The following is a 130,709-nucleotide window of genomic DNA, read 5'->3' as shown; positions in this document are numbered from 1 at the left end:
CAACAACTAAATGAGAATATGATTTCACTGACCCTCTGGACTTCTTGAAGCGATAATGCTTTCTGTTGCCATCTACAGCAATAGCCAGCATGCCAGGTGTGCATGCTGGGCATTTAAAGGGCTCCACCAGGCACAGGTCTCCTTGTCTGTAATTACAGAAGGCAAACTCCCGAAAGACTCTGTGGAAGGCATCGCTACAGATTCTGCCTGTCTGGAAACAAGAATGGTATTCATTTGGTTCATTAAAAGTTTGGAAGTTTGGTATTCAAACATCTTGAAAACCACATTTTATTCTTACCCTTCCCGTGGAAAGCGATCGATGTTCAAGCATTTTTATAAATACTTGCTGGGATAATGCTGGGCTGGCCAATTTCATTTGCTCGAATGAGGTGAACACATCAAACTTTCATTTTGCAGCTGCAGGTTGCTGGTCAGTATTTGGATCCAAGCAAGTCACCTATGCTCGGGGACCATTTGGTGGAACAAGTTGGACAGCACACAGAAGAAAGGCAAACGTTGTATGGACCTGAGAACAAATATAAATGTGCAATTTGACAGGTATCTATGCAACGCAGGACAAAAGTATAATAGTAATCCTGTATTTTTGCTTGACCACATCGTCTTCTGGTGGCAACAAACCACTGATAGTCACCAACACGGTCTGCTTTCCTGGGATGATGGTGAAACCTGGGCTTGGACCACAGAAGCAGATTTGGGATGGTGGAGGAATCGGAGGCAGACACACACATTTCAGAGATTCATATGCATGTTAGGACATTGTCAATTAAAAAGAGACACTTTAACAGTTAAAGCAAACTTCCGACATGGTGAACATGATGCCGCTGTATATGTAGTGCACATTAGGAAACCATGGTAAGGGAATATGTAATAAACTATTTGAAGCCACCTTGTTCACAGAGTCCATATTTGCCACTTTCATCCACAACCACTAAGGATGCGGGAGGAATAGGTCTGTAAAACCCATCAATCATGGCTTCCCTGTCATGGAAGACATTTTTGCCATTTATAATTGGGTCACATGCCGGACAAAGAAAGGGAGTTGCTGGTGGAACACAGTCCAAGCACCGGACCACAGCATCAGCAGTTTTGCATTGGAGACAGGAACGATTCATTCAAATGAAGGAGCTCTGGCATTGCAGCTCTGAATTTGTGTTCACGTTTCAACTGTCTTTGGGTCCATGTTGATACAGTGGGTGTTTCTTCTGATGATGCAGGGACAGTGAGAGAACCCAACAGGTTTCTTAGTGTCTGAAGATGTTGATCTAAAATAACAAAATATAAAACAAATCATGGAACTTAGTTTCTCAAAGTGGGGGGCGCGAGAGACCAGGAGGAAAAATGGTTAAAAAAAAAATCATAATAAAAAGAAAATCATAATTTGAAAAATTATTGATTCGAAAATACAATGCAGTACTATTACGTCTGGGACTCTGTGTTTCATTAAAGCTCGACTGTGTGTGTGTCGGGTGTCATGGTGTGTGTGTGTGTGTGTGTGTGTGTGGGTGTGTGTGTGTGTGGTTGTGTGTGTGTGTGTGTGTGTGGGTGTGTTTGTGTGTGTGTGTGTGTGTGTGTGTGTGTGTGTGTGTGTGTGTGTGTGTGTGTGTGTGTGTGTGTGTGTGTGTGTGTGTGTGTGTGTGTGTGTGTGTGTGAAACGAGCCATTTTGTGTGCACGAGCGAGAGAGAGCGCACCGGTACTGGAGATCGTTGTTGTTAGTTTCTGGTGCTAGCGAGCTACGCTGACAGATATAAGGCAAGGCAAGGCAAGTTTATTTATATAGCACTTTTCAACACAAGGCAATTCAAAGTGCTTTACAAAAAATGAAAGACATTAAGCATTAAAAAAAGAAAAGCTAATAAACAAACATTAAAAGAAAAAATACATGGATAAAAAGTTACAGTGCAGTCTAAGATGTGAATAGTTCAATTAAAAGCAGCGACAAAAAGAAAAGTCTTCAGCCTGGATTTAAAAGTAGTCAGAGTTGCAGCGGACCTGCAGGTTTCTGGGAGCTTGTTCCAGATGTTTGGAGCATAATAACTGAAACCTGCTTGCTCCAGGTTTAGTTCTGACTCTGGGGACAGAAAGCTGACCAGTCCCTGAAGACCTGAGAGATCTGGATGCTTCATAATTTAAGCAGGAGGTCAGACATGTATTTGGGCCTAACCATTCAGTGCTTTATAAACCAGCAGCAGTAATTTAGAAATCTATTCTTGACAACACAGGAAGCCAGTGTAAAGACTTCAGAACAGGAGTGATGTGATCCAACTTTCTTAGTGTCAGTGAGGACTCGAGCAGCGGCGTTCTGAATCAGCTGCAGCTTCCTAATAGATGTTTTAGTGAGACCTGTGAAGTACACCATTGCAGTAGTCCAGTCTACTGAAGATAAAAACATGGACAAGTTCTTCCAGATCCTGCTGTGACATTAGTCTTTTAATCCTAGATATGTTCTTTAGGTGATAGTAGGCTGATTTAGTAACTGTTTTAATGTGACTGTTGAAACTCAGGTCAGAGGCCATGACTACACTATATAAGGAGTTTTTTCAACAACAAAGTGGAGGAGAGTCCTCTCCTGTCAGGCTGAGAGGCTCAGTGAGCTAAAGGACTCTCAGTGTAATCTCAGTGGGTCTCAAACGTTTTGGTCACCATTAATGTAAACAATTATTTCTGAGGCACACGTTTATATGATCATTATAGTTATACAAAAATAAGAGAATAAATGAAAAGCAGGTATGAAATACTATATGACAGTAAAAAGAGAATAAAGTTTATAGGGGTGATTTGTAAAATATCCATAAAGAAAAAGTAATCTGTTTACAGTTTCTGTTTCATATGGGTGTTGAGAGAGGTATCCATAGATCTCTTCATGTTGCTCTCAAAGTGCACCAGATTGATGCATTTAACTTCAATATGTAAAATAAATCTTCCCGGGGGAGCATGCCCCCGGACCCCCCTATGTGAGGTCCACACACCACCTATAAAATAGCACTTTACCCCTGCTTACACCTATATGCCGTGAGCTGATTATCGAGCCTTCATTGTAGCAGTTGCGGGTACACTGTGTATATGCGTGGGGATTGTTGCAGTAGAACGTTCCTCTGTAGCGCCCGGTACATTAATGGGAAACCCTAAATGTCTGAGCACCCTCTTTGAAACGTCAAGCTTCCCCACAGCACCCACTGAGCCTGACTATTTGTGTTGGGGGGGCCCGACTTTTTTTTTCCTCCAAAGGGGGGGCCTGACAGAAAAAGTTTGAGAACCACTGGTTTAAGGTCAACCTGGTCTGGTAGCTGAATATGGCGCTGGCTGAATAGAGAGGCGAAGTCCCTCCCTTTCCGGTTGAGCTCCATGGGACCTTATTTCGGAAAATTATGTATTGAAGTCAATGGAGAGAGAAAGATTATCTTTCCATCCCGTTTGAATTGTGCCACGAATTACACTATGATGTTTGTCAATTTAAAAGATAATTTTGCAAGTCAAAAAAATGAAAATGTGTCGTAAAACTGTGAAGTAACACTTTGTGTTAATCGCTCAATGACCTACATCTCCCGTCTCGCACCTACACACACGCTGCGGATAGAGACCAATTGTAATGTGTCCAGCTTAGAGCACATATTGGCTTTTAAAAAAAATCAAAATGTGATTGATATTGATATTATTATTTTTGATATTTATATACTTTATTAATCCCCGTGGGGAAATTGTTTCTCTGCATTTGACCCATCCTAGTCTTAGGAGCAGTGTGCTGCCATTTTGAACGGCAGTTCAATAGAAGCAGTGTGGGGAACGGTGCCTTGCTCAGGGACACCTCGGTAGTACTTGGTCTTGCCGGGACTTGAACTGGTGACCTTCAAGTTGCCAAGTCCCTATCGACTTCGCCACCACCGCCCCAAGTAGTTCGTTGTCAACCTTACCACGGTACTTAGGAGACGTACTTTGTGTCTGAACAACGTTTTGTTCATGAGTTATTGATCCGTGAAATCTGAATCTGCCATATCGTTCCAACGTTACTCAAGTGCTATTGAGCATCGTAGTTGGCAACAATAAAGGTATAAGAGCAATAAACTGTGCTAGAATGTGAAATTACGTATCCGCAACGAGCCAGCAGGTTGTTCTGGTGGACCTGACGCACATCCCCCGCTGTCTCACGGAGAGATACCGCAGAATAGATCATGGATGATTTTTTTATTTATTTTCGTTATTTAGTTTTATTAGAGATGGAATGACATGATAATACACACCATAGCGGCGATCGCTCATCAAAACAAAGCCACTCATGGAGGTTAGCAGCGCAGAGTTCCCAACGCGTGTTGTGGTGAAGGATGAGGTCCACCATGACGTAATTTGTAATGCTTTATTTCTTTATAAATGTTAAAAGGTTCTTTTAGGCCTATCTAAAATCTTGGTTAACATATCACAATCACGCCACACTGTCAACACGGTTGAAAAACGTGTGGCTTCCTCTCTCTAACCTCTCATCCCCACTGATCACCTGTGCCCACATATATCTTGGATTACCTCCCGTGCTCCCAGGTGCGCAGATTAGATGACGCGTTCACACACACAAATTGGCTCTAACACACCGGCCCCTAATTGGACTGTATAATAAAGTGACAATTACACCAAAACACTAGTGGAGTCAATTATTAATAAAGAGCACGAGTGTCTCAGTCCATACTGTCAGTCAAAAGGGTCCCGGAAAAAGTAATCCGAACATATGGATCTATGTCAGCTATTCATTCAGCTTCCTGGAGAAGACAGATCTTGGTGACTGGTCGTTCCAGTATACTGCATTTTGTCTGGATTTTAACAGACCGCACCAGTCCATGTGCGTCAGGAAAAGTCTGCAGTATTTTTCCCTAGCAACCAAGATCCACGGGAGCAGTAGAGTCTGCAATGATGACGATGTCTCCTGTGACGAAACTCTTCTTCTCCTTTGTCCACCGTTGACGTTCCTGTAACAGTGGCAAGTACTCCCAGATCCATCTGCGCCAAAGAGATCTGCCAGGAACTGAGCTTGCTTCCAACGTTGTTTGGTGTACAGGTCGCCTCTCTCAAACAGTCCAGGAGGTATCAGGTTTTCCTTTCTGACCATACGAATGATCCTCTCCCATACTCCTTATCATGTGGTTTGTTGTAGTCTGTCCATCCTTGACAATGATGGCGTTCACCGTCGCCTCACCTTTGACCTCTGTGTCTTCCAGTTGCTGTTTCAGGCACTCTTTCTGCATAGCCCTTTTGTATGACAGCGCCCAGAAAGTTGACATACTCCTCGTTAAATGTTGCATTTTTCTTGACTTTCCTTTTAAGACACAGAGCCCTTTGCTCAGCAACATTGCGATGTTTGGCATTGAAACTTTCTCTTCTCTGAAAGGTAGTTTCAGACTGTAATGTCCATCAGTGAGGTTGGCGGAATTTTTCATGATTTCCAAAATCTTAACATCTTCTCTGGACATTTCTGGCTGTTCGTCAACTGATCTCTCATTGAAGTCGTGGTTGTATTGCTTTACCAGCAGTTCCTCCAAGCTGGTCAATGATATGTGATTGACTGCAATGGTGGGACAGCTGTTTACAATTTGGCGGTCTCCTCTCAGCAGTCCATTGACAACCCACCCTAGCAGGGTTCTGACAGCATAAGGTCCATCATCATTGCTGTTCACCACCTCCCATGGTTCCATGAGTTTTGAGACATTAGCTCCAATTAGCAGCTCCAACGTCAGCGTTAATGACAGGAAGTTTCACAGAGTTTAAGTGGGCCATGCACTTAACTCTTCCTGTTTTGGAATGTTGTCACGAGTCACAGGCATTACAGTTTTGTGTGAACACATCAGGTAGCTCATAGTAATTGTTACTGTTGAGTGCAGCCACCTCCACCCAGAAATGATTGTGACTACCCACAAGCTTTTCCTGATTCATTGTTCTCAACAGGAATTTGGATTTTTCTTCCTGTCATCTTAAGCTCCCTCATCAGTCGCTCTGAGCAAAAGGTGGCCGTGCTACCAGGATCTAGGAAGGCATAAGTGTGTATCACTGTGCTGCCGTTTGTAGCCTTGATCTGAATGGGCACAATGGGCAAAGGCACACTCCTGTCCTCCAGCCCCAATATGGCCAAATGTTTTGGTAGAAACTTGTGATCCTCTGTTGATGTTTCGTGCTGTATGTCCTCTGATGAGACTTCCTTTCTCTGTGAATGGATGTGGAGGATAGTGGGATGTTTTAAATCACACACTTGGCAGTACAGGCGGCTGCGGCAGTCCTTACTCATGTGTCCAACAGCTAAACAACCAAAACAAGCACCCTTTTCTTTCAGAAAACTAATTTTCTCTGTGTGCATCATCCTCTCCATTTTGTAGCACATCTCCAACTTGTGATCCTCTTCACACAGCAGACAAGATATCCTTCTTGGCCTATACGGTAGGCTATTCTCCTTTTGCCTTTTCAGGTGCAGTTCCACGATGACAGCTTCAACAGAAGTAGCAAAACTGCTTCCTTTCTGGCGGCTGCGAGGCTGGGATATGTTGTTTCCACTTATGTATTTTGGTGAAGAGATGGACGTGTCTTGAATGTTTCCAAACAGTGGATCAGAGGCAATACATACTTGTCGCTCAACAAACTTGACAATATCGCTGAAACTTGCTTGACGATGTTGCCTCTCCTGTAGCTCGTAAGCAAGGTTTCTCCATCTTTCCCTCATTTTATAGGGCAACTTTAAGATCATCGCCCGCATGTTAGTTGGCATATTCATCTCTGACATGTAGCTTATGTCCTCCATGGCATTGCAGCAAACACGGAGAAACAAAAAAAAGAGCTTGCAAAGCTTTAGCATCCTCTGCTTTCACTGGTGTCCATCCAAGCGCTTGCTCCATGTATGCAGTGGCTATTATTTGTTGATTTCCAAAGCGTTCTCTCAAAAGTGTCTTTGCTCTTTGGTATCCCCTGTGGGTGGCATGTGTTGACAGCTTTTAACCAGTTCTTTGGGTTGTCCCTTGGTGTATTGTTCCAAAAAGTATAGGCAATCAACATTGGTAGCAGTCTTTGCTTCCACTCCATGTTCAAATGCTCGTATGAATGCACTATACTCCAAAGGATCTCCATCAAAGGTTGGTATTTCTCTTGGTGGCAGTGACAATGTTAACTGTTGCTGCACCAACAGAGCTGTGATATCATTTTGCCTTTGCATGATGTTGATAATGTTGCCTTGATTCACGTTACTTTGCACTGAACCCGTATGTTGGTTGGTTTCCTGCACCAAATGTGTGTCAAGATCATGAGTGACTTGTGTGGCAGAGAATGTCTGCTGACATACTTGAGATGACTGGGATTGAGTTCATCGGCTTTAGATCCATTTCCTTCTGGATTGTGTTGCTGTGAATGCCTCCATTGGCAATAGAGTGTTACTGCCACCTACTGGTGGATGATGCAACTGCTGGTTTGAATCTTTGGGGCGCGCACCCATTGACAGAGCAAAGTTCTTATCCTCTTCTGTAGGATTATGGTACTGCAAGTTTGCATCGTTGTGCAGAGTCTCCACTGACACTACCGCTCTGTTGCCCCCTTTTGGTGAGGGGTTGAACTGACCTTCTGAACCTTGTGGGATGAATTCTGTAGCAGAGGGTCTAAGAGAGATTTTCCTTTTGGCTCTGTCTAGATATGAATTCATTCCATTTGAATCAGCCCTTGAGCTTTGAACCTCAGATCCTCTGTACCTGAGCACATTGGCCTTTGCTGTATAGGCAGCAATTCCACTTTGCAATTCAAGCCACTCCTTGCGTTGTCTGATCTGCTCCTCTTCACACTTTCTGGCTGCTGCGAGGCTGTCCTCTTCACACTTTCTGGCTGCTGCGAGGCTGTCCTCTTCACACTTTCTGGCTGCTGCGAGGCTGTCCTCTTCACACTTTCTGGCTGCTGCGAGGCTGTCCTCTTCACACTTTCTGGCTGCTGCGAGGCTGTCCTCTTCACACTTTCTGGCTGCTGCGAGGCTGTCCTCTTCACACTTTCTGGCTGCTGCGAGGCTGTCCTCTTCACACTTTCTGGCTGCTGCGAGGCTAAGCTCTTCACACTCCAGTGCATGTTTTTCTTTGAGGATAGCCGCCATAGCACTGAGAGCAGCCGCTTCAGCCTCCGCCTTGATACATGCAGACGAGATGGATGACATGTTGGACCTGTGGCTGGAGCGGCCAGCTGATGTGCACGTTCTTCCGGTTACATTAGAAATGCTGTCATTTGGACAGATATCATCAATTACCACAGTTTTGGTTGCAGCATTGACATTTACCACATTATCATCATTTGCATGTGTAAATTGCTCCTTTGTAGTTTGCAACCACCTTTTCATTGTATTCATCATTTCTCGATTGCCGTGCATTCGTGTTTCAAACGATTCATTTTGTTTTATAACTTCATCCTCTGGTATTAATGGTTTCAGGGACTCATGCAACTCATTTAATTCGATAATTGTTTTCACAAAAATGTCACACATGGATTCCACCTCAGACACATTTTGGCTTGAAAGTATCAATTGTTCAACATCCTTTGTTAATTTATGCAGTTTCTTTATCCTTGAATTCCTTTCATGTTGAATTGAAGCTATTTTTAATTCCAATGCTTTAACAGTGAGTTGAGGCTGTCTTTTACCGAGCCCACTCCCTGTATCACTTTGAGTGGCAGGCGCTTTAGGCCGACTCCCCTCTTGGCTCATTTTGACAGTAACGCAGCAGCTGCGTGAGGTTTTATTTTAGAATTGTCGCAGGATTTACCTTTACCCTGATATGAGAAGGTCTTTCACAGCTTGCAACAATTCTTAACGATCCTACCGTGGTTCCTCGTGGCTTTCACAGCGTTCACATGTCAGCAATCATCTGGAGCTGTGTGGGAACGCAACAGCTCCTTCTTCCGTCCAAGATCCTCCGATTCATTCATTGGAGCCTGTTTTTCAACAAGTATAGCGGCGATCGCTCATCAAAACAAAGCCACTCATGGAGGTTAGCAGCCAGAGTTCCCAACGCGTGTTGTGGTGAAGGATGAGGTCCACCATGACGTAATTTGTAATGCTTTATAAAATGTTAAAAGGTTCTTTTAGGCCTATCTAAAATCTTGGTTAACATATCACAATCACGCACACTGTCAACACGGTTGAAAAACGAGTGGCTTCCTCTCTAACCTCTCATCCCCACTGATCACCTGTGCCCACATATATCTTGATTACCTCCCGTGCTCCCAGGTGCGCAGATTAGATGACGCGTTCACACACACACACAAATTGGCTCCAACACACACTCTTGTACAGTAGGTGGCAGTATGCAACTAAAAGCTGTTTGAGATCCGCCATTAAAAAAGAGAAGAAGAAGAAGTTAAATTCCCAGCTCTTTCTAACCCGGGTCCACGTGGCGTCTCGTCGCTACGGTTCTCTCTCTGTGTTCCCGATAAAGTGTGTGTGAGCTCCAGCACTACTCATCCATCATCTGTGTGTCTGGATAAACCTCCGAATGGACGCTGTGCTCTTTTTTCTGGAGCGTTTACCTCGGACTATAGGAGCTAGCTTAGCATGCTAGCTGGAAACACGTTAGCAACACTAGTCAGATTGAGAGTTTGATGGAGAGAGAAACGGTGTGTTTAACGGAGTCTGCAGGAAAAGGTGATCTAGTAAACATGAGTAAAGTCCAAATGCTGCTGTCGTTGAAGAAGCAGCGACTCACTGCTGCTGCTGAAGAAGAGATATTTGCTCTGTTTGAAAAAACGATAGCAGAGCTCGAGGAGGAGCTGTCTCTTTCCAAAGAGGAGAACAAGAGACTCCAGAAGCTACTGGACGCTGTTTTACAGCCTCAGCTTCGGATACACAGAGCAGGTATGTTCCCTTTACTCTTCATTAACACTTTAAACTATTCAGTAACATTTTATTATCACATTAATAACAGTTTAGACCCTTTATCAGCACTTGCTGCAGGTCGTAGATCCTGAAGTAAAAGTACAGACACCACACTGTGAAAATACTCCATTGCAAGTTAAAGTACTGCATTCATATCTTATTTAAGTACAAGTATGTAAGTATTATTAGATAAATGTACTTTATTATAATAATTATAATATCCTCCTGGGACCCAGCCCATTGAAAATGTCCACTGTAGTCTGTTAATGTAGTCAGGGAAAATGGTTTGTATCGTCAGTTAGCTGAGATTATTCCCGTTAATCTGGTATAACACATTAATAGGTTCTTAATATTAAAATGCCCTGAGACAACAGTGTCGTGAAAAAAAAAGCCCTCGCTTTGGGGCTTAACAGGTCAGGAACAGAGTTGAGAGGAGCATTTCAGCTGAAGGGCACATATTCAATAGAAGCAAAGTTCCCATAAGATTAGGGCTGAACGATTAATCGATTTTAAATCGCGATTCGAGATGATGCGATTATTAAATCGCAAAGCCTGCGATTTTTTTTAACTTATTTCTTTTTATTACAATTTTTTTTTTTCTTCTTCTTGTGTATCAGTCATCCACACCAATAAGAAGTGCTGTGCTCCACATGTACCAGCCATTGTTAATCAATCAGAAGTAGCCCATGATAGAAGGTGATAGACAGATTGATTAAATCACCTGCCAAGTGCTTTTGAAAGTGCCTGCCCTTTTCCAAATGGCTTCCAATGGAGCTTTCCTAGATAGTTTGGGTGAAACAAAACCATCTGAGTCAGGTTAGTAATGCTCCATCACATGTTCTACATCTAAAAGGGTGAATCTTTAACTGAAGCTTGACTTTAAAGCAACCCAACGGAAGTTTCATGTAAGTTTAGTTCTTTCACTCGTAGCTCGGGCTGCGGGTGTGCAAGAGACGGGAGTATGTTGATACGACCTTCCTAGCCGGAGTTATGGCCGCATGTTTACAATAAACTTCCGTTGGGTCGCTTAAAAATAAATATTGCAAATCGCAATCGCAATATTTGTCAGAAAAATCGCAATTAGATTTTTTCCCAAAATCGTGCAGCCCTACATAAGATGTCTTCCTGCATTGAATGGAATCATTGAACAAAATGGCAACTCCACCCCCTTTCTTATGCATTCCTTCCTGACCCATAAAACTAAAGTTGGGAGGGGTTGATTCGATAAGAACAGCTGCACTGTTATTTTGTTCAATCCAAGTTTCTGTTAAAAACATAAAATCGAGATTGTGCTCAGTGATAAAATCATTGATTAAAAATGTTTTTCCTGCCAAAGACCTGCCATTTAATAAAGCTAGTTTAAGTTTGTTAAACACACTATCAGTCAGGTTTTTTGTAACAAGCTGTGGCTGACATGGAATCACTTGCTAAATTTGAACACACATCCTTATCAGGCTTCGGAGACTGCTAGGGGTGTAACGGTTCACAAAACATTTCGGTTCGGTACGTACCTCGGTTTTTAGGTCACGGTTCGGTTCGGTACGTTTTCGGTACAGCAGAAAAAATCATCACAAAACATAACATATTTTTTTTAAATTATTATTAAACTATGAATAATGTATTCACTCAAATAAATACAAAATATAATAAAATAAACATTAAGGTGCAGCATTTCGATGAACTGAAATAATCTGTATTTTTACTGTACTAGTACTCACAAAACATAAACTATTAGTTTTGGGTTTTTAATTATTATTAAACTATGAATATTCACTCAAATAAATGTAAAATAAAATAAACATTAAGGTGCAGCTTTTCGATTGAAACTGAAATAATCTGTATTTGAAATGTACTGTACTAGTACCTAAGCAGCCAGTTAGACATAATGACTTGCTTGTCATTGTATTTTCAACTTTTGACTGGTACGGTATATAAAAAACACACATTTTAATATTTAGCGGGTTCCCTCATCTATAATCATTTATACAAGCGCAACTTTGAATGTACAGCAGTAAAATGCAACATACAAAATAATCAAGAAACATCATAAATTAAACACTGACAGGGAACATTTTACTGCACCATCATTACTATGACATAAGAAGGTGCTGCAAAATATTCTGATGATACTTGCATACTTTACTTAAATAAGGTTTGAATGCAGGATTTTAATTTGTAACAGAGTATTACCATTCTATAGGCGTAGTCTATCTGTGAACGATCCCAAATACAATGTATTGTTTACATTGCAGCGAGTGCTACGCCAGAAGAAAAAAAAACGTTTTCATTTCTAACTGGAAGTGGAAAGGGGCTGGGCTACATAAGGTGAAATGAGACAACACAAATACACAATAGGTGGGACTAAGAAAGATAATATGAAAGTATAAAAACAAAGGCATTAATTAGGGCTGCAAAATGTCTCCTATTTTAATGGTGATTTGATTTTTAAATGCTAACACTTAACAGTTTTTTCTGACTGTGCGTTTCCTGTTTCCTGCAGACGTCCCGCTGCTGGTGGTGGTTAAAGAAGAGCTTCTCCCTGACCAGCAGGAGTGGAGCACCAGTCTGGACCAGGAGGACCCAGAGCCCCCCCCATACATTAAGCAGGAACAGGAGGAACTCAGGATCAGTCAGGAGAGAGAGCAGCTTCAGAAGCTGGAGGAGGCTGATATCACCAAGTCCACTTTCACTCCTGACCCTGTGAAGAGTGAAGATGATAAAGAGAAACCTCAGTCCTCACAGCCTCATCAAAGAAAAACTGAACACATGGAAACAGAAGCTGATGGAGATGACTGTCGAGGACCAGAACCAGCCAGGAACTTAGATCCAGAGAGCAGTTTACAACCAAAGACTGAGGACGACACTGGAGACTGTTCTGAACCTGACATTGGAGACTCTTCTGAACCTGACACTGACGATAGTGCTGATTGGAAGGAGACCAGAGAACCTACGTCAGGCTCAAACTCACTGAAAAATAGACAAGAATCTGTCAGTGATTCACAATGTAGTGCTGTAAAGAAACCATTTGGCTGCTCTGTGTGTAAGGAAATGTTTAAATATAGAAGCAATTTTCATCAACACATGACAGTCCACACAGGAAAGAAACCAACAGCTGCTCAGTCTGTAAGAAAGCTTTTTCACGGAATATACATTTAAAGGTACACATGAGAATCCACACAGGAGAGAAACCACACAAAACTGCTCAGTTTGTCAGATAGCTTTTTCACGGAGTGGAAGTTTAAAGGTACACATGAGAATCCACACAGGAGAGAAACCACACAGCTGCTCCGTCTGTAAGAAAGCTTTTTTCAAATAATAGAAATTTAAAGGAACACATGAGAATCCAACACTGGTGAGAAACCATTCAGCTGCTCAGTCTGTGAGATAGCTTTTTCAAGGAGTGGAAGTTTTAAAGGCACACATGAGAATCCACACAGTAGAGAAAACAATTCAGCTGCTCAGTCTGTAAGAAAGCTTTTCTAATGATAGAAATGTAAAGGAACACATGAGAATCCACACAGGTGAGAAACCATTCAGCTGCTCAGTCTGTGAGATAGCTTTTTCAAGGAGTGGAAGTTTAAAGGCACACATGAGAATCCACACAGTTGAGAAACAATTCAGCTGCTCAGTCTGTAAGAAAGCTTTTTCTAATGATAGAAATGTAAAGGCACACATGAAAAATCCACACAGGTGAGAAACCATTCAACTGCTCAGTCTGTGAGATAGCTTTTTCACGGAGTGGAAGTTTAAAGGCACACATGAGAATCCACACAGGAGAGAAACCACACAGATTGCTCAGTCTGTAAGAAAGCTTTTTCAAATAATAGAAATGTAAAGGAACACATGAGAGTCCACACAGGAGAGGAAATATACAGCTGCAATGTTTGTGACAAAGATTTAAATGGCATAGTTATTTAAAAAGACACAAGTGTGTTGGTCGTCAGTCCTCACAACCAAATGCTTCTAAAAGCATTGTCTAACACGACTGTACCATTTTCCTGATATGTGCTGTTTTCTCTGCATACTCTAATGAGGGTTATATCCCAAGCGCTTCAAGGCCACAGAGCTGATTTGGCCAGACTATGTTGAAACTACTCCTTTTCACACAAAGTTTGCTACGGTCTCAAGGACACCAGGTGTCTACACAAAGTTTGAACTCTCATCACAATATGAGACATCCGTGTGAAAGCAGATTCCTGGCGTTCAACCTAGCCACACAAAACTCTGTCTGCCCGCCCTATCTTGTATATAGCTTTGCTATTTTGTGACTATTGCGCCACACTCCTGCAGACTATCCTATACTCTGTGAGACCTGTGCCTTTGAATATTCAAATAAATAACCAGAAAGACAACTCTGTTTGTTTCACCATTTATTGTTTGATCATTCTGACTCGTGTGTCTCCACAGTATTGACTAGGTCTAAGATTTCCGTAACAACTTGGCGTTGTCGGCAGGATCTCTGCAAGTTCGATTGGGGACACCTATGGACGCTGGTGGTCGCTCCAGGATCCTCGGATTATTCTCTACCTCGACAGAAACCGTACGGGACGAGAGGACCATGCACGGACCACTATACTATAAGCATGTTGTAACTTCCGGTTGTTGTTGTCATCTCCGGGTATCCGTGTGCCTGTTCTGTTGCTGATAGCTTATTAACTTAACTTAATCGATCGTTTTAAAACTCTTGATCACGGCAACTGCCTGACGTTGTAATCACACGTTACTACAGCTTAAGCACTCACAACTCTCCTTCTCTTAGCGACTGTAACTCCACAGTGGCCGACACTCTTTTCGGGTTTGCTAACGGTAGCTACTTTAGCTTGATAGCTAGCCATGGCTCTTTCCCCACCCTCGGGTGTTATTTCCTGCTCTTCCTGTCTCATGTTTGGTTACTTCCCGGCCTCCTTTACTGGTAAGGATACATGTGTTAAATGTAGTATAGTTGTTAGGTTGGAGGCGGGAATCATAGCCATAGAAGCCCGGCTCTGCATCTTAGAAAGTAACTCAGCTACAGTAAAGCCCATGTTAGCCAGTGCGGACCGGCCAAAGGTAGCTCCTCTTAGCCGTCCCCCGGCAACTCCCGAGCAGCAGGGGAGACTGGGTGACTGTTCAGAAGGGGCATAACGTGAAACCCGCAGGTCCCCACCAACCCGTTCACGTATCTAACAGATATTCCCCACTCAGCGAGACACCCGCTGAGAAGCCAAGTCTGGTTATTGGTAGCTCTATTATGAGACACATGAATTTAGAGACCGAAGCCTCCACAGTCACATGCATTCCGGGGGCCAGAGCGGGCGACGTTGAGGCGCATCTTAAACTGCTGGCTACAAATAAACGTAAATACAATAGGATTGTTATTCACGTCGGTGGTAATGATGTTCGTTTACGCCAATCAGAATGCACCAAACTTAATGTGGAGTCGGTGTGTAGTTATACTAAAACAATGTCGGATACCGTAATCTTCTCTGGTCCCCTCCCCAATCTGATCAATGATGACATGTATAGCCGCATGTCATCATTTCAGCGCTGGTTGTCTTGGTGGTGCCCAGCAAACAATGTGGGCTTCGTAAATAATTGGACAGCCTTCTGGGGAAAACCTGGTCTGATTAAGAGAGACGGCATTCATCCTACTTTGGAAGGTGCAGATCTCATTTCGGCAAACATTTCAGGGCTTTGTGGACTTAATCCATGACAAACTGGAGTTGAGACCAGGAGGCGGAGTTGCAGTCTTACACGCTTCTCTGCGCTCTCTCCTAGGCAGTCATCCATAGGAATCCCGAACCCAATAAAATACCCAATATTAGCGGTGTGTGTCTGCCCAAGGACAATTTAAGGTAAAACCTAATCGAGGTGTCATACATAGTAACCTAATAAAAGTAAATGTAACAAACTACTACAGTGCAACAAAACGGGAAGATTAAATGTGGTCTCTTAACATAAGATCTCTAAGCATCTAAAGCAATATTGGTAAATGATTTAATATCAGATTATAATATTGATATATGCTGTCTCACTGAAACTTGCTTGAGACATGAAGAATATGTCAGCATAAATGAGGCCACTCACCCAGCCATATCAACACTCATATTGAATGAATGAATGAAAACGTTATTACAGACTCAGGGTCCAGATAAAAGACAAGACATTACATATAATATATATTGCTTGAGGCACGGGCCGAGGAGGTGGAGTTGCAGCAAGCTTGTTATGTGTGGGGTGCTATGGTGGGGGTCCCATGTACTTGTGCACATACATAATGTTTCTAATTATTTACAATTAAAAAATATATATATTCTGCGTTACTTTAGCCAACACTTTTATAAGGCCACTAGATTAGATAATTACGAAATGTGTAGATAGAATACATATCTTTCAGGTTGTTATTTTTTGTCATTATGTTTCATGTTTTATTTACCTTCTAGTATTTTTATATAGTATCTGAACTTTGGAGAGGAGTTGGGAGACACACACATCAAATCACATCTACAGATCAAGACAAAGCGAATGGAAGTACTCCCATACTCCTAGTGTGAAAATGTTTGTGAAAACGTGTGCAAAGTCTCAGAAAATCCTAAAAATAAGCTCATATTTGAATTCCCCATAAAAAAACAAATCATTCAGTAAAAACAAGGCCCCACTGATCATCTACTCCCTGAGACGATTCCAGGGATGTCTGGCTTGAGTTTCTACCACCAGGGAAAGTGGACACAAGTGCCCGAGATCAGCCTCTTAATTTACCCAGGGCCTAGTGCTTGGCTTTGGGCATGAAAATTCAGGAAACTCCCCTGAGTATTTTATTAAATATCTGAACTTTGGAGAGGAGTTGGGGGACACACGACACATCAAATCACATCTACAGATCAAGACGAAGCGAATGGAAGTACTCCTAGCGTGTGAATGTTTGTGAAAAACGTGTGCAAAGTCTCTGAAAACGGAGCAGTGGCTGTGATGCTAGCTTTGCGGCTAGCGGTTAGTTGTTGTTGTTTGAAGTTGTTGCCTATGGAAACAACATGACGGAGAAAAAATTATATCTTCTACATATAATAACGAACAAAGTAAAGAATGAAGTGTAGGCTATGCCTGTTTGAAGTTGTTGCTATGGAAACAACATGACCGGAGAAAAAGTGTAATCTTCTACATATAATAACGGACAAAGTAAAGAATGAAGTGTCGGCTATGTTTAAATGTTCGGAATTTGACCATCATGGCCCTCTTGAGTTGCCGTAAAATATGACGGATATGACGGATGACGGGTGCGACGGAAATACACCGAACACATCTGGTACCTACACCGGCACTTGCAGAGAGTGAAAGCATGTGAGGAAGGATGCTAGTACTTAGCCTACATACGTGTGTTGTACCATGTTTCACCGACCAACAAAGTCAGGCTCTAAGAAAAGAAGAGAAAAGAGAGAAAGACAAGAGAGAGGGACTAAAGGGCGACAATATGTCACCCAGTTTTTCACAAGAAAAGGTGGGTGTGGTCCATGAGTGGTGCAAATTAGTCTGCTAGCTAATGTTTTTTTGTTTACTAAGCTGACATTAAGTACTGTTAATATCTTTACAGAAAATGCAGAGGTCTTTCATTTCACTGCTCTTTTAGCTGACATTTAAAGGTATGGTAGGTAATTCACTTCAGAAACACTTGTTATATTCCATGGAATGCTCTTAACATCCCGATAGCAATGAATATATTAAATGATTTGACAACAAATACATACAAAAATGTCATCTGTAGAAGCCGTGGCGCTGTAAAAAGCACGACCAATCATCTGAGCCGGCCCGGCTAAAATAACTGGATGGCCTACCTGCCTGTCAGCCTTCCAACTGTGCACAAACTTATCTCGTGCACTCATTGGTCATGTGCGCGTTCGTGTGTGTTGGAGGAGGGGCTCTGTAAGGAACTCTGAAGGAAGGGGCAGATTTTTTTCGGTTGTGTATTTTCAAATTCTAGCGCACTCGAGCTGTTTTCTCCATTCTTACCTACCTACCTTTAATAAATGCAGGCACATTTTTAGCGCCTATTCATACTAAATCAGTTGTTCCTCCCCCTGGTGCCAGGACCAACAGATCCATCTCTAGGCTCAGCAGCCCTGTCCCCCCATAAGGCTGAACCTGAACCAGCTTATCTCCCAACTGAAGGAGGTGAGCAGCATTGTGTTGAATGACATGCCACTTAACATATCTGAAGGGAGACTGGAATACAAAATATATATATATATATAACAAAAAGCTAACATCTAATTTAAATTATACATTTCAAACACAGTATTTACCCACACAGCCAATGATCTATATAAAACAAAAAACTGCTTTTAGTCTATTTAGGATGATGGACAGTTTGAAGCATTGAGTGATCAGTCTGTATTAGGTAAACAAAATGTTAATCACCAACATTTTGGTTATGATATTAATACTAATGTTATTATATTAAAGCAGGGGTGGGGAACCTCCGGCCCCCGGGCCGTATACGGACCGCTAGACCATTTGGTACGGCCCTCGAGGCCAAAGTGGCCTGTGCCTGGTGGTGGGGCCCAATGTGATATATTTTCATGGGGCCCAAAATCCCTGGCGGCGCCCCTGGTCATATGTGAACTATTACTACATTTAAAGGATAAGTTGTTTGTTACACATGACACATATTGTGTGCAGTAGACAGTTGTATTCGTGCTTACAAGATCAGGATTCAGGTTTGGTAACAACAAGCTGTTAACAGTTAAAGATGAAATGCAAAGGTTTTTTTTATAATTTCCAGTAAATCGAATCATATAGCTACAACACTATCTAAGATATTGCAGTATTAAAATCGGAGATAATATGCGTTTGGCAATGCGCAATATTTATTTTGTTCAACCCCCAACACCAAGTCCGACGATTTATTTTCTCAGCCGCTCCTCCGCAAGATGGCGTCGCGTGACGTCAGAGTTGCCAAACAAACAAAACCCTGGCTTATCGCTCACAGCGGCTCCCGCAGATAGTACAACTTAGTTTCGTCTATCATGTCTGATTCTGAGTCGGAGGCCACCCAATATCTGGAGTATGTTGTCGACATCCAACCATATTTATACGAGCCTCTGATGTCGAAGAGGAAATACAAGGAAACGTCACCTGATATCACCGATGAAAGTGCTGATGGCGATTATCTATATGTGAATAATAATAAGTGAATGTGTAACACAAAATTCAGTAAAAATAAATTACATGAATTACTTTAAGGTACTTGTGTATGGTTGTCTTATTGTATAATAGTTGTGCATAAAATGAAGAGAAACATTATGTGCAGTATGGTCAAAAGTATAAAAACAAACAAAATAATGTACATAGTGTTTAATTTATTATTATTATAAGAACAAAATAGTGCCAAGGGCTCTGTAGCTTACCACCATATGAACTCTGAAAGAAACACAGCAGAAATTCTTAACACACCCCAGAGTTATTGTCCAGTGACCAGCTGCTCAACGGAAGAGTGTTTTTGAATCATCTGGATTTAAATGCATAACTCATATCAGACCTCAAACCTAACATGACCACAGCAGTCTTCTCAAAATAAACTAGATATGCACAATTGTATCCCCCTGGTAACCCTCATAAGTATAACCAAGATCAACATGAAATGAATTGATGTTGAGCACCAGTACAAAAAAGAAAGATGTGTAGTGCCGAGAGATAGGGAGTCGCAGGCGGTGCAATGGAGGTACAAAAGTAGACTTTATTTGTTACATGTTGTCCGGTTGCAGTCCGGGAAGAAAGAGAGAGAAGACAGGAGGGCACACAATATATATAGAGATCCACATACATGTCCATGTGGAAACAAACCCCCCCACTGTAGTTCCATGTGTGGATTATGTAACCCAGTGTGTGTGTGTGTGTGTGTGTGTGTGTGTGTGTGTGTGTGTGTGTGGTCACCACAGATGTCACCATTTATTTATTAAAGCGACTCCTGCTCCTCTGTACTCCAACAAGCACAAGCTTGTTAGGTTTTACAAATGCTGACGCAACTGGGGGTGGGACTTGTCTGTTTGACCTCAGAGCTTCGGCCTTCTTGTAGGTAGGGTAAGTATTCCGCAGCTCAACAACCTCTCCCATCAGTTCTTGCACATAAACTGAAAAGACAAACAAGGGGGAAAATATTATTCCAAAACAACACATTCGGGCCCTGTTGAAAAGAGAAAAACTGCTTTGATGACTGGCTCTCCCCTCCTGGCCTTCGGAAACGACACGCCCCACATGTGTTTCCCGGTCTGCGTCGTGGTGGTAGCGGTAGTGGTAGCGGTAGCGGTAGCGGTAGCGGTAGCAGTAGTAGTAGTGGTAGCGGTAGCGGTAGCGGTAGCAGTAGTAGTAGTAGTAGTAGTGGTAGCGGTAGTAATAGTAGTAGTAGTGGTAGCGGTAGTAATGTAGTAGTAGTGGTAGCGGTAGTAGTAGTAGTAGTAGTAGTGGTAGTAGTAGTAGTAGTAGTGGTAGTGGTAGTGGTAGTGGTAGTGGTAGCGGTAGCGGTAGTGGTAGTAGTAGTAGTGGTAGCGGTAGTAATAGTAGTAGTAGTGGTAGTGGCAGTAGTAGTAGTAGTAGTAGCAGTAGTAGTAGTAGTAGTAGTAGTGGTAGTAGTAGTAGTAGTAGTGGTAGTAGTGGTAGTGGTAGTGGTAGCGGTAGCGGTAGCGGTAGCAGTAGTAGTAGTGTGGTAGCGGTAGTGGTAGCGGTAGCGGTAGCGGTAGTAAGTAGTAGTAGTATAACCTTTATTTATCCAGGAAATCAATTAAGAACAAATTGTTTTTACAATGATGACCTGACAGGAGGCACAGGCTTCCTGAGGGGATGGGGTTTGGGAGGGAAAAGACAGACTCCGGGCACTACAGAACCCAGCGAGACACCACAACACAGAGCAAAGATGACAGGCATAGCAGTTAAACATATAAAAACTCTAAAACAATATTGCTGTGGTTCAATCAGTCATTAAAATCAGCATCAGGCAAAGCAGCTACATGTGTGTACCAGGGTGTCAATAATAGTGACATTGAAGGTGCGGGGGGAGACAAAGGTTTTCATTTAACGTTTTTTTGAAAGACATTCCAGCTATCTGCTGCCGCACACTGAAAGGCGGAGCGGCCAAAGGATGCATGGGCTTTGGGGATCTTTAGCAGGATGCTTGTAGCTGACCGGGTGTTGTGCTTCGGGGGTGTGCGGAGTTGCAGTAATTGTGTGAGGTAGAAGGGGGTGAAAACCACCCTTGAATTATGGGATTGGAGACAAAAAGCTTTAGGAATCCAGACTATAACATATAATAAGTACCCTGTATCAAGATTGAAGCAAAACAAGTGAAATTTGACCTTTTTAGAGAGATTTAGAAAAAGAAAACCCACCTATGGGGTCATTTGGGTGTATTTGCCATATGGAACCCATTGGTCGATGTTGGTGATTGACAACTCTTTTGAACTGTTAGAGCCAATAGAATCGAGAGGAAGTTCCTAAATCCATCTAAACATTACCATTGGTGAATGAGAGTGATGCGCAGCCAGCATGTCCAAAACCGGAAGGTCTCATACAGTGATGATACTTATACCATTGGAATCTGTGGAATCTCAGTTTATGATATGTTTGTGCAGATTCGATGAAGTATAACATATTTCTACCGTGAGTTCAGTGCGTTAGCACTCTTTTGCTTAGTGCTAATTCATACGCTTGGTGTTAGAGTTGTGTTTTGTTTCGGTAGAAATGGTTCATATCGTCAGTTAGCTGAGTTTCTTCCCGTTAAGTGGGTATGACACATTAATAGGTTGTCAAATGTTAAGAAGCCCTGAGACACAGTTTTGTGAAAATGTTGCTGAACAGGTTAATGTTTAAACAGATCTAATAAATGTTAACTGTTTAAATATATATCCTGAAATGTTCCTGTTATTTTGGGGTGATAGAAGCGAAGGAATTGTTTTAGTTTTTTTTAATTAAGGTTATTTTGTTGCCCCTAGTGGCTAAAACTGCACATCACACTGAGACTCTTCTGGAAACTATTTCTATATTTAACGAATCTTTTTTTTTTTTAACCAGATCTAATAGCTGTTAAAGGTGGGGCAGGTCATTTTGGAGAAACCAGCTCGAGTGCGCTAGAATTTGAAAATACACAGCCGGAAAAAATCTGCCACTTCCTCACAGAGCCCCTCCTCCAACACACACGAACGCGCACATGACCAATGAGGGCACGAGATCAGTGTGTGCCCCGATGGAAGGCTGACAGGCAGGTAGGCCATCCAGTTATTTTAGCCGGCTCAGATGATTGGTCGTGCTTTTTACAGCGCCACGGCTTCCACAGATGACATTTCTTATGGATATTTTGTCAAAGCACTTCAGATATTCATTGCTATCGGGATGTTAAGAGCACTCCATGGAATATAACAACAAGTGTATCTCGAGCCGGTTTCTCAAACTGACCTACCCCACCTTTAAGTGTTCATATATATATCAAGACTGAATCTAACTAGATGTTGTTCTTCTCTAGAGGGCAATACTGCACAATCACTGTGAGTTTAAGTCTCTACTGGATTTATTTGTATGCGTAATGGATCGGGTTTTTTTTTTAACTGTAATGGCTTGAAATCGCCTACAGTATGTTCTGGGTGACCTTTTACATTTAACCAGATCTTTATTTTGCTACCCTTTTCCTGTTTTTTAGGAGTGCTAGAAGCGAAGGAATTTTAAAATGAAGGTAATTGTTTTGCCCCTAGAGGCTAGACTCTAGCCTAAAAAAAACTATACTACTACTACTACTACTACTACTACTACTACTACTATTACTACTACTACTACTACTACTACTACTACAATTACTATTACTACTACTACTACTACTACTACAATTATTACTACTACTACTACTACTATTACTATTACTACTACTACTACTACAATTACTACTACTACTACTACTACTACAATTACTACTACTACTACTACTACTACTACTACTACTACTACTACTACTACTACTATACTATACTAACGATACTCTAGCCGCTTAAGGAATTTTAAAATGAAGGTAATTGGCCTAAAAAAATGTCAAGGCTGCCTTCTCTGTAGTCGTCGGGGACATCTGGGACGATACGAGAAAGGAAATTCATGAACTTTCTCCACCGTGGTGTTTTCAAGGCGGCTATCTCCTGAACACAACGTTCTTTCAGTTGTTGGAGTTCACGGATTCTCTCAAGCAAAGTGACTATCTCTGCATCCTTCTCCTCAACACAACGTTCCTTCTCTTGTTCCAGTTCGTGGTTTCTCTCATGCAAAACTACTATCTCTGCATTTTTCACCTCAACACAACGCAACTTCTCTTGTTTGAGTTCATGGTTTGTCTTTTGCAAGGCAGCCATCTCTGCATCCTTCTGCTCAACACAGGGTTCTTCCAGTTGTTTGTTTGTTCTTGTCCACCTTCTCCTCGACAGAACGTTCCTTCTCTTGTTTCAGTGTTTGGTTTTCCTTCAGCAAGGTGGCCACCTCCTCAACACAATGCTCCTTCAGTTGTTGGAGTTCCTGGTTTCTCTCACGCAAAGCAGCTATCTCTACAGCGCTCTCCTCAACACAGGGTTCTTTCAGTTGTTTGAGTTCCTGGTTTGCCTTTCTCAACCGGCTCGAGATACACTTTTTGTTATATTCCATGGAATGCTCTTAACATCCCGATAGCAATGAATATCTGAAGTGCTTTGACAAAATATCCATTACAAAAAGTCATCTGTAGAAGCCGTAATACTGTAAAAAGTACAACCAATCCGTTTAACCGGGCGCCTACCTGCTTGTCAGCCTTCCATCGGGGCACAAACTTATCTCGTGCCCTCATTGGTCGTGTGCGCGTTCATGTGTGTTGGGGGAGGGGCTCTGTGAGGAAGTGGCAGATTTTCTCCGGTTGTGTATTTTCAAATTCTAGCGATCTCGAGCCGGTTTCTCAAATGTACCTACCCCACCTTTAAGGACAAAATTCTACCAAACGGAAGGAAAAAAAATCCACCTCTTTTCAATATCTTTTCCCCGACAACTAAGTAGCTACATATTTTTCATTGCCCATAAATAACCTTATGATCACTAAACTGATCTGCAATCAGAGAAACCTTCACACACATGCACACATAAATACACTGCATGGCCCTTCTCGTGCAAGCCTAATATTGAAAGTCCTGTCATCAGCTCTCACATGTGAACAGCTGGTGGTTTTATCAGGAGAGAAAATCACTTTGAAACAACTCTGTTTTGGGGAATTCTCCAAACCATAAAGGACTCATTTATCATGTAGAAAGTGAGATTATTTGAACGTTGATATGGCAATAAGTTAGCGTTGCAGTGCGTTAAGACTGGCCATTGTTGAGCATCCATGATGTCAGGCAGCAGAGGTGGCACCATCCGGATCTTATCCAGAAGACCCCTTCGGATCTTCTGGGTTGAGAAAGTCTCATTTGGGGGACCGGAGCCTGTCATCCAATCAGATCAGAGCCCCTTAGATCTATTCAAGCCAGTGAACCAACCACCCAGATCCCCCCACCCCAAATACTCTGTGACTCCCCCTGCTGGCTGCATGCTTGATATGAAGGTACAGAGATGATATGAACTTGTCAAAAGCAAGGAATAAGCAGTCAGAAATATTCAAGTTTCAAAATACCTTTTTATTTATTTTTATTTTATTTGCAAGTTTTACAAATTACAATTAGGACATCTCACTCATTGCGCACCTCTCCCTCCAAGGACATTAGGACTAATTACTCATGTATGTGACGAAGGTAACTTCACTGTTGACTGACTACTTCGAGCCTTGTATATTGCACATGTCTTTTATTTTGAAAAGTGTTCCCCCTCCCGTTCTTTCTGTTACTCCTGATTATGTTCACCTGGTGCCCTGTGTTGTCTCCCCCCCCCCCCCCCCCCCCTCACCTGTGTCTAATTGCTGATTAGTGGGCGTGTCTTTAGGCTCTGTGCTTCCTGTTTGGTGGAGGCTGGTAGTGTGGGTGAGATCCTTGTGGCTGGTGACTGTGTTCACCTGGGCAGCAATATTGAGGCTGTGTCTCCTGAACCACAGCGATGAATACATGCCCACACCGGGTTATATTGGAGTTCTCTGCCTCCTTGCTTGGTCGGGCCGCTCAACGGTCAGCAGCACAATGTACTATGTGTCTTTTCAATGCAGTGTTTTATATGAATTCTTCAAACTATTTAAAATAAAGTTTTCTAAAAAGGCAAAAGGACGTTCCTGTTTGAAACCTGCTGAACTGCAATTGAAGCGCAACGACAGCAGAGGACGAGAGCTGGAAACTACAGGAAGTCAGTCCACACAGATATTTAAGTTTGAACTCTTTATTTCAAAAAGATATTTACATGTTTACAGCATCTTATTGTGTCCAGTGTTATTGGAGGGAGTCCAGCCACTCCTCGGGCTGCTCTCCTTGGGGCTCCTCCTCCTGCCCTCGCTGGAAGAAGGGCCTCCTCTTCCGTCCGGGGGCCCTGCAGCGCTTGGATCCCAGAGGTGAGGAGGATCTTCTCCTGGGCCGCTGTCCACCTCTTGTGCCTGCAGAGTGAACAGAGGATTAGTAAGAGATGTTGTCGGGGCCTCAGGAGATTGTCCTGTGTGAATGAACAGACTCACCACTGAGAGAGGTCTGCTGGTTGACCGCAAACAGCTGGAGGGTCGTCCTGGCTACGAGCGCTGGACTCCTGGACACGGTGGCTCGGACCTGGTCGTACGCCATGAGCACCAGAGTCCAGCGGCTCCGGATCAGCATCACGGCGTCGAAGAGCCCGGCGTACTCCAGTAGAGCATCCTTGTTCCACATGAGGGGGGTGCAGCTGACATCCCCCCCCTCACGCTCTCCCTGATGCCCTGCCAGAATGGTTGCTGTGTAGCCCAGGTCCTGTGACAGCAGCCACTGGAGGGTCTGACCCCGGTACTGACCGAACTGGAGCTCTGTCTGGCTGAGGAGCTGCCAGCGGTCCGCCGGGTTCCCCCCAGCAGCGAGACCCTCGACGCGGCTTGTGCCTCAGCCAGCTCCCTGGTGTTGGAGGTGAGGCGCGGGGCTGCCCTCTTCAGGTTGTCTTTGGAGACTCTGACTGCTTCTTTGCTGGCCTTCAGCTGCAGGTCTGAAGTACCAGCCTGGAAGGTGAAGGACGGTTTGTGATCCATTGTTCTGAAATACATCAAAAACAGTTCAATCAAATCAAGTTTTATTTATATAGCACATAAAACACGAAAAATAGCCTGTTGGCTAACGCTGGCGCATTCACAGAAATGTCAATTAATGTGCACTGTCCCTGTCAAATAAATATATATAAAAAAAGAAATATTTAAAAAACGATTTTGGTCGAGCCATATAATAAAAACACATTATTACAAAAGTAAACAGAAGACAATAACTTACAACAGCAAAAAATTAAAATCACACGCTCAGCTCTGACTCAGTTAGAAGCTAGCAGTCAAGTACTTCAAGTGCATGTGAAGTTCAGCAGTTAGTCAGCAAAGCCTCTCTTTGGAGAAGACGGACCTTTGAATTCAGGTGTTGAAGCAGCAAGAGAGAAACACAGATAGGACACAGGATGAAATAAACAGGATGATAAGAATAGCAAGTAAATAACAGAATATGAAATGAGAATAAACATGTAGTAACAGCCTGATTAGAAATAAGAAAAATAACACGAGTAAAAGCTGGTTCTGATTTGAAAGATAATGCCAACACTTTTCCATCAGCTCAACATTAACCTCAGAGTCTGACTTTACATGAATGATACTTATTGCAGAACCATGTTAGCCTTCATGTACATGTTGACTTTAGTAGGCTACCACATAGTAAATACGAATTACATATAAAGTTATTACAGTACTTCATTAAATAGCCAAGTTTAACTTCGTAAACATTAGCGCATAGTAATAAGCATTAAATGACAAGTATTTACGGATTTAAACGGCCGGAAAGCTCCGGTGTGCTTCTGGCTTAGCGGCAACTTGTTAGCAATGCTAATATGCGCGAACGTTACAAGACAACACATTGGCATCTGTATTACATTATAACGGACTGTCTTGATAAGAGGGGTTTCTTTTCAGCACTACGTCGTGGATCACTGACAGATTCTTGTCTATTTGAGTTTGAGCCTGAGGTTCTCTGGTCTCCTTCCAGTCAGCACTGGGTTCAGCGTCGCCAGGTTCAGAAGAGTCTCCAGTGTCCTCCTCAGTCTTTGGTTGTAAACTGCTCTCTGGATCTGAGTTCGAGGAGGAGGGGCCGCCATGAGAGCCAGCACTGACTGACACTAAGTGACTCTGAAACAGGGGTTAGGGTAAATGATGATGATTGTAATAAACATGCAGTTTGACAGAGGATTAAAACTATAATCAGAGCCCTCTCATCTGAGCTCCGTTACACACACACAGGAGCGGGACATCCTCCTCAACCTGGCCGCCATAAATGCCTCAGAGCACGGATACCTGAACCGTAGCGTCCAGCTAGCTTAGCCGCTAGCTTAGCGATAAATACACACAGCGTTGTATTCTCCTCCCCCTGTCGGCTCTAAAAGCCTCAGAGGGCGGATAGCTGGGCTCCGTAGCGTCCCGCTAGCCAATAGCTAAAGGTGAACACACACAGCAGTTCATCAGCGGTACCGTACAAACACCACGGCTAACTCAGTATGACTAATGTCGGACATAGAAGTGTCTTCGTAACAGTGTTTACACGCGTATTTGCTAATAATTAATGCACATTTTACTCACAGTGTCGCTTGCTTGAAGTCACTCAGTAGAATGCCCGGTCGAAACAATGGCGGACGGAGGAGAGACTTTGGAAAGAAATCCGCCTCACTGATTGGACGCCAAAAGTTTGATTCTCTTGTGGAACATTATCCGGCCTCCCATTGGCGAACGATGGAACCAACCCTGGACAGCCATTGGTCAGAATTGTGGAACATGAAGGGAGAACAACGTCTCTGCGCTGCCCATTCTTCTCTGTGAAAGGAGGGGGGTAAGGAGAGGAACGTGGCCGCGGTTCGATCCCTAGCTGTGGCAGAGATGAGGAAGAGCTCCCCTGTCAGCCATGAGCAATAGTATGAAGCTGCGGCGTCGCAGACTGCAGTTTCTGGACCGCAGTTCATGGACCCTTCTTCTCTTTTTTAATGGCGGATCGCAAACAGCTTTTAATTGCATACCGCCACCTATACTGTCCATGAGTGTGTATCACCATGTCATTCCAGCTCTAATAAACAAAATAACGAAAACTAAAATAAGAAACCATAAAATAAATAAAACAAAATAATCATCCATCATTTATTCTCACCTACTTTTAGATTATTTCACCTATCCCAGTTTCTCTCAGAAAGGTAAACAGTGGCTTTCTGTAGCTCTCACTCCTTCTCCTTCTGTTCCCAGAACACACTCCCTCTCTGCCTCTATCACTTCTTCCTTTAGTTTTTCTCTTTCAGCTTTATAGGTGACGCCATTTAATAAAACATGTTCCACATTTCCCTTACCTCCACAGTTCCCACACTTGTCACTGTTACTTTCCCCCATGACGTACAGCGTACCATTCAATGCTGTGTGATTTAGTCTGAGTCCAGCTCTCATGATTTCCTCCCTTCTGTCTCTTTCTTTATAAATATTGATTGTGATTGTCTTTTGAACTTTATGATACTCTTTGCCTTTCTGGTCTTCCTCCCACCTTTTCTGCCAGATCTCCATCCCTTTCTTCTAATGACTGCTGGACAGAAGACCCCTTCGGGTCCTTCGGGTCTTCTGGGTTGAGAAAGCCTCATTTGGGGGACCGGAGCCTGTCATCCAATCAGATCAGAGCACCTTAGATCAATTCAAGCCAGTGAACCAACCACCCAGATCCCCCCACCCCAAATACTCTGCCTCCCCCTGCTGGCTGCATGCTTGATCTGAAGGTACAGAGATCTTATGAACTTGTCAAAAGCAAGGAATAAGCAGGACATCTCAGTCACTGAGCACCTCTCCTCTCCTCCAAGGAAAGTAGGACTAATTACTCCTGCAGCATTTGCTTTTGATCTGTATTTTTGAAAATTATGTAACTTTTTTTAGCATATTGTTTATTATATTATAACTTAGTACTTTTTAAGCATATTGTTGTGTTGTTTGTTTATTATATTATAACTTAGTACTTTTTAAGCATATTGTTGTGTTGTTTGTTTATTATATTATACCTTAGTACTTTTTTAACGCATGTAAGATATGCAACTCTAAGCTGTCTGTGGCTCTTTCCCCCTCTGTGGGACTAAAGGGATTCTGATTCATTCATGTACTATGTGTCTTTCCAATGCAGTGTTTTTATATGTATTGTTCAAACTATTTAAAATAAAGTTTTCTAAAAGGCAAAAGGACATCTCCTTCATTGTCAAAAGCAAGGAATAAGCAGTGAGAGATATTCAAGTTTAAAATACCTTTATATTTATTTATTTACAAGTTTTACAAATAAAAATTAGGAAGACTTTTGTTCAGGATTGCGGCCTTCTTCTTCTTCCTGTCGACCCTCTGTCGGTCCCTCAGCATTTCCTTCTCCGTTCTCCCTCAGCTCAGTGAGCCACTGCTCCACTGCGCGGTTCTGGGGGTCAGAAACCTGGCAGAAGCTCTGCCCCGTGGCCCGGGTCGTTCTCTGGCTGCATAGCGTGCAGGTGCGGTCACGCCTGGTAGGGAACACACCGGCTGCAGCAGAGGCCATCTTTATCTGCAGCCTCCACCCTGTGGTCTTCGCGACGTTGACCTTCAGCCACTGATCCAGGGTCATTCCTGAAGTGGCTCGACAGAAGGTCAAGCCTTGGAGGGAGAGGTGCTCAACCACTGAGATGTCCTTTGAGCAGCCAGGACACACGCGTGGGGGATCTACAAGGCAAGGCAAGGCAAGTTTTTTTATATAGCACTTTTCAACGCAAGGCAATTCAAAGTGCTTTACAAAAGAAAATGAAAGACATTAAGCATTAAAAAAGAAAAGCCAATAAAATAAACATTAAAGAGCTTACGAAATGCTTTTAGCACCTGTTAGTGGGCTTAGTATATGATAGAGGTTGCATTTGTATTGTGGAATGTGCCATATGATTTTTTTATTATTGATCTATTTTTAATAAATCACGATTATAACAGCATACAAAAGTTGTCAGTTAGTAACAATCGTTCGTTGCGCCGGAAACATCAACTTCGGCCATTTCCGGCGGTGACGTCATGAGTGGAACACAGCTGAGCTCAGTCCCGTTTGAATGCATTGAAGGGCCAAATATTACGACAAAGGATGCACAGCAATAAGACGCCAAGAATAATTGGCAAGCGATATGTTGTATGGGGATGTAGGGCCATCTCAACATCTGGTTATGGGATGGTTTTGTGGCCAAAAAATGATCAAATGTTGCGTATATGGACAAAACAAGTGCGTCGTACGAGGCGGACGTTTGCTAGACCAGGTAACCCGGGGTCGATGAAACCGACGATGTGTGGGCAGCACATCGAGAGATCGTGTTTCGAACAATCAACAATGCCCGCTAAGGAGAGAGAGTAAACGCGTTCTCGAAGGTTCGTTTTGCTTTCTTACAACGTTACGTTAACTCAACCTTACGTTTGCCATGAGGCTATGTTACTTCCCTTAAGAGCTAGCTGTCTTAGCTAACAACAGTTAGCAGCTAACGTTTTCTGCAGTTTGTGTTTCCACTGAAAAACGTGATGTAGTTATTTAAGGGTAAGTTAACTAAACGTTATCTTACAAGTAGAGAAAGTTAAGTTGTGTTTAAAATCGTCAATGTAATGCAAGTTAAAGGTTTTGTGTTGAGCATGAAGTTAGCTTTACTGTAGCTCACCAAAGGTTAGCATGTTAAGCTGCACTTTCTGTGGCAGCTCGCTTAATACAAAGAGGGATTTTGTGCTTCATTGTAAACTTTTCTTACAAATGTGTGTTAATCTACCTGAAATTGTAGGGACAGTTTTTTTCTACTCAACTATACAGACCATTGTTGAGGAGATGCAAAACATACTGTAAATGAGTTGGGTCTGACATATACTTTGAGTAATGTTACTATGCTGCTAAAAAATGAAACATTATCAGATGAGGACATCACCAAAGTGTGTGAGTCTGTCAGGGGATTTGATCTGTTCTTTGCATGTCGTACAGGGCCTGTACACACTGCTCTGGTATGAATTAAAAATATAATTATAAAATGTATGTCTCTCGCTCTTGTCATCATTCAGGCTTTGCATTTGAACTCCTATGACTGGTTGCGGACTTGAAGGGAACGACTCCCTGGCCTTCCTGACATCCAGGAAAAAGGTGAGATTCTAATCCATTTCAATGCCAACAGCCAGTCATTGTTTTTAACTTTTTTAATATGATTTTTTTGGGGAATTTCTGTTTTATTGGATAGTAGAGATCTACTGGAACCTAACACCAGAGAGAGAGAGAGATAGAGGGAGGAGATGATGGCAGCAAGAGGCCGAGCCGGATGGTTGCTGCTCCGTGTGGAGCGTGTTCTATCAGGTAAAGCACTTTGGTACCCAGTTATTTATGGTATTGAGTTTGAATTTAGCCTTTGGAAGGTCATTTCCGACAGTGCATTGTAAAGACTGAAAAAACATTTATTTGTCTCAACATTCCTGTAATAATTTGTTTTTTTATTGTTGATATTGTTTTGTTCTTTATTTTTGTTGTGAGAATCACTTTGCAATTGTGTAAGTGCTATATACATAATTATACTAATATTATTGTTGTTACCATTATTAAAAAAAAAATCTTTGTTTTCTTTATTTATCGCTGCAGAAAGGATCATGCCAGCCCACATCAAACACCTGATCAAGAACTTGTGAATCTTCAGGCAGAAAAGATGAAAACACCTGTTCAAAGTTCCAGTTTCCTGTACATGGAACCATGCCTGTCCTCTGTTCCACATGTCTTCAGTCAGTCCTGAGGCCTGTACTACGAAGCAGGATGTTCTCTTCGCGGCTAACTTCAGGGAAAACTCCGGCTTTCCGGTCCTACGAAGCTGGTTCTCTTTTTAGCGGGCTAGATCTCCATGGTAACTGATGCTGAACGGCTAACCTGCCCCGGAGCAGGTTAGGTTGCAGGCTAAGAGCTCAACTCAGTGAAAGCACCGCCTGCTGACCAATCAGAGCTCAGTGTGCGGAGTTTAAAGCGATCAAGTCATATTACAGGAGAAAGGAAATACAGAAAAGCTGCCGTTGCAGGAAAGACGGCCGGCAAAAATCACCGACTGTGTGAACGTGAACATGAATAGAATATCACCTCCATCTTCAGAGCAATCTGACTATTATAACATTAGCGTTAAGAAAGCTTACTTAAATATCTGCCACGACATAAGTAACCGGATCAGAGTACATTAAGTACAGTCCGCGGCATATCACTTCATAATGTATCATATATCTCCTTATCTGAGTCAGCTGAGCCGTATCTGGCCGTGCAACACTCACAGTGTCACAGACTGGATGCAGAAGTATTATTTTAAGCAACACATAAGTTGACGAAACACTCGAGACAAATGTAATTGAAGTCAGATCGTGTTTTAGAGACGGGGCAGTGATATCATAAACCTGTTAATGTACGCATTCAAACACGTGTTCTGTTCCAGCTGTATTCACCTTGCAGGTGCAGCTCTGTGGCTTTGATCCTGGATAAAGTGTTTAAGTCATGGATGTTTAAAGTTTAACTTCTTCATTTTTGACTAGTATTAAAGTTCACTTTTCATTCAGGAAGTATGACGCTGCGCTGTCAGTGCGCTTCTACATGTTTGTGATTGGTCGAATGCTCCAGATACCACCCCTTTCATGTGAACACGCTCCTAACTAGATAGGACACGGCTGGCCTGAGCGATCCACTTGATAACCCGTGTTGTAGTACAGTTTAGCGAGAGCGCGTATGTTTTGGATTAGGCCAACCGGCTAACTCAAACATATCCAGGTTAGGTTGAACCGGCTTCGTAGTACAGGCCTCTGGACCCTATGACTCGGACACTAGTTCTACCAAGGCTTATTAGAGGTAAGAGTGGTAGGAGAGGAGTGGAGTTATCTTTGTATTTAGGCTGCAAGTCGACCAAGGTGATCAGATGCTAATAATGATCCGATTCATTTGATATTGATTGTCTGCCAATACCGAATCCTGATCCGATTCTTCTATTTCCCAGATAACACAGCTGCACCGTGTACACTAGCTCTATTTGTTTTTGCCATTGTAATTCACCATAAGCAATTGTTGACTGTAACGTCTAGACTCTATGCCAACCAACTGTACTTTGTAATGTATTATACTTTAACGGTTCTGGCAACCACAGCAGCCCAAATGTTAACGTAAATATTAAGTTTTCTTTTTACAGTGTACTTATATCTGTACATTTCTTTTCAGTTTGCTTCAAGAAGTGGCTTCAACAGACAGAAGTGCAGGCCAGATTGGGAAAGGCTGGACGCTACACAACGGGAAACATTATAGACATGAACAAGGAAAAACAACAAACACTTTCTTTGTTGCCTTGTTCTTATCATACATAGTGTTACGGTTTTTGTTACCATTTAAATATTGAATTCTATGTATTACTTTTATTTTAAATCAAATGCACCGGTTTTAGATAATATTTATTTTGATGTGTAGGTTGATTTGCAGGTTGGTTGTTATTTGTATAATTATTGTATTGTTACTGTGTATTTTATTATATTAACTAGCTCTTTATTGCTATTTATTAAATTAAAATACTATTGTGAACACTATACAATGTCTTTATTTTGTAGATACCAGAATACATGACACAGTGAATCTTTGTAATATATTTATGTTCTCTTGTTTAAATAATCATACCAGTATTTAATGTATGCTGGTCACCTGGAATCCTGGTAAGCTCCCAGCAGGGTATATTTAATACTATTATTAAACATAAGCTGGTGATAGATGGATGTTTAACCAGCCCTCCTGGCCAGCTGAAGTGTCCAAAACCCCTCTCCAGCCAACCATTCCAGCCTAATATATACTGGCTGGTCAATTTACAACAGCCTGACCAGCTACATGTATCTAAACTGGTTATTTCAGCAGAGTCATTATTATTTATTTACTATTTTTTGAGAATCTCTGAATTTTAGTCAAATGTATATACCAGTCTCTGTTCTGTTGCCTGAGCCAAGTTTGCCTGCTACATTACGATGTATTATTATTGATTTACTATTTATTGAGAATCTCTATGAATTAAAGTCAAATGTATACCAGTCTGTGTTCTGTTGCCGCATCGGATCTCCGCCAAATGAGTCTTGTCTGTCACTCGATTCTGTCTCCAGAGTCCGACATCAGCCACAGAGGTAGTGTATTATTCGTGACGTGCGTGACGTCACTAACCGGCGAAAGCTGTTTTGTTCGGAGCGGTCGTGTAACATCGGAAGTGAGCATGGAAAGTTGTAATAAACCACGATTTATAAATACTGCGGGCATATTGTCATGAATGACATGATTTCCCATTAATAATAGTATATATATTATCGTAATAAGAACAGTATTGTCCTTCATTTCGTAAGCTCTTTAAGGAAAAATACATGGATAAAAGTTACAGTGCAGTCTAAAATATGAATAGTTCAATTAAAAGCAGCGACAAAAAGAAAAGTCTTCTTGCTGGATTTGAAAGTAGTCAGAGTTGCAGCGGACCTGCAGGTTTCTGGGAGTTTGTTCCAGATACTTGGAGCATAATAACTGAACGCTGCTTCTCCATGTTCAGTTCTGACTCTGGGGACAGAAAGCTGACCAGTCCCTGAGACCTGTGAAGACACCATTGCAGTAGTCCAGTCTACTGAAGATAAAAGCATGGACAAGTGTTTCCAAATCCTGCTGTGACATTAGTCTTTTAATCCTAGATATGTTCTTTAGGTGATAGTAGGCTGATTTAGTAACTGTTTTAATGTGACTGTTGAAACTCAGGTCAGAGTCCATGACTACACCTAGATTTCTGGCTCTGTCTGTTGTTTTGAACATTGCAGACTGAAGCTCAGCGCTAACTTTTAAACGTTCTGCCTTGGCTCCAAAAACCATTACCTCAGTTTTATCTTTGTTTAATTGGAGAAAGTTCTGACACATCCAGTCATTGATTTGTTCAATGCACTTACTCAGTGTTTGAACTGGAGCATAGTCTCCTGGTGAAATTGTTACGTAAATGTGTGTGTCATCTGCATAGCTATGGTAACTTATTTTGTTGTTCTTCATTATCTGAGCCAGTGGTAGCATGTAGATGTTAAAGAGAAGAGGCCCCAAGATGGAGCCTTGAGGAACCCCACATGTCATATTTGTCAACTCAGATGTGTATTTACCGATAGAAACAAAGTTGTTTCTGTCCTTTAAGTAGGATTTAAACCAATTTAGAACTGTTTCCGAAAGTCTCACCCAGTTTTCCAGTCGGTCGAGTAATATGCTGTGGTCAACAGTGTCAAACGCAGCACTGAGATCTAATAATACTAACTCGGAAGTTCTGCCACTGTCTGTGTTTAAGTGGATGTCATTGAAGACCTTTACAAGAGCAGTCTGAGTGCTGTGGTTTGGACGAAAGCCTGACTGGAACACATCGAAACAGTTGTTTAAATACAAGAAATTACTCAACTGTTAAAAAACAACTTTTTCAATGATCTTACCTAGAAATGGCAGGTTTAATATGGGCCTGTAATTGTTCATTACTGAAGCATCTAGATTATTCTTTTTTAAGAGCGGTTTAATGACTGCAGATTTCAGGACCTATACAACACACACACACACACACACACACACACACACACACACACACACACACACACACACACACACACACACACACACACACACACACAGGTTTAATGAAAGTTCAGTCAACATCAAACAATATAAAAATATATAAAATAATGTAATCAGCACCTTCATGCTCTGATTTTGAGATAGTTGTGTTAACTGAGTGTGTCTACATGTGTTGTGCTGATTTCCTAACCTTCTCTCTTCGTCTTCGTCTGCAGAAGAGTTTTCTGAGCAGCCCGTTCTGCATGAGGAGCAAAAGGAAGACATGGTTGTAAGTTAACAGTACATTATCACACCTTCATGCTCTGAAAGTGAGATGTTTTTCTCAGGGAAATTTCTTTTTTTATCATAAACAAATAAATAAAAGAAACATAATAACCGTGTTTACTTTTTGAAAGCACTTTATTTGAAATAAAGTTTTCTAAAAAGGCAAAAGGACATCTCCCTCATTGTCAAAAGCAAGGAATAAGCAGTCAGAGATATTGAAGTTTAAACATACCTTTTTAATTATTTACAAGTTTTACAAATTAAAATTCTGAATTCAGGGTTGCGGCCTTCTTCTTCTTCCTGTATATATGTCTATGTCTGTCTATATCATAAACAAATAAATAAAAGAAACATAATAACCGTGTTTACTTTCTGAAAGCACTGGGGGCCAGAACGGTTTTGAGAACTTGAACCGCTTGGGAGTCCTGTAGGAGGCAGGGAGGCCTTCCATTTAGCGATGGCCCTCTCCAAGTCCGTCTGGTCCATTGTTGTTGTCATATCTGCAAGAGGACAGCAGTGAAGTTATTGGAGCTGCACATATCAACACCACGGAGACACAGGAGAGGACAAGAGGAGGACAGATGGACTCACCCACAGCTGTAGCCAGACTGTGAGAAAATAAGTTTCTCTACCTCCTGCTCAGAGGTGTAAAAGCTTGCATCCAATCAGATCAAAGGCCTGTGGATCAACCTGCCCTCCTGCCCCGAGATGAGCCATCAGACTCTGGCACCTGCTCTGAGGACGTCTGCAGGACATCTCCTCCTGCAGGACGCCCTGACGACTCTCTAACGACTCTGTAACGACTCTCTCAGCCACTGTGGGAAAGCTTCAGGCTCTGGACTCTCACATACTGGCTTCTTCTGTACTCACGTTACTAATCACTCATGTATGTACTATGTGTCTTTTCAATGCAGTGTTTTTATATGAATTGTTCAAACTATTTAAAATAGAGTTTTCTAAAAAGGCAAAAGGACGTTCCTGTTTGAAACCTGCTGAACTTCAATTGAAGCGCAACAACAGCAGAGGAAGAGAGCTGGAAACCACAGGAAGTCAGTCAACACAGATATTTAAGTTTGAACTCTTTATTTCAAAACGATATTTACATATTTACATATTATTGTGTCCAGGGTTTCTCATTGGAGGGAGTCCAGCCACTCCTCGGGGCTCCTCCCTCCAGCAGGAGCAGGGCAGTAGCTCACTCTCTCCCCGCTGGCCTTCACCAGCAGTCTGTGCCCCGTCTCCTTGATCTTCCTCAGACCACAGGAAGAACACTTGTTCTGAGACGGGGCTCTGAGTCTCCGACCCTCCCCCCTCCGAGCTGCCTCCGCCTGCTCCTTCTGTAGTCTGAGACGGTTGTACGTCGTGGACTTGGGAGTGTATGAGGAGGAGGAGGAGGAGGAGGAGGAGGAGGAGGAGGAGGAGGAGGGGGCGGAGGAGGAAGAGGGAGAGGGGGTGGCAGGAAAGGGCTCTTGGTCTTCTTCCAAGGGCACCAGCTCCAGGAAGACGGTGGCAGGGCCAGGCAGGGGCTCCTCTGCTCGGGGCTCCTCCTCCTCAAGCAGGGCCTCCTCTTCCGTCCGGGGGCCCTGCAGCGCTTGGGTCCCAGAGGTGAGGAGGATCTTCTCCTGGGCCTCTGTCCTCCTCTTGTGCCTGCAGAGTGAACAGAGGATTAGTAAGAGATGTTGTCGGGGCCTCAGGAGATTGTCCTGTGTGAATGAACAGACTCACCACTGAGAGAGGGTCTGCTGGTTCACCGCAAACAGCTGGAGGGTCGTCCTGGCTACGAGCGCTGGACTCCTGGACACGGTGGCTCGGACCTGGTCGTATGCCATGAGCACCAGAGTCCAGCAGCTCCGGAGGAACCCCCACTGTGTTCGGCTGCTGGGGTTCAGCTGGCAGAGGAAGATGAAGATGTCCTCCACCAACCGGCTGGTGTCGGGCCACGTGCAGGGGCCGCTGCCTGCTCCCACCGTGCCCAGCCCGGGGACATCCTCTGAGTCGGCTGTGGAGGTCTTTGCCTTCTTGGACCTCCCGTGTGTCAGCTGGGCCCTGTAGCGTGACGGATACACTACAAGGCCCTTATCCACATCCAGGAGGTTCTCCCACAGACCCACGAGCACCTCCACCTCCTCCTGCGTGATGTCTCCCTTCTCACAGATCTCCACCAGACTGTGGGCCAGCCGACGCACCTGCTGGTAGCCGGGGGCTCCAACATTGACGGCAGTCTGATGCGTAGGCCCAGGAAGAGGTGGAGGATGCTGCTGAGGAGGAGACCGTGGAGCAGGAGGAGGAGGAGCAGCAGGAGGAGGAGGAGGAGGAGGAGCAGGAGGAGGAGGAGGAGGAGGAGGATGAGCAGGGCGCCGTGGAGCAGGACGTCGTGGAGCAGGAGGAGTAGGAAGATCGAAGAAATACTCTCCGTCGTGGTCATATCCCTCGTCCTCCTCCTCGTCCTCCTCCTCCTCCTCAACAGTCATCTCCTCGCTGTCACCGAGCTCATCAGGGTCCTCAGGGAGGGGCTGCAGAACCTTTCCCGTCTGGTTGTACAGGTAGCTGATCCCGATGAGCTCACCTGAGGAAGAGAAGAGTAGATACATTGTTAATATCCCAGCTGCTCTTCAGCTGGTGATGGTGTTCTCTGCAGAGGAGAAGCCCCACACAGAAACCTTCCGGAAGCATCTGAGTCTGAAGCATCACCTGTGTACTGCAGCGGCTTCACGTAGCTCTCCACCAGCGTGCTCTGGAAGAAGTGCTGCGTGAGCTGCTGGAGAGCGTGCTGCTCCTGGCCGCTGTAGCAGCTGGTGCCGTCCCCCTCGGCCCCCGCTGCCGCCTTTGCCCGGTCCTCGTTCCACCTCGTGAGCCCCTCCAACAGGAACATCTGGAAGAAGGTCCCCCTCGCAGAGGAGCCTGCAACACGACACACAACCGTCAGGGTTTTACACCCAGGGAGAGAAAGTGTAGAACTCTTGGAGCACGGTGCCTCACCCGGGATGAACCCGTGGACGTGCAGGTGGAAGGAGTGCAGGGACGTGGAGCCGCGGGCACAGCGGTACACGGGCAGAGACACCCCCCCCCCGGGTCAGCTGTCCCGTCCTGGTGTACAGGCGGACACCAGCAGGATCCTGAAGGGCAGAGGCTCTGATTATTCACTGTCTGGACATAAAACATGTTGAACGGTTTCATGTGAGAGCTGTACCTGGATGCAGGGGATGTGCTGCCTCTGGGTCTCCAGGATCTGCTCCATGCGGCGCTGCTCCAGCAGGGGGACGTTCCTGGTGTCTGTGGCCCCCTTGAACGCCTCCACCGCCTCTGTGAGGAGACGCTCGGTCTCCTGCGCCCCACGCGTGCGGCGGCGGCAGTGCCGACCCATCTCCTTGCTGGACGGCGTCCTTATTGACCCGTCCGCCTGCAGGGCCGTCTCCAGGAGGGACAGGTCCTCCGCGTCCCACTCAAAGATGCAGCTGGAGAGACGCCGCATGAACACGGGGTAGAGGGGGTGGCTCACCGAGGTCACACCTGCTGCCAGTCGGCGCATAAAACGCCAGGTGTCCAGCCTGACAGCCAGGTGTGGCCAGGCGGGGAAGAGAGCGGCTGCAGCGCAGGTGCCTCCGTCCCTCCGGCAGCAGTCCCTGTCCACATACAGGACCTGTGGAGGCTCCTTCCCTGCCAGCTGGTACCGCTCCTGCAGGCCCCGCGCCATGTCTCTCAGGCCGTAGCCCTCAGCGGCCGTCAGCACGGACATCAGGACCTGCCCCAGCTCGTTCCCCACGCTGCTCATACACAGGGCGGTACCAGCGTCGGCTCCCGCCAGCTTCTTGGTCACCTGTGTCAAAGGATCATATAATCATTTAAAAACATACAGTCTTGTACTCCGAGTGCCTTACACACCGTTTCATTGTATTGTTAGTCTTGTATGTGTTCAACAGAGACAGATGTTAAGGTGATTACATTTCATGTCTCACCTTCTTGGTGGAGTCCATTTTGAGGATGGAGCCAAAGGTTGAGGTCACCTTCGCCTTCAGCTCCTCTATCCTCGTGAAGGACTCCAGGACGAAGGTGGACAGAAGCCAGCCGCTGCTGGGGACAGGCACCATCTGTGGTGGAGGCTGAGGAGGAGGCATCTGCACACCTGCAACCAGCAACCTCCTGCAGGTGCTTAGGTAGTGGATGCTCCTCCTCATCCACTCTGCCGTGTGCTGCTCCACCAGGAAGGAGCGCAGCCGGCTGGCGCTGTTGCCGAGCGTGCGCCCCTTCATCTGGGCCAGAACCTTCCGGTCACACGAGAGCCTGCAGCACCAACACAGACCATGCAGAGGTGAACACCAAACCATCTCAACGCCCTTCAAAGCCCACTGTGTGCTGCAGCGTGATGCTTACCTGTAGGTCAGCACAGCAGGGAAGAGCAGCTGGTGGTCCAGGTCCAGCTGCTTCCTGATGCTCGCAGACCAGCTGGCACACTTCTTGGAGCAGGAGCTGGGACACAAAGGGTTGTTGGAGCATCTGCTCCTGATAGCTATCATCATAAATAATGTCTATGTAACAAAGCATCAAGCACACAGAGTGTTCTTGTAAATGTATCAGTACCTGCACTCCAGGTACTCCGTCCCCATGTAGTACCACCCGTCCAGGTCCAGAACTCTGCGCACGGTCTTGTACAGACCGCCACCTGTCAGCTTGTGTGCGCAGCTTGGACACTTCAGGTGGTACTTCCACCTCTTGTAAGGAGCCCAGAGGAAGAAGGGCCGCTGGAAGAAAGCATCCGGGTAGGGCCGCTGGGAGTACTTGGGCCAGGGGCCGGGGGGGTGGTGCCACAGCTGGAGCTGCGGGGACAGGACGGGCCTCCCTGCCCTGTCAGCCACAAACAGAGCCCTGCTGACCCACTCGTGCTGCTCTGCAGGGAGGCTGCTCCTCCAGGCTGCCGGCAGGAGCAGCTGCAACACACACAGGTCACTGACTGCAGCTTCACACTACACACTGGGACTAGATGTTTACAGCATTGTTACAGACCTGAGGGGGAGGAGCGACTAGTCGCAGAGGAGGAGGAGGAGGAGGAGGAGGAGGAGGAGGAGGAGGAGGAGGAGGAGGAGGAGGAGGAGGAGGAGGAGGAGGAGGAGGAGGAGCTCTCTGCTGCTGGGCAGGAGGAGCTCTCTGCTGCTGGGCAGGAGGAGCAGGAGCAGGAGGAGCAGATGCAGGCTCCCCCATCAGGTGGCCGTCCTCGTCCTCTGAGGAAGCTGCAGACACAATGAGAACATGTTCACTCATCACACATCACCTGACTGACAGGAACACTCCACTGACATGATACATACACAGGACCACAGGCTTCCTCTTCCTCCGCTGTGTGGGGGGAGAGGTGGTGGAGGGGGGGGTGGTGGCTGGTGATGATGAGGAGGGGGAGGTGAGCTCTGACGAACCAGCCTGAAAACGGAAGGCCGGTCTGTAATCCATCTTCCTGAGATCACTTCACAAACAGTCAGAAGCTAGCAGTCAAGTGCTTCACAAGTGCTTCACAAGTGCTTCACAAGTGCTCCACAAGTGCTTCACAGTGCATGTGAAGTACAGCAGTTAGTCAGCAAAGCCTCTCTTTGGAGAAGAAGGACCTTTGAATTCAGGTGTTGAAGCAGCAAGAGAGAAACACAGATAGGACACAGGATGAAATTAACAGGATGATAAGAATAGCAAGTAAATAACAGAATATGAAATGAGAATAAACATGTAGTAACAGCCTGAATAGAAATAAGGAAAATAACACGAGTAAAAGCTGGTTCTGATTGAAAGATAATGCCAACACTTTTCCATCAGCTCAACATTAACCTCAGAGTCTGACTTTAAATGAATGATACTTATTGCATTATAATATAATAATCAGGCATGAAAACGGGTCAGGGGTGAAAAAGGTGAGAAGGATATTATCCCTCTAGGGGGGTCCGGGGGCATGCTCCCCCGGAAGAACATTTTGAATATTCCATATTTCAAAGCATCAATCTGATGCATTTTGAGATGCATCTTGTTGCCAACCTGGGGAGAGCTGGAGAAACTTAACTTCAGCCATGAGTCAACAATATTATGACCTCCTTACTAAGTATTATCAGGGATGCAAACTCATCAGGTATGGAAAAGGTGACAAGGACCCGAGCCCCCGACCCCACGGGATATCGGCTTTAAAATGAGGAATAACAGGATTTTAGCAGTCAGAACAACTAAAGCAGCAGTTAGTAATAACAGAAACGCCAAAGAGTCACATCTAATAGAAATATATAAAAGCATTTTTTTTAATTGTGTAGCAGTCAGTTTATAATTTTGGCTGTTGAGCATTTTGAAAATCTATTGTCATGCCTCTGTGCAAGGCTGAGTCTTTCTATCTTTATGGCATCTGGTGTAAAGTAACTAAATTCATAAACTCAAGTACTATACTTGGGTACAATTTTGAGATACTTGTACTTTATTTAAGTATTTCAATGTTTTGCTACTTTGTTCTTCTTCTCCTCTACAGTTCAGAGGTACATGGTGTACTTTTCCTCCACTACATGTATTTAATACCTTTAGTTACTTCACAGATCTGGATGAATGATGTGAAATATAACCAAGTGTTGAATCAGAGTTTAGTTCCACCTGGAGTAAATCCACCAGCTACCCTGCAGTCTACAAAGTACTTCAGACTAGCTGCACCTTCACCAGCTACCCTGCAGTCTACAAAGTACTTCAGACTAGCTGCACCTCCACCAGCTACCCTGCAGTCTACAAAGTACTTCAGACTAGCTGCACCTTCACCAGCTCTGAGAACACTTTCATGATCAATCATTATAAAACATATCATATATATTATTCTGAAATGCACCAATCTGCACAACGACTACTTTCACTGTCTTTCACTATATTTTGATGAGAATACTTTCTACTTTCACTTGAGGAACATTTTGAATGCAGTACTTTTACTAACAGAGTATTCCTATTCCTACACTCTGGTACTTCTACTTTTACTCAAGTACAATACCTGAGTACTTCTACTTTTACTCAAGTACAAGATCTGAGTATTTCTGCTTTTAATCAAGTACAAGATCTGAGTACTTCTACTTTTACTCAAGTACAATATCTATACTTATACCACCTCCGTTTATCGCCTATGAAAAAAAAACTATTAGAAAACGAAGGCTAAAGCTAACGTTAGCAGATAGTGACAATGTATGCTAGCTAGCTAGCTCAACGATAATATTGCGACAGAAAAACTTTTCAGTGCACATCACGCTCTGCGCTCCGACAGGGAGCTCTGCTCTGAACACCTGGACGGCCCGTTCTAACAGCTGTTCACCAGCGGTCCAGTCTGTACCAGTGACTCCGGACCGCACCGTCAATATTAACGAACGCACCCGTAGCTAATGTGGCTGCTGAAGCCTCATCGCGGAGCAGCAGAGCCGACAGGCAGGAAGACTCGAGCACACAGCTCGCGCTGCATTATAATATATAAAAAAAGAACACCATGCGTGTCATGATGGCACATAACAGCTCGCGGCCGCAGATTACTCCGGGTCCCAGACCCCCCCCATACTCCAAAAATATTTTTATTGCAGATCTACATGAATCACACAAACGACCTATTTTGGATTCAAAACGGCGAATTTCACCGTTTCACAGTGATTCTCATGCCTGAATAATACGTATTGAACTGGTTTCATTCATTAGTGAGTTTATTGAAGGTAAGTAGTTAAAGCCCTATGGTGTCAGTATGCCTGCACAGCAGGTGCAATGGGCAAACTACATTCAAACACAAGTGTCCCCATGTTTTCTTTAATAGTTATTAACATTAGAAATGTTAATGAGATATGGACCGCTAAACTAAAAGTCACCTGAGTGTCTCTTGCAATGACGTGTTGTGTTTTTATTTCATGAACCTTTTACATTAAAAACAAGTTTCTAAAGGACTTTTTCCAGTTCAGAGCAATAGCCTCCAGATGTCTGCGCACGTGCCTGACTGCAAGACTGTAAATGGCGGAGCGGCAGCTTTTAATCACGAATGGTGCATATACATGTTAACTTCGTAAACGTTAGCGCATAGTAATAAGCATCACATGAAGTATTTACGGATTTAAACGGCCGGAAAACTCCGGTGTGCTTCTGGCTTAGCGGCAACTTGTTACCAATAGGCGCATTCACACTGCGGTACTTTTCCCACAAAGGTTCATGCGAACTTAGTTCATGAGAACTAAAGAGTTCGCATGAACTAAGTTCGCATGAACCTTTGTGGGGAAAGTACCGCAGTGTGAAAGCGCCTATTGCTAATATGCGCGAACGTTACAAGAAAACACATTGGCATGCATCTGTTATATTACCTTATAACGGACTGTCTTGATAAGAGTGATAGCAGAGGGTATCTTACCTTTTCAAAAGCCGGTCAGTTGTGATGCCTGTGATGAGTTTACAGTGAAGACACTCCCCGCTGAATGAGACGTCATCCAATCAGAGGAGACACAATCTCACTGAGACAACCAATGGGTCAGAGTTAAACGAGGGGGCGGGATTTATAAACGAGACTCAGTGAGAAGCAGAATCCCTGGGGATTAAATCAATGTATTGAACATGTCAGACACAAAACAAACAATAATAATTATTATAACAAAGAGAAAGAGAAAAAAACGTTCAAGGTACAAAGAAACAAAACAAATTCTCAAGCAGCATTTATGCATAATAATAATAATAGATTAATTTTGTTAGCGCTTTTAGGTGCTCAAAGTCGCTTTACAGAGAGAGTGAAAAGAAAAGAACAACAAATAAATATAGTTAAAGTCAAATTCAAATCAAGCAATACAAAAACAATCACATTAAAAGCCAGATGGCACACAACAACGCTTCTAAAGACGCGGAGGCAATCTTCATGAATGATAACTTCATAAACGTTATATATTATATATATATTATATTATAACGGACTGTCTTGTGAAGAGTAATAGCAGAGTTTATTTGACCTTTTCAAAAGCCGGTCAGTTATGATGCCTGTTCATTTACAGTTAACACGCTCCCCGCTGAATAAGACGTCATCCAATCAGAGTACTAGCACTAAATCGGACAACCAATGGGTGGACCACAAGATGAAAACCAGAATGCCATAGAAAATAACGGGAGGGGATCTTCTGGGTCGAGAAGGTCTCAGCTGGGGAGCCGAGCCTGTCAATCAGATCAGAGCCCCTTCGATCAATTAAAGCCAGTGTACCAGCGTAAAATTGAGCAGGCCCGACTATCCTCGCCCCCATAGGCGCAAATATATTCCCAGCAATCCTGTATTCTGTTTGTGATATTTTCCTCAACCTGACCCAGTATGACAGAGCAAGTTTCTCTCTTCTAAAGAATGCACAAATGTGTTTAATCGCTAATGTCAGACATGTAGCCTACTAATTAAATACATTTGATCCTGCTCAGATTCAACTTTATTGTTATTGCATATATTACAGGTACTGAGACAACGAAATGCAGTTTAGGTTCTAACCAGGAGTGCAAAAAGCAGTAAAGTGAAAAGTAATGTACACAATCTACAGAAAAAATATAGATTGAATTGAAAGATGAATAAACAGTGAGGGGTCATTTTACTTGCAAAGTTATCTTTTAAATTGACAAACATATCGTGGCACAATTCAAACGGGATCGAAAGATAACGTTTGGGGGGTCCTCACCTCCTCTAGGGGGGTCCGGGGGCATGCTAAATATTGAAGTTAAAAGCATCAACCTGGTGCACTTTGAGAGCAAAATGAAGAGATCTATGGATACATCTCAACACCCATATGAAACAGAACTGTAAGCAGATTTACTATTTCTTTATGGATATTTTACAAATCACTCCCCTTTCAAGACCGAAATGTCTGCATGCATAGCAGAAGATGTCATATTTTTTTGAGGAATATTCCAGCCCATCTCTGTTGTGAAACCATGAGCTGCAAAATGAGCGCCTCGCCCCACTGTACTGGCGAGTTGGGTACTTATTTTAATATACCTGGGCAGGCTCTGTTTTGCCGAGGTCCTCTGGCACTTGCGGGCCGCCGAGGGGTGGCGGTGTTTGGGGCAACGAAGAGGACGAGGTGGGCAAAGCCGGCGAGTCGGGCGGGAGGACGGTAGTGTCCACGACAGTGGCCGCGGGTAACGTAATGTCCCCATGATCTGAACTGTTATTACCTGCAGTAGATGCAGTGTTACTGCTGGTGATAAGGGCTGGTTGTTTTAACCATTTTCTGATGTCCATCACTGACTGCTGTGTAAGCACTTTGCAAATGACGAACGCGCAGGGGCACAGGTCACGCGCACCTGACATAATAACGTTACTTACCGTTTAAATTGACCAAATAAATGCAGCAGACAATGTTATTTAACCACAATTAAAATTTATTTTATTTCAACTATCTTCTTCTTCTTATTATTACTACTATTGTTATTGTTTTTATTATATATATGTAATATTTTTCACTTTTAATACAAAAAATAATAATTCACTTTTATTTATTTTTTCACTTTTAATTTTTCAAATGAGGGTGCATAACAACTCAACTGAGGGTGCAATGCACCCTTATGCACCCCCGTAGAACCGGGCCTGGTAGCCTACTCAGATCTTGTTCTTGAGTAAAAGTAGAAGTACTCAGATCTTGTTCTTGAGTAAAAGTAGAAGTACTCAGATCTTGTACTTGTGTACAAGTAGAAGTACTCAGGTCTTGTACTCGAGTTCGATAAAGTCATGTCTAAACAGCGACATTTTACACGATAAATACGGGTTTAAATAGCAGCATTTGCCGCGGAAGGCGAGTGGCAGCAGTGGGCGTGGTATGACGTCATGACGCAAAGTGGTATTACGTAAACCGTTCGGCGCAAAAATTCAAACGCTGAACAGGAAGAAGAAGCTCTGTTCTCTGAATGCGGGATTAAGAATTAAAACAAGAAGCGAACACCAACATCGGATTTACACACTTAGAGGTACATTGAGTTGAATTATTAGGTAGAGATGTTGTGCGTCAGCAGGCTAGATTGCTAACAATAATAGGGAGAACCCGTTAGTATGAGCTAATGCTAACCGAAGCTAATGTTGTTATGCTAAGCGGCATGTTACGTTTTATTTGGGCTTTGTTTTGCTACGTTAGCAAAGGTAGCTTAGCAAATATGTCGTGTTATAAGAGTTCAGGCTATTTTAAATCACTTTAGCTTACTACAGTTCACTTTCACAAGCTGCTGCTGTCCCTTTTGTTGATGTGTAGCTAATCTAAAAAAAACAGAACATGTAATATGGCAACATGTCCACACATCACCAGGTACAGTTTACCTACCGAGGCTTCACAGTTATACTGCCCCGAAATGATTATCTCACACTATGTCACCAGCTGGAGACAGAAAAGCAGGACCACATTAACATCTGTGGGATCACGAGGCTCTGAAAACACTGGATAAAAACTACCTACTACCAGGAGGGATAAATAATCCACAAAGAGTGCCTTTGGGCAGCAGATTCCTGGAACAATACATCTTTCAACTATTTGACTACATCTGAAAAACAGTGGTTACTGGACAGTCAAACACTATGTCAGAAACTGGAGTAAGGGTCTTAGACAGTTAGATAGATTATTGATCTACATTTGGGAAATTATTTTGTTACAGAAGAAGCATCAGTGTGTTCTACTAATACTTACAAAGTGGAACAGAGAATAAACAACCACAATGAGAAATATGATATCAAATATAAACAGTATATCCTTTCAGGATAATTAAAATGTTCTAAAAAAATACTGCAGGTAGTAGCAGGAATATATGCTTACACTACAGGAGCCTAGACATTGTTTTTCATACTTTATGTTGGCTTTTATCTTTGCTTATGTATGGCTTTTTAGTCTGTTATGGGTTTTTAAAGAGGGGCTTTTAACTGGGTATATGTTTCTGCTCTTGTATGTTCTATTTTAATGCCATAAACCTCCCAGGGGCGGCAGATGAATGCGTCCATGGCACATTTACATGATGGACTCAAGTGCTCATGTTGATTAATGGCCATTGTCCCTTCTTAGATAAATACATACACACATCTCGTACCTGGAACAAAAACACAAAGAAATTCGGTCTAAACTCAAATGGGTTTTATTCATGAATTCCCTCCAGTGGAAAACTCTTTATGTGTGTTTCTAAGATGAGATATTAAAGTACTTTATTTTTAACCAATTGTATAAAGCTTGTACTTGCTTACAGTTGTCTTACTGTGTATTATAAATGGACAACGTGAACAGCATTTGAACTCAATTAAATGATCCTCGAATGTCAATAAACATCAAAACACGACGTTCCCTAACTCTTTCCCCCAAAGCTGAAACTCGGCTTCAACGTGTGACCTTTCTGTGATTCTCAGCTAAGATGAGCGCAGCCTCCAGCCCGGTGTCTCGGATCCGTCCGGGGTGGATGTCGTCCGGCCTGAAGAACAGGGGCATGTCTCCGGCGGACTGCAGCACTCCGCTGCTCGCATCCTTCCCCGGCAACGACGACGAGCAGGAGCGACGACAGAGACGAAGGTCAAGGGTCATCGACCTTCAAACGGCCCCTGACTCCTCCTTTAATGACTCTGTATCTCACAGGTAAGCTCCAGAGGTGGGAAGTAGTGGAGTACAAATACTTCGTTACTGTACTTAAGTACATGTTTCTGGTATCAGTACTTTACTTCACGACTTTTTACTTTTACTTCTTACATTTTTAACCCAAATACCTGTACTTTCTACTTCTTACATGTTGAACACAAATACCTGTACTTTCTACTTCTTACATGTTGAACTCAAATACCTGTACTTTCTACTTCTCACATGTTGAACTCAAATACCTGTACTTTCTACTTCTTACATGTTGAACCCAAATACCTGTACTTTCTACTTCTCACATGTTGAACCCAAATACCTGTACTTTCTACTTCTCACATGTTGAACCCAAATACCTGTACTTTCTACTTCTCACATGTTGAACCCAAATACCTGTACTTTCTACTTCTTACACTTTGAACTCAAATACCTGTACTTTCTACTTCTTACATGTTGAACACAAATACCTGTACTTTCTACTTCTTACATGTTGAACTCAAATACCTGTACTTTCTACTTCTTACACTTTGAACTCAAATACCTGTACTTTCTACTTCTTACATGTTGAACACAAATACCTGTACTTTCTACTTCTTACATGTTGAACACAAATACCTGTACTTTCTACTTCTTACATGTTGAACCCAAATACCTGTACTTTCTACTTCTTACACTTTGAACTCAAATACCTGTACTTTCTACTTCTTACATGTTGAACCCAAATACCTGTACTTTCTACTTCTTACACTTTGAACTCAAATACCTGTACTTTCTACTTCTTACATGTTGAACTCAAATACCTGTACTTTCTACTTCTCACATGTTGAACACAAATACCTGTACTTTCTACTTCTTACATGTTGAACTCAAATACCTGTACTTTCTACTTCTCACATGTTGAACCCAAATACCTGTACTTTCTACTTCTTACATGTTGAACTCAAATACCTGTACTTTCTACTTCTCTCATGTTGAACACAAATACCTGTACTTTCTACTTCTCACATGTTGAACCCAAATACCTGTACTTTCTACTTCTTACATTTTGAACCCAAATACCTGTACTTTCTACTTCTCTCAAGTTGAACTCAAATACCTGTACTTTCTACTTCTTACATGTTGAACTCAAATACCTGTACTTTCTACTTCTTACATGTTGAACACAAATACCTGTACTTTCTACTTCTTACATGTTGAACACAAATACCTGTACTTTCTACTTCTTACATGTTGAACCAAATACCTGTACTTTCTACTTCTTACACTTTGAACTCAAATACCTGTACTTTCTACTTCTTACATGTTGAACCCAAATACCTGTACTTTCTACTTCTTACACTTTGAACTCAAATACCTGTACTTTCTACTTCTCTCATGTTGAACTCAAATACCTGTACTTTCTACTTCTCACATGTTGAACACAAATACCTGTACTTTCTACTTCTTACATGTTGAACTCAAATACCTGTACTTTCTACTTCTCACATGTTGAACCCAAATACCTGTACTTTCTACTTCTTACATGTTGAACTCAAATACCTGTACTTTCTACTTCTCTCATGTTGAACACAAATACCTGTACTTTCTACTTCTCACATGTTGAACCCAAATACCTGTACTTTCTACTTCTTACATTTTGAACCCAAATACCTGTACTTTCTACTTCTCTCAAGTTGAACTCAAATACCTGTACTTTCTACTTATTACATGTTGAACCCAAATACCTGTACTTTCTACTTCTTACATTTTGAACTCAAATACCTGTACTTTCTACTTCTTACATGTTGAACACAAATACCTGTACTTTCTACTTCTTACATGTTGAACACAAATACCTGTACTTTCTACTTCTTCCATGTTGAACCCAAATACCTGTACTTTCTACTTCTCTCAAGTTGAACTCAAATACCTGTACTTTCTACTTCTCTCAAGTTGAACTCAAATACCTGTACTTTCTACTTCTTCCATGTTGAACCCAAATACCTGTACTTTCTACTTCTCTCAAGTTGAACCCAAATACCTGTACTTTCTACTTCTCTCAAGTTGAACCCAAATACCTGTACTTTCTACTTCTCTCAAGTTGAACTCAAATACCTGTACTTTCTACTTCTTACATGTTGAACTCAAATACCTGTACTTTCTACTTCTTACATGTTGAACCCAAATACCTGTACTTTCTACTTCTTACATGTTGAACACAAATACCTGTACTTTCTACTTCTTACATGTTGAACACAAATACCTGTACTTTCTACTTCTTCCATGTTGAACCCAAATACCTGTACTTTCTACTTCTCACATGTTGAACACAAATACCTGTACTTTCTACTTCTTACATGTTGAACTCAAATACCTGTACTTTCTACTTCTTACATGTTGAACTCAAATACCTGTACTTTCTACTTCTTACATGTTGAACTGTTGTATGTATCTTGGAAGCTTATAGATAATCTCATTTCTGTGTTCAGCTCCTCGGGGACTCCTGCTGCCGTGCCCAAGCTGTCGAACGCGCAGATCTCAGAGCATTACTCCACCTGCATAAAACTCTCCACTGAGAATGTGAGTATATTTATAATGTCTGCATCACGGGGACATCATCAAGAGTCTCACACATTGTCCAACTGAAGCGTATCAATAATTACACTGGTTGTGTTTTACATTGTCCATGCATCAGGTTATTTATTTATTTGTACCCATGCTGTAGGTAGACTTGGTGTGCAGGTAAAAGACAAGGGATCCATTGTGACACACATCCCGAACAACGTAGGTAGGGATGCTCCGATCACCGGAATCAGTATCGGCCCATCCGATTGAGTGGGCGGGGCCTATGGGGATCAATCGAGTGGGCGGGGCCTATGGGGATCAATCGAGTGGGCGGGGCCTATGGGGAGCTTCCACAACATAATTATTACATTCAAATGAAGTACATAATTCAAGTTTACATTAACTTTGGATGATAACACGGTGAGATGAGCGGAAGCGTCTCATGCAGCTCACTGATCCAGTAATGACTGACCCGACAGTGAAGAATACATGTATGTATAACTAGTTTAGTTCCAGAGGTAGATCAAATAGCTACGTGTGTTAGGTCTAACTCCCAGTGTGTGTCGCTCCGCTCTCCGGTCCGTCACAGCGGGCGCAGCTGCAGGGCTTCTGCTTCACACGCATTGCATACGGCTATTTTATTGTCGGACACCTTCAAACTAGGGATGGGAATTTGAAAGCAAATGTATATTCAAATATTCGACCCCCCAAAAAACGGTTAACCGGTTAACCGAAATGTAAACATCCTATAAAAAAAAAATTGGGTAAAAAAATAATTTTATAAACAAATTCATAACTCATATTCGAATACATGAATCATTTCGAATATTCGATTAATCGTTCCCGTCTCTACTTCAAACACTGCCAGACCGGTGACGCCATTTTGGCGAGCTTGTTTTGCCGCGCACGGAGAAAAGTGTCATGTATTTTACGTCATGTGACCATCGGCTCTCGCGATAGGCATTTTTACAGAGCCCCGATCGATCGGCAGAGAGTGAGGATCGGAGCATCGCGAAACGTAGATATCTATCTTTCTGTAATAGTGGTAAGACTTGAAAGAAACAAATACCTATGCATTTCTTTCTTCTTGTGTTGGCAGAAAATCACCACGAAGAATGCCTTTGGGCTGCACCTGATTGACTACATGGCTGATATCCTCAAACAGAAGGACTCTGAGCTCACGAACTTCAAGGTATGAGTTGATCTTTTGTGTCCACTCTTACAACAACTCCCTTGTTTCCTGAAGTTGAAAAACATGTATCTGTTTTAGCGAAGACTTTGCATCGCCTGTAGAACAAAGCGTGTTTTGATCACTTTATTAATCAGTAAGTATCTTTTTCTTTGGAGGAACTTTGATTTCGGACCTACAACGTTTTTCATTCTCCTTTTCGAAGGTCTTGAAGTGAAGTCGAGCAGCCATGTGTGAAAGGACGCTTTCTTAACGAGTGTGTTATCCGACAAACAAATCAACCTTCTTACTTTGATCAAATCTGCAGATTAAAAGCCCGATTATGGCGATGGAAAAATCGTTATCAGAATTAATAATGTAATGTATAAATACTTATTTTTTATTGCATAAATATTTGAGTTTTAACCTTATATACAATGTGCACATTTTTACAAATTCTTACGTTTTCAAAATATATATTTATTTTATATCTTGGAACGTTTTAATACATATCTTATTTAATTTAATTGTAGTCTTTTATTAAACGTCTTATGTTGTTTGATTTAATCTAATTATTTTATTGCACATTTCTTTACTAAACTGTTATTCTAAATACAAAAATCCCCTTCCTGTGTGTTCTGTGTGCTTTCCTCCTGCAGGTGGCCGCCGGTACTTTAGATGCCAGCACTAAGATCTATGCTGTGAGGGTAGATGCTGTTCATGCCGATGCCTACAGGGTCCTGGGGGGTCTGGGGGCCGAGACCAAACCTGGAGAAGGTGAGACCCTCTCCAATGTGTACTTTCATACGTTGTCGGATTTAGGGCTGAACGATTCATCGATTTTAAATCAGGATTTTTTTTTTGTTCTTTGTGTATCATTCATCCACACCAATCAGAAGTGCTGTGCTCTACATGTACTAGTCATTGTTAACCAATCAGAAGTGGCCCATGATAGCAGGTGATAGACAGATTGATCCAATCACCTGCCAAGTGCTTTTGAAAGTGCCTGCCCTTTCCAAATGGCTTCCAATGGAGCTTTCCTAGATGCTTTCTGAGTCAGGTTACTGATGCTCCATCACGTGTTTCTATGACAGGGTGAATCTTTAACTGAAGCTTGACTTTAAAGCAACCCAACGGAAGGTTCATGTAAGTTTAGTTCTTTCACTCGGGCTGACGGGAGCACGTTGATGCGACCTTCCTAGCCGGAGATATGGCCGCATTTTACAATAAGCTTCCGTTGGGTCGCTTAAAAGCAAATATCTGGAATCGCAATATCTGTCAGAAACATCGCAATTAGATTATTTCCCCAAATCGTGCAGCCCTAGTCGGATTTGAATAGACTGAATCACGCTGGAGATGGCAGGATTTATGACCATTTCCCTACACATGAATCCAATATGTGAAAAATTGTGTGTACTTTTTTTGTTCACGCATGAACAGACCAGGGTTCAAAAGATGATGAACACGACGGAGATGGTGAAGCGACCGCGAAGCAGCCGCGGAAAAAGAGACCCCCGAAGAAGACTGTGGAGCAAAACCTGGCAAACATCAACAGCGCCGAGTCTGAGAGGAAGTGTGAGGTACGGGGGCGTCTTGACAGGAACACGTTTAACACCTTTTCTAATGCGATGATAGTTGGGCAGAATCAACGGTTCGTCTTAATATTTACCATTTTCTAATTCTTAAAATCTATTAAATCAACGGTTTTTATGCTCGAACTCAGGAACTAAACCTGTGTTTCGAGCTGATAATGTAGTTCCTTTCCTAAAGTTAAACATATAATATGTAATAATTCTGCATTAAAATATATTTTAAAAACCCGACGAGACGTTTGTTCGATATTCTGTTAATTTGTGTACTTGCATCACCTCGAGATATATATAATTTAAATAAGAATTACTCCGATTTTAAATCAAATAATAATTACACTTTCCCGTTTAAAGTATGAAAAAGCTAAGTAGCAGCAGATAAAGCAAGAAGTGGAAAGTAATGTAGGATAGTCGCTGCAGGATAACGGTAGTAAGTGCTTCCCCGAGGATGGAGTCATAGCGGCGGTGCTAAGGCACGTGGGCCCAGCATAATGTGAGAGCGCAGCGCGTGGAATTTTTGTGTGTGTGCGAAGTGCGCCCCGCCAGTTTGTTTCTGTGTCTGCCAGCACAAGAAAGGCTCTTGAGGCCTAGTGCCAGGGCCGGCTCTAGACAATTTGCTGCCCTAGGCGAGATTTTAGGCAAGATTTTATATATAAATGAAAAATCTCTACAAAAGACAAATACACTACAAAAACAGAAACTTATTGACAGGTAATATCCGTCAAAATGGCTTCAAATGTATTCAGTATTGTATGAACATGTTTTAATTGGGGGGTGGACGTCACATCCTCTAGGGGGGTCCGGGGGTATGCCCCCCCCCCCCCCCCCCCCCCCCCCCCGGGAAGATTTGTTTTAACATTTTAAAGTAAAATGCTTCAATCTGGTGCACTTAGAGCACACATTACTAGAGACCTGATCTAGGGGGTACAACTCTAAAACACCCATATGAAAAAGATCGGTTTACATTTTATTAATCAAATAAGTATGTGAACATAACCAATCACCCATAGCCAATAACAAATACATGTATCTTTGTTGTTCATTCATATCTTATTTGACCTAGTTAACATTTATTTATTCGTGCATATTTTTGTATCCCTCCAACTTTAAACGATATTTTTGGTTTACTGCCCTATAGTTTACATTGGAATGATTTCAAACCTGTTTTTATTTATCCTAATAATTATAAAGGAGTGCCTTGGAAATATGTGTTTACATAATTTGTGGCCAAACGCTTGAGACCCACTGAGATAAATTAAAAACAAAAATTAACTTATCTAAACACTCAGAGTCCTTCATCCCACTGAGCCTCTCAGTCTGACAGGAGAGCTCTCCTCCACCCGGTTGCAGAACCATCTTCTTATATCCGTTAGCGCAGCTAGCACCAGATTCTAATAACAACGGTACCGGTGCGCCCTCTCTCCCTCCCAGAGCTACCACCGCAGCGCTCCCCAGATCTGGCGCCCTAGGCGACCACCTATGTCACCTATGCCAAAAATTGGCCCTGCCAGTACATACTAGGGATGCCAGTGATTATTCGATTATTCGAATATTCGTTACAGTCTCCGTAATCGAATATTATTTTAAAAATCGATTTTATTTATATATTTTTTATTATTATTTATGTATTTTTTTTCAACCAAAATATAGACTAATGCTAATAATAGTAATAGTATTAATAATTGTAAATGGCCATTGGTCACACCACCGGTTTGTTTTACTGTAAACTTGGAGGAAGCCTGCGTGCGTCGGTCGAATAATCGATTATTATTCGCCAGGGCTGCCGAATAATCGATTTTGATCATGGTCAGTTTCTGGCAACCCCAGTGCATACAGTGGCAATGTTTCAAGATTTAGCAAAAATACACCTTTGTGGAACATACAGTAACACAAATACTACAAATCCACATAGCAAACAATCAAAAATGAAAAAGGGTCGCCACTTTTTTTTTGGGTACCTGGCGGACGCCCCCTAGCAGCGGCACGCATATTTCAGCAGCGGCACTGCGCCGCCACTATTTGTATATAGGGGAAACACTGTTACTATATATAAGTATATATTAGTAACGGTGGGTTTTATTCGGTCTCCTGTAATCGCGTTGTGTTCCCTTAAGTTTGTGATGGACATTTTACCCTGGACTCTGTTTGAGTGCAATATATAATATGTGTTGACCTTGCAGCTGTTTTCATGTGACATCTATACATCCCCCCCCAGGTGGACCCCATGTTTCAGAGGATGGCCGCCTCGTTCGATGAGAGCAGCACGGCGGGCGTCTTCCTGTCCGTCCTCTTCTGTGAGAACAATCGCTGCGAGCTGCTGTTTCCCTCCAACATGACCCTGCTGCAGTCCACTCCCTCCTACTCTCCCCCCCGGCCCCTGACCGTCCCTGCATCCCCCTTCATGGGTAAAGAAAACATTTAAAAGGATGATATATTTCTGGACCCTGAAGGCAGCATCTATCTTGTTCCCTCCACAAAAAGCCAATAGGATATAAAAATAAATAATGTCATTGTTTATGATACTTATCTGTTAGTTTAGCAGGAAAATCTCTACATGCTACGACACTTTATGATTTCTGAAGTAAAAAGCTAATGTTGGGCTATAAAGGAACTACAGCACGGTCACATGACTTCACGTCACCACCGCTAAGCTGAAGGCGGCTAATGCTGGGCTATAAAGGAACTACAGCACGGTCACATGACTTCACGTCACCACCGCTAAGCTGAAGGCGGCTAATGCTGGGCTATAAAGGAACTACAGCACGGTCACATGACTTCACGTCACCACCGCTAAGCTAAAGGAGGCTAATGTTGGGCTATAAAGGAACTACAGCACGGTCACATGACTTCACGTCACCACCGCTAAGCTGAAGGCGGCTAATGTTGGGCTATAAAGGAACTACAGCACGGTCACATGACTTCACGTCACCACCGCTAAGCTGAAGGCGGCTAATGTTGGGCTATAAAGGAACTACAGCACGGTCACATGACTTCACGTCACCACCGCTAAGCTGAAGGCGGCTAATGCTGGGCTATAAAGGAACTACAGCACGGTCACATGACTTCACGTCACCACCGCTAAGCTAAAGGAGGCTAATGTTGGGCTATAAAGGAACTACAGCACGGTCACATGATTTCACGTCACCACCGCTAAGCTAAAGGCGGCTAATGTTGAGCTATGAAGGAACTACTGCACGGTCACATGACTTCACGTCACCACCACTAAGCTAAAGGAGGCTAATGTTGGGCTATAAAGGAACTACAGCACGGTCACATGACTTCACGTCACCACCGCTAAGCTAAAGGCGGCTAACGTTGGGCGTGATGACGTTTAGTCGTCTCATTGAGACACTTGTTAGCAACCTCTGTTTTTAAATTCCCCAGTGGGGTATTTACTGGTGAAGTTTTTGTCATAGGACAAACATCTATTGAACCTTATTTCAAGATAACAACCATAAACACATTCAGAAACCATTGACTTCTAACAGGAAGTGATAAAACGCTGACTATTTTCTGGGTTTTTGGACTCATTCCCGCACCACTCCATGGAACACTGTTCCTCAGTATAACATCCTCTCTGTCTCTTACAGCTGGACTTCAGCGCTCCAAAGAGAAAACTTCCATCTGCCCGTCGCTGCAGGACTTCTCCTTCACCAGCTGGGACCCTGAGCAGGTCAGAGAAACCACCAAACCGTACATTATAAATTCCATTAGAAACATATTTCCAAAGGTATTCGGGCGTCGTAATAATCCAGACCCTGTGACCCTCCCTGCAGACGATGAACCAGCTGCTGGAGAAGATGCAGCAGGGCGACCACGTGTTCGATGTGAACGCTGAGCCGGAGCCCGAGGAGGACGACGGACCCGACTTCGACGCCGACTACGACGATGCCGACTGTGAGGAAAGGGGGAAGGAGTTCATGGAGGGCTGCGAGGCGTCAGGATCCGGCAAGGGGAGGTAAGAACTTCTCTGAGAACGCCACAGAAGTCATTCAGACCCTGGTCGCTGTGGTTGAAACACCTCAAAAGTTTCCTAGCCCCCTGGGAAAGTTACAAAGAAATAACAAATAAACTAGGGGCAGAAGGCCTTGGCAAATAGGTGGGACTTAAGGACCTTTTAAGATTTTACTTTTCTGAGTGACTTAAAGGGTTAAAATACAAACAATCGTGTGTGTGTGTGTGTGTGTGTCCCCTCACGTTGCTGTGTTGTCGCATCAGGGACGTTATTCCCATCGGAGAGGGAGACATCGCCACCATGTGTCTGCAGCTGTCCTCTCAGCCCAGAGAGTATTCCTACTTCAGCCCCAGAACCATGGCCGCCTGGGCCGGGCCCGGGTACTGGCAGTTCAAACCCAAACACAAGCGTGAGTTGAAATTAATATCAAGAAGAAGTAGAAAGTTCAGGTATTTGGGTTCAACATGTGAGAAGTAGAAAGTACAGGTATTTGAGTTCAACATGTAAGAAGTAGAAAGTACAGGTATTTGAATTCAACATGTAAGAAGTAGAAAGTACAGGTATTTGAATTCAACATGTGAGAAGTAGAAAGTACAGGTATTTGTGTTCAACATGTAAGAAGTAGAAAGTACAGGTATTTGAATTCAACATGTGAGAAGTAGAAAGTACAGGTATTTGTGTTCAACATGTGAGAAGTAGAAAGTACAGGTATTTGAGTTCAACATGTAAGAAGTAGAAAGTACAGGTATTTGAGTTCAACATGTAAGAAGTAGAAAGTACAGGTATTTGAGTTCAACATGTAAGAAGTAGAAAGTACAGGTATTTGAGTTCAACATGTAAGAAGTAGAAAGTACAGGTATTTGAGTTCAACATGTGAGAAGTAGAAAGTACAGGTATTTGAGTTCAACATGTAAGAAGTAGAAAGTACAGGTATTTGAGTTCAACATGTAAGAAGTAGAAAGTACAGGTATTTGAGTTCAACATGTAAGAAGTAGAAAGTACAGGTATTTGAGTTCAACATGTAAGAAGTAGAAAGTACAGGTATTTGGGTTCAACATGTAAGAAGTAGAAAGTACAGGTATTTGTGTTCAACATGTAAGAAGTAGAAAGTACAGGTATTTGGGTTCAACATGTAAGAAGTAGAAAGTACAGGTATTTGAGTTCAACATGTGAGAAGTAGAAAGTACAGGTATTTGAGTTCAACATGTGAGAAGTAGAAAGTACAGGTATTTGTGTTCAACATGTAAGAAGTAGAAAGTACAGGTATTTGAGTTCAACATGTAAGAAGTAGAAAGTACAGGTATTTGAGTTCAACATGTAAGAAGTAGAAAGTACAGGTATTTGGGTTCAACATGTGAGAAGTAGAAAGTACAGGTATTTGGGTTCAACATGTAAGAAGTAGAAAGTACAGGTATTTGAGTTCAACATGTAAGAAGTAGAAAGTACAGGTATTTGAGTTCAACATGTAAGAAGTAGAAAGTACAGGTATTTGAGTTCAACATGTAAGAAGTAGAAAGTACAGGTATTTGGGTTCAACATGTAAGAAGTAGAAAGTACAGGTATTTGTGTTCAACATGTAAGAAGTAGAAAGTACAGGTATTTGGGTTCAACATGTAAGAAGTAGAAAGTACAGGTATTTGAGTTCAACATGTGAGAAGTAGAAAGTACAGGTATTTGAGTTCAACATGTGAGAAGTAGAAAGTACAGGTATTTGTGTTCAACATGTAAGAAGTAGAAAGTACAGGTATTTGAGTTCAACATGTAAGAAGTAGAAAGTACAGGTATTTGAGTTCAACATGTAAGAAGTAGAAAGTACAGGTATTTGGGTTCAACATGTGAGAAGTAGAAAGTACAGGTATTTGGGTTCAACATGTAAGAAGTAGAAAGTACAGGTATTTGGGTTCAACATGAGAGAAGTAGAAAGTTCAGGTATTTGTGTTCAACATGTAAGAAGTAGAAAGTACAGGTATTTGAATTCAACATGTAAGAAGTAGAAAGTACAGGTATTTGAATTCAACATGTGAGAAGTAGAAAGTACAGGTATTTGAGTTCAACATGAGAGAAGTAGAAAGTTCAGGTATTTGAGTTCAACATGAGAGAAGTAGAAAGTTCAGGTATTTGTGTTCAACATGTAAGAAGTAGAAAGTACAGGTATTTGAATTCAACATGAGAGAAGTAGAAAGTTCAGGTATTTGAATTCAACATGTAAGAAGTAGAAAGTACAGGTATTTGAATTCAACATGTGAGAAGTAGAAAGTACAGGTATTTGTGTTCAACATGTAAGAAGTAGAAAGTACAGGTATTTGAATTCAACATGTAAGAAGTAGAAAGTACAGGTATTTGAATTCAACATGTGAGAAGTAGAAAGTACAGGTATTTGTGTTCAACATGTGAGAAGTAGAAAGTACAGGTATTTGAGTTCAACATGTAAGAAGTAGAAAGTACAGGTATTTGGGTTCAACATGTAAGAAGTAGAAAGTACAGGTATTTGTGTTCAACATGTAAGAAGTAGAAAGTACAGGTATTTGGGTTCAACATGTAAGAAGTAGAAAGTACAGGTATTTGAGTTCAACATGTGAGAAGTAGAAAGTACAGGTATTTGAGTTCAACATGTGAGAAGTAGAAAGTACAGGTATTTGAGTTCAACATGTAAGAAGTAGAAAGTACAGGTATTTGAGTTCAACATGAGAGAAGTAGAAAGTTCAGGTATTTGTGTTCAACATGTAAGAAGTAGAAAGTACAGGTATTTGAATTCAACATGTGAGAAGTAGAAAGTACAGGTATTTGTGTTCAACATGTAAGAAGTAGAAAGTACAGGTATTTGAATTCAACATGTGAGAAGTAGAAAGTACAGGTATTTGAATTCAACATGTGAGAAGTAGAAAGTACAGGTATTTGTGTTCAACATGTGAGAAGTAGAAAGTACAGGTATTTGAGTTCAACATGTGAGAAGTAGAAAGTACAGGTATTTGGGTTCAACATGTGAGAAGTAGAAAGTACAGGTATTTGGGTTCAACATGTAAGAAGTAGAAAGTACAGGTATTTGAGTTCAACATGTAAGAAGTAGAAAGTACAGGTATTTGAGTTCAACATGTAAGAAGTAGAAAGTACAGGTATTTGAGTTCAACATGTGAGAAGTAGAAAGTACAGGTATTTGAGTTCAACATGTGAGAAGTAGAAACCACCTTTCTGTTTTGTTTTTCTAAATGTACTTTATCTTTTACAGTGGACCATATGCCCGACAAGGAGCCGCGTAAAAGGAAACTCAAGAAGCCGATGGAGATCGACTTCAATGATGACGTCAACTTCGACGCGTTCTTCCGCACCACCAGAGTAAGAGACACAAAATATATCCACTGTTGCATTGTGGGATGACATCGGAGTGTTGTAGGGAGAGATCTCAGTATGCAGAAACGCCCCTGTATAATTTGTAGCTGTATTTAGCCTCCTGCCCCTATCTAGTTCAGTGTTTCTCAAAGTGTGGTCCGTGAGCGACCCCTAGTGGTCCGTGAGTATATTGGTCAAATGTCACATTTTAAATAAATAAATGATACATTCAAAGTGTTTCTCAAATTGTTTAAAAGTGACTAGTATAGGTGAACAATGCTAAATAAACGGAACACTGTAAATAATGAACTTGTGCTTATCGTTGAATTCATGTTAAACTGGGGACTGCGACCATGTTTTACTGTATTTTCTATGTAGAAAATCCACAGCGGAGGTTTGTGTCGTACTAAAAGCGGTGCATTTTGCATATCTCTCAGTAGCCTTCGGACATGAACTCCGTAATAAATCTATTTCACATGAGGTGTAAAACATGAGCATTTTAAATTGCTTATGAACAAAATACTTGTAGAATGTGTAGTTGTATTTGTTGTTGATTTAATGTGTGAACGAGGCGATACAGAGAAGGTTAGGCTGCATTTGTTATAAACTGTTGGAGTGGAAAGCAGGCCTATTGTTTTTGGGGAGTTCGGCGGTCCGTGTGTGTTTTTTATTATTCGTTAAGTGGTCCTTGGTCTGAGAAACACTGACGTAGTTTCATATGATACCAGTATCTCCACTCTAGCGTTAAAGCTGATCCTGCTACAGCTGCTTCCCGACGAGGACTCCTGGGTCGTAGGGACGTTTTTAAAATGTTATCCAATCTCACATGTCCTCCTTTCTCTCTTCTCAGGCGGCCACCACCATCAGTAAGTCTGCCCTCAGTGTGAGCAACAAGAAGACCACTCTGCCCGCAGACTTCCAGTTTCCCCCAGAGAGCCTGTCCCAGCTCAACCTCAAGCCCTCCAGCTCGGTGGGTGAAAGGTCAAAGGTCGACACGCAATGAAACACACGTCCCCTTCAGAAATACAGTTAACAGTTGGCTGAAGCTTGACATTATTCATCAATTAAGTAAATATCAGCAAAAATGTCGCATATTTCTAATGGTTGTCAGCGTTTTATTCTAAATTACATAAACAGAAAGTTTATACATGCTACAGTTTACATGTAATGTGCCCTGAGTATCTGTAACTGTTTGGATGGATGGATGGATGGATAGATAGATGGATGGATGGATAGATGGATGAATAGATGGATGAATAGATGGATGGATGGATAGATGGATGGATGAATAGATGGATGGATGGATGAATAGATGGATGGATGGATGCTTTAATGATTAGACTTTATAATACAATACTTAAAATACTTTAAAACGAGAATTAAAAATAAAATGAAAAATATGATATCATATATGAAATATCAACAAAAAAAGATACAATATTCTGGATGATTAAAATAAAAAGTAAAAAATACAACAGAATCCAAAAATACTTCAGGTCTCATGTTTTTGTGTTTTAATATCTTGTTTTTGTGTTTTAATATCTTGTTTCTGTGTTTTAATATCTTGTTTTTGTGTATTAATATCTTGTTTTTGTGTTTTAATATCTTGTTTTTGTGTTTTAATATCTTGTTTTTGTGTATTAATATCTTGTTTTTGTGTTTTAATATCTTGTTTCTGTGTTTTAATATCTTGTTTCTGTGTTTTAATATCTTGTTTTTGTGTTTTAATATCTTGTTTCTGTGTTTTAATATCTTGTTTCTGTGTTTTAATATCTTGTTTCTGTGTTTTAATATCTTGTTTCTGTGTTTTAATATCTTGTTTTTGTGTTTTAATATCTTGTTTCTGTGTTTTAATATCTTGTTTTTGTGTTTTAATATCTTGTTTCTGTGTTTTAATATCTTGTTTTTGTGTATTAATATCTTGTTTCTGTGTTTTAATATCTTGTTTCTGTGTTTTAATATCTTGTTTTTGTGTATTAATATCTTGTTTTTGTGTTTTAATATCTTGTTTTTGTGTATTAATATCTTGTTTTTGTGTTTTAATATCTTGTTTTTGTGTTTTAATATCTTGTTTTTGTGTTTTAATATCTTGTTTTTGTGTATTAATATCTTGTTTTTGTGTTTTAATATCTTGTTTTTGTGTTTTAATATCTTGTTTTTGTGTATTAATATCTTGTTTTTGTGTATTAATATCTTGTTTTTGTGTTTTAATATCTTGTTTTTGTGTATTAATATCTTGTTTTTGTGTTTTAATATCTTGTTTTTGTGTATTAATATCTTGTTTCTGTGTTTTAATATCTTGTTTTTGTGTATTAATATCTTGTTTTTGTACCTGTAGTTGACTCAGGAGGGCCAGAAGAGGCTGTCAGGAGAGCTGGGAGAAGGAATCGGAGATTACGACTACAACAACGCCAACGACACGGCCAACTTCTGTCCAGGTCTAGAGGTCTGAACTGCTTCATATCTTTATTTACATTCAATATGTTTTTATTAAAACCAGTTCCTCCCCAACCCTGTTTATGATAGGAGGATCTAATGATGGAGGATTACCATCAGAAGTCTTTTTAATATTCCAGCTCTTCTCCTTACAGAATTATTTAAACTTTCTTCACAAAATATTCAAACTTTTTTCCTAAAATGTCCCTAAAATATTCTGAAAATGTAACAGCGTCCAAAATCTAACTGTGTGTGTGTGTGTGTGTGTGTGTGTGTGTGTGTGTGTGTGTGTGTGTGTGTTCCTCTGCAGGGTGGAGACAGTGATGATGACGCTGAAGGCTTTGCAGACGACCCTTCAGCAGAAAGCTTGCCCCCCCCCTCTCTGGAGGACATCACCACCTACGGGGAGCAGGACTTGGTGCCCGAGCCGCATCGGGTCAGTGCCAGGCTTTAATGCTCAAAAGATGTTTTAATAATATCTTTACGCACAAAAATCTAATTATACTTCACTGGAATTATCTCAGAGAATGGATCGGATAAGATGGAGCTTTATTTATTTATTTATCCCCTTGCAGCAACAGTGTCAGAGTTGAAAACAGGATTCACACAATGTAAAGATAAAAATAGAATACAATAATAATACAGAAAAGAAAAAGTGATAAAGTCACTATTTGAAACAAGATATCACAGTAAATAGTTGAGTATGAACATGTTACATATAGCACACATAGCATTTACAATTAAACTGCAATATTAGGCACATAGAAAAATACATTTCTTTAAACACACTTTCTCCTATTTGTAGCCAATAAACGCCTCCCTGTTTAAAAATATCAATATTTCTGAACACATGTTCCCTTAAACTAGAGTTCATTTAGTTAAAATAGGTGTTATCTTTATATTGTTTAACATAATACCGTCCCCAATATTTTAGGACATCTTTGAAATCCTTTTAAAGTTCGTGATGAAATTGATAGAGAACAACAATATCTTGTACGTTAAAAACAAACACACAATACATGCGTCACGTGAACGGCGGTCGATACAAATTCTGAAGTTTTTGCCAATCCGATCAGAAATGTAAGAAAAACGTGGATTTGTGGATCTTCAAAGAGCCCGGTCACGACGGCCAGTCAGGCAAACGATCACATTCAATCATCGGAAATCGACGATCGGGCTCGATATGCGGTTAAATATAGCTGTAGGCGATCGATGCCCATAGATGAGTGACATCTACGTCACTTTACGGCCCCGCCCACTTTTCGGGGAAATCAACATTTGAACGGCGATCAAACCTGAAGCCACAGAGCTCTTCTTTCACGGCCCGGCCACACATCGGCGTGCGCTGAAGCTTGCTGGCGGGCGTGTCTGAAACTCGACCAACAACCAATCACGTGAATCTCCCGCCCCTGACACACAAGCAGCGGTTTGATTGGCTAGAGCTCGTACTGGCATACGATTCGATTGGCTGACGCTTCTGCCGAGGCGTCAAAAGTTGAACATTGCTCAACTTTTGCCGCGAGCCACGCCAGCAAAGCTCCGCGTCGCTTCCCACGATGCAGTTCGGCAAAAAGTGACGTCGCCCCATTCAAAGTGAACGGTGAAGCGTCAACGCACGCCGTCGTGTGGACGGGCCGTCGGAGTCCTTTCTTCTCAGAGGAAGTACAGAAACACTGAACTCTGGATTTGTTTTAATGTCTGAGGTGCAATAAACGACAGCTTGTTGGCATGGTAACACAATTATTTTCCGCCTCGCTCATGAGAGTAACAGCTGGCGAAATTACAGCCTCGCCTACTGATTTTAATTTAACCGTATATCGAGACCGATCGTCGATTTCAAATGATTGAATGTGATAGTTTGCCTGTCTGGCCGTCGTAACCGGGCTCTTTGAAGATCCACAAATCCACGTTTTTCTTACGTTTCTGATCGGATTGGCAACAACTGCAGAATTTCTATTGACCGCCGTTCAAGTGACAGCGTCGTTCCCCCCCAAAGTGGGCGGGGCCATACTTTTCGCCCGGAAGTGACGGAGGTGTTACTCTCGTCTATGGGTCATGTGAAGTTGTTTTTTTTGCTACACTTGCCTCATAATAAAAATAATATAATAATAATGAAATCGTCCTTTTATAGCAAAAATTACCTTGATCTGTAAAATCTAGGAAAATAATTAAATGTAATGGTGTTGAAACCCCACAAAAACAAAAATGGTGATATTCCCCACCCTTAAAATCACACTGTACAGTTCACATTTACAGTTTAATATTCCATCTGTCACATACTTGTGTATAATAACTTGCTTTACATCTTCTTGTTGTTCATTTTCTACTTTCTTGTTCTTTTAATTTTTTTTGTACAATGCGTTGTCATAGTATGGAAGCCCATTTCCGCCACTTGAAAAAAATAAAATCCCCATGAAAATTCATAATTATGAGATAAAAAAGTCGAAATAATGAGATAAGTGCGCATGTGGCGCTGTCTTCAAAGGTCCCTTCATCACCTTGCTGCTCTCCACCATGCAAACGGCATCTAGTCCTAAATAAGGTAACTATTACAGGTGACTTTTGTAAATGTTAGATGTTAAATATAGCCTATATTGCAGCTACACTACAACAATGCAGTTTATAGCTTTGACATTACCCGTTATAAATATAATATATATGCCTATAGTTGTGTGGTAACGTTCACGGGTTAGAGTTAGAGCAACTCACAGCAGCAGTATGCCTACACTATTGTCATTAGTGGCGTGAACGCTACCACAAAACTATAGGCATATATATTATAGTTCATAACGGGTAATGTCAAAGCTATAAACTGCATTGTTGTAGTTTAGCTGCAATATAGGCTATATGTAACATCTAACATTTACAAAAGTCACCTGTAATAGTTACCTTATTTAGGACTAGATGCTGTTTGCATGGTGGAGAGCAGCAAGGTGATGAAGGGACCTTTGAAGACAGCGCCACTGCAGCGCATGCGCACTTCTTATCTCATAATTATGACTTTTTATCTCATTATTTCGACTTTCTTATCTCATTATTTCGACTTTCTTATCTCATTATTTCGACTTTCTTATCTCATAATTTCGACTTTCTTATCTCATTATTTCGACTTTCTTATCTCATAATTATGACTTTTTATCTCATTATTTCGACTTTCTTATCTCATTATTTCGACTTTTTTATCTCATTATTTCGACTTTTTTATCTCATTATTTCGACTTTCTTATCTCATTATTTCGACTTTCTTATCTCATTATTTCGACTTTCTTATCTCATTATTTCGACTTTCTTATCTCATTATTTCGACTTTTTTATCTCATAATTATGACTTTTCATGGGGATTTTATTTTTTTCAAGTGGCGGAAATGGGCTTCCATACCTTTATGCTGCTGCAACACAAACATTTCCCAAATTGGGATCAATACAGTTCTTCTTATCTTGCCTGTAGTTAAATGTTTGCTTTCTGTATTGCAGGTCAACAAGATCGAGATAAATTACGCTAAAACGGCGAAGAAGATGGACATGAAGAGACTGAAGAGCGGCATGTGGAGCCTCCTGACCGAGAGCCCCGACAATCCGTCGCAGGTAAAACACACTCAACGGTTTACTTTGTATCTTCAGGTGTTTTGCTCAAAGTATTCCAACTTTTTCCTTTACATTTCTGGACATTTCCAGATTTTTTTTGGGAAAATGTAACAACTTTTTTCTCAAATTATTTAAACCTTCAACATTAAAACTTTTCTCACAAAATATTAAAACTTTTTTTCACACATTTTCAAACTTTTTTTCTCAAAATGTTTCCTCAAAATATTCAAACTTTTTTTCACAAAGTATTTAAACTTCTTTCACAAAATATACATTTATATATATAAAAAAAACACATTTTCAAACTTTTTCCTCAAAATATTCTTAACATTTTCACAAAATATTAAAACATTTTCTTCTAAATATTCAAACTTAAGTATTCACTTTTTTTCACTAATTATTCAAACTTTTTTTCACAAAGTATTTAAACTTCTTTCACAAAATATTCAAACTTTTTTTCACAAAGTATTTAAACTTCTTTCACAAAATATTCAAACTTTTCACACATTTTCAAACTTATTCCTCAAAATATTCACACTTAAAATGTCAGATTTTCCCCCTGAAAACCGGATTATTAATGAATCACTTCTTGTGCTGGAATTGAGAGATTGACCTGTGTGTTTCTGTTTATTGCCCTGGTGTCCCTGCAGGAGACGGATGCTGTGGAGAAAACAGAAGTGTTTGGAGAGAAAGCTTTCAGTCAGACCACACAGATCCTGCTGCAGAGGTACGAGCAACAAACTAACAGATTTCAATATTTTGAGATCAGGGTTTCTACTTGGTTATAGAAGACCAGAGATGGGAAGTAAAAGTACTTTCGTACAATTTAGAGGTACTTTACTTGAGTATCCCCATTTTATGCTACTCTTAGTACTTCTACTCCACTACAGTTCAGAGGTAAATGGTGTACTACATTTATTGAATACCTTTACTTACTTTACAGATTTGGATTAATGATGTGGAATATAATCAACAAATGTAATTAAAATCAACGGATCTGTATATAATGTAAGTATTATAAGTCTAAGTAGCAGAAAACACACATAGTGCACTAATCTTAAAGAATTTTTTTATTTTTATTAATAAAAACAGAAAAGACATGTGTGCTAACAAAGAGTCAAAACAACATAAAGAAAATGTATACGTACTGTGTGTGTGTGTGTGTGTGTGTGTGTGTGTGTGTGTGTGTGTGTGTGTGTGTGTGTGTGTGTGTGTGTGTGTGTGTGTGTGTGTGTGTGTGTGTGTGTGTGTGTGTGTGTGTGTGTGTGTGTGTGTGTGTGTGTGTGTGTGTGTGTGTGTGTGTATTTCACGGGTTGCTAAATATTTTGTGCGTGTGTGTTTATGTTGACAAGGAGGTTTAATAACTGTGTGCTACACAAAACGTGCAGTCGGTTTCATTTTCATCGCCGTTCGTAGAGTTAGCAGGGTATTTTTATCTTAACTCTCGTCCCAACATTTTTTTGTATCCTCCCCGACCCTATTTTTTTCGATGACGTGACGCCCTTAAGCTCGAACCCTGCCTGAGTACATGGTCTGAGTACTTCTACTTTTAATCAAGTACCAGATCTGAGTACTTCTACTTTTACTCAAGTACAAGATCTGAGTACTTCTACTTTTAATCAAGTACAAGATCTGAGTACTTCTACTTTCACTCAAGTACAAGATCCGAGTACTTCTACTTTTACTCAAGTACAGGATCTGAGTACTTCTACTTTACTCAAGTACAAGATCTGAGTACTTCTACTTTTACTCAAGAACAAGATCTGAGTACTTCTACTTTTACTCAAGAACAAGACCTGAGTACTTCTACTTTTACTCAAGTACAAGATCTGAGTACTTCTACTTTTACTCAAGAACAAGATCCGAGAACTTCTACTTTTACTCAAGTACAAGACCTGAGTACTTCTACTTTTACTCAAGAACAAGATCTGAGTACTTCTACTTTTACTCAAGTACAAGATCTGAGTACTTCTACTTTTACTCAAGAACAAGATCCGAGAACTTCTACTTTTACTCAAGAACAAGACCTGAGTACTTCTACTTTTACTCAAGAACAAGATCTGAGTACTTCTACTTTTACTCAAGAACAAGATCGGAGTACTTCTACTTTTACTCAAGTACAAGATCGGAGTACTTCTACTTTACTCAAGAACAAGATCTGAGTACTTCTACTTTACTCAAGAACAAGATCTGAGTACTTCTCCGATCTCTGTAGAAGACTCCATTTTGTATTTTGAGCACGGCAAAGGTCCTGCAGGTTTTGCTCATTTGTTTTGAAACCCAACAAAACACTGTATAAAATATCAGATAGTTCCTATTGTCCTTGAAGGCACCGTGTTTGTACTCTGATGTAAAATGCATGGTGGTTCTCTCTTTGTCCAGACTGCCGAACACCATGGCTCAGAACCTCTCGGTGCCGCTGGCCTTCGTCGCTCTGCTCCACCTCGCCAACGAAAAGGTGACATTTTGTTTCATAGATGTATATTAATCAGAATCAGATTTTTACTTTATTATTTGCCGTGTGTGTGTGTGTGTGTGTGTGTGTGTGTGTGTGTGTGTGTGTGTGTGTGTGTGTGTGTGTGTGTGTGTGTGTGTGTGTGTGTGTGTGTGTGTGTGTGTGTGTGTGTGTGTGTGTGTGTGTGTGTGTGTGTGTGTGTGTGTGTGTGTGTGTGTGTGTGTGTGTGTGTGTGTGTGTCATGTAAAGCAGCCCTGGGTCTCTTGAAAGGCGCTGCACAAATATAATCTATTATTATCAGAATCAGAAACAGGTTTATCACCAGGTAGGTAACACGTACGAGGAATTTGACTTGGTGTCGTGGTGCATACATGAAAGTAAAACACAAATTATAGCAGTATATATAAAAAATATAGCAGTATTTACATTGAATATGGTTGAAGTAGAATTGGTGTAAAATATGTGTATTGAAAAACAAGATGCAACATTAATGTAATGCATAAAGTCTGTGATGTGGCTGAGGGTCAGGGACAGTTTGGGTCCCGCTTATTATGCTTGGCGTTTTTAGCATCTTCATATAATACTTTCTTTATTTAAATAAATAAAGAATACAACGTCTGGAGATTTTCTGTTTTATATCATATTTAAGGGAATGCCTTTTGGATTGAAAACAAGACATTTGAGAGTAAATGATGTGCATGTAATTGGAGGTGTTGCCCTACTGCTATAATATACAGTCGAGTATTCTGCTATTCATTTTCTTTTAAAGACATAACGGGGAAATGGTTCCAAACATGCGGACTAAAACATTGTACAAGGGGATATTTTAGTATTAGACGTGTGGCCATGTATTGAAGAATGTAAACTACTAATTTCCTTTATTGGAGTTTTAAAATGTGGAATATTCTTTGTCTTTGTCACAGAATTTGGAGCTGGTGAAGGTGGAGGACATGTCGGACATCATCATCAGACAAGGCCACTGAGGAGAAATTAGTTATGGGAATATGTTACCTCTTCCTTCTCTCCTTAACTCTTTACTGTGTTCTATCTATGTGGTTCTCGCTTGTTTAGATTTTATAATGTTTGTATTCGTCCTCCAGCAAATAAAGTGTGAAGTAAAGAAATCTTCCTCATCCTTTGAAGAGAATTTCCCTTTTCCTTTTTTATTCTTTACTCTTCATGTTAATCCTGTCTGTAGATTGTTTAAACTGCTCAACCGCAGCACAACATGTATATTGTCAAAAGAATAAAACCCTTTTTCTAAAAAAAAATGCCTATTTCATGATTAAATGCTTTAATATTTGAGAAATATATAATTTGTATCTGTTCTTTGTGCCTAAAAAGAAAATACTTCACGTCACCACCGCTAAGCTAAAGGCGGCTAATGTTGGGCTATAAAGGAACTACAGCACGGTCACATGACTTCACCACCGCTAAGCTAAAGGTGGCTAATGTTGGGCTATAAAGGAACTACAGCACGGTCACATGACTTCATGTCACCACCGCTAAGCTAATGTTAGGCTATAAAGGAACTACAGCACGGTCACATGACTTTACGTCACCACCGCTAAGCTAAAGGCGGCTAATGTTGGGCTATAAAGGAACTACAGCACGGTCACATGACTTCATGTCACCACCGCTAAGCTAATGTTAGGCTATAAAGGAACTACAGCACGGTCACATGACTTCACGTCACCACCGCTAAGCTAAAGGCGGCTAATGTTGGGCTATAAAGGAACTACAGCACGGTCACATGACTTCATATCACCACCGCTAAGCTAAAGGCGGCTAATGTTGGGCTATAAAGGAACTACAGCACGGTCACATGGCTTCATGTCACCACCGCTAAGCTAAAGGCGGCTAATGTTGGGCTATAAAGGAACTACAGCACGGTCACATGGCTTCATGTCACCACCGCTAAGCTAAAGGTGGCTAATGTTGGGCTATAAAGGAACTACAGCACGGTCACATGACTTCACATCACCACCGCTAAGCTAAAGGTGGCTAATGTTGGGCTATAAAGGAACTACAGCACGGTCACATGACTTCACGTCACCACCGCTAAGCTAAAGGCGGGCCCCTTTAAGTTACATTTTGTCATGATAATAAAATCAACCGTTTAACATGTCTCTCAAATGGCTCCTTTAATCAATGCCGTATTTGTTGTTGTTGCAGCAGACTCATAGAGGGTTATTTTTAGCTGCTTGTGCTTCCCAGCAGTTGTCTGACTCAGTATCAAGGTGTCGCCCTGCCCTGCTGATGGAGGAGAAACCGGTCGGTGCAGCAGTGACGGCGCAGATCTGCAGGGAGGAGCACAACATTAAACACTTATATAACCTTTAGCTAGAGATACAGTCAGTCAGGGGTGAAAGAAGTAGATTTAAATCAAGTTGGCAATACAAAGAAGAACAAATACTCTGTTACAGTAAAAGTCCTGCATTCAAAATGTTACTCAAGTAAAGGTACAAACGTTTTGGCTTCAAAATAAAGTACTAAAAGTAGGCTACTCATTATGCAGATGAGTAAAAGTAGAAGTACTCAGATCTTGTAGCCTACTTGAGTAAAAGTATAAAAGTATTCTCATCAAAATATAGTGAAAGTAGCGACAGTAAAAGTAGTCGTTGTGCAGATTGGTCCAGTTCAGAATAATATATCTGATATGTTTTAGGTGCAGCTAGTTTGAATCACTTTGTAGACTGCAGGGTAGCTGGTGGATTCACTCCAGGTGGAACTACAGTCTGATTTAACACTTGATTATATTTCACATCTTTCATCCAGATCTGTGAAGTAACTAAAGGGATTAAATACATGTAGTGGAGGAAAAGTACACCATGGCTGGAATGGAATCACTGAACTGGTTATCGGTGTCTTTCAGAATGTAGTGCTTTTAATGATGTCTCCTAGACATATCAAATGCCTTACATTTTATAACAAAGACACTCAGATCCTCCAATGCATTTGTTTTAGAAGAACCTGAAAGTATTACACAATAAATCTGGGGGAGGCTGCTTTCTGTTTTTATGGAATGAATTGGATCGTACAGCAAACCATTTAATTTGGGGTAATTGTAGTCGTATCACTGTTCGTGTGTTATTGTATAAAGTGTAGGAAAGGTGGGTTTGTTTCTGACATTTTTAAGGATTATATATAATTTTCCAAACGATAATAAAACACAGCATGACTTTTAGACCTGCTTTGTTTTGAAAATAAAGAAGTAGTCCCTACGTTATTGGCCGCTTTACACATGACGCGGAGGAATTTACTTTGAAAGGAGGAAAAAAAAAGCAACCAGGAAGTCAGACAGAAGAGGAAACGCTCGCTGTTGTTGGAGCATAAAACTCTGTAAACAACTAAAAAAAGAGTTGAATAAAACTTGCAAACAACAACAACAACTTTGAACCTACTTCATCCACCTTTTGGGGCTCAATCGGGACTATTTCCACCAACATGGACATTGATCCGGTAGGTGATAATGGCGGAAGCTTGTTTGTTTCTTCACCGTCACCGTGTTTAACGACACTCAACAGGTGGATTTTATGGATGAAATAACTTTAAATCATGCCATAAAGTTAGTTTAATAAGTGTGTGTTTTAACTTAGCGTTGATTGAGAGAAAGTCCCTTTTATTTCTGTAGAAACCAAACACTCTTTAGTGGAAATACAGGTTTTTATTGTGAATTAATTTAGGCCAAAATCTTAAAATAATAATTTTATTCGGTTTTAATTCATTGACATCTTTTTATTTCGCTAATTAAGTGATACTAATGGTGGTTTCCCGCATATTTTAAAACACTTTCACACTGGTTGTTGTCTGTAGATACTACATTTTAAAATAAGGTACAAAATAAAACAGTTAAATAAACATAAATAGGAATAATATAAAAGTTGCATTTCAAAAAAAGTTAGAATCAAACAGTGCAAGATAAAAATTAAAACAATTAAATAAAGAGTTTTTAACTACATACTTTGATATAGTCAAATTCCTACTTTTACATCCTGAGCTAGTTTGATAGTGTACATTTAAGTTATATTATTATTTTAAATTGATGTCAGGGTTATATTTAAGTCATACATCACATGACAACTTAAAAAAAAAAAAATGCCTCTCTCAGTTTCATAGATGGATAGATTGGGAGGGATGAAAGCCTCTTTAATGGTCACACACACGGAGCACACAGGGACATGTGTTCTCTGCTTTTTACCCATCCTAGTACCAGGAGTCTAGTAGTAGGAGAGGCAGCTAGTGTACCGCACCCAGGGGGGAAGGGGGAAGTCCGGTGCCTTGCCCAAGGGCTCCACGGCAGGGCAGGAGGTGAACTGGGACCTCTCCAAGTAGCAGTCCACACTCCATATTTAGGTCTGGTCGGGACTTGAACCGGCGACCCTACAGCTCCCAGTCCAAGCCCCTACCGACTGAGCCACTGCCGGATATTAGCCGGGTTCTTAATGTTGTTACGGTAGTTTAATATAGCTAGTTATGTTTCATCTAATCAATAAATCACAGGTAAAAGACGATGAATTCTCTTCTGAAATGCACTTTTTGGGGGTAATATTCCAACCTTTACCTGCTGAGCTAATATTTGGTATAAAACTGAGCTAAGAAAGGCATTTTTAAAAGTTGTCATGTTACACTTATATAATTTCTAAATGTCGAATACAGCTGTAGTTGTCTCAAACTTGTATATCAGTATGTAGTGTCTCTACTTTAAAGAGTCCTCTCCTGCTGATGTTCAGGTGTATATCAGTGTGTAGTGTCTCTACTTTAAAGAGTCCTCTCCTGCTGATGTTCAGGTGTATATCAGTATGTAGTGTCTCTACTTTAAAGAGTCCTCTCCTGCTGATGTTCAGGTGTATATCAGTATGTAGTGTCTCTACTTTAAAGAGTCCTCTCCTGCTGATGTTCAGGTGTATATCAGTATGAAGTGTCTCTACTTTAAAGAGTCCTCTCCTGCTGATGTTCAGGTGTATATCAGTATGTAGTGTCTCTACTTTAAAGAGTCCTCTGCTGCTGATGTTCAGGTGTATATCAGTATGTAGTGTCTCTACTTTAAAGAGTCCTCTCCTGCTGATGTTCAGGTGGATATCAGTATGTAGTGTCTCTACTTTAAAGAGTCCTCTCCTGCTGATGTTCAGGTGGATATCAGTATGTAGTGTCTCTACTTTAAAGAGTGCTCTCCTGCTGATGTTCAGGTGTATATCAGTATGTAGTGTCTCTACTTTAAAGAGTCCTCTCCTGCTGATGTTCAGGTGTATATCAGTATGTAGTGTCTCTACTTTAAAGAGTCCTCTCCTGCTGATGTTCAGGTGTATATCAGTATGTAGTGTCTCTACTTTAAAGAGTCCTCTCCTGCTGATGTTCAGGTGTATATCAGTATGTAGTGTCTCTACTTTAAAGAGTCCTCTGCTGCTGATGTTCAGGTGTATATCAGTATGTAGTGTCTCTACTTTAAAGAGTCCTCTCCTGCTGATGTTCAGGTGTATATCAGTATGTAGTGTCTCTACTTTAAAGAGTCCTCTCCTGCTGATGTTCAGGTGTATATCAGTATGTAGTGTCTCTACTTTAAAGAGTCCTCTCCTGCTGATGTTCAGGTGTATATCAGTATGTAGTGTCTCTACTTTAAAGAGTCCTCTGCTGCTGATGTTCAGGTGTATATCAGTATGTAGTGTCTCTACTTTAAAGAGTCCTCTCCTGCTGATGTTCAGGTGTATATCAGTATGTAGTGTCTCTACTTTAAAGAGTCCTCTCCTGCTGATGTTCAGGTGTATATCAGTATGTAGTGTCTCTACTTTAAAGAGTCCTCTCCTGCTGATGTTCAGGTGTATATCAGTATGTAGTGTCTCTACTTTAAAGAGTCCTCTCCTGCTGATGTTCAAAAATAAATGCCAACTCTGTTCAAACTTTAAATCCAAAATGAACAGAAAATGATATTTTTAGTTTCACACTTGAAGACCAAACGAGACATTTACTACACGATTAATCGATTACTCAACATTCTAATTTCCACACGAAACTATATTTAAAACTTGGCTTTAAAAATAGTGATTTCTGAGGTTTTGAAACATCCAGCTTCTCCAATAACGAGATATGCTACTATTTCTAATTTGTATATCCGTTCAAGTTATTATCTATAGTTTTGCTCTGACAAATAAACACCATTTTCTGACATTTTATGGACCAAACATTAATAGATTTTTCACAATAACAGTTTGCATTTGATTAAATGGCAGGAAGTCATTGTTGGTTGCAGCCACACAGCGAAGTTGAACGCGTATCTTCACACATCTAGCAGAAGCGTGTCCAGTGTTCGTCTGTTGGGTTTAACATGCTTTAAAAATAGTGATTTCTGGTGTTTTGAAACATTAAAAGTCTAGAAAACCCATTTTTCCTGTACGCTCCACTGACTCGGAGAGGAAGGGGAAACCCTGCCGAACATACGAGTGTTGTTACATCATCGGTGTCAAATCAAACTGCCTGTTGCACATTTGACTCGATAAGAACCGGAGCGGTGAGGGTTTAAATACAAATCCTAAAGGTCCAACATAAATGTTTCAATAAGACAACGGTCCGTTTATTACGGTCATTCAAACTTTTAAACAATTGCAACAAGATTCTTAACACGAGGTTGCAAAAAGAAAAGTAATCTGTATGCAGCCGTTTGCATTGTGTCGGTGCTCGACCCTCAGAGTCGCAGAGTAAGAGCTGCAGGTATGAATAAAGGCAGCCGCACCCTCTTTCATTCAGCATTCCCATCATTGCTTTATAAATGTCTTCCCCCTCGTGTGTCCACTGAGGTTCGTCAGGCCCTACACATCTTCAACAAACCCCCCCTTTGCCTCAGCGGTGTCAGCGGACTCGCCCACAGCTCAGGGAATGCACTGCGCATTTTTTATTCCATCACAAAGCTGATGAATCAAATCACCAGCCAGTCTTTATGTTCTTCTGGTTGCTGTGGAATCTGAGAGGGGATTTGCTTGAGTTATTTCCTCTTTGTGTTTGCCTTCAACATGGCCTCCATCACTTCAGTCATGCATTCTTTTATACTTCAGTTATGATCCAGTGGAGAGTCCTTACCTGCTGGCCTAGTTAATCAAAGTGGTTACTTTCTGTTGGCTGGGCAGTGTAGTTTTACACACTGTCTGATTTGACTTTCTCAGGACATAAAACTGTTTTTTGGGGGCAGACCGCCTCAAAGAAAAACATATATTTACACACGTAAGGTCATCATCTCATCCGTGAGCAGAGCATCAAGTTGACGTGTATTCCAGCTGAATGCGGCGATTACCATTCTGTTCAGCAAAACGCCTCACAGACGTATTCAGATCAAAGCTTTAGTGCGTTCTGATTCAATGCTGAGTGCAGCCACACTGACAGTCTCTGCTCTGTCAGTGGAGACCGCAAATCCGAATGCTTCTCGTTTCGCGCCATCCAGTTCAAATGAAATCGCCGCCAATCATATGTCCAGGACCGGGGGAGGGGTTACATGACGTGCATCTTGTGCTGCATTCACTTGCACTCGGACATTAGAGACTTTCTCTCATAAATGTCCGAAGAGCGCTGTTTGCAGTCTATGGACATAGCGGATCATTTTGACTCGTGGCATTGATGTCTCGCAGATAACACGGATGAAAAGTATAATTTGCTCAGAGTCCAGAGACAGTTGTGGTTCGGAGTCCGTACTTTGAGGATGCCTGGTTTAAAGGGATGAATGAAATCCACGCTTTGCATTTACAACCGCATTCAAATGACTTGGAGTCGATTCAACTGATTCACATTCCAGAGAGCTCTTTGTCCGGATTCCTTTAAGCATATTTTCAACGTGATTTAACCACCATTAGGTTTACCGGAAGATCCTCATCCTCCTTCTGAGAGTTGATGCTTGATATCTGTCAGCCACTCAGTAGTTCACTGCACTTTAAAGGAGGGAGAGAATAATGATGTCCAGGTGTATATCAGTATGTAGTGTCTCTACTTTAAAGAGTCCTCTCCTGCTGATGTTCAGGTGTATATCAGTATGTAGTGTCTCTACTTTAAAGAGTCCTCTCCTGCTGATGTTCAGGTGTGTATCAGTATGTAGTGTCTCTACTTTAAAGAGTTCTCTCCTGCTGATGTTCAGGTGTATATCAGTATGTAGTGTCTCTACTTTAAAGAGTCCTCTCCTGCTGATGTTCAGGTGTATATCAGTATGTAGTGTCTCTACTTTAAAGAGTCCTCTCCTGCTGATGTTCAGGTGTATATCAGTATGTAGTGTCTCTACTTTAAAGAGTCCTCTCCTGCTGATGTTCAGGTGTATATCAGTATGTAGTGTTTCTACTTTAAAGAGTCCTCTCCTGCTGATGTTCAGGTGTATATCAGTATGTAGTGTCTCTACTTTAAAGAGTCCTCTCCTGCTGATGTTCAGGTGTGTATCAGTATGTAGTGTCTCTACTTTAAAGAGTCCTCTCCAGCTGATGTTCAGGTGTATATCAGTATGTAGTGTCTCTACTTTAAAGAGTCCTCTCCTGCTGATGTTCAGGTGTGTATCAGTATGTAGTGTCTCTACTTTAAAGAGTCCTCTCCTGCTGATGTTCAGGTGTGTATCAGTATGTAGTGTCTCTACTTTAAAGAGTCCTCTCCAGCTGATGTTCAGGTGTATATCAGTATGTAGTGTCTCTACTTTAAAGAGTCCTCTCCTGCTGATGTTCAGGTGTATATCAGTATGTAGTGTCTCTGACATGTCTCCATACTTTAATGTTCAAAAAGCTCTTTATTCGTCTCATACTCTCTGTGCTGCAGCACCTCTTTTCACCCTCTGTCTGAAACCAGAGCTGCTCTGATTGGTTAGCTGGTCGGCTCTGTTGTGATTGGTCAACCGCTTAGTGATGTCCCGCCCCTTAGCCTGTCACTTACAATGTGGAACGCTGGCCAATAGAAGCGTGAGTGTTAAACAGTGATGTCGGTATGTTATAGAAGTAAACAAAGGAGGGATAATAGCCTCTGCAGACCATTGACATGCACTAAAACCTATATACCACACTACAGTGGCCTCTGTACGTTCATGAAAGGAGCGGAGCAGAGCAGAGGAGGGAGACATCAGGTGACTCGACAAAACCTGCTCCGTTTCCTGGAGACCGTTGTGTTTACCGCCCTGTTGCCTCATGGGAAATGGCTGCCTCTTATTTCTCAACAGAGACGAAAAGGAATGTTATTCTTACAAAAGCTCCGGCGTAATAAACGTGTAAAGGTCCCGACTCCTTCATCTCCTACAATAAGTCGCAGAAATAATAAAAAATGTGGATTTTATTTACGACTTTGAGACATTTTCGTAGGCAAAGTTATCCTATGTTTTCTCACGTGTCTGTCGCTCACGATTCAAAGGCTTTATTGTCCTTTAGCTTCAGCTTCGTTTGAATGGAAATCTGAAGTCTCCTTCAATAATGTAACATGCAATAAACTGAAGAATAACGAAACATACAGTTGTGCAGTAATTTGCAAGAATACAAAAAAAAGCACGAGCTCCAAACTGGCCCTGGAACCGCTTCGGTGTCGATTTGATATAAGTTGATTACGCTTTATATACATGCGATTATTCATTATTTGTGTTCTTCAAAACAACATTTTAAATAAAGAACTTTTGGGGACTTCTTTTGGAGAAACTGGCAGGTCTAGTTCAGTACAAGTTAAATAGCTCCTTCCTGAACACTGCTATAAATAAGATCTGAGGATTATATTGAGTAACCTGGTCATATTTCATAAGTTGAAATTGTATTTTTGGTATTTTTCATGCCATTATTTTAGAAAATGCTGTTTATAAGTCTCCGAAATTGAGATATCCTTCTTTCTTTCTGTTTTACATAATCCCTAAGTGAATATCCTTAAGTGTGGGACTCTCAAAACAAGACATTTATCGACTAAACAATCAAATCTATTGATTAATAATTGAAGATTAGTTGAAAATGGAAACATTCTGTAGTTTTAGCCCATATCACATTCCACTTCCTGTAAATGAATGCAATAAAACTAACTTTTGACGGCTTAACGTATTTTTTAATTGTTTTTAAAGTAGTTTAAGCCCTACACCAGGGGTGTCAAACTCAAGGCCCGTGGGCCAAATCCGGCCCGCGACTTCATTTTATGCGGCCCCACAAGAGCTTGCAAAGAACGGTTACAGGCTGATTTACAGAAGCACACAAACTACATGTCCCACAATGCATCTCTCATTTGACTTTGTTCTCAGAATTAGACTTTTATTTCAAGATTTCACTTTTTAAATCACTTTGTGACATGCTCACTGAAGAGACTTGCAATTATTTTCCCTAGACTTCTGCTTTCAGACATAGTTAATTATGAAGTTATTACCCTGTCCGATAATAATCCAATGCAGAGGCAATGACATTATTTTATATATATATAACATATTTATATATGCATTTTTATATAGTCTTGAAGTTACAACCGGCCCTTTAAGTGCAGCCATAATGCTGATGTGGCCCGTGGTGAAATTGAGTTTGACACCCCTGCCCTACACAATTTTATTTACAAGCGCACTTTTAATTTGAGTAAACAAAACTCAAAGTGCAACAGAGTAAAATGGTTGAAACAAAACAACAAAAACAACAAAACAAAAGCAGTGACGTTTACGCCGGCATGGCAACAAGAGGGGGTTTTAAAGATCCAGTAAAAGGCTATTCTAAAAAGATGCATTTTTAGGCCTTGAAAAAAAATCCACTGCCGCTCCCATGTGTAATGCTCCGTTCCTCAACACATTCCTACATTGAATTACTTTTCTTTTTCTGTGTGGTCCCAGGAGCGAGGAGGAGCCGAGGCGGCGCCGGAGCCCAAAGACAAGGTTCAGATCCTGAAGGAGCAGGTGGACGGGGTGAAAGACATCATGACGGAAAACGTGGACCGCATCCTCGCCCGGGGGGAGAGGCTGGACGACCTGATGGGGAAATCTGAGGACCTCCAGAATGGGGTACGGTCATGATACAGAGATATTATGATGCCTACACGTTCAGTTCAGCAGGATAATCTCCACTTATTAATACCACTTTATGATTTCTGAGGTAAAAAGCTAACGTGCTAGCTACTAACAGACTAAGAATGCTTAAATTAAAACTGATTAATATCTAAAATAAACAAAGTTGATGGTTAGTGACTTTACCGCCTGTAACTCCAGCTCGATGATCTGCTCCTTGTAGGAATACGCCTTGTTCTCTCTCTTCATGTTGCCTTTCTTTGTGGTTTCCTTCGAGGCGCTGCAGAAAGAGAGACGAAGACAGAAGTTAATAAATGCTAAATATAGTGGTCTCAACGTTTGTGCTACCGCTAAGCTAAAGGTGGCTAATGTTGTGCTATAAAGGAACTACGACACGGTCACATGACTTCACGTCACCACCGCTAAGCTAAAGGCGGCTAATGTTGGGCTATAAGGAACTACAGCACGGTCACATGACTTCACGTCACCACCGCTAAGCTAAAGGTGGCTAATGTTGGGCTATAAAGGAACTACAGCACGGTCACAGGACTTCACGTCACCACCGCTAAGCTAAAGGTGGCTAATGTTGGGCTATAAAGGAACTACAGCACGGTCACATGACTTCACGTCACCACCGCTAAGCTAAAGGTGGCTAATGTTGGGCTAATCAATGAGACACTTCTTAGCAACCTCCATTTTAAAATCCACTAGTGGGTTATTTACTGACATATTTTATGTCGTAGAACAAAACGTTGACATCTCTTCAGCTTGTGCTAACCACAGACCTTATTTCAGGATAACAACCAAAAACACATTCAGAAAACCATTGATTTGTGTTAAAATGCTGACTCATGTCCTGGTTTTAGGACTCATTCCTGCACCACACACACCAGTCTTGTTTAATGTTCAGTCTGTAGCTTCGATGTCAACTAAAAAAAGGCTTCAATTCGAGAGAAGCACGAGCGTAGTTGTTTCCTCTAACAATGCTATAGAGAATATACTATGTGCATGTAAAGTTTAAAGATATATTAAGTTAAATCTACTATTGGATATTGTTCAGTGGGAACAAAGACTCCTTGTGTAAAATTAGAGTGGTACAGGGATGTCCTATTTCTGTGTTGGACCCTGAAGGCAGCATCTCCCTGGTCCAATGGGATTTCTCCACGTGACAAACGCTTATGATGTCAAAAGGTTTATAGAAATGGATCGGGACAAAAAGAGAGAATCTTTGTTCCTGAAACTTTCAGTCTCTTTACACAGAGGGGACACATGTTGATGTAGAAGAGACATGGAGAAGAGGGGACACATGTTGATGTAGAAGAGGGGACACATGTTGATGTAGAAGAGGCATGAAGAAGAGGGGACACATGTTGATGTAGAAGAGACATGAAGAAGAGGGGACACATGTTGATGGAGAAGAGGCATGAAGAAGAGGGGACACATGTTGATGTAGAAGAGACATGGAGAAGAGGGGACACATGTTGATGTAGAAGAGACATGGAGAAGAGGGGACACATGTTGATGTAGAAGAGACATGGAGAAGAGGGGACACATGTTGATGTAGAAGAGGCATGAAGAAGAGGGGACACATGTTGATGTAGAAGAGACATGAAGAAGAGGGGACACATGTTGATGTAGAAGAGACATGGAGAAGAGGGGACACATGTTGATGGAGAAGAGACATGAAGAAGAGGGGACACATGTTGATGTAGAAGAGGCATGAAGAAGAGGGGACACATGTTGATGTAGAAGAGACATGAAGAAGAGGGGACACATGTTGATGGAGAAGAGACATGAAGAAGAGGGGACACATGTTGATGGAGAAGAGACATGAAGAAGAGGGGACACATGTTGATGTAGAAGAGACACGAAGAAGAGGGGACACATGTTGATGTAGAAGAGACACGGAGAAGAGGGGACACATGTTGATGTAGAAGAGACACGGAGAAGAGGGGACACATGTTGATGTAGAAGAGACACGGAGAAGAGGGGACACATGTTGATGTAGAAGAGACATGGAGAAGAGGGGACACATGTTGATGTAGAAGAGACATGGAGAAGAGGGGACACATGTTGATGTAGAAGAGACATGAAGAAGAGGGGACACATGTTGATGTGGAAGAGACATGAAGAAGAGGGGACACATGTTGATGTAGAAGAGAGGACACATGTTGATGTAGAAGAGACACGAAGAAGAGGGGACACATGTTGATGTAGAAGAGACACGGAGAAGAGGGGACACATGTTGATGTAGAAGAGACACGGAGAAGAGGGGACACATGTTGATGTAGAAGAGACATGAAGAAGAGGGGACACATGTTGATGTGGAAGAGACATGGAGAAGAGGGGACACATGTTGATGTAGAAGAGGGGACACATGTTGATGTAGAAGAGACACGAAGAAGAGGGGACACATGTTGATGTAGAAGAGACACGGAGAAGAGGGGACACATGTTGATGTAGAAGAGACACGGAGAAGAGGGGACACATGTTGATCTAGAAGAGACATGGAGAAGAGGGGACACATGTTGATGTAGAAGAGACATGGAGAAGAGGGGACACATGTTGATGTAGAAGAGACATGGAGAAGAGGGGACACATGTTGATGTAGAAGAGACACGAAGAAGAGGGGACACATGTTGATGTAGAAGAGACACGAAGAAGAGGGGACACATGTTGATGTAGAAGAGACACGAAGAAGAGGGGACACATGTTGATGTAGAAGAGACACGGAGAAGAGGGGACACATGTTGATGTAGAAGAGACACGGAGAAGAGGGGACACATGTTGATGTAGAAGAGACACGGAGAAGAGGGGACACATGTTGATGTAGAAGAGACACGGAGAAGAGGGGACACATGTTGATGTAGAAGAGACACGGAGAAGAGGGGACACATGTTGATGTAGAAGAGACATGAAGAAGAGGGGACACATGTTGATGTAGAAGAGACAGGAAGAAGAGGGGACACATGTTGATGTAGAAGAGACAGGAAGAAGAGGGGACACATGTTGATGTAGAAGAGACATGAAGAAGAGGGGACACATGTTGATGTAGAAGAGACATGAAGAAGAGGGGACACATGTTGATGTAGAAGAGACATGAAGAAGAAGGGACACATGTTGATGTAGAAGAGACATGAAGAAGAGGGGACACATGTTGATGTAGAAGAGACATGAAGAAGAGGGGACACATGTTGATGTAGAAGAGACATGAAGAAGAAGGGACACATGTTGATGTAGAAGAGACATGAAGAAGAGGGGACACATGTTGATGTGGAAGAGACATGGAGAAGAGGGGACACATGTTGATGTAGAAGAGACATGGAGAAGAGGGGACACATGTTGATGTAGAAGAGACATGGAGAAGAGGGGACACATGTTGATGTGGAAGAGACATGAAGAAGAGGTGACACATGTTTGATGTAGAAGAGACATGAAGAAGAGGGGACACATGTTGATGTAGAAGAGACATGAAGAAGAAGGGACACATGTTGATGTAGAAGAGACATGAAGAAGAGGGGACACATGTTGATGTGGAAGAGACATGGAGAAGAGGGGACACATGTTGATGTAGAAGAGGCATGAAGAAGAGGGGACACATGTTGATGTAGAAGAGACATGAAGAAGAGGGGACACATGTTGATGTAGAAGAGACATGAAGAAGAGGGGACACATGTTGATGTAGAAGAGACACGAAGAAGAGGGGACACATGTTGATGTAGAAGAGACACGGAGAAGAGGGGACACATGTTGATGTAGAAGAGACATGAAGAAGAGGGGACACATGTTGATGTAGAAGAGACACGGAGAAGAGGGGACACATGTTGATGTAGAAGAGACATGGAGAAGAGGGGACACATGTTGATGTAGAAGAGACACGAAGAAGAGGGGACACATGTTGATGTAGAAGAGACATGAAGAAGAGGGGACACATGTTGATGTAGAAGAGACATGAAGAAGAGGGGACACATGTTGATGTAGAAGAGACATGAAGAAGAGGGGACACATGTTGATGTAGAAGAGACATGGAGAAGAGGGGACACATGTTGATGTAGAAGAGACATGGAGAAGAGGGGACACATGTTGATGTAGAAGAGACATGAAGAAGAGGGGACACATGTTGATGTAGAAGAGACATGAAGAAGAGGGGACACATGTTGATGGAGAAGAGACATGAAGAAGAGGGGACACATGTTGATGTAGAAGAGACATGAAGAAGAGGGGACACATGTTGATGTAGAAGAGACATGAAGAAGAGGGGACACATGTTGATGTAGAAGAGACGTGAAGAAGAGGGGACACATGTTGATGGAGAAGAGACATGAAGAAGAGGGGACACATGTTGATGTAGAAGAGACATGAAGAAGAGGGGACACATGTTGATGTAGAAGAGACATGAAGAAGAGGGGACACATGTTGATGTAGAAGAGACATGAAGAAGTGGATTTTGCACAATAGGAGACCTTTAACATCACGCTCTCTCTGTCTCTCTCTCTGTCTCTCTCTCTCTCCCCCTCTCTCTCTCTCTCTCTCTCTCAGGCTCAGCACTTCAAGCAGACGTCGGTGAAAGTGGCTCGTACGTACTGGTGGAAGAACGTGAAGCTGGTGGTGGTCATCGTGGTGGTCGTGCTCATCATCGTGCTCATCATCGTCCTCCTCTCCACCGGGGTCATTCCCACCGGGGAAAAGCCTATCACGCCCACCTTAAAGCCATAAACACACACACACACACACACACACACACACACACACACACTTGCACAATGTACATACCAAGTTACAGTAAAACAGAAAAGTAATATATAGACTCAAAGAATAATAATAATAACTGCTGTCTGGGGAAACGGTTTCTGCTTCATGCTCGTCATGGTTTTTGAAGACCAGTGCTGTTCTAGTTTATTGGTGATTTATTTCATCACAATTCCAGCCTGTAGTTAATTTTTGAATTTGTGAGACGGCAGCAAAGAAATCAGTTTAAAGAGGCCCTATTGTGCTTATCTGGGTTTGTATATAGGCTCTGGTTCCTCCATTGGACTCCTTGGTTTAGTTCCAGAACAGAATGACATCACCATGCAAGACTCAGGCTCCCATTGGCTAGCACTCCAACACAAGGGGCGGGACATCTCTAAGTGGGTAACCAATCACCACAGAGCAGGCAAGCAGTCTAAATCTGGGCAGATTAGGGCGCCTTTTAAAGTGGATTTCTTCAGTCTTTTAACAGACATTATCAGTCTTGAATGTAATCCCCCTAAATGCACCTTTTACGACGAGAAGTTTGTATAGTTTTAAAGATAAAAATGCAGTTTAAAAAAAACATGTTTTCTGACAAATCTGTAATGTATAGGTCAGTGGAAGGCTAAATTGTATATTGGATATGTATGTTACCGTCTGTGGGCTTATTATTATTAGTATTATTATTATTCCTGCTGTCACTTTTCTTGTCAGACAATCTAGAAAAGGGAATCACGTTAGAAGTTATATTTACATGTGTAGGAACCTTTGTGCAATCAGATACTTGGTGGTGTGTTTGAGGAGAGGTTTGTTGTATTGATAATACAGAGTCAACGTCTAAACTGTTACACAGACATCTAATAATATACCTGGGTTGGGTTTCAAAACACTTTAACATAATCTGTAAATGTACATCAGAGTCTTATTAGTTCTAGAAAATACCTTTATTTAAGAAGTGGGGAAACATTTGCTTCTGTCAAAAACATTTTAAAAAACAACCAAAGTTAGAAAATATCCAACGTTTGCAAGTTTAAAAAAACAACATTTGAAGTTTCCTGTAGGACTTCTATCTTAATACTCGACCGAATTTAAAAATAAAAGTCCCGAATAATATAATATCACTTAACGCCGTGACTGGTTATGGTTCAGAGCGTCCATGTTTTTGTTTGTAATTGGGGATTGTTGAGTGTTTCCAGTCGTTATGCTAAGCTAAGCTAACGAGGGGCTAGCTGTAGCTTCATATCAAACGTACAGACCAACAAGTGAAAGATAAACCATCAGTGGTACAAACAAACATTCATCGATGTAACTTTGACAAGAGATGCACATATTTCCCTCGATACTCAATACTACATTTCAAAATAATCATTCCAATGAAAGCTGTTTGAGTCTTTAAGCTAAGCTAAGCTAAGCTAACCAGCTGTAGCTTTATATTCACCATACAGACCAACAGTCGCTTATCATGCAAATCGGAGCCTTAAACTAAATATTAGTGGACGGACGTCGATGTTGCTATCCTTGATATTCAACATACTTTTTTTTTTTTTTTTAAATGGCCCCAATTGGTAAATAACACAACATTTTGAGATAAATTAAGTCCTGGTTGTTCCCACGCTTCCAGTTTTCGTGCATCAGGCTCTAACGTTAATGAAAGATCAGAACAATGGGTACAAAGACCCCCCCCCCCTCTCTTCTACCTGCTGCAGCAGTGCCAAGCTATTCTCTACAAAGGTCATAATAGTGATGCACTGTCAATAGTCAGCACAGCCTCTCCTCTTGTGTATATTTGCAAAGTGTTAACGAGTTCCTAGCTAAGCTGTTTATTCAACGCGTCATGTCTAACTCTTTTCTCTGAGCCTCAACGAGTCAAGGAAGTGAGTTCTGATTAGTCATGTTGGTAATCGTCTAAAGGAAGCTGTGTAGTCGTGACGCTCCGGGTGAAGGAGTGATGATAGCCTTCCTGTCTGCTTCGCCCCGCTCAGCTGACCTGAGACCAGCAGGGTTTTATCCTCATGACTTGTGATGTTCAATGGTTTTAATGGTCCTGAAATAAATGAATAGTATTTACCTCCGAGCTGTTGTCCTGCTGTTTGTTGATCCGCCACCAGATGGAGCCACAGAGTCACGATAAGATCAACGCAAAGAAAGGTCATCAAGGCGTTCACTGAGGCGGAGAAGTACTCAGATCGTGTACTTGAGTAAAGTAGAAGTACTCAGATCTTGTACTTGAGTAAAAGTAGAAGTACTCAGATCTGGTACTTGAGTAAAAGTAGAAGTACTCAGATCTTGTACTTGAGTAAAAGTAGAAGTACTCAGATATTGTACTTGAGTAAAGTAGAAGTACTCAAATCATGTACTTGAGTAAAAGTAGAAGTACTCAGATCTTGTACTTGAGTAAAAGTAGAAGTACTCAGATCTGGTACTTGAGTAAAAGTAGAAGTACTCAGATCTTGTACTTGAGTAAAAGTAGAAGTACTCAGATATTGTACTTGAGTAAAGTAGAAGTACTCAAATCATGTACTTGAGTAAAAGTAGAAGTACTCAGATCTTGTACTTGAGTAAAAGTAGAAGTACTCAGATCTGGTACTTGAGTAAAAGTAGAAGTACTCAGATCTTGTACTTGAGTAAAAGTAGAAGTACTCAGATCTGGTACTTGAGTAAAAGTAGAAGTACTCAGATCTTGTACTTGAGTAAAAGTAGAAGTACTCAGATCTTGTACTTGAGTAAAAGTAGAAGTACTCAGATCTGGTACTTGAGTAAAAGTAGAAGTACTCAGATCTTGTACTTGAGTAAAAGTAGAAGTACTCAGATATTGTACTTGAGTAAAGTAGAACTACTCAAATCATGTACTTGAGTAAAAGTAGAAGTACTCAGATCTTGTACTTGAGTAAAAGTAGAAGTACTCAGATCTTGTACTTGAGTAAAAGTAGAAGTACTCATATCTTGTACTTGAGTAAAAGTAGAAGTACTCAGATCTTGTACTTGAGTAAAAGTAGAAGTACCAGAGTGTAGGAATACTCTGTCACAGTAAAAGTCCTGCATTCAAAATGTTCCTCAAGTGAAAGTATAAAAGTATTCTCATCAAAATATAGTGAAAGACAGTGAAAGTAGTCGTTGTGCAGATTGGTCCATTTCAGAATAATATATATGATATGTTTTATAATGATTGATCATGAAAGTGTTCTCAAAGCTGGTGAAGGTGCAGCTAGTCTGAATGGCTTTGTAGACTGCAGGTCGTGTTGATATGTTGGTAATGTGAAGGATTGTCTCCTGCAGCCTCCTCCATCACTAACAGCAGGCTCTTGTACAGCCGTGTCTAGTTGTAAATAAAGTACTTCCAGGAAATATATGTTTAATTATGAATACAAATGTCTCATTGTTTTAATTTTGATGTAATTCTTTTAAGTTTTCAGTTTCTAAATTAGCACACGCGCGCGTGCACACACACACACACAGTTAGATGTACTTAAAAAAAAAGGGAAAAGGGAATGGAAGGAGATTAAATAAAGGAGATTTATAAACACAATTATTTTGTCTCGTCTTTTATCGTAAACTACTGAGCATGTTTATAAAATAATAATAATAATAATTCCTTACATTTATTATAGCGCTTTTCCAGATGCTCAAAGCGCTTTACAAATACACATTACACTATACATACATACATGCAATGGTCACCGCTGTGGACAATACCCACAGGAGCAAGTGCAGTGTCTGGCCCAAGGACACACCGGCCTGACGCGGTGTATATGTCGTCAGTTAGTGTTTGAGAATCCAATTGGGACAGGATTAGAATTTAAAACATTGATAAACGAGCTCCAATTATCAACAACATGAGATTAGAAGAGGTAACAATGTTTGTTATGTTAAAGTCGTCTTTGTCTTGTGTTTCAAAAGTATTGGCCGAATCAGAACCTTATATTTGATATGGATCCAGTACTCGAGGTAATAAGGCTCGCCCTATTTGTTTGGAGCAGGTGGCTCACAGCTGCCGCCATGTTGTTTCGCATCGCAGTTGGTGCGACTGTTGCGGCTTTCACACCAGCGCTTTTCAGTTTCTAGCTCCGAGCGGGAGCTTTTCTGCTTCAGCTCCGGTTTCCCTTTTCAGCTCCCGCTCTGTGCACACCGCCCACTGGCGCCCCAGAGCTGCCCTTGCTGCGTCATGACGTCACCGTTTACATCGCTGATTTGCTCCCCAACGGAAGCTCACAACAACAACAACAACAACAGCGTCGGGTCGATGATCGTGTTGCTTTTAATCACACGAAGCCAGAATAAATTGAATAACGACTTCTCCAACCTTATACTTTGCTCCAGAGTGCCGTGGTTCATTGTTTATTAATGTGTTTCTGCAGCATTTACCGACCGCTGCAGTGCTGCTCTTCCACAGGAGTGTATTCTCCCGTTAGCTCCTGGTTAGCTCACACTGCAGCGGCCGCTCTAAAGTATCACTGTCCGACTCACACAAGCAGCTGATGCATATCCCCAGCTCCCTTAGCCTAAGTGAATGTGTGTCAGTCTGAATTGACACTGTTTGGTATCACAACGCTGTTATGACAGTTTCTCTGGTATAAAACGGGTGATGTTGGCATAGCAACCGAAGCTAAACTGACTACTTGCATCCGATAGCTGCAATAATACAAAACAACACGTCTGCCTCTCTCCACAATGATCGATAACAGTGAACGGATGGTCAAAGTAAGGCACAAATAAACAGAATCACACGAAGCCTGGTTAGTGCTGCCTGACTTTATAAAGTGTGTTTATAGGCACTACTGCTTGTAGGCAGGCAGACAGTCGACCCATGGGAGGTGGGTTTAGTTTCCTGCACGCCTCGACGTAAGAGAGACGTAAGCGACGTCACCTCTTAGCTCCAAAGCTCTTGCCTCTGGACCGACAATTTTTTGGAGCTGGAAATGAAGCGGATTCCTGAGCTAAGAGCCGCCGCAGCTCCGGTGTGAACTGGAAAACCCGGCGCTTTTCAGGCTCTAGCTCCGAGCCGGAGCTGAAAAGGCGCTGGTGTGAAAGGGGCATGTGAGTTCTGTTTGTCCAGATGCTGTCTGCTGATTTGTCAATACGTGTCTCGGGTTTGGACCTCACCGATTCTACCGTCATGCATGGATTAGAGCGTGATTCTGTCAGCCAATGGGAGCCCAGCGCTGACTTAAAGGTGGGGTAGGTACATTTGAGAAACCGGCTCGAGATCGCTAGAATTTGAAAATACACAACCGGAGAAAATCTGCCTCTTCCTCACAGAGCCCCTCCTCCAACACACACGAACGCGCACATGACCAATGAGGGCACGAGATCAGTCTGTGCCCCGATGGGAGGCTGACAGGCAGGTAGGCCATCCAATCGATTGGTTGTGCTTTTTACAGTATTACGGCTTCTACAGATGACATTTCTTTATGGATTTTTTTGATGAAGCACTTCAGATATTCATTGCTATCGGGATGTTAAGAGCATTCCATGGAATATAACAAAAAGTGTATCTCGAGCCGGTTTCTGAAACTTACCTACCCCACCTTTAATCAGCCAATGGGAAGCTGAGTTGCTACAAGAGAGGCTGCGGGAGTTACTGCACGCTGCTGATCACGATACACAGGTGCAAAGAACATTCACATGCACACTTATAGAAAGACGTCACATGAACCCTGTCATTTTGTCCGACTTGCTCTGGAGGCTCGCCCACATGAGACTTTGAAATCTCGCGGGACAAAGACGCCCGCAGCCTTGAGAGCGAGGCGAGGCGAGTTGGCGCAGTTGCTCTCCACGAGCTGCGGAAGCGAAATGCTTGATGGGAAACGGCTCGCTGGTATCTCGAGCTGAGCGCTCATTGGTGGGTTTTACCACGTGCTGCTGATGAAGCTCTCCAATTGGCTGGCAAAAGTTTGTTGTTGTTTTGTGTCAGTTTTACGTCGCCACATCCATTCCCATTTTTCATCATTGTTCCACAATGTTTATCATCATGAAATTAATATCTATATTTTATACTATACTGCTTACCGTTTTCATACTTTATATATCTTAGCATATTAATACACACTGTTCATACTGCTCTCAGGCTGATATCTAGTGTATTAATACACACTGTTCATACTGCTCTCAGGCTGATATCTAGTGTATTCATACACACTGTTCATACTGCTCTCAGGCTGATATCTAGTGTATTAATACACACTGTTCATACTGCTCACAGGCTGATATCTAGTGTATTAATACACACTGTTCATACTGCTCACAGGCTGATATCTAGTGTATTAATACACACTGTTCATACTGCTCTCAGGCTGATATCTAGTGTATTCATACACACTGTTCATACTGCTCTCAGGCTGATATCTAGTGTATTCATACACACTGTTCATACTGCTCTCAGGCTGATATCTAGTGTATTAATACACACTGTTCATACTGCTCTCAGGCTGATATCTAGTGTATTCATACACACTGTTCATACTGCTCTCAGGCTGATATCTAGTGTATTCATACACACTGTTCATACTGCTCACAGGCTGATATCTAGTGTATTCATACACACTGTTCATACTGCTCTCAGGCTGATATCTAGTGTATTCATACACACTGTTCATACTGCTCACAGGCTGATATCTAGTGTATTCATACACACTGTTCATACTGCTCTCAGGCTGATATCTAGCATATTCATACACACTGTTCATACTGCTCTCAGGCTGATATCTAGTGTATTCATACACACTGTTTATTCATCATTCAATTCATTCTATATGTTATTCTGTAGATTGTGTACATTACTTTCCACTTCACTGCTTGTTGCACCTGGTTAGAAGCTAAACTGCATTTCGTTGTCTCAGTGCCTGTAATATGTGCAATAACAATAAAGTTTATCTTTAAGTTAAACCAAATCATTAAAATAAAAGCTAATGTAATGATTTGGTTTAACCTTATTTATTGAATACATCATTTAAAATGGCAAGATTAAATCAAATTACATTCTCCATACAATACATGTGGGATTTCTATTGCATCCACTTCATCTGCAACGAAAAACGCCAACGCAATTTCCGCCATTGCAAACCCAGCCAGTCAAGCCGACTCCGAGTCCGAGCTGTCCGACTTAAGACGAGCTTTTTGACACCTCCCCCGGCTGCGATCGGCTACTCTCGTCTACTTTCGAGGCGAGCCGCAATGTGTCTCAAACAAGCCTCTTGTAACACACAACAGGAAAGGGAAAGCGCCAAAGGCGTAACCGGCCCCCTTTAAAAGTCCAAATTGTAAATAAAGATGGAATTGACTTTACAGTTGTTTACAGTGGTTGTGTAAAAGTATTGAAATCGAAGCTTGTACATTTCCAGTCTAAAGTATCTGCAAAGTATTCAACCCAACATTGAATGTGTAAAAAAGATAATAAACAACTCTGACCCTTAATTGTAGGAAGAACCATTTGACTTGATGTTCAAAAACAAGCTCAGTCTGATTTTATCACTGCTTTTAAACTTCTCCTTTTTCTTTAACACCATTGCGAGAAAAAAAAGTCTGCTCATTCTCTTCCTGTCTGATATCGCCTTACACATAAAAGAACGTCCCTAGTCATTTTTACACAGCTTATACAAGGGTACACAATAAACACTGACCCTGGATCTGTTCTATGTTTAAAGTTATGTGTTGGGAATTTATTTTACATTTTTGAATTATGTTTTGAAACCAAACTTGTTAGCTTATTAGCTCAGGGTCTGCTTTATGAAACAGCTTTATTAACGCTGTTCAGTTAGACTGGCTTGTTGCCTTCAACAGACAGATAGGATTACATCTATTGTTCACGATAAGGGACTTTTAAAGTTGATTTCAATATTGTTGTTTTCGAATTTCGTTAAACTGGTTTGGTGCCCCTCCAAACGCTTGTCTGTATTTGTGTTTTCGCTTGTCTAAATGTTGAGCTATGCTTTTGCTGTTTTTGTCCTCCCATTGGAACACCATGTATAATCAGGATAAATGGATAAAATCAGTCCAAAGGAGCACTCGATATAACAACATATCTACTTTAATTATTATGCAAAAAAAATTGCATTGACATTTCAGGTTCATTTAACTCAGGGGTGTCAAACTCAATTTAACCGCGGGCCACATCAGCATTATGGCTGCACTCAAAGGGCCGGTTGTAACTTTAAGACTATACAAATACATATATAAATATATATATAAAATAATGTATTATATTAGATGATTGCCTCTGCATTGGATTATTATTGGATTGGGTAATAACTTCATAATTAACTACGTCTTTGGGCGGTGGTGGCGAAGTCGATAGGGACTTGGCTTCGCAACCGGAAGGTCACCAGTTCAAGTCCCGGCAAAACCAAGTGCTACCGAGGTGTCCCTGAGCAAGGCACCGTTCCCCACACTGCTCCCCGGGCGCCGTTCTAAATGGCAGCCCGCTGATCCTAACACTAGGATGGGGCTGAAGTCGAATAGTCCATTTAGCTTAGGAACCTTCCTAAAGGAGTGAAATGACCCGGAAGTCCCTCAGTGGCAGCCATGATAAGTGCCGTTCGAATTCTCTAGAATGATGAGAATGAAAGGAAAGGCGGTTTCAAACTTCCTTTATAACCTCCTTTAGCTTAGGAACCACTGGACCTCCCTAACCGACAGGAGAAGCGAAAATGCTGCCCCACAATGCATTGCAGCCGCAGCATTTGCCGTCACTCAACAGTCGGCCGTTCACGGAAACAACCGATTATGACGGAGAAATTATATCATGAAAGTTACGGTGCTTATTAAGCTTTTTAAAACATAGGTGGTAAGTTGCCAAAGTGCTTTGTTTTGAACGTTCATCAGTATTATAATCAAAAAGAGAAATATGAACGTTACTTTTCACTGAAATTATCAAATAAAGTCAACATTTCAGTCTTTACTGAGCTGTGTGGGGTTTGTTCAACTTCTAAAAGATGTTTGAATGGTGATATACACAGTGACAGATGTTAAGGACTAACGTTCATAATAAATACATCTGTATTGATTTTAAGATCTTTAGTTCATACAATCATACGTATTGGGATCATTTGTATTAATGTGGACCGGAGGGAGAGGGTGACGAGCAGAAGTTTCACTTTCCTTTTTTATTTCAATTCCAGCTTTGGTCCTGAAGAATATGTTTCTCTGTTGTCCCCGTTCATAAAGCAAAGCAGCAGCATCAGAGCACGGTGCAGAGTCTCTAGATGAGCTCACAGTAGTCCCTCGTTCTTATTGAACATCCATGTTGTAGTCCGCTGTATAGAAAACTGTGGTTTCCATGGTTTCCCCACAGCAGCAGACGCACATTCAGGACGTCCGCTGGCGCATCATAAACACGTCGGATAGTGAAAGTGCAGTCGGATTCTCTAAAGTACCGCAGTCTCTTCTCCTAAGTCCTTTTGAATTCTCCTATCCACTATCCCTTAACCCCCGTGACCTTTCACTCAGAGGTCAAGGAATGGACGATAGGGTTAGAACTTAGGAGCTGATCTTTGGACTATTTGACTGCAGCCTGGGTCGAATGCAGAGAAACAATTTCCCCACGGGGATTAATAAAGTCCATCTTAAAGCAGAAGTCTGGGGCAGATAATTGCAAGTCACACAAGTCACAGTGTGCACGTCACAAAATGATTTAAAAAGAAAAGCCACATTCTGGGAAAAAAGGTCATTTGTGACAAATTCTGAGAAAAAAGTCTAATTTGAGATGCATTGTGGGACATGTAGTTTATGGGTAACTGTATAATAAACATATAATATTCTTTGCAAGCTCTTGTGGGGCCACAGAAAATGAAGTCACGGGCCGGATTTGGCCCCCGGGCCTCGAGTTTGACACCTGTCGGAGTCGGGAGGCCTGCTAACTGACCAGAAGTTACTGAGTCTCTGTGAGTGTACGGCTCGGCTCAGACCCACCAAGTCAGCAAGACCTCACCTCTACCAACTCCCGAAGAACCCGGTTCAATGAACTGCTGCTTCAATTCAGACGACCCGCTGAATGTGTTGAAGCGATCCCGAAGGATTTTGATATCAGGAATGAGGCGTGGCCCGACCTCAGTGTGAGAGTGGCAGGGTGCAGTCTCACCTTAGAAGCAGGAGAGGAGGGCGCAGAAGTCTTTTAAGTTGTCCCAGTCCAAAAGGTGGGATCAGTTTATTTGAAGAGAAATGGTCCAAACTAATACAGCGTTTCTACCTTCTCTCTTTACAACATGACAATCATACAGAATACTTCATGCTGTGGTCGATTACTAATTACCTCAATTCCACTTCAGTCGGGATGTTTAAATCTCCGAACAGAATTTAGAGGCATCTCCTCATGACAGGCCGGTGATACAAACCACATTCAAACTTTCATTCAACAAATCAATCCACACACACGCCTGTGTCCAGCAGGGATTTCCTCACAGGTGGCTGGGTGCTAAACATTCAACAAATCAATTAGAGAGATATTTACTACGGTTGAGAGAACCTTACGAGGAAAAACCCTCTCCCCTCTCGAATCAGTGACGCCCAGGAACTAACACAGGCCTTAAACTAGGGCTGTGCAATTAATCGTATTTTAATCGCAATTACGATTTTGGCCTGCCACAATTACGAAAACAACATAATCGAAAAAAACGATTATTTAGCTTTGCTAGGTTGTGACAGTGCACTGCATCATATTTATATATGTTTAGTAGCTTGTTGAAGTACGCTCCGAAAATATTTGTTGATCTTGTTTATTGGTATTTATTATTTTGATATTATTTATTTAAATATATCATTTATTTTATTTATTCGTTTTTCAGTTGAATTCTACGTTCAGGGTGATCGACAGTTAAACAGATACTGTTCAAATTATTATTTTAATTTGTTTTAAAGTTCAATAAATGGATGTTTTCAAAGTGAATGAATAATCGTATTGAATAATCGTGATATCAATTATTGACCAAAATAATCGTGATTATGATTTTTGCCATAATCGCACAGCCCTACCTCAAACTCAACTTAACAAACCCCTTGTGTTTTGAATATACTGGGATGATAGAAAAATATGAAATATAATGCATTTTCTTTGTGGGTTATACAAGAATATATTTGATTATAATTAACTTTCGTTTGAATTACTCTACCTAATATATAACCCCTGATGTAATAGTACGTTTAGGCAGAGAGTGTTTTTCAACTGACATTTCCCTTTTGTTTAAATTAAAGAACAAAACCGTAAACAAGTCAATGACCAAGCAAGGTAAATCATGATTATAAGTATTATAACGTAATGTCAAGCGTATACCTGAGGCGTCTCAGATTGAGCTTTCACAAAGTCTTGCCAGGCGTTTGCTCCATGTCCTGCACCTCTGTGATCTCCTGCGCCGGCTCAGCGGACTGGGTAGGCTGGAAGAACTATTTACACACACCAAAACAATTACACAAGTGGTTGTGGTCGGGTTAGATTTTACGTCAGGTTCACAGTTTACTTACTTTGGATGAGTCGTTTGTTTGCAGGAAATGTTTGTACTTTTGTGGCGGGCGAGGAATCGGAGGAAACAGAACCCGAGACAGCCTGAAACACGCACATAAACGAATGTCAGTACACATTTTGGTCAAACTGACATTTATTAAGGGGCCTTTTTAGGTTTCTCTCTAACCTGTAGTGTGTTATACAGGTTGAATGCATGTAAATGGTCTGCAAAGGCTCAAATGATGCTTTTGAATCTGCTCAATACTAGATAATTACCGTATAGTAGGGCTGCTCGATTATGGCAAAAATCATAATCTCGATTATTTGGGTCAATAATTGATATCACGATTATTAAAACCGATTATCCATTTACTTTGAAAACATCAATTTATTGGAGAAAAAAGATGTGAACAGTTGATTGCCCTGAACTGTAAGTATAACTCAACTGAAAAACCAATACAAAAATTAATAAAAAAAAATAAAAAGTAATAATAATAATAAAAAGATCGTTTTATTTCGATTACGTTGTTTTCGTAATCGTTGCAAGCCATAATCGTAATTGCGATTAAAATACGATTAATTGAGCAGCCCTACCGTATAGCACACAAAATCAATAGAACAAAGTATTTTATTATAATGACTTATAAGATCTACGATGAGTGGTCACTCACTGACACGATAAAAAATAATGTCACTTAAATCATCTATAATGTAATATAAAAACCAGCGTATTATTATTATGATTGCTGAAGCTGATGAAATCTGCAAGAAACAGCATCTGAGGGCTTCTTAACATTTAACAAACTATGAATGTGGCATACCCACCAAACGGGAAGAGACTCAGCAACCTGACGACACGAGCCGTTTTTACCGAAACACAAGTCTCACAAGAAGAAGCGTCAAAATGAGCCCTGAGCGAAAAAATGCTAACGCACTTAGCACAGATCTCGCGGCAGGGGAAGCAAACCCAGACATCACACGACGTAGCTTTAGGGAGCCAACACGGCTTATGTCTTACCGTTGCTGTTTTTCTGATCAAAGGTTGTGTTCAATGGCAGTGAAACACTAACAACGCTGCTGGAGGTTAATCCAATGTGTCTGTGTCACTTTGAAATGAAAGGTTTTCACTATAAGCAATGTTTTATTTGGACGGACACTAATTTACATTACATCATGCCCGGCCCCCTGAGAGCCGCGGTCTTCGCCCTCGAGCCCGGCCCCCTGACTCTTCCTGCCGCGGTCTTCGCCCTCATGCCCGGCCCCCTGACTCTTCCTGCCGCGGTCTTCGCCCTCGAGCCCGGCCCCCTGACTCTTCCTGCCGCGGTCTTCGCCCTCGAGCCAGGCCCCCTGACTCTTCCTGCCGCGGTCTTCGCCCTCGAGCCCGGCCCCCTGACTCTTCCTGCCGCGGTCTTCGCCCTCGAGCCAGGCCCCCTGACTCTTCCTGCCGCGGTCTTCGCCCTCATGCCCGGCCCCCTGACTCTTCCTGCCGCGGTCTTCGCCCTCGAGCCCGGCCCCCTGACTCTTCCTGCCGCGGTCTTCGCCCTCGAGCCCGGCCCCCTGACTCTTCCTGCCGCGGTCTTCGCCCTCATGCCCGGCCCCCTGACTCTTCCTGCCGCGGTCTTCGCCCTCGAGCCAGGCCCCCTGACTCTTCCTGCCGCGGTCTTCGCCCTCGAGCCCGGCCCCCTGACTCTTCCTGCCGCGGTCTTCGCCCTCGAGCCAGGCCCCCTGACTCTTCCTGCCGCGGTCTTCGCCCTCATGCCCGGCCCCCTGACTCTTCCTGCCGCGGTCTTCGCCCTCGAGCCCGGCCCCCTGACTCTTCCTGCCGCGGTCTTCGCCCTCGAGCCCGGCCCCCTGACTCTTCCTGCCGCGGTCTTCGCCCTCATGCCCGGCCCCCTGACTCTTCCTGCCGCGGTCTTCGCCCTCGAGCCAGGCCCCCTGACTCTTCCTGCCGCGGTCTTCGCCCTCATGCTCGGCCCCCTGACTCTTCCTGCCACGGTCTTCGCCCTCATGCTCGGCCCCCTGACTCTTCCTGCCACGGTCTTCGCCCTCAAGCCCGGCCCCCTGACTCTTCCTGCCGCGGTCTTCGCCCTCATGCTCGGCCCCCTGACTCTTCCTGCCACGGTCTTCGCCCTCATGCTCGGCCCCCTGACTCTTCCTGCCACGGTCTTCGCCCTCAAGCCCGGCCCCCTGACTCTTCCTGCCGCGGTCTTCGCCCTCGAGCCCGGCCCCCTGACTCTTCCTGCCGCGGTCTTCGCCCTCGAGCCAGGCCCCCTGACTCTTCCTGCCGCGGTCTTCGCCCTCGAGCCCGGCCCCCTGACTCTTCCTGCCGCGGTCTTCGCCCTCGAGCCCGGCCCCCTGACTCTTCCTGCCGCGGTCTTCGCCCTCGAGCCAGGCCCCCTGACTCTTCCTGCCGCGGTCTTCGCCCTCGAGCCAGGCCCCCTGACTCTTCCTGCCGCGGTCTTCGCCCTCGAGCCCGGCCCCCTGACTCTTCCTGCCGCGGTCTTCGCCCTCGAGCCCGGCCCCCTGACTCTTCCTGCCGCGGTCTTCGCCCTCATGCCCGGCCCCCTGACTCTTCCTGCCGCGGTCTTCGCCCTCGAGCCCGGCCCCCTGACTCTTCCTGCCGCGGTCTTCGCCCTCGAGCCCGGCCCCCTGACTCTTCCTGCCGCGGTCTTTGCCCTCATGCCCGGCCCCCTGACTCTTCCTGCCGCGGTCTTCGCCCTCGAGCCAGGCCCCCTGACTCTTCCTGCCGCGGTCTTCGCCCTCATGCTCGGCCCCCTGACTCTTCCTGCCACGGTCTTCGCCCTCATGCTCGGCCCCCTGACTCTTCCTGCCACGGTCTTCGCCCTCAAGCCCGGCCCCCTGACTCTTCCTGCCGCGGTCTTCGCCCTCGAGCTCGGCCCCCTGACTCTTCCTGCCGCGGTCTTCGCCCTCATGCTCGGCCCCCTGACTCTTCCTGCCGCGGTCTTCGCCCTCGAGCCCGGCCCCCTGACTCTTCCTGCCACGGTCTTCGCCCTCATGCTCGGCCCCCTGACTCTTCCTGCCACGTTCTTCGCCCTCAAGCCCGGCCCCCTGACTCTTCCTGCTGCGGTCTTCGCCCTCATGCTCGGCCCCCTGACTCTTCCTGCCGCGGTCTTCGCCCTCATGCTCGGCCCCCTGACTCTTCCTGCCACGGTCTTCGCCCTCAAGCCCGGCCCCCTGACTCTTCCTGCCGCGGTCTTCGCCCTCATGCTCGGCCCCCTGATTCTTCCTGCCACGGTCTTCGCCCTCATGCTCGGCCCCCTGACTCTTCCTGCCACGGTCTTCGCCCTCAAGCCCGGCCCCCTGACTCTTCCTGCCGCGGTCTTCGCCCTCGAGCTCGGCCCCCTGACTCTTCCTGCCGCGGTCTTCGCCCTCATGCTCGGCCCCCTGACTCTTCCTGCCGCGGTCTTCGCCCTCGAGCCCGGCCCCCTGACTCTTCCTGCCACGGTCTTCGCCCTCATGCTCGGCCCCCTGACTCTTCCTGCCACGTTCTTCGCCCTCAAGCCCGGCCCCCTGACTCTTCCTGCTGCGGTCTTTGCCCTCATGCCCGGCCCCCTGACTCTTCCTGCCGCGGTCTTCGCCCTCGAGCCCGGCCCCCTGACTCTTCCTGCCGCGGTCTTCGCCCTCGAGCCCGGCCCCCTGACTCTTCCTGCCGCGGTCTTCGCCCTCGAGCCCGGCCCCCTGACTCTTCCTGCCGCGGTCTTCGCCCTCGAGCCCGGCCCCCTGACTCTTCCTGCCGCGGTCTTCGCCCTCATGCTCGGCCCCCTGACTCTTCCTGCCACGGTCTTCGCCCTCAAGCCCGGCCCCCTGACTCTTCCTGCCGCGGTCTTCGCCCTCATGCTCGGCCCCCTGACTCTTCCTGCCACGGTCTTCGCCCTCATGCTCGGCCCCCTGACTCTTCCTGCCACGGTCTTCGCCCTCAAGCCCGGCCCCCTGACTCTTCCTGCCGCGGTCTTCGCCCTCATGCTCGGCCCCCTGACTCTTCCTGCCGCGGTCTTCGCCCTCATGCTCGGCCCCCTGACTCTTCCTGCCACGGTCTTCGCCCTCAAGCCCGGCCCCCTGACTCTTCCTGCCGCGGTCTTCGCCCTCGAGCCCGGCCCCCTGACTCTTCCTGCCGCGGTCTTCGCCCTCATGCTCGGCCCCCTGACTCTTCCTGCCACGGTCTTCGCCCTCAAGCCCGGCCCCCTGACTCTTCCTGCCGCGGTCTTCGCCCTCGAGCCCGGCCCCCTGACTCTCCCTGCCGCGGTCTTCGCCCTCGAGCCCGGCCCCCTGACTCTCCCTGCCGCGGTCTTCGCCCTCGAGCCCGGCCCCCTGACTCTTCCTGCCGCGATCTTCGCCCTCGAGCCCGGCCCCCTGACTCTTCCTGCCGCGGTCTTCGCCCTCATGCTCGGCCCCCTGACTCTTCCTGCCGCGGTCTTCGCCCTCGAGCCAGGCCCCCTGACTCTTCCTGCCGCGGTCTTCGCCCTCGAGCCCGGCCCCCTGACTCTTCCTGCCGCGGTCTTCGCCCTCGAGCCCGGCCCCCTGACTCTTCCTGCCGCGGTCTTCGCCCTCATGCTCGGCCCCCTGACTCTTCCTGCCACGGTCTTCGCCCTCAAGCCCGGCCCCCTGACTCTTCCTGCCGCGGTCTTCGCCCTCGAGCCAGGCCCCCTGACTCTTCCTGCCGCGGTCCTCGCCCTCGAGCCCGGCCCCCTGACTCTCCCTGCCGCGGTCTTCGCCCTCGAGCCCGGCCCCCTGACTCTTCCTGCCGCGGTCTTCGCCCTCGAGCCCGGCCCCCTGACTCTTCCTGCCGCGGTCTTCGCCCTCGAGCCCGGCCCCCTGACTCTTCCTGCCACGGTCTTCGCCCTCGAGCCCGGCCCCCTGACTCTTCCTGCCGCGGTCTTCGCCCTCGAGCCCGGCCCCCTGACTCTTCCTGCCGCGGTCTTCGCCCTCGAGCCCGGCCCCCTGACTCTTCCTGCCGCGGTCTTCGCCCTCGAGCCCGGCCCCCTGACTCTTCCTGCCACGGTCTTCGCCCTCATGCCCGGTCCCCTGACTCTTCCTGCCGCGGTCTTCGCCCTCATGCTCGGCCCCCTGACTCTTCCTGCCACGGTCTTCGCCCTCATGCCCGGTCCCCTGACTCTTCCTGCCGCGGTCTTCGCCCTCATGCTTGGCCCCCTGACTCTTCCTGCCACGGTCTTCGCCCTCATGCCCGGCCCCCTGACTCTTCCTGCCGCGGTCTTCGCCCTCAAGCCCGGCCCCCTGACTCTTCCTGCCGCTGCCTTCGCCCTCATGCCCGGCCCCCTGAGTTCGCCCGCTGTGGTCTTCGCCCCTCCATGGACTCTACCTGGCCCCCGCGCATTTTTTTTACTATGTTCATTTTTTTTTTTTTTACTCTATGTTCAATCTGAATTTACTTTAAAATAAAAACATCTATATTGATTCTGACTTTTTCTACATCCAACTCACAGGTTTATCGTTGCTTTGAGAAAAAAGATGATTCATTTCCCCTGGTAGAAGATATGGTAATTTGTTCTGGGAATGTCATTTTCGTCTTAACCGCAACCACACCCATACTCTTTTACTTCTCTTTTCTTATAACTTCCCCCAATCTTCTGACATCGTTGTTGTCGTCTGTTTCACACTGTTTCACATTTAGAAGACGGGACAGAGTGTCTGTTGTCAGATTAGAAGCAGAATACAAATAATATAATAGTCTCTCGGGAGCTGTACAGAGTGTGTGCGTCTCACACACCAATCATCATGCTTTAGTTATTCAGCGGGAGACAGAAACAGCACCCAGATTTGGCACAAAAAAGGGGGAATACACGTTTCGAAATTATGCCACATCAAGGTGGAATGCTCTTCCCACAACTGTAAAGGAAAGTACAACAACTATACTTACCTTCAAAGCCTCTCTTAAAGAGCACCTTCGGAGGAGAGCATTGCAAAACTTGCCCCGGTAAAGGTACAAACCGGTCGTACAATGGACAGTTCCCCCCCCCCCATCTATGTATATACTCGCATTTTAGACTATGGTACTAACTGTATATCTGTAGACTTGGTATGTCTTAAATGTCCGGTTAGGATGTATTAGAACGAAATCTAAAATGAAAATTGTAAATAAGCCATCTGTATGTCAAATATGTCTTATATGTCTTATATGTCTTATATGATATGAAATGGGGGACCCTGATGTAAACAAAGTCTTTCTCTGGTCTGCATCCCCTTAACAATTGTATTTTTTGAGCTGTACTGTACTGTACCCAATATACAAGCTGTTAATACACTTTTCAATCAATCAATCAATCAATCAATCAATCAATCAATCAATCAAACCTCTGATGGCGCAGCAGCAGCAGCACAGCCAGGAGGATCAAGGGTAGTCCAAGTGAAATGGAGACGATCACTAGATTGTTGAGTGTGGACTGTTCCACGGCTGCATGCACACCTACAGATGACACACATTAAACGTGTGTGTGGATGGAGGGGGATGGTTTAAAGAAGTGAAAAGCCCCACTCACTGACAGCATGGCTCCATTCACTCCATTGAGAGAAGTCCACACAGTAGTTGGCCTTCCTTGTCCTCATCGTCACTCTGTAGGTGGAGGAGGGATCTACATGGGGCTCTCGATAGGACAGCTGGTCACTGAACTGTTTGGGTGTTTCCTGTTTAAAAGAAGATAAAGGATCAAGAAAATAATGCACTTAAAGCTAAAAATATTAACACTTACTAAGATGCCCTGGTCTATAATGCATTATAAACATATTTGTTGTTATAGCACTGTTGTTATTGTTGAAAGGACTTTTAAATTATGCTTTATAACAATAATCTACAAATGATGTTCAGGTGTATATCAGTATGTAGTGTCTCTACTTTAAAGAGTCCTTTTCTGCTGATGTTCAGGTGTATATCAGTATGTAGTGTCTCTACTTTAAAGAGTCCTTTTCTGCTGATGTTCAGGTGTATATCAGTATGTAGTGTCTCTACTTTAAAGAGTCCTTTTCTGCTGATGTTCAGGTGTATATCAGTATGTAGTGTCTCTACTTTAAAGAGTCCTCTCCTGCTGATGTTCAGGGGTATATCAGTATGTAGTGTCTCTACTTTAAAGAGTCCTCTCCTGCTGATGTTCAGGTGTATATCAGTATGTAGTGTATCTACTTTAAAGAGTCCTCTCCTGCTGATGTTCAGGTGTATATCAGTATGTAGTGTCTCTACTTTAAAGAGTCCTCTCCTGCTGATGTTCAGGTGTATATCAGTATGTAGTGTCTCTACTTTAAAGAGTCCTCTCCTGCTGATGTTCAGGTGTATCAGTATGTAGTGTCTCTACTTTAAAGAGTCCTCTCCTGCTGATGTTCAGGTGTATATCAGTATGTAGCGTCTCTACTTTAAAGAGTCCTCTCCTGCTGATGTTCAGGTGTATATAAATGTATTTGCCCACAGGCATGGAAAATAGCAAAAATTATTCCACTTGCAAATAATCCAGCTGGACCATTTTCTGGTACAAATAGCCGTCCAATAAGTTTATTACCAGCATTAGCAAAGATAATGGAGAGAATAATTTTCAATCAAATACAAAAATACTTTGAAGGTAACAAACTTAATACTGTGTATCAACATGCTTATAGACCTGGCCATTCCACATGCACCGCTTTAACACAAATGACAGATGACTGGAAGGGGGAACTAGATAATAGGAAGTTAGTGGGTGCAGTGCTACTCGATTTTAGTTCTGCTTTTGATGTCATTGACCATTCTTTGTTGTTACACAAGCTGGAACAATATGGTTTTCATTTTGAAACGCTGAAGTGGTTAGAAAGTTACCTGACAAATCGAAGTCAAACTGTTTTTTTTAATGGAAGTCTCTCAAAGATGAAAACAGTCACTTGTGGAGTACCTCAGGGTAGTTGTTTGGGACCACTTTTATTTTCTATTTTCACAAATGACCTACCATTAGTGTTAGAAAAAGCTAAAATTGTAATGTATGCAGATGACTCATCAATATATTATGCAGCATCAACTACAAGAGAGTTGACAAATGTTATGAATAAAGATCTACTACTGATATCAGAGTGGGTCATAAATAATAAGTTGGTACTTAATGCCGGAAAAACAAAATCGTTATTAATAGGATCAAATCATCAGTTAAAAGGTGAACCAAAATTGCAACTACATTTAAACCATATTGAAATTGAACAGATCAAGGAGACAACATTGCTAGGTATAACCCTGGATCATAAATTATCTTGGTCTAAACAAATTGATAATGTTGTATGTAAAATGGGAAGGGGTGTGTCACTTGTAAAAATAATTGTAAAATATTTGCCTATGGATGTCAGTAGACAAGTTTTGGATGCTTTGGTTCTGTCGCAGCTTGATTATTGTTTGGTTATATGGTCTAGTGCTGCTGAAAAAGATTTAAACAAACTACAAGTAGCACAAAATAAGGCAGCACGATGTGCACTGCAGTGCTCCTACAGAACCAGAGCCACTGGGATGCTGGAGAACTGAAATAGTTAACTGTCAGACAGAGGTCAACTTATATTTTATTACATTTTGTCAGAAATATTACAGCGACTCACTCACCAGATATATTATCACAAAGGTTTATAGCGCAATATGCACAACATAACTATCAAACACGACATACAATAGAAGGAAGGTTTGTATTACCCAAAGCTAAATCAAACATGGGACAGAAAACAGTCCAGAGCCGTGATCAGCTGGAACTCTGCACCGGTTCACATCATTCAGGAAAATTCTCAAGTACATTTCAAAAGGTTGCTAAAAAATTATTTACGTATTACAAAGTAAATTTGAACTGTGCCTGTGGCTATGTGTGCATATGTTATTATGTACACTTATTTGTATTTGCTTTTGTTTGGCCTTAGGGTGGCGATAATTGGATGACCATTTTAGTTTCACTTCATTTCCCTGTAAATTACATGAAATTATGAGCTGTTTTGTTTTAATGTTGTTGTATGTATGTTTTGAGTGTGTGAGGACCCCAGGAAGAATAGCCAATGCTCATGCTAGTGCTAATGGGGATCCTAATAAAGACATAAAGACAAGACATATATCAGTATGTAGTGTCTCTACTTTAAAGAGTCCTCTCCTGCTGATGTTCAGGTGTATATCAGTATGTAGTGTCTCTACTTTAAAGAGTCCTCTCCTGCTGATGTTCAGGTGTATATCAGTATGTAGTGTCTCTACTTTAAAGAGTCCTCTCCTGCTGATGTTCAGGTGTATATCAGTATGTAGTGTCTCTACTTAAAGAGTCCTCTCCTGCTGATGTTCAGGTGTATATCAGTATGTAGTGTCTCTACTTTAAAGAGTCCTCTCCTGCTGATGTTCAGGTGTATATCAGTATGTAGTGTCTCTACTTTAAAGAGTCCTCTCCTGCTGATGTTCAGGTGTATATCAGTATGTAGTGTCTCTACTTTAAAGAGTCCTCTCCTGCTGATGTTCAGGTGTATATCAGTATGTAGTGTCTCTACTTTAAAGAGTCCTCTCCTGCTGATGTTCAGGTGTATATCAGTATGTAGTGTCTCTACTTTAAAGAGTCCTCTCCTGCTGATGTTCAGGTGTATATCAGTATGTAGTGTCTCTACTTTAAAGAGTCCTCTCCTGCTGATGTTCAGGTGTATATCAGTATGTAGTGTCTCTACTTTAAAGAGTCCTCTCCTGCTGATGTTCAGGTGTATATCAGTATGTAGTGTCTCTACTTTAAAGAGTCCTCTCCTGCTGATGTTCAGGTGTATATCAGTATGTAGTGTCTCTACTTTAAAGAGTCCTCTCCTGCTGATGTTCAGGTGTATATCAGTATGTAGTGTCTCTACTTTAAAGAGTCCTCTCCTGCTGATGTTCAGGTGTATATCAGTATGTAGTGTCTCTACTTTAAAGAGTCCTCTCCTGCTGATGTTCAGGTGTATATCAGTATGTAGTGTCTCTACTTTAAAGAGTCCTCTCCTGCTGATGTTCAGGTGTATATCAGTATGTAGTGTCTCTACTTTAAAGAGTCCTCTCCTGCTGATGTTCAGGTGTATATCAGTATGTAGTGTCTCTACTTTAAAGAGTCCTCTCCTGCTGATGTTCAGGTGTATATCAGTATGTACTGTCTCCAGGCTTTAATGTTCAAAAAGCTCTTTATTTCTCTCACACTGTCTGTGCTGCAGCACCCCTTTTCACCCTCTGTCTGAAACCAGAGCCCAGTCTGCTCTGATTGGTTAGCTGGCCGGCTCTGTTGTGATTGGTCAACCACTTAGAGATGAACCACCCCTTAACCTGTCACGTACAAGTGTTGAGCACTAACCAATAGAAGCGTGAGTGTTACATAGTGATGTCACAAAGTGTCTGATTCCTTCCCTAATCCTGTTGACAGACAGATGGAAATAACAAGCAAAACATAACCTAATGGTAGAATTCATACAAAATGTAAGAAGACTAAAGATTAAAGAACAATAACGTATAAATCAGAATTAAGGCCCTTGTTCGGCCATTTCCAAACTAATGATCTATCACATAAACTAAGACAGGTGTTCAGTGCGCTCTCTCACCCAATCAGATCACTCAAAACCTACTGATCTGATACCTGAATATCCTCCGTCACATAATCAAGCACCTGTTGCCTCAGTATGTGAGAGAAAGAGTTGACACGGCAGGTGCTGCTTTCTCAGGGACTTTAGTTTTAGTTTAGTCAATTTATTGAACATGTCAGAAACAAAAAAATATAACAATAATATATATATATTAGTGCTGTCAAAATTATCGCGTTAACGGCAGTAATTAATTTTTTGAATGAATTGCGTTAAAATATTTAACGCATTTAACGCATGTGCAGAATGGCCCGCCCCATACGTGCCCCCAGTGGCAGCGCCAGGGTATGGCTGGGGTAGGCTACACCCATACCAAGAAATGGCTTAGCCCCACCGTGAGACATGATGTTAAAGTAAGCAAAATAAAGTCTGCCAACTCGCGCGGAGTAAATCACACAGACAGCAGTTAGTAAGATTGATTTCAGTAGCCACGGTTTGGAAAACTTTTGTCACGTAGTGATCATCTTCTCAATAGAACATCTTTGATAACGGCGTGGTGTTGTTGCAGGAAGTCCCGACGGAGAATACTCTTGCTGTAGTACAGGGCAGAGCCATATAATAGTAATAATATGGCTCTGGTACAGGGGTGCACATAACTGGTACGCAGGTTATGAGCGTAATCTGAAATGCGTCCCGTCACTTGTGTCACAAAGCGCATTTGCGTACCGACGTACTTGTGAAGCTTTTCCAGGAGGCGGTTAGATCACCGGACGACAGAGTCGGTCTCCGTGTGCACAGACAGGCTGCTGTTAACGTCGGTCTGTACAACGGAACTGTGCCAAAACTACGCCAACCGGCTGCGGAGGGAGACCCCCCCCATCACTGGAGAACTGCGCTAAAACAGCTGATCACAACGTTCACACTCTGTGGTCACGAAGTACTCCACTAGCCCCCCCCCCCTCTGTCGACTTTCCTGAAGTACTCCCCCGTTGATAGAAATCAACACGTAATGAATTCAGACCCCACGGTTTGATGATTGATAGGTGTGTGGGTTGTCTTTCATTTTGACACGCAGAACATTTTTATAATAAACATAGATACTGTATGTTAAATGGATATATCCGCCTTCTTTCATTTATCTCTCCATTCCCAACAATATACATAAAGAAATGGCATATTTTGGACATAGTTCGAATGGTGATTAATCTGATTAAACATTGTACTCGTTTGACAGCCCTAATATATATATATTCTCTTTTTTTCTTTTTTTTCACTCAGATTAATAATTATAACAAAGTACCACAAAAAAATAAAAATAACAAACAAACAAAAAAAAAAAAAATTCAGATAGTCTCTGTTCATGTTCAACAGGGGCAAGAAGAAGCTGGTCCTCCCCCCTCTAACATATATTTCTCTTATAAAACATTAGGTCATCGTCATCGGCGACATGTTTGTCTTGTTAATCTTTTTTTTTTTACAAAACAATCAGAAAGAAATTACTTTTTACAATTACAAGAAATAACAACAAATGGGATTTTACAGGTCCTGTTCGTAACCATTAATGATTTGACTCCTAAATAATACTTTCATTTTAGATAGACTTTAGTGAGATAGCTGGGGAAAGGCTTTATTGGATATCATTCGCCCTTTTGTTAAAACAGGTTGTGGGTAGAATGCATTCTGGTGTAGCTTAATGGAGTAAATGTTTATTTTGATAATCAACCAGTGATACAAGCATTATTATGTATAAGAAGTACAATGTATTATTATTATTATCATTATAAGGCATCATAGGAAGCGTAACCTACACTATCGAATAACTGACATCCATATCCACACATGCATTCTGTACCTGGTCACCCATGTCCAGCTGGTATTCAAAGCAGTAGGGGTCGGTGTCTGCTCGACTGTGGGCCGCACCCCACGTCACCAAGAGACCTCCATCTTTGATCGATGCAGAGATGTTTTGGGGTGGAGACAGGACCTCTGCGGCACACACAGCGACAACATTAGTAAAATGATTATTAAAGATGCAGGCGGAACTGCGGATGCCAACAATAGCTTTCCCCTCTCTTTTTATACGGTAAACATTTTCGTAAGTCACCAAAATTCCTGTCGCTCCATTATCAAGCTTATTTCATCGTGATATTGCCCTATTGGTTACCGTTTGACCCCTAGAAGCGAGATGAACCCCCTACTCAAGAGCTCAATGAGAGTTTGTATTACCTAGCATGTTGAGGTCGTATTTGGAGACGTAGACGGTCCACTCGTCGCGCAGGGTGAAGTTGAAGTGTAGGATTAAATGTGACATCTTGTGATCATGCAGAGCTAAAGACCTGGATCCGACTTTCTCCTCAGACGACAGGTCAGGAGACTGAACTGATTTGTTCCCGGCACAGATGCTGCATGAAAACAGAAGAGAATGTGAGGATGTAATTATTCATAAATACTCTCTATGCCAGTGTTTCTCAAACTTTTTCATACCAAGGACACTTAACCAATAAATAAACACTCGCGGACCACCTAACTCCACAAATATAAAAAAAACACATCGTTTTTCTAGAACAGATTACAAATCGCCTGAACATGGTACAAACAAGTGGCCACATGTGTGACGAAGGTGTTGCGCTGGGCTTTATCATGCAATCGAAAGTGAAACTTACGCTCGCTCCATTGCGGAGATATTCCCGCGAGCATGCGGAAAACTTAAATATATTTATTTATTTCAAATATGAAATGTTACCAATATACTCACGGACCACTAGGGGGCGCGGACCACACTTTGAGAAGCACTGCTCTATGCCACATGTGTAATGTATCATTTAAAAAAATACCTGATGTTGACAAAGAGCTGAGTATCCTGCTGTACGGTGTTGAATGACCAGGAGCAGTTGAGTATATTTGTGGGGTAAAGGACGCAGGTAAGGTCTATATGTTCCATCTCTACCTTATGCCCCTGCACTGAAGTACTCTGGACATCAATCTGAACAAAGCACCACAAACAACAAGAACAGAATGGAGCAATCAGAAAATACCTCTGCATTAAAGGGGTGGCTTTCCTGTGTGTGACCTCTGGACAATATAAACAAAATGGACTCTCACTTCATCAGAAGACATTGTATCCTCGCAGACATCTGAAATGTCCGCCTCTATCAAAGGAGTAAACACGTTTGGAGTTTTAGGACGGGGGGGAAACCAAAGGCAACGGATGGTCGAGTTCTAACTTTAAAGACCCTCACACACAAGTGGTCCAATGTAAGCATCAAGGCATTTCCATTCAGATTATACAGAAGGCATATTTTATTCAAAGTGCACCGTGCTTGATGTGCGTGCGTGTTACCTACCAATTTGTAAGGCAAACAAAACCAGCAAACCGGACCAAAGTATTGGATGTGCTGGAAACATCTTCATAGCAAACCTAAGGGTTTCAGACGAACACACACACACACACACACACACACACACACACACACACACACACACACACACACACACACACACACCTCTTATTGTACACATTTCCTGTCTGTTTATACTTCCCCTTTGTAGGTGCTTAAAGTTAGTGGCAGTGAGACATGTGCATGCCGTGTATCAGATTGACAGGAACAGCTTTCCTCATATGAATCTTACTTTTCGTCCGGGTTCAATTCGATTTCTACAAAAGCTTTTACATTTTCCACACGAAATAAAAAGTTATCAATGCTTTGGTCAACTTTTCTTAAACTCTTTCTTAAACTTTTCTATAAAGGGAAACCCATGCTAGGTGTCAGCCTTCTTGAACACAATGTTAAAGAATCCATCTGCGGCACAATGTGGAGAATAGAAGTGAGAGGAAACCGTTACCTCCCGCCGAGCCTCCACGCTGACGGCGCTCTCCACGACTGAAGACACTGAACCGCTTCTGCTTTTACTCAAGTACAAGATCTGAGTACTTCTACTTGTACTCAACTACAAGATCTGAGTACTTCTACTGTTACTCAAGTACAATATCTGAGTACCTCTACTTTTACTCAAGATCTGAGTACTTCTACTTTACTCAAGTACATGATCTGAGTACTTCTACTTTTACTCAAGTATTGTATCTGAGTACTTCTACTTTTACTCAAGTACATGATCTGAGTACTTCTACTTTTACTACAGTGCCAGATCTGAGTACTTCTACTTTTACTCAAGTACATGATCTGAGTACTTCTACTTTTACTCAAGTACAAGATCTGAGTACTTCTTCTTTTACTCAAGTAAGACCTGAGTACTTCTACTTTTACTACAGTGCCAGATCTGAGTACTTCTACTTTTACTCAAGTACAACATCTGAGTACTTCTACTTTTACTCAAGTACATGATCTAAGTACTTCTACTTATACTCAAGTACATGATTTGAGTACTTCTACTTTTACTCAAGAACAAGATCTGAGTACTTCTACTTTACTCAAGAACAAGATCTGAGTACTTCTACTTTTACTCAAGAACAAGATCTGAGTACTTCTACTTTACTCAAGAACAAGATCTGAGTACTTCTACTTTACTCAAGTACAAGATCTGAGTACTTCTACTTTTACTCAAGTACAAGATCTGAGTACTTCTACTTTACTCAAGTACATGATCAGAGTACTTCTACTTTAATCAAGTACAAGATCAGAGTACTTCTACTTTACTCAAGTACCAGATCTGAGTACTTCTACTTTTACTCAAGTACCAAATCTGAGTACTTCTACCTTTACTCAAGTACAAGATCTGAGTACTTCTACTTTTACTCAAGTCCAAGATCTGAGTACTTCTACTTTTACTCAAGTACCAGACCTGAGTACTTCTACTTTTACTCAAGTACCAGATCTGAGTACTACTACTTTAACTCAAGAACAAGATCTGAGTACTTCTACTTTTACTCAAGTACCAGACCTGAGTACTTCTACTTTTACTCAAGTACCAGATCTGAGTACTTCTACTTTTAATCAAGTACAAGATCTGAGTACTTCTACTTTTACTCAAGAACAAGATCTGAGTACTTCTACTTTACTCAAGAACAAGATCTGAGTACTTCTACTTTACTCAAGAACAAGATCTGAGTACTTCTACTTTACTCAAGAACAAGATCTGAGTACTTCTACTTTACTCAAGAACAAGATCTGAGTACTTCTACTTTACTCAAGAACAAGATCTGAGTACTTCTACTTTTACTCAAGTACCAGATCTGAGTACTTCTACTTTTACTCAAGTACAAGATCTGAGTACTTCTACTTTTACTCAAGAACAAGATCTGAGTACTTCTACTTTACTCAAGTACAAGATCTGAGTACTTCTCCTTTTACTCAAGAACAAGATCTGAGTACTTCTACTTTACTCAAGTCCAAGATCTGAGTACTTCTACTTTACTCAAGTACAGGTTCTGAGTACTTCTCCGCTCAGTGAACGCCTTGATGACCTTTCTTTGCGTTGATCTTATCGTGACTCTGTGGCTCCATCTGGTGGCGGATCAACAAACAGCAGGACAACAGCTCGGAGGTAAATACTATTCATTTATTTCAGGACCATTAAAACCATTGAACATCACAAGTCATGAGGATAAAACCCTGCTGGTCTCAGGTCAGCTGAGCGGGGCGAAGCAGACAGGAAGGCTATCATCACTCCTTCACCCGGAGCGTCACAAACACACAGCTTCCTAGCTAAACAATGGTGCCTTTGTTTTTGCACTACAGGTGAATAGGGGTAAAACATTAACAGATATCACCACAAAACTTCCTGGGTTGATTATTTACGTTAAGACAATTCTTTTTTGTATTACAATGTTATGTCTGACCATGCAAATTAAGCGCTTTGATATTAAATAAGTGCTTATTCGCATTTGCATAAATGCAAGAATAAATTGACAAGTGAGCGTCATAGGGGTCGTGTGTGTGTGTGTGTGTGTGTGTGTGTGTGTGTGTGTGTGTGTGTGTGTGTGTGTGTGTGTGTGTGTGTGTGTGTGTGTGTGTGTGTGTGTGTGTGTGTGTGTGTGTGTGTGTGTGTGTGTGCGTGTGTGTGTGTGTTTTCGGAAACCACGTGATGGCCTGCTGATGACGACATTTCCCGCTTGACTGAATACACAACAAACAATGAAGAAAGAGTTTTATCTGGGCTGCTTCGCTGCCAGCTGCTCCCCCCCGGGACCCGAAAGTGGCGTATCGCCTGAATTTCAACATCAACGAAAGTGCTCGATATATGCTGTATTGATCCAATAACACAAACTAACTGTATCACTATAACATGATGATGATGGCGATAAAGAATACATCTAACGTTCCGCTGTTCATTATAATACAAAACCAGAGCATTAAACAAACCATCATGCTCTTACTTTGAAATCATGCGGAAATGTCGTCATCAGCGGGCCATCACGTGGTTTCCGAAAATCACCGAGTGACACGAGTAGATTTTAGCCGAGAGCGGCGGAAAATATGTCTCAAAATTCCGTGTGTGAAAAAAGACGATCCACGAGCAGAGATTTGAGATCCGCAAGCGCATAATGGGTCGTCAAATACAAAATGGATTCACAAATGCCTGATCGAAAGTTGTAAATGTTAAAGAGATATTCACAGATCTTTTTTTTATTTGTGAAAATATTTAGCGTATTTGCAGATCCGTTTTACAAATCTTTCAAATGCATTTGTGGTGTTTTACAACTTTTACATTTATGTGCACACACATAATTATGAGACATATCTATGCCCATATAATTCCCTCCTAATTCTACGCTCCAAAAGGGGAGGGGCCTGAGAGGACAGCTAAAGGGGAGGGGCCTGAGAGGACAGCTAAATGCACAGCAGTCCATTTCCACCAGGCCCAACAACAAGAGCAAGGCTGCTACCAGAGCATCTTATCGTGTCACGTTCTTGCGGAACACATGAAGTCTTTCAAAGACGGCGAAGTTGTGAAAGAAGCATTCCTGGAGGCTGCCGACGCGCTTTAGGGGACAGTAAAAATAACAGAAGCATTTCAACAGGTTTTTGATATAATAAAAACTCAAGTTAGATACCGTTATTAATCAGCTAAAATGCAACAAAAAAAGGGTTTGATTCTATTAATGTTGTCTCTTATCGCACGTTGGCAGCAGATTCCTGAGTAGCCTCAGATCTGAGTTGTCTTGTTAGTAAGCCTCATTTATACTTTTGTAGCAACACTATTTTTATATAATGGCAAAGAAAGGATTCAGAGTCTTTTCTTTTTTTCCCTGTGTCATATGTGGCAGCACTGTTCAATGTTTCTTGAAAACATTACCCACTGTAGTGACGTGTGCATAAACTCCAACTCTGTATCAACAACACTGCTGTGTAACTTCAGTTAAATACTTGTATGTGTGTAGATTAGAAAGAGGTAAGATAAAGGATCTGCAGTATTTTATGAGGTATTAATCGTACAAAGGTCAGTTTTATACAAGTAGAAGTGTGTATACCTGGTAGGCTGTCAGTAATGGCCTCTCTATTTGGACTGGTAGATCTCTGCAGACTGGCAACTTTAAAAGTAGCTCTCGGTTCAAAAAAGGTTGGGCACCCCTGCTCTAGACAATTACCAACATGACTAATCAGAACTCACTTCCTTGACTCCTTGAGGCTCAGAGAAAAGAGTTAGACATGACGCGTTGAATAAACAGCTTAGCTAGGAACTCGTTAACACTTTGCAAATATACACAAGAGGAGAGGCTGTGCTGACTATTGACAGTGCATCACTATTATGACCTTTGTAGAGAATAGCTTGGCACTGCAGCAGCAGGTAGAAGAGGGGGGGGGGGGGTCTTTGTACCCATTGTTCTGATCTTTCATTAACGTTAGAGCCTGATGCACGAAAACTGGAAGCGTGGGAACAACCAGGACTTCATTTATCTCAAAATGTTGTGTTATTTACCAATTGGGGCCATTTAAAAAAAAAAAAGTATGTTGAATATCAAGGATAGCAACATCGACGTCCGTCCACTAATATTTAGTTTAAGGCTCCGATTTGCATGATAAGCGACTGTTGGTCTGTATGGTGAATATAAAGCTACAGCTGGTTAGCTTAGCTTAGCTTAGCTTAATGACTCAACAAACAGCTATCTCAAAAACAGCTTTCATTGGAATGATTATTTTGAAATGTAGTATTGAGTATCGAGGGAAATATGTGCATCTCTTGTCAAAGTTACATCGATGAATGTTTGTTTGTACCACTGATGGTTTATCTTTCACTTGTTGGTCTGTACGTTTGATATGAAGCTACAGCTAGCCCCTCGTTAGCTTAGCTTAGCATAACGACTGGAAACACTCAACAATCCCCAATTACAAACAAAAACATGGACGCTCTGAACCATAACCAGTCACGGCGTTAAGTGATATTATATTATTCGGGACTTTTATTTTTAAATTCGGTCGAGTATTAAGATAGAAGTCCTACAGGAAACTTCCAATGTTGTTTTTTTAAACTTGCAAACGTTGGATATTTTCTAACTTTGGTTGTTTTTTAAAATGTTTTTGACAGAAGCAAATGTTTCCCCACTTCTTAAATAAAGGTATTTTCTAGAACTAATAAGACTCTGATGTACATTTACAGATTATGTTAAAGTGTTTTGAAACCCAACCCAGGTATATTATTAGATGTCTGTGTAACAGTTTAGACGTTGACTCTGTATTATCAATACAACAAACCTCTCCTCAAACACACCACCAAGTATCTGATTGCACAAAGGTTCCTACACATGTAAATATAACTTCTAACGTGATTCCCTTTTCTAGATTGTCTGACAAGAAAAGTGACAGCAGGAATAATAATAATACTAATAATAATAAGCCCACAGACGGTAACATACATATCCAATATACAATTTAGCCTTCCACTGACCTATACATTACAGATTTGTCAGAAAACATGTTTTTTTAAACTGCATTTTTATCTTTAAAACTATACAAACTTCTCGTCGTAAAAGGTGCATTTAGGGGGATTACATTCAAGACTGATAATGTCTGCTAAAAGACTGAAGAAATCCACTTTAAAAGGCGCCCTAATCTGCCCAGATTTAGACTGCTTGCCTGCTCTGTGGTGATTGGTTACCCACTTAGAGATGTCCCGCCCCTTGTGTTGGAGTGCTAGCCAATGGGAGCCTGAGTCTTGCATGGTGATGTCATTCTGTTCTGGAACTAAACCAAGGAGTCCAATGGAGGAACCAGAGCCTATATACAAACCCAGATAAGCACAATAGGGCCTCTTTAAACTGATTTCTTTGCTGCCGTCTCACAAATTCAAAAATTAACTACAGGCTGGAATTGTGATGAAATAAATCACCAATAAACTAGAACAGCACTGGTCTTCAAAAACCATGACGAGCATGAAGCAGAAACCGTTTCCCCAGACAGCAGTTATTATTATTATTCTTTGAGTCTATATATTACTTTTCTGTTTTACTGTAACTTGGTATGTACATTGTGCAAGTGTGTGTGTGTGTGGGTGGAGAGGAGGACGATGATGAGCATGACTCTCTCAGTATTTAGATAGTAACTTTAGTGTAGGTTAACTTAACTTATCTCAGTGGGTCTCAAACGGTTTGGTCACCATTTATGTAAACAAGTATTTGGGAGGAATAGACTACCTTTATATGATCATATAGTTATTAAGAGAATAAATGAAAAACGGGTATGAAATACTATAGGACAGTAACACAAGAATACAGTTTAAAAGGGGAGTGATTAGTAAAATATCCATAAAGAAAAAGTAAATCTGTGTACAGTTCTGTTTCATATGGATGCTGAGAGATGGAGGCTATCCATAGATCTCTTCATGTTGCTCTCAAAGTGCACCAGATTGATGCATTTAACTTCAATATTTAAAAAATAATCTTCCCGGGGGAGCTTGCCCCCAGACCCCCCTCGAGGAGGTTAGGTCCACCCCCACCTAAAACATGTTCACATGGATAGGATACTAAATACATTTGCAAACTTTGTATATGGTGGCCTATGTCCATATGTTTCTGTTTTGGTGGTCGTGCCACAACCATGCGCAGGTCCTAGGTGCGCTATAACATAGCACTACACCCTGCAATGTGTGTGAAAGACAACAGACTTTACAGCATGCTTTTTTAAATTGAAGTCGCGTTGGTGTTTGTGTGTTGGTTGTTGACGGCAGTGTGTGCCCCCCCTTGGTAAATGATTGCCCCCACCCATTTGATTTGTTCTAGAGCCGACCCTGAGTAGGAGTCAGTCTCTGTTTAACTATCAGTGAATCATTCATGCACAAACAGGGTCAAATATCACAAGCATGACTGTGCAGAACATTTGTAATACTTGGAAACCAACGAGCTGCTATAAAAGGCTGAGCAGCTGAGGCTCAGTCGTAGGTTGCTTTCCCGTTAGCTTCGTTAGCATCGTTAGCATCATGTGTCTCCGAGGTCTCCTGCTGGTATCCGGGCTGTTTCTGGGCAGCTGGGCTCTGACTCCTGAAGAATGCCAGCCCTTGATGACGCCTCTCTCTCTGGCTGACCCCTCCATGGTAAGACCCCCCTCTGGTTCCTTTATTCACCGTTAGTCACTGTACGAAGAAGTACTCAGAACCTCATGGGCGCGGGAAGGGGGGTGCTGAGGGCGCTGCAATTAAGAGAATAAATGAAAAACAGTTATGAAATACTGTATGGCAGTAAAACAAGAATACAGTTTGAAAGGGGAGTGATTTGTAAAATATCCATAAAGAAAAAGAACATCTGTTTCCAGTTGTGTTTCATCTGGGTGTTGAGAGATGTATCCATAGATCTCTTAATGTTGCTCTCAAAGTGCACCAGATTGATGCTTTTAACTTCAATATTTAAAAACAAATCTTCCCGGGGGAGCATCCCCCCGGACCCCCCTAGGGGAGGTGAGGTCCGCTCCCCACTCGTAAAAAAATAGCACTTTACCCCTGTGCCGTGAGCCTTCATTGTAACAGTCGCGGGTGTACTGTGTGTTTGCGTGTGGGGAGTGCTTTTGTGCGTGCTGTGCCCGTAATCGTGTTCACTGGAGTCCAGCACCTCAGCACCCCCACTCAAAATACCTTCCCGTGCCTCTGCAGAACCTTAACTTAACTACAAATGATATGGTCTTAAAATACTCCACTAAAAGTAAAAGTGCAAAAGTATTATCAAAATATACTTCACGTACATTATTTCAGAATAATATAAAGTGCAGAATAACTTCACTTATATATATCTCAACAGTAATATTATTGAGGTTATTTTATTATCCGGCTTTTATACCGCTATTTTAGTTGTAGGCCTATAGTTTTCTCAATGCGGACCAACTTTATATACTTTAAATACTGTATAGCCAGGGTTGGGTTGTAACGGAATGTAACGGCGTTACGTAATCAGAATACAAAAATCAAGTAACTGTATTCAGCTCGCGATACATTTGAAAAACGAGTAATCTGATTACAGTTACTTTCGTAAACCTGAAGTGAATACATTTTGGATTACTTATTGGAATTATTGATGGAAAGATTTCCTCTCAACATTTAATATTCAAGTAGTTACAGCCGAATCATCACAGCCCACAAAACCTATTACCGCCGCAGATGGGCCAAAAAAGCGGTTGAAAAAAAATCGCGGGTCCGCTCGCTCAGTGAAACAATAACAACGAAACATGGAGGAACAAAAGTCTGCGTTTAGATCGCGTGTGTGTATAGGTGTGTGTGGTTAAAACACATCAGCCTGCGGTCGCTCTTTAGCCTTACTAATGATTATTTCTGAAGGTACACACAGTGAAGGCGGTGCGTGAAAGGCGGTGCGCGGCGGGCTCGTCTTCTCAGAGGCTGAGTTAACCCTCCCGCTGCCTCCTGGCGCTGCAGAGAGGTCATGAAGTGAAGGAGGTGTTCCTTCTATAAAACAGCTGCGGGCAGCAGATACTGAGAGAGTCACGGACATGAATTCATAGATCAAGGCAGACTGGTGCACACTCTCCTGTGTTGCCGATCCGGTGCTTAAACTATAGCTCTACACCCCTGGCCGAAATGTCCTTAAAATGAAGTCCGAGTTCGACATTTTAATTAATGTCCTGCCAACACTGGCAGGACAGAAGGCGACACGCCCGTTCTAAGCCGTGTCCTCACTCCTCACATCCCAAGCTGCATCCCAACAAGTGTATTATGTTGTTACATCGTTTCAGATGTTATGTTTCAGTTGTGCTCTTGATAAGCCATTAAAACAGTAAAACACGTTCAGTTTCCTTTTGATTTTTGTGTCTCCTGTTCACCAACACATACCATCTGTGATGGAAAAAGAAAGTAATCCAAAAGTAATCTAAAAGTAATCTGATTACGTTATTTTTTAAAGACGCGTAACTGTAACTGTATTCGGATTACTTTCAGAGCCATGTAATCAGTAATCAGTAACTGTGTATTTTCAGATTCGAGCGATCTCGAGCCGGTTTCTCAAACGTACCTATCCCACCTTTACGTACAAAATGTACTTGCAGTGGAGTGTTACTTGCCACCTGTTACACTACAGCTGAACCGGTTGAACACGACACTTCAGTGGATTCTAGGGACAATTATTATTTGTATTTCAAGTTTTCGGAAATGTTTTTAAAAATGTTCAATGTGAAAAACTGTGAATAAAACTAAAACGGAGCTCAGATTTTATTTCTGCTTTCTAAACGGTAGTATGTGCTGAAGTGTTTCATTGTGTTAGGCTACTGCCTGAATGTGCTGAATGCAGGTTGATGAAATATTCAAAGTGATCAGGTAAAATAAATGTTATATTGTGACACTTTTACAGATAACTAGTAACAGGTTATTAACTAAAGTTACCCTCCCAACCCTGGTAATAATTTAAACACTTATGCACAATACAAAATAAATGTTTCTCACAACACAAGGAGCATCTACTGCAGAGGACCAGGGCCTGGTGGGATCTCTATTATCTATTTTTCAGAATGCCAACTTTTTCGATACATTTTGAGTTTGAACCATACAAAGAAATTGTGGCCCTGTGTGTGGTGTGTGTGTGTGTGTGTTGTGTGTGTGTGTGTGTGGTGTGTGTGTGTGTGTGTGTGTGTGTGTGTGGGGTGCGTGCGTGTGTGTGTGGTGTGTGTGTGTGTGTGTGGGTGGGTGTGTGTGTGTGCGTGTGTGTGTGCGTGTGTGTGGCCGACATTACTGTACTTGTGGGGACCTAAATCTGTTTACACAGTCACGTTGTGGGGACTCACCTCCCTTATGGGGACAAATTGGAGGTCCCCATAAGGGGGGTCATTAATTTAGGGTGAAGACTTGGTTAGGATTAAGGTTAGGATAAGTCTCCAGGAAATGCATGTAAGTCAATGTAATGTCCCTGAAGTGATGTGTACATGGTATTTGTGTGTGTGTGTGTGTGTGTGTGTGTGTGTGTGTGTGTGTGTGTGTGGTGTGTGTGTGTTGTGTGTGTGTGTGTGTGTGTGGTGTGTGTGTGTGTGTGGTGTGTGTGTGTGTGTGTGGTGTGTGTGGGTGGTGTGTGTGTGTGTGTGTGTAGATGTACAACAGGTCCCACTTCCTGGTGGGTTACTCAACTAGTGCAGTGTTTGGCGCCATGCTGAAGCAGATGGAGAGCTCCTGGTGCAACATCAGCCCGTCTCCGTCCGACCCCACGGGGGTCGTTTTAGTCCACGACGACAAACTGTGAGCATCTGCAAAATATAATAACAAATACCAGGAAACACCAACATAATTTACTATATTTATTATCATTGTAATTATATAGTATAATAGTTCTCTATCTGTGTTTTGCTTTTATGTATGCACCAAGTCAAATTCCTCGTACGTGTCAACCCACCTGGTGATGACCCTGGTTCTGATTCTGGAGAACCCAGTTCAATAGCTCTGCAGATGATCATTAATCAGTGAATCCTCTCCTGGTTTGAAATACATCTCAGTTCTCGTGCTCTGAACACATCAAGTTTCTTCATATTGACATTCAGACCTTTATACAGTCTATGATTTAGATCAGGGGTGTCAAACTCAATTTCATCGCGGGCCACATCAGCATTATGGTTGCACTCAAAGGGCCGGTTGCAACTATATAAAATATACATAAATATAATATATATAAAATAATGTGTTATATTACATTATTGCCCCTGAACTGGATTATTATCGGATAGGATAATGACTTAGTAATTAACTACGCCTAAAAGCAAATAATTGCAAGTCTCTTCAGTGCGCATGTCACAAAACAAGATGCATTGTGGGACATGTAGTTTATGGGCAACCTGATTCTGTAAAGCGGCATTTAATCGTATAATAGACGTATTACATTCTTTGCAAGCTCTTGCGGGGCCACATGAAATGAAGTCGCGGGCCGGATGTGGCCCCCGGGCCTTGAGTTTGACACCCCTGATTTAGACCCAGCGATACGCTCACCTCCTCCTCTTTCTCCTCAGGAATGGCGTCTGCATGACAACAACTGCCAACATAACTATCGAGAGCGACACAGCCTCAGTGTCAGGTGAGTTTCACAATCTGACACTTCTTTTAGGCGACTACAATACAAGTTAACTCGAGACCATAATACATAAATGTAAAAAGTACAGTGCGATTTTAAATTATCCAAAGAGAAGCGATGTTAGCATGCTGACGGATCATTGAATGGGCTCCTTGCTGAGCATCTTGAAGCTTTGATGTATCCCAGGTGCAGCCTCGGTTTCCTGCAGAGCTCTGTGTCTCACCTGGTAGGTATCCTCCTGTCTGTTTTCAGTGAAGAACTTCTTCTCCAGCACCTTCCACCTGCTGCCGAGCTGCGACGGCTGTCTGGTCCTCAGCATGAACACCACGGTCCAAAACATGGACACCATGCTCAAGCAGCTGAAACTCAACATCGCGGTGGCAGAGGAGGAGGTCAACCTGCGCTGCCTCTATCTGCTAGGTAGGAAGCATGACGGGAAATAATAATGTATTATTACCTAACCTATACCTAACCGATGTGACACTCACCACATTAAAGAATAAGACGAAGAGAAATCAATAAAACACAGAGATGGTGGAAGTCAAATATTATATTCAAATCAGGTTTTATTTATTTAGCACATTTATAAACGACTTTTGGTGGAGCCAAAGTGCTGTACATATAATAAAAGACCCTCTGTCCTCAGACCCTCTGTCCTTAGACCCTCTGTCCTCAGACCCTCTGTCCTTAGAGCCTCTGTCCTTAGAGCCTCTGTCCTCAGACCCTCTGTCCTCAGACTCTCTGTCCTTAGAGCCTCTTTCCTCAGACCCTCTGTCCTTAGACCCTCTGTCCTCAGACTCTCTGTCCTTAGAGCCTCTGTCCTTAGACCCTCTGTCCTTAGACCCTCTGTCCTTAGAGCCTCTGTCCTCAGACCCTCTGTCCTTAGACCCTCTGTCCTTAGACCCTCTGTCCTCAGACCCTCTGTCCTCAGACCCTCTGTCCTTAGAGCCTCTGTCCTTAGACCCTCTGTCCTTAGGCCCTCTGTCCTTAGACCCTCTGTCCTTAGAACCTCTGTCCTTAGACCCTCTGTCCTTAGACCCTCACATCGTCCAAGGAAACACTTCCGGAGAAACCCCCCAGTTTAAAGGGAACATGGGAGAAACCTCGGGGAGAGCAACAGAGGAGGGATCCCTCTCCCAGGACGGACAGACGTGCAATAGATGCCGTGTGTGAATCCAAGAGATAATACATTTTACAGCATATAGACCGAATGTTAGGAAATGCATGTGTCTGTAATGAGAAGATGAATCCATTGAAAATTGAGATTTTCAAGGACTGGATGGAGGAAATATTCTCAAAAGTGATTCTGATTCTGAATCCAAATAAGCACAGCATGACAGAAGAATTTATCAACACAATGTACTGTACATCCAAAAAGACTAGACCCAGCAGAATCACGTCGCACTGTGCTCTCACAGACAATATATTCACACATGACATGGAAAACAATACAGTAAGTGGACTCTTGATAAATGATATAAGTGACCACCGACCAGTATTTGCAGTTTATGACAGAAACTACAGTAACAACATGCCGGACAAAGCTACTCAATACAGACGAGTTAGATCAGAGGAAGCAATGAACGCTTTAAAAAATGCCTTACTGGCAAAAAGATGGGATGATTTATACAAAGAAAACAATATTGACAGTGCATATGATCAAGTCCTGAGAATTTTTTTATCATTATATAATACATACTGCCCAGTTGTCAAATACAGGGGTTTGCAAAATGCCTGTAAAAAGAAAAATTCATTGTATAGATATTTCATGCGAAATAAAACAAATAAATATCTTTTTTATTAGATATAAAAAATATAAAAATAAATTAACAATTATAATAAGGAACTGCAAAAGTGAATACTATCGGAAAATACTAGACAAAAATAAAAACAACATTAAAGGAATATGGAGCATACTGAATAGTATTATAACAAATAAAGAGAAGTGACTTTTATTTATTACCTAATGAGAAGGTTTTCAAACTGTGGAGGGAAGGTATTTTAACAGTGTGAGACGACTAAACGTCATCACGCCCAACATTAGCCTCCTTTAGCTTAGCGGTGGTGACGTGAAGTCATGTGATCGTGCTGTAGTTCCTTTATAGCCCAACATTAGCCACCTTTAGCTTAGCGGTGGTGACGTGAAGTCATGTGACCGTGCTGTAGTTCCTTTATAGCCCAACATTAGCCACCTTTAGCTTAGCGGTGGTGACGTGAAGTCATGTGACCGTGCTGTAGTTCCTTTATAGCCCAACATTAGCCACCTTTAGCTTAGCGGAGGTGACGTGATGTCATGTGACCGTGCTGTAGTTCCTTTATAGCCCAACATTAGCCACCTTTAGCTTAGCGGTGGTGACCTGAAGTCCTGTGACCGTGCTGTAGTTCCTTTATAGCCCAACATTAGCCTCCTTTAGCTTAGCGGTGGTGACGTGAAGTCATGTGACCGTGCTGTAGTTCCTTTATAGCCCAACATTAGCCACCTTTAGCTTAGCGGTGGTGACGTGAAGTCATGTGACCGTGCTGTAGTTCCTTTATAGCCCAACATTAGCCACCTTTAGCTTAGCGGTGGAGACGTGAAGTCATGTGACCATGCTGTAGTTCCTTTATAGCCCAACATTAGCCTCCTTTAGCTTAGCGGTGGTGACGTGAAGTCATGTGACCGTGCTGTAGTTCCTTTATAGCCCAACATTAGCCACCTTTAGCTTAGCGGTGGTGACGTGAAGTCATGTGACCGTGCTGTAGTTCCTTTATAGCCCAACATTAGCCACCTTTAGCTTAGCGGAGGTGACGTGATGTCATGTGACCGTGCTGTAGTTCCTTTATAGCCCAACATTAGTCACCTTTAGCTTAGCGGTGGTGACCTGAAGTCCTGTGACCGTGCTGTAGTTCCTTTATAGCCCAACATTAGCCACCTTTAGCTTAGCGGTGGTGACGTAAAGTCATGTGACCGTGCTGTAGTTCCTTTATAGCCCAACATTAGCCACCTTTAGCTTAGCGGTGGTGACGTGAAGTCATGTGACCGTGCCGTAGTTCCTTTATAGCCCAACATTAGCCTCCTTTAGCTTAGCGGTGGTGACGTGAAGTCATGTGACCGTGCTGTAGTTCCTTTATAGCCCAACATTAGCCACCTTTAGCTTAGCGGTGGTCACGTGAAGTCATGTGACCGTGCTGTAGTTCCTTTATAGCCCAACATTAGCCACCTTTAGCTTAGCGGTGGTGACGTGAAGTCATGTGACCGTGCCGTAGTTCCTTTATAGCCCAACATTAGCCTCCTTTAGCTTAGCGGTGGTGACGTGAAGTCATGTGACCGTGCTGTAGTTCCTTTATAGCCCAACATTAGCCACCTTTAGCTTAGCGGTGGTCACGTGAAGTCATGTGACCGTGCTGTAGTTCCTTTATAGCCCAACATTAGCCACCTTTAGCTTAGCGGTGGTCACGTGAAGTCATGTGACCGTGCTGTAGTTCCTTTATAGCCCAACATTAGAAAATGGGTCTAGAAAAAGGAGTTATCCCACATACTTCATTGACAAGGATAAGGAAGAGGAAAATATGGATGTTGTATCCAACAGTTTCAATGATTTCTTTGTAAATGTTGGACCTGAATTAGCAGGCAAAATCCCTAATGGAGGAACATCTGAAAAGAAGCTGGGAAACGTAATCCTTTCTCAATGTTCCTCACAGCAGTGCATGAAAGGGAAGTAGTTGATATTGTAACGAAATGTAAAAACAAAAAATCTACCGATTGTGATGACATTGACATGACTGTATTAAAAACGGTTATAGATGTTATTTCAAAACCGTTCACACACATATGTAACGTATCATTCCAAACCGGTGCATTTCCTAACAAAATGAAAATAGCAAAAGTCATACCTTTGTTCAAAGCTGGGAACAAACATCACTTCTCAAACTACAGACCGGTCTCACTTCGACCACAATTCTCAAAAATTCTTGAAAAGCTTTTCAATAACAGACAATTTCATAGAAAAACACAAACTTCTCACCGAAAGTCAATACGGATTCAGAGCCAATAGATCAACATCGACGGCTTTAATAGACTCACTTGAAGAAATGACTCGCTCAATTGACCAAAAGAAACATGCCATTGGAATATTCATTGACCTAAAAAAAGCATTTGACACAATTAATCATGACATATTAATAAAGAAACTGGAACGTTATGGAATCAGGGGTGTAGCTTTGAGTTATTTAACCAACAGGCAACAGTTTGTGAAGCTGGGAGAGTGTTGTTCTTCATATTTGGACATTACATGCGGTGTCCCCCAGGGGTCAGAATTGGGCCCGAAACTATTTATTATGTATATTAATGAAATATGCAATTTATCGACAGTACTCAAGTTTGTTTTGTTTGCTGATGACACTAATATATTTAGTTGTGGGGACAATGTTCAGCTACTATTGGAAGAGATCACAGCTGAAATATGCAAACTAAAGTTATGGCTAAACAGTAATAATAAGTTATCATTGAACTTGAATAAAACAACATTAATCATATTTGGAAATAGCAATAAACAAGCATCCATTAAGATAGATGGGATTTTCATTGAGAGTTAAAGAACATACATTCCTTGGAATCACAATTGATGAGAAACTGAGCTGGAAACCACATAAAACATATTCATTCCAAAGTCTCAAGAAGTATTGCAATATTAAAACAGATTCTTGATCAGAATTCCCTCGACATTCTTTACCGTTCATTGGTGTTACCTTATTTAAGTTACTGTGCCGAGGTTTGGGGCAGTCATTATAAAACTACAACACAATCCCTATTTATTCTACAAAAAAGAGCAATAAGACATATTAAAAATGTCGGCTATCGGGATCATACACAAACCCATTATTCTTAGAGCTAAAGTTATTAAAACGGTCAGATCTTGTTGAATTCCGAATTGCACAAATCATGTTTAAGGCAAAACACGTTCAATGACCTGGGAATATTCAGATATTGTTCAATGAAAGACAAGGGAATTATTATTTACGTGGTTCATTTATATTCACTAATGTTAGGGTGCGCACAACAAAGAGGAGTTTTTGTGTTTCTGTTTGTGGGGTGAAGATCTGGAACAATGTGAGGGAGGAGCTAAAGGGATGTCCAAACATCAAACTATTCAAACAGAGGTATAAGGGATGACATCGCTAAACTGTTTATATTCTCGTTTTGTATTCTATTTATGAATTTGTGTTTGCATGAATTTGTGTATGTACATATGTATATATATAAATATAAAGAGACCATTCTCCTAACTTGCCTGTATATATTATATGAATGATTATATAAATTATTCAAGATTATAAGTATACATTGATATTGTATGTTAACGTATATTAAGATGAAGGGGTCGGATTCAATAAGTGTAAACTTCTTCCGACCCCTTTTCGGACGTGTAGCTAAAGCTTTGTTGTTTATTGATATCAGACAATGATACTACAGATTATTCAATTATTAATTACATATTTCGTTGTATTGCATTCATTGTATAGTACTGTATCATGTCTGGATCACCTTTTGTTTCATTTGTATTTTCTTTGGTTTTACACGCTCGAAAAAAATAAATAAACTAAACTCATCCACGAGGATGTCAGCTACAGTCCTGAGGAAGCCTTCAGGGAAGCAGCATGACGAGACCCAGGCAGGACCGCAGAGACAGGTTCAGCCACGACCGAAGTCCACGACTTAATCCAGAACTCAGGATAGAGGATCCAAGACACAGGACTACAGCAAGAGGATCAGCCTCGACTCCGGATCCCGGCGTAGATATAGATACAAAACAAGAAAACATTTGGCTGGGTTAATCGGAACGACAGACACAGACAGACAGAAGAACAAGCACTCCCTTAGGATAGGTTGAGGGCAAAGTGAGAGAGTAAGAAACATAGGTGGGGAAGCACACTCAGGGAACAAGGTCCCCACTGGAGCCTTAGTTGGAAATTGATGAGAGATAGGGAGGTACGCTGTGTCTACGAATCGTAACACTCCCCGGCCTGTCCAAGCCACTCTACAAACCGCTTCCCTCTAATAAACCCTCGAGAGGTCAGAGAGGGAAAAGGTCTTGGGTCAAAGTTATTCTTGATAAGAGAAGCCTAGAAGGCCAGAGAGAAGAAGTGAGTTTTAAGTGTTGATTTAAAACCCCCAGGGTCTGAGCCGACCTCACATGGAGGGGCAGAGTGTTCCAGAGCCTGGGGCCCGCTGCTGCGAAGGCTCGGTGCCCTCGGGTTTTGAGCCTGGTCTTAGGCACTATGAACACCAGCTGATCAGCCGACCTTAAGGCTCTGCCTGGGGTGTGGCGATGGAGGAGTTCGGCTACATAGGCCGGAGCCAGCCCGTTTAGGGCTTTGAAAACGAATAAAAGGAGTTTAAAATATATTCTGAACCGAACTGGAAGCCAGTGCAATATTGCTGTACAGCAGTAGAGACGGATTACCTTGCATCAAAGCAGTCTATAGTGTAATGTCCCTTTAGACCAAGAGAATCTTACAGCTTATACACCTGATAGATAAATAGATAGATGGATAGATTACTCTTGACTTAAAAGTACTTAATCATGCTTGTTTTAAAAACGTAATAAAAGTCGATGTCATGCTGAAATCCTTTCCTAAAGTCAGGTATTAAAGCGTCTGTGTTTCTGTCTGCAGGCAGAGAGACGACCTTGAAGGACTCTGACTTTGAAGATTTCAAGAAGCAGGCGAGCTGCCTCGGGTTCTCCGGAGAACCACAGTTCATCTACGACTCCAAGAACGGTGCTTTAAAATCGCCTGATTAAACGATGAAACAGAGATTTCACAAATAACTGATCTCACTGCTTCTCTCTCTGTCTGCAGGATTCTGCGCTGAAGGCGAGAGCGTTACGAATGACCTGAATTTCGACGGTGATGAATAAGTGAAGATGAGGAAATAAAGAGTGACTCAAAACATTAAACGTGCGGTTTTATTTATTATCTAATGAGAAGGTTTTCAAACTGTGGAGGGAAGGTATTTTAACAGTGTGAGACGACTAAACGTCATCACGCCCAACATTAGCCTCCTTTAGCTTAGCGGTGGTGACGTGAAGTCATGTGACCGTGCTGTAGTTCCTTTATAGCCCAACATTAGCCGCCTTTAGCTTAGCGGTGGTGACATGAAGTCCTGTGACCGTGCTGTAGCTCCTTTATAGCCCAACATTAGCCACCTTTAGCTTAGCGGTGGTGACGTGAAGTCATGTGACCGTGCTGTAGTTCCTTTATAGCCCAACATTAGCCACCTTTAGCTTAGCGGTGGTGACGTGAAGTCATGTGACCGTGCTGTAGTTCCTTTATAGCCCAACATTAGCCTCCTTTAGCTTAGCGTGGTGACGTGAAGTCCTGTGACCGTGCTGTAGTTCCTTATAGCCCAACATTAGCCGCCTTTAGCTTAGCGGTGGTGACGTGAAGTCCTGTGACCGTGCTGTAGTTCCTTTATAGCCCAACATTAGCCGCCTTTAGCTTAGCGGTGGTGACGTGAAGTCATGTGACCGTGCTGTAGTTCCTTTATAGCCCAACATTAGCCACCTTTAGCTTAGCGGTGGTGACGTGAAGTCATGTGACGTGCCGTAGTTCCTTTATAGCACAACATTAGCCACCTTTAGCTTAGCGGTGGAGACGTGAAGTCATGTGACCGTGCCGTAGTTCCTTTATAGCCCAACATTAGCCGCCTTTAGCTTAGCGGTGGTGACATGAAGTCATGTGACCGTGCTGTAGTTCCTTTATAGCCCAACATTAGCCACCTTTAGCTTAGCGGTGGTGACGTGAAGTCATGTGACCGTGCTGTAGTTCCTTTATAGCCCAACATTAGCCACCTTTAGCTTAGCGGTGGAGACGTGAAGTCATGTGACCGTGCTGTAGTTCCTTTATAGCCCAACATTAGCCACCTTTAGCTTAGCGGTGGTGACGTGAAGTCATGTGACCGTGCTGTAGTTCCTTTATAGCCCAACATTAGCCACCTTTAGCTTAGCGGTGGAGACGTGAAGTCATGTGACCGTGCTGTAGTTGCTCAACTTTGCTCCAATTTCTCTACCTTTCTCCACTTCAGTGTAAAAACGTACACACACCAAACTATCCACTCTTCATATTTTGTACACACACACATTCCAACCCAGTCTCACGGCATTTCGTGTTCACCAACACGATTTTTAATCTATTGATTCGTGTTCACCATCACGATTTGCCCCTTTTTTTCGTGTTGCACAGCACGATTTTAAAAGCAATGTATTTCTACTGGTAACGTGTTTCGTGCCTGCAGGCTGCAGCACGTCTTTTCTCCGGTCGGGTCGTGGAAGACCGGAAGCTGTGTGGTTCATAAAAACATGTTCTTACTCAATATCAAGCCACAGTTCTTGCTTTTATTTTAAATCGTATAATTTCGGACTTTTGTTGCCGTCTGTGAGGAAAATAAATGGGGCTCAGAGCCTCAGGATACTGAAATCTGTATTTTTAAATCTTTTTTTCCTTCTAATTTGTTATTCTTTTGAAATAACACACTGTTATTTACTCACCAATAACACACAATTATCCTTGCTTTATTTATTGGTTTAATTCCATAATCTCGGGCTTTTTTGGTGTCCGTCAGGAACTGAATTTCAAAATAAAAATAACCGGAAACAGACGTAGGCCTATAAGGGACATTTCGAGCATCATTGCGATTGTCAACATTTCTGAGTTTAGGACGGCCGAAGACACTACACTACCCATAATCCCCAGCTATCGTTTAGGACTACAGTTCCCGTAAGGTTACGCAGAGCGTCAAACAGCTGTGTGAAATGGAACGAAACCACGCCAGACTATCCAAAACTGGAATCGAACACCCCCCCAGAACTACACATGCTGGCTATTGTGTTTCGCAAATGTTCTATGGGACGTCTCGACTGAACATTTTCGTTTTTCCCCATAATTAGAAGTTGCCAGTATTAAACACATTGGTGTTATCAAATGTAAAACATATAATTAATAAATGGGTGAAAATCGCTTGTGTCCATAATGCGCAGCATTAATATATACCCACATGACAGCTCATTGCTACTTTGTAATTCTACTCCACTACAATTCAGAGGTTTGACCTGGTATTTTTACTCCACTGCATTTATTGAGTTACTT

General features: G+C 42.4%; 4 protein-coding genes and 1 long non-coding RNA gene across 8 annotated transcripts; 4 read left to right on the top strand and 1 right to left on the bottom strand.

Moving 5' to 3' along the window:
• The first annotated feature begins 30,054 nt into the window (after nt 1-30,054).
• Nucleotides 30,055-33,475, top strand: LOC139434453 (uncharacterized). 2 transcript variants are annotated; one of them, XR_011643808.1, is made up of 5 exons: nt 30,055-30,396; nt 31,066-31,144; nt 31,242-31,351; nt 31,631-32,863; nt 33,227-33,475. It is a non-coding gene; the product is annotated as an uncharacterized lncRNA (long non-coding RNA). The 2 variants fall into 2 exon arrangements; XR_011643809.1 differs by having other exon boundaries at nt 31,239-31,351.
• A 13,193-nt stretch (nt 33,476-46,668) lies between these two features.
• Nucleotides 46,669-70,768, top strand: ncaph (non-SMC condensin I complex, subunit H). Its single transcript, XM_034091144.2, has 18 exons — nt 46,669-46,819; nt 48,231-48,453; nt 50,916-51,006; nt 52,091-52,183; nt 52,819-52,936; nt 53,600-53,739; nt 55,964-56,153; nt 57,339-57,421; nt 57,525-57,706; nt 57,967-58,112; nt 60,930-61,036; nt 61,881-62,000; nt 63,369-63,476; nt 63,777-63,902; nt 66,941-67,051; nt 67,702-67,778; nt 69,434-69,509; nt 70,430-70,768. Exons 2-18 carry the CDS (start codon nt 48,236-48,238, stop codon nt 70,487-70,489), a joined length of 2,046 nt encoding a protein of 681 aa, XP_033947035.1. The 5' UTR covers nt 46,669-46,819; nt 48,231-48,235; the 3' UTR covers nt 70,490-70,768.
• A 1,994-nt stretch (nt 70,769-72,762) lies between these two features.
• vamp8 (vesicle-associated membrane protein 8 (endobrevin)) lies at nt 72,763-87,265 on the top strand. Its single transcript, XM_034091206.2, has 3 exons — nt 72,763-72,968; nt 80,290-80,457; nt 85,000-87,265. The coding sequence occupies exons 1-3, from the start codon at nt 72,954-72,956 to the stop codon at nt 85,174-85,176; spliced, it is 360 nt and encodes a 119-aa protein (XP_033947097.1). The 5' UTR covers nt 72,763-72,953; the 3' UTR covers nt 85,177-87,265.
• An 8,027-nt stretch (nt 87,266-95,292) lies between these two features.
• Nucleotides 95,293-111,039, bottom strand: LOC117451881 (interleukin-13 receptor subunit alpha-1-like). Of its 3 annotated transcripts, XM_034090239.2 has the most exons (11): nt 110,990-111,039; nt 110,491-110,564; nt 110,249-110,295; nt 109,981-110,129; nt 109,373-109,548; nt 108,999-109,132; nt 103,135-103,279; nt 102,950-103,061; nt 96,640-96,721; nt 96,452-96,561; nt 95,293-95,596 (listed from the first exon to the last, which is right to left on the bottom strand). In XM_034090239.2, the coding sequence occupies exons 2-10, from the start codon at nt 110,555-110,557 to the stop codon at nt 96,475-96,477; spliced, it is 999 nt and encodes a 332-aa protein (XP_033946130.1). In that variant the 5' UTR covers nt 110,558-110,564; nt 110,990-111,039; the 3' UTR covers nt 95,293-95,596; nt 96,452-96,474. The 3 variants fall into 3 exon arrangements, with proteins under 3 accessions (XP_033946130.1, XP_033946129.1, XP_033946131.1); XM_034090238.2 differs by having other exon boundaries at nt 95,293-96,561; XM_034090240.2 differs by having other exon boundaries at nt 95,293-96,561; nt 102,950-103,049.
• A 6,425-nt stretch (nt 111,040-117,464) lies between these two features.
• Nucleotides 117,465-128,521, top strand: LOC117452742 (uncharacterized). The gene is made up of 6 exons (XM_034091490.1): nt 117,465-117,631; nt 120,615-120,760; nt 121,522-121,586; nt 121,836-122,003; nt 128,238-128,342; nt 128,424-128,521. The coding sequence occupies exons 1-6, from the start codon at nt 117,518-117,520 to the stop codon at nt 128,480-128,482; spliced, it is 657 nt and encodes a 218-aa protein (XP_033947381.1). The 5' UTR covers nt 117,465-117,517; the 3' UTR covers nt 128,483-128,521.
• The last annotated feature ends 2,188 nt before the right edge of the window (nt 128,522-130,709 follow it).

The sequence above is a fragment of the Pseudochaenichthys georgianus genome, chromosome 9, assembly GCF_902827115.2.
Source record: "Pseudochaenichthys georgianus chromosome 9, fPseGeo1.2, whole genome shotgun sequence".
Classification (NCBI taxonomy): Eukaryota; Metazoa; Chordata; class Actinopteri; order Perciformes; family Channichthyidae; genus Pseudochaenichthys; species Pseudochaenichthys georgianus.
Note: the sequence above shows the minus strand (reverse complement) of the source record. Positions and strands in the feature narration are given on the sequence as shown.

Coding starts and splice junctions, on each gene's coding strand:
- vamp8 (XM_034091206.2), top strand. Junction 80,458..84,999: donor CTGAGGACCTCCAGAATGGG/GTACGGTCATGA, acceptor TCTCTCTCTCAG/GCTCAGCACTTCAAGCAGAC.
- LOC117451881 (XM_034090238.2), bottom strand. CDS start 110,557: ATGAAGATGTTTCCAGCACATCCAATACTTTGGTCCGGTTTGCTGGTT. Junction 110,130..110,248: donor ATACAATGTCTTCTGATGAA/GTGAGAGTCCAT, acceptor TGCTTTGTTCAG/ATTGATGTCCAGAGTACTTC. Junction 109,549..109,980: donor CAGCTCTTTGTCAACATCAG/GTATTTTTTTAA, acceptor GTTTTCATGCAG/CATCTGTGCCGGGAACAAAT.
- LOC117452742 (XM_034091490.1), top strand. CDS start 117,518: ATGTGTCTCCGAGGTCTCCTGCTGGTATCCGGGCTGTTTCTGGGCAGC. Junction 120,761..121,521: donor TTAGTCCACGACGACAAACT/GTGAGCATCTGC, acceptor CTTTCTCCTCAG/GAATGGCGTCTGCATGACAA. Junction 122,004..128,237: donor GCGCTGCCTCTATCTGCTAG/GTAGGAAGCATG, acceptor TTCTGTCTGCAG/GCAGAGAGACGACCTTGAAG.
- ncaph (XM_034091144.2), top strand. CDS start 48,236: ATGAGCGCAGCCTCCAGCCCGGTGTCTCGGATCCGTCCGGGGTGGATG. Junction 52,937..53,599: donor CGAGACCAAACCTGGAGAAG/GTGAGACCCTCT, acceptor ACGCATGAACAG/ACCAGGGTTCAAAAGATGAT. Junction 56,154..57,338: donor CCCTGCATCCCCCTTCATGG/GTAAAGAAAACA, acceptor TGTCTCTTACAG/CTGGACTTCAGCGCTCCAAA.